The following is a 144,179-nucleotide window of genomic DNA, read 5'->3' as shown; positions in this document are numbered from 1 at the left end:
GGCTAAATGCTTATAAAGTCAGCAAAAACATGTATTACATTTTCTGTTGATTGTGAATAAAAAACGTGATTTGGGTATAATTTAATTATAATGCTATTAATAATAAACAAATCATGCAGCATGGTCCTAATAGCAGTTGTTCTGTAAACATTTAGTCTAATAGTTAAAAAGTGCATATGGAGCTGTCAGGGCTTGTTTTTAAAAGATATCGCCACAGACATGATTGTATACAAACCAAAAACAATGTTTTTGTAATGTTGTCTCTCTCCCCACACTTTCTGTACAGTGTACACTCTCACCTTCACACGTCTGTATGCACATATTATAAGATCTTCTTATAATACTGTAAGTGTTCAGTAGATGACAACATAAGAAAATAAATTCCAACCAATATACATAGATGGCTGACCCGCCCTATCCAACATATAAATAAAAAAAGTTCATTTTTGTTTTCATCTGTGTCGTCCGATTTTTACCCACACGCCAGATAATCGTAAATCAGCATTGTATATGTGAAGTTATCTAAATAAATATACATTCTGCATGACAAAATGCACAATTGTAAATTAAGTTTGCAAATTATACAGAAAATAGATATTCCCATTATTTTGTATTTCCATTTGGCTGCTGCTCGCTGGTGGGAGAGCCGTCTCGCTGTACGGTGGTAGTTTCCATAACAGCGAATTATGCTTCCATTCATTTTTCTTCATCTTGTTAGCATGCATTTTGATTAACAAGTTCCCCTTTTTTAATTGTTGAGACAGGAAGTGATGTACAATTAAGCTTTTAATGAGAAATGTGTTTATTAACAACCTCATTGATTCCATTTCAAAGTATTAACACATTTTGTTTGAAAATCTTGCTACTAAAGCTCTCGTACTATATCACGAGTTTGACTGTTTTTTTAAAATCCTGCCCTAAATCTCTTAAATTGCCACACCTAGCCAGATGTACAGTACTGCAGATGAAGCTTCCAGAAAATACAAAAAATGAGCAAGAGGGTGGAGGAGGTTGAACTGAGTTCAGCAGTCCCCATTGTTTAACAAAGATAACAAACACAAAAAATATATGTTGGCAGTGATCTGATTAGAACTGTGTTATTCTGTCCCTCTCTCTACAAAAACAAGAGTACGAACAGAGCCGACGTATTGAAAGGCCTTCACTCTGCACTCTAATGGGAGGCTGCAGGCTGCACATACTGCACACAGATTTCATTTGTGTTTTCTACCAGTCTCAGTTTGCAGTTGGGTGTCACTAATTCTGTATTTGTTTAGGAACTGCTGGTGTTTTGGGTGAATTTCCTGTTCAGGGAACTGAAACAATCTGATTTGAACTGAGTTTTAATTTGTTCTGCCTCAGTATGAATTGTACTATTTCACCAAGGCAGATCCCAGTGTTTGGAACAGTGTATTTTCACAGGGAGGGCTGTATAAATCACACTCTTGAATTTGAACATTACCTTTTGCATTGCTGCTGGACAGAATGGAGTTAGCTCTCTTTGAGATTGCTCTGTATAATATTGTTTCTGTATCTTGTTTTTCAGATGACACGGTGTTTATGGATGATGAGAAATTCTTAAAGGAATATGTCCTAAACGAAACTGGGAAAATTTACTACGGGACCGAAAAACAGATCGGAGCTCGAACCTGGAACTTTGGACAGGTCTGTGTGTCTGTCTGTCTGTCGTCATGGCTGTGTGTGGGTCTGTCTATCCATCTGTCTACAGATCCTGCTGACGATGCAAATTACACATTTAAATGCTGTGTTTCAATACAGTACAAGTACCCGCCTGTCTGTCTGTCTGTCTGGTCTGTCTATCTGTCTCTATAATGTCCAGGTTATGGATTGAAGGGAAATGGCAGATTTGCACATACTCTTTTTATTTATATATATATACTCTAAACACACTCTTAAACTCACACAGACTCATTCGATTTGAAGTTTTAATGAATCAGAGTAGTATTAGTACCCCTTCGGTTTATTAAATGCTAAAAAATGGATTGAGGAGTTACAGACTATGTCGAATCCCAGCTGACAGGCAATCTGGGCAGTCCAGTGCCTTAACAGGTGTTAGCATTAATAGTTCAATACATTTATGGTTACAACATGTTTTGCCCTAAGGCTACGTATGCATAAAACTAAAAACACCCACCGTTAAGTCCTAAAACATCCAATATATCAACCTCATAGACTAAAACATAAGTCATATACCTTATAGCAATGCATCAATATAAGAGAGATATAGAATCCAAATAGTTCTTACCTCCCAAATTATATATGGAAGTGTAGAATATAAGGTAAGGACAGGAACTGTCTTCAAAGGCAAAGAGTTCTGAACACGACCCCAACAGCAATAAGCTCGATCAGAGATCTTTAGAGCATGGATCACACAGCTTGTAGTTTGCAAGTTGGTGACACTTGACTAAGATTTTACCTCGGTTTTTATAGAGTTTTTGCTTCGCTTCTTACGTCAGAAGTCTCAATTAAGTCTTAAACATTAATCAGCCTTAACAGCTCCTGTCTCTCAAGTCAACAACATTCTCAAAACACCCGGTAACTCCCTCCATAAAATGAATTAGCCATCATCCCCTAGTCCTCCTCTCCAATATGTAAGGTGAACTTTTGAACTGATGTTATTCTTTCTTGGTACCAGAAGGTATTTCTTATATGTAAAAGATCACTCACTATAGCAACCTTTGATTCCAAACCCCCCAAACATAACCCTCCGTCTGGTACTGTGAACAAGCAAGGGTTACCAAGATTAATTACCTTCTCTTTGGCAAGCCTACTGTATGCCTGACACAGACTGGTACCATTCTGCTTTGACTGAAGTTTTTACTGTAAGTTCATTTCTGAACTATATTCTCTTCATTTCAAACTCTTACAGTTCTGTTAAAATAAAACATTTAGACTTATATTCTAGAATACCTGTGTTTAGCTTAAAGACTACTTTCAGATCAAGCTTACTTCTCTAAATAAGAAACTTGATGCTCACATCTGCCTTTCTGCTCAAGGTTATAATAGAATAAACAGGAATGTAGAATGCTCTCGCATAACTATAGGTTAATACAGAGCATATTATAACTTTTTGTATGAACAGTGTGTTTTAACAATTTGTTTAGTATTTCTGCTGGCTTTATATTCTTTAAAACACAGTACAGTTATTACAACATTTTAACACACACATGCAGTTTCACAAATGTTCAATTTGCATCCCAGAGATCAGCCTGCTTCCAGTAGCTGTCACAGTCTTGGATCAGTTTCTGCTCTCAGTGAGTCTGTCAAAGCCACCACAGGTGTGTCTTTAAAAGCCTGATACCTGCAAAAACTTAAATCTTGTTAGCAGAGCTTCCATCTTTACATTCCCATTCCCATCAACAGTGAGCAAAAACATTTTAACTGAATCTGGGTCCATCAAAGAACCGCACACCCTTGCAACCGAGGCCTTCCATGCAAAAGGATCTAATGACTTATAGCACAAAAGGGACGTGCCAGAACCATCTGTGACAGAATGCTTAATTACAATCACCAACTGTCTGGTGTCCTGGAGGCCTGTCTGTCTGTCTGTCCATGTGTGTCTGTCTGTCTGTCCATGTATGTGTCTGGGTGTCTCTCTCTGTTTATCTCTCTCTCTGTGTTGCAGTGTGTATGTGTGTATATATATATATATATATATCTGCTCTCTCTCTGTGTCTCTCAGTTTGATGCTGGTGTTCTAGAGGCCTGCCTGTTTATTCTGGATCGCAGTGGGGTGCCTCACGCTGGAAGGGGGGACCCAGTCAATGTGGTCCGAGTCATCTCTGCCTTGGTAACAATTATTGCATTTTTATATTTTTTATTCTGAGCTGCAGTTCCTCATTGTGCCTGTACAGAGTGAGGGGGCGCTCTCTCTTGCTTACGATATTATTATTAGTACAGTCGTCTCCGACTAAGAGAACACCCCTCGGGAAGCAAGCGAAGTGTTCTTACAGCCGAAGTGTTCTCTAAGACGGAGTGAGCCAACAGACACAATATGAATGAATCAAGATTGAAGACATGCACAAAAATTATTTAACAGAATGGTGAAACAACTCACCAGAACGGGAGACACAAATAGCTTGGCGACTTGTGTCTGATTCAAGTTTTTTTTCAAGAGCACGAACAATTTCCAGCCTTTTATAGCAAGAGAAACAGTGATGCATTTCACCGTTTTGTTTACATGCCATTTTGTAGCGGTGAGGTGCACTCCTGGAAATCAGAATGCAAAACAAGGCAGTGGTATGACGGCAGTTCTGGAAAGATTTAATCAATCAGTGAGCCTCAAGATACTCTCGTGATGACAAGTCACATTTGAAAAGACCAAACCATTTGAATTTAAGTTTAATTATGATGAGTTATCAGGTTACACAACAGCACTGCATCCGTTGTGAACGAATCACTATCGGTGCCAAAAAGGTGTTCTTTTAAGCGAAGTTCCTGTTCCTTTAGGTGGAGCATTTTTAATGGAAAAAATCTGTTTCACCACAAGGGTGTTCTCTTAGCCAAAGTGTTCTCTTAGGAGGTGTTCCTATACGCAGAGACTACTGTAGTAGTGGTACTAGGAGTTTTATTCTTATCAGTTTTATTATTACACATTTCTATTATTCTGAGCTGCAGTTCTCCATTGTGCCTATACGGAGTGAGGGGGCGCTGTGTTTTATTTGTAGTATTTTCAGTAGTAGCAGTAGTGGTAGCAGCAGTGTTATTATTGCTCTTATTATGATTCTGAGCTGCAGTTGCTGTAGGCTGTCTCCTGCTCACTGTGTTATTATTCTGATTCCCCCCCTCTCCCAGGTGAACTCGATGGATGAGGATGGAGTCCTGGTTGGGAACTGGTCAGGTGATTACTCGCTGGGCACGGCTCCCACAGCCTGGTCCGGCAGTGTGGATATCCTCACCCAGTACCATCGGAAGGGGGGCAAGCCGGTCTCATACGGGCAGTGCTGGGTCTTTTCAGGGGTCACCACCACAGGTTTATTTTTTATTTATTTCTTTATTTGCATTTTTATACAGTAGTATCTTAAAGCACGGTACAGTACATAGTAGAAAATCAAACCACAATACATTCGTAAAACATCTACCATAATCATACCTGTTTAATAACATATTCAAACGGTATAATAAAATAATAAATATATATACACACACGCATACACAGATAAATATACTTACATACACACATCATCAACCTCATAATAATAATAATAGAAATGCAGCAATATAAAAGTTACATTAAACCCACTAAGACAATAAAGCTGTTTTATAAAAGTACATTTTCCGTCTTGACTTAAAAACTGTAATGGTCCCAACTTCCCTGATAGACACAGGCAAAACTTCCACAATTTTACAATTTACAAGAAAAAACCCAGATTTTGTTGACCCTAGGTCAGTCTGTCTGCCTGTCTCTGTGTGTGTGTGTCTCTGTGTGTGTGTCTCTGTCTGTGTGTTTGTGTGTCTCTGTCTGTGTGTTTGTGTGTCTCTGTCTGTGTGTGTCTGTCTCTGTGTTTGTGTGTCTCTGTCTGTGTGTGTCTCTGTCTCTGTGTGTGTGTGTGTGTCTCTCTGTGTGTTTGTGTGTCTCTGTGTGTGTGTCTCTGTCTGTGTGTGTGTGCGTGTCTCTCTGTGTGTCTCTGTGTCTCTGTCTGTGTGTGTGTGTGTCTCTGTCTCTGTGTTTGTGTGTCTCTGTCTGTGTGTGTCTCTGTCTCTGTGTGTGTGTGTGTGTGTCTCTGTCTGTGTGTGTGTGTGTCTCTGTCTGTGTGTGTGTGTGTCTCTGTCTGTGTGTGTGTGTGTCTCTGTCTGTGTGTGTGTGTCTCTCTGTGTGTGTGTGTCTCTGTCTGTGTGTGTGTGTGTCTCTGCCTGTGTGTGTGTGTGTGTCTCTGTCTGTGTGTGTGTGTCTCTCTCTGTGTGTGTGTGTGTCTCTCTCTGTGTGTGTGTGTGTGTCTCTCTGTGTGTTTGTGTGTCTCTTTCTGTGTGTGTGTGTGTGTCTCTGTCTGTGTGTGTGTGTGTCTCTCTCTGTGTGTGGAGTGACTGGAGTCAGACGCACAGTTCTCACAGTGCGCTCCTCTCTCCTCCTCTCTCTCCCCGCAGTGCTGCGTTGTTTAGGGATCCCCACGCGCAGCGTCACCAATTTCTGCTCGGCTCACGACACTGACGTGTCTCTCACCACGGACATCTACTTAGATGAGAACATGGAGCCCCTGGCGCACCTCAACATGGACTCCATCTGGTCAGTACCGCAGGCCTTGCTGCTGGTCCAGTCTGTTTACTGCCTTTCTTCTTGCTGCTGTTACTCAAACATTAACAGAACAAGGACAAGATCAGCTACACAAGCTGCCCTATATCACAGGCCCCTAATACCCTACCCCAGTACCATATACCCTATCTCCTATACCCTGCGCCCTACCCCTGTCCCAAATTCCCTACACAATATACCATACTCCCTTTACCATATCCTCTATACCCTGCCCCCAATAGCCTATACCCTACCCCATATATCTTACCCCCTATCCCCAATTCCCTATCCCCTACCCCCTACCCCCATGCCCTATGCTGGTCGTGGTGTCGATGCTAGTGTTCTGTCTGCTTTGATAGTTTCAGGATCTTGTGTACAATGTGTGGAGTGAGTGCTGGGTGAGTGGAGGTCCATGTGTCTGTGTGTGGCAGTGCTGTGTGGTGTTCATGGTTGTTTGTGGAGTGGAGTGAATGTGGAGTGAGTGCTGGATGGTAGTGCTGCTGTGTTGATATGTTATCTGTTGTATTGTATCTTAATTTACCACAGGAACTTCCACGTGTGGAATGACTGTTGGCTGGCTCGACCAGACCTGCCCCCGGGGATGGGGGGCTGGCAGGCGGTGGACGCGACGCCCCAGGAGACGAGCCAGGGGACCTTCTGCTGCGGCCCCTCCTCCGTCATAGCAATCCGCAACGGACTGGTGTACTACAGCCATGACACACCCTTCATATTTGCTGAGGTGTGGACACAATACACAGTACTACTGCATCCTACACCCTGTCTGCTAAGAAATAAATAATAATAATAATACTGCACCCCTGCACTCCTGCACACTGCAACCTGCATCCTGCACCCCTGCATCCTGCACCCTGCACCCCTGCACACTGCAACCTGTACACTGCACTCCTGCACACTGCACCCCTGCACACTGCAACCTGTACACTGCACCCTGCACCCCTGCACCCCTGCACACTGCAACCTGTACACTGCACCCCTGCGCCCTGCACCCTGCACCCCTGCACACTGCAACCTGTACACTGCACCCCTGCACACTGCACCCTGCACCCCTGCACACTGCACCCTGCACCCCTGCACACTGCAACCTGTACACTGCACCCCTGCGCCCTGCACCCTGCACCCCTGCACACTGCAACCTGTACACTGCACCCCTGCACCCTTTCACCCCTGCACCCTGGTGTACTACACTCACGACACATACCCTATAGCCTCTTCCCTACCCTCTCTTCTGTACAGATGTCCTATATTCTGTGACCGATCAGTGGACTAACACTGACTGGTTCACACCAAGTTGCAATCGAGGGTTATAGGATCTGTGTGTACGGGTAATATCACAGACGCTCACCGTCCTAGAACCCTTTTGTATTCAGCTTTATTGCTGACTGGCTGGAAGGTCCTCAGCACTGTAATTAACTCTCTCCTCATTCTCACGGCAGGTGAACAGTGATAAGATCTACTGGCAGCGGCAGGCGGATGGCTCCTTCACCAAGGTGTTCAGTGAGAACAAGGCAGTGGGGCGCTGCATCAGCACCAAGGCAGTGGGGTCTGAGGAGAGGGAGGACATCACTGACTTGTACAAGCACCCCGAGGGTGAGAGAACAGAGAGAAGGTCTACCAGTACAGGGCTGAGTCAGCCCAGGACTATAGAACAGCAAAGTGCATTAGAGTACTGCACGGTATATTGTGATATACTATAGTACAGTATATTGTAATATAGTACAATACAGCATGGTATAGCATAAGATATTATACAGGATGATATTAAATCTCTCTGTCTCTCGGTTGCTAGGCAGCGAGGAGGAGCGCATTGCCGTGGAGACGGCCTGTCGCTATGGCAGCAAGCCCGATGTGTACTCGATCCGCCAGCCGGAGGACGTCAGCGTGGAAGTCAGCACGGATGGGGGGGAGCTACAGATGGGCCACAATGCCTCAATCCGCATCACCACGAGCAACAAGAGCCAATCTGCACGCAGCGCCGTGCTGCACGGCCAGATCTCAGTCATGTACTACACCGGGGTCATCAAGGCAACCGTCAAGAAGGACATCATCAACATTGACTTGCTTCCCGGCGAGGGTAAGAAACTGGGGCCATACTTACTGTGGTTTGTACACGGAACGGACCCTGCAGCAGAGCCAAAATGGCGACAGTTTCACTGTCATTAAAATACTCCTCTAGAACAGAGGTAACATTAAGAACATAAGAACATAAGAAAGTTTACAAACGAGAGGAGGCCATTGAGCCCATCTTGCATCTTGGAAGTTAAGTGGAGATGGACTAGAGGGAAGGAGACACTTCTTCACACAGAGAGTGGTGAGGGGATGGAATGGGCTACCTAGGGTTATCTGGTCGTGTTGTTGATGCTGAATCACTGAGATCAATCAGCTACTAGGAGCCAGACGAGCTCTGATGGGACGAGCTCTAATGGGACGAGCTCTGATGGGACGAGCTCTGATGGAACGAGCTCTGGTGGCTCGAGCTCTGGTGGGACGAGCTCTGATGGCCTCCTCTCATTCAGGAATTTTCTTACATTCTTATACTTAACGAACAGCATAAGGTAGCACTCCAAAAACACCCTATCCCTCCCGCTTTCCTGACTGTGAAATATCTTGCATCAAATATAGAATGGGCTTTTATCCAAAAAAAAAGAAAACAATTAAAAAAACTTCCGTTAAAAAGGTCTCCCATAGTAAAAAAAAGGAAAGTGTAATAAAGCACTGTGAAAGCATGATAAAGCATAGGGAAACATTGTAAAGCACAGAGAGGTCTGGTAAAGCATAGGGAAGCATTGTAAAGCACAGAGAGGTCTGGTAAAGCATAGGGAAGCATTGCAAAGCACAGAGAGGTGTGGTAAAGCATAGGGAAGCACTGTAAAGCACAGAGAGGTGTGGTAAAGCATAGGGAAGCATTGTAAAGCACAGAGGTCTGGTAAAGCATAGGTAAGCATTGTAAAGCACAGAGAGGTCTGGTAAAGCATAGGGAAGCATTGTAAAGCACAGAGAGGTCTGGTAAAGCATAGGGAAGCATTGTAAAACACAGAGAGGTTTGGTAAAGCATAGACAAGCATTGTAAAGCACAGAGAAGTATGGTAAAGCATATTATAAATCAAACCATTATAATCTAACCCTTATAAAAGTTTCCCATAGTAAGCACAGCAAAGTGTAATAAAGCACAGTGAAAGCATGATAAAGCATAGGCAAGCATTGTAAAGCACAGAGAGGTGTGGTGTGTGTTATTGACTGTGTGTGTCCTATGCTTGCTCACACAGAGAAGACAGTGGAGTGGGTTGTGACGTACGCGGACTATCAGGACCAGCTGGTGGACCAGGCTGCTCTCGTGATGACCGTGGCGGGTCGGGTCAGCCAGTCCGGTCAGGTTCTGGCCACTCAGCATGTCTTCAGACTGCGGACTCCGGACCTGCAGATCCAGGTACCAGCCGGGCTCAGGAATACCAGAGCGATACTGCACTGAATTTATATTGATATATTGTGAACGTAGCCTACTGGGTGAGGCTCACTTTTCACTCTTACACACAGAGCCAGACACAGAATGGTATTTTAATAGCACTTTTGTGCACTTTTATTAATTACAATAACAAAATAAACAAACAAAAACTTCGGGGTGCTAACTAATCTTTCTTCCAGTTCTTAACAATGGCTGGATGGCTAAGCCGTTTACCAGCCAAAACGAAACACTTATCACACACACAGCAGGTTCACACAGTAACCCCTTCGACCACACAGGTCTCTCCATCAGCAGCCCAGACTGTAGGGCTTCCCCTGCCCTTATGCAGGGCTTAATCAGCCTCAGGTGTTTCTCATTTTCTTTATTCCCGTGGCATTCTGGGAAATGTAGTCCCTGTAATCCCTCCTGGACTACACTTTTTCTCCTTTCCCCTGTCTGCCACACATCCTTCGTCTTCTCTCTCTCTCTATAAATCTATATATTTATATATCTACAGTACTGTGCAGAAATTTTAGGCAGGTGTGAAAAAATGCTGTAAAGTAAGAATGCTTTCAAAAATAGACATGTTAATAGTTAATATTTATCAATTAACAAAATGCAAAGTGAGTGAACAGATGAAAAATCTACATCAAATCAATATTTGGTGCGACCACCCTTTGCCTTCAAAACACCATCAGTTCTTCTAGGTACACTTGCACACAGTTTTCGAAGGAACTCGGCAGGTAGGTTGGCCCAAACATCTTGGAGAACTAACCACAGTTCTTCTGTGGATTTAGGCAGCCTCAGTTGCTTCTCTGTCTTCATGTAATCCCAGACAGACTCGATGATGTTGAGATCAGGGCTCTGTGGGGGCCATACCATCACTTCCAGGACTCCTTGTTCTTCTTTACGCTGAAGATAGTTCTTAATGACTTTCGCTGTATGTTTGGGGTCGTTTTCATGCTGCAGAATAAATTTGGGGCCAATCAGATGCCTCCCTGATGGTATTGCATGATGGATAAGTATGGTATTGCATGATGGATGCAACATTGAAAATGGATAACTGCAAAGCATACGACATGGTCTATTTAGATTTCCAGAAAACTTTTGACAAAGTCCTGCATAAAAGATTAATTCTCAAACTGAACGCAGTAGGGATTCAAGGAAATGCATGCACATGGATTAGGGAGTGGTTAACAGGTAGAACAGAAAGTACTGATTAGAGGAGAAACCTAAAAATGGAGTGAGGTAACCAGTGGTGTACCACAGGGATCAGTATTAGGTCCTCTGCTATTCCTAATCTACATTAATGATTTAGATTCTGGTATAGTAAGTAAACTCGTTAAATTTGCAGACGACACAAAAATAGGAGGAGTAGCAAACACTGTTGAAGAAGCAAAGGTCATTTAAAATGATCTAGACAGCATTCAGAATTGGGCAGACACATGGCAAATGAAATTTAATAGAGAAAAGTGTAAAGTATTGCATGCGGGCAATAAAAATGTGCATTATAAATATCATATGGGAGATAGTGAAATTGAAGAAGGGAACTATGAAAAAGACCTAGGAGTTTATGTTGACTCAGAAATGTCTTCATCTAGACAATGTGGGGAAGCTATAAAAAAGGCTAACAAGATGCTCGGATATATTGTGAGAAGTGTTGCATTTAAATCAAGGGAAGTAATGTTAAAACTCTACAATGCATTAGTAAGACCTCACCTAGAATATTGTGTTCAGTTCTGGTCACCTCGTTACAAAAAGGATATTGCTGCTGTAGAAAGAGTGCAAAGAAGAGCAACCAGAATTATCCCAGGTTTAAAAGGCATGTTGTATGCAGACAGGCTAAAAGAATTGATTTTATTCAGTCTTGAACAAAGAAGACTACGCGGCGATCTGATTCAAACATTCAAAATCCTAAAAGGTATAGACAATGTCAACCCAGGGGACTTCTTTGACTTGAAAAAAGAAAAAAGGACCAGGGGTCATAAATGGAGATTAGATAAAAGGGGCATTCAGAACAGAAAATAGGAGGCACTTTTTTACACAGAGAATTGTGAGGGTCTGGAACCAACTCCCCAGTAATGTTGTTGAAGCTGACACCCTGGGATCCTTCAAGAAGCTGCTTGATGAGATTCTGGGATCAATAAGCTACTAACAACCAAACGAGCAAGATGGGCTGAATGGCCGCCTCTCGTTTGTAAACTTTCTTATGTTCTTATGTTCTTACTGCTCAGCATTGAGGAGACCATTAATTCTGACCAAATCCCCAACTCCATTTGCAGAAATGCAGCCCCAAACTTGCAAGGAACCTCCACCATGCTTCACTGTTGCCTGCAGACACTCATTCGTGTACCGCTCTCCAGCCCTTCGGCGAACAAACTGCCTTCTGCTACAGCCAAATATTTCAAATTTTGACTCATCAGTCCAGAGCACCTGCTGCCATTTTTCTGCACCCCAGTTCCTGTATTTTCGTGCATAGTTGAGTCGCTTGGCCTTGTTTCCACGTCGGAGGTATGGCTTTTTGGCCGCAAGTCTTCCATGAAGGCCTCTTCTGACCAGACTTCTCTGGACAGTAGATGGGTGTACCAGGGTCCCACTGTTTTCTGCCAATTCTGAGCTGATGGCACTGCTGGACATCTTCCGATTGCGAAGGGAAGTAAGCATGATGTGTCTTTCATCTGCTGCAGTAAGTCCTCAACGTTGCCCGTTTCTTTGTGCTTCATCAAAAGAGCTTGGACAGCACATCTGGAAACCCCTGTCTGCCTTGAAATTTCTGTCTGGGAGAGACCTTGCTGATGCAGTATAACTACCTTGTGTCTTGTTGCTGTGTTCAGTCTTGCCATGGTGTATGACTTTTGACAGTAAACTGTCTTCAGCAACCTCACCTTGTTAGCTGAGTTTGGCTGTACCTCACCCAGTTTTATTCCTCTACACAGCTGTTTCAGTTTCAGTTAATGATTGTGTTTCAACCTACATATTGAATTGATGATCATTAGCACCTGTTTGGTATAATTGTTTAATCATACACCTGACTATATGCCTACAAAATCCCTGACTTTGTGCAAGTGTACCTAGAAGAATTGATGCTGTTTTGAAGGCAAAGGGTGGTCACACCAAATATGGATTTGATTTAGATTTTTCTTCTGTTCACTCACTTTGCATTTAGTTAATTGATAAATATAAACTATTAACATGTCTATTTTTGAAAGCATTCTTACTTTACAGCATTTTTTCACACCTGCCTAAAACTTTTGCACAGTATTGTATATCTATATCTATACACACACACTGTGTTAATGCACTGTGCTATTGCACTGAATTATATATAAATGTACAGTGTTTTAATGCATTGTGATATTGCACTGAATATCCTTCGGATGAGAAGTAAAACCGAGGTCCTATTGTAGTGACTCTGCAGCAACAGTTGTTAATGCATACTTTACCCCATAGTCTCTGCAAGTCACTTTGGATAAAAGCATCTGCTAAATGACTAATTCATAATATATAGTGTGTTACTGCACTGTGATATTGTGCTGTAATATACAAACCATGTCTATTACACATTCAATAGCATTGAGTTAAGAAATACGAAAGGAAACTTAAGAGTTCACTGTCAAATGTTTCCACTAGAAGTCTTCTCAATGTCTGCAATACGCTGCACTTTTCTCCTCCAGCCTGAAGGCAGTGCTGTGGTGGGTCAGAAGATGCAAGCCAAAATCATCTTCACCAACCCACTGCCCAAAACACTGAAGAGCGCTGTGATCAGTGTGGAGGGTCCGGGCCTGCAGACGCCCAAGAGAATCAACATCGGGTAAGAGAAGCTAAGAGCCGTCTGTCAGTCTGTATGTGTATGCGTGTTTATCAGTGTGTATGTGTGTGTGTCTATATATATATATATATATGTGTGTGTCTGTGTGAGTTCAAAACAATGTGCAGACTTCTCACAAAGGCGTAAAAACAGAACCAAAACATGCCTGTGCTGTAATTCAATCCACACTACAAACTGGACACAAGGCCTATTAATCCATCAGTGACTGTTTAATTGAGGCTTGGCAAAATAAAAGCCGACAATCAATAACAGATTAATCAAATAAATGGATTGATCTCTGCTTTCTGTGTGTGTGTGTGTGTGTGTGCCTGTCTGTCTGATGAATCACTATCTAATAAGAGCCGGTACGCATTGTCTGTCTGTCTCTCAACTCCTCTCCTCTCATCTTTTAATATTTTCTTTGTTTTCCCTCCCTCAGCGATGTGGCACGTCACTCTACAATCACCCTGACAGAAACATTTGTTCCTGCCAAATCTGGCCCTCGCAAGCTCATCGCCAACCTGGACTGCAGGCAGCTGACCCAGGTTCACGGGGTTGCAGAGATCATAGTTCAAGACGAGTAAAAAAAAAAACTAAACATTGAAAGGTTTAGAGGTGTGTGTGAAGCTGTATCCCAGGGTCTACCATTTTGGCTCCAGTTTGTCTTTAGTTTACAGATAATGCTGATTCTGAATGAGCCAAGATGGCAGCAGTTTCTCTTTAATCAATCAATCTTTCAAAAAAAATGCCTCAAAGTGCTTAACAAGAGAAAATAAAATAAAATAAAAACATATTTTTTTAAGAAGAAATACAGAAATGAAAATATTTAAAAACAATACAAACAAGTAATAAATACATAGCATCTTTAGGAAACTGCTCACATGTAACCTCCATGTTGGCTCCTCTATAGTTCACTACACAAAGCCGACTTCACGTTGGAGCCACAATGGCTGACCCTTTGATGAAGACTAATTGGAAAATGTGCGTCGGTCTCTGAATTCCGTCCGGCAACAAGCCAGCCAATCACAATTTCCAAACAGCCCTGGATATTTAAATCTACCTGGCAACAAATAATTTAGGAAGACCGATCAAAGTAAACAGCCAATTAGAACGTTACAGGACTCAAAATCTGCCTAGTAACGAGGAAGGAAGCATCAGTAGCAAAGAGAAAAAAAAACACCCTTCCAATTTAAAACTATTGAAACAGCCCTGAGTTAGTTTAATTAGTCTGGATAATAGTAGTTTCACTAAAACACAACTATTAATGTAACTTTTATACCAGTTTTGCTATAAAACTAAATATTTTCAACATTTCAGACAGCTAGTTGTCTAGAAAATAGGAACCATAATATAAAGTATTTTTTTTATTAATCAGTAAAAAGATACTGTACCGTTGTTTCATGAAATAATTGCGTTTGATTTGAAATATCTTTATATATTTCAGAACATTTCAGAAGCAATATATATAATTGTATATATAGAGAACAGTCCTGCAGTCATTCTAATAGAGGTGTACCCCTGAACAGTCCTGCAGTCATTCTAATAGAGGTGTACCCCTGAACAGTCCTGCAGTCATTCTAATAGAGGTGTACCCCTGAACAGTCCTGCAGTCATTCTAATAGAGAGGTACCCCTGAACAGTCCTGCAGTCATTCTAATAGATGTATACCCCTGAACAGTCCTGCAGTTATTCTAATAGAGGTGTACCCCTGAACAGTCATGCAATCATTCTAATAGAGGGGTACCCCTGAACAGTCATGCAATCATTCTAATAGAGGTGTACCCCTGACCAGTCCTGCAGTTATTCCAGGAATGAGGCTGAATAACCTAGACGGGCCTCCAAACAGGTTGTTTCTCCTCCTGAGTAAAATAAACACAGCAGAGCTCCACTGTGTGCACTCAGGGAGTGTTAATGTAACAATGTGTGGAAAAGAAAGTGTGGTTTTAACGAAGAGATTTGGAACAGTGCGATTCACCAGGTGATTCTGTCGTTTCATTTGAATGAATGCAAGGTTTATATAAATAAATGGCAAGAAAGTTAAAATATATCAATTACAGATTATTTTTTTTTTTTTTTTTTTTTATAAATTTAGTCATTGCCAATTATTTTTATTATTTTCTCCCATTAGAATGGCCAATTATTTTTTTTAAGCTCAGCTCACCGCTACCACCTCTGCTCTGTCTCGGGAGGGCGAAGACGAACACACACTGTCTTCCGAAAATATTTGTTTATTTAGCAGACGCCTTTATCCTCCAAAGCGTGTGCCGTCAGCCGACCGCTTTTTTTCACACTGCGGACTCACCATGCAGCCACCCAAGAGCTACAGCGTCGGAGGACAACGCAGCTCTCGGGCAGCTTACAGGCAAGCCCGCATGCGCCCAGCCAGACTACAGGGGTCGTTGGTGCGCGGTGAGCTGAGGACACCCTGGCCGACCTAACCCTCCCTCCCCCTGGGCGATGCGCGGCCAATTGTGCGCCGCCCCCTGGGAGCTCCCGTCCTCGGTCGGCTGTGGAATAGCCTGGACTCGAACTCGCGATGTCCAGACTATAGGGCGCATCCTGCACTCCACGTGGAGCGCCTTTACTGGATGCGCCACTCGGGAGCCCCCAATTACAGATTTTTTAAGCAGTTAAACTACCCACAGTATTAAAAGCAATCATTTACTGTTGATGAAGGACATTATAAATAAGTTTTTGTATGTATTTTCTATGTAATATTATGTAGAACTGTGATCCTCTTCAAAACACTATTTAAGATGTGTAATGTATGGTTTAATATCTGTTTTTCAATACTGCTGTGATAATAAATATTGTATCATTATATTTTTCATAAATCCTTCTTGCCAAATTACCCAAACAAAAGTTGGATAACTACTTATGTGCTGTAGGTCAGACTTAATCCAATATCTCCAGCGCAACAGAAGGGGCCCCTTGGTAATGTCACTGGTGCTAATAAGAGGCAAGAGCCTGGGTTTGAAGAAGTCTTGGTTTGCACTTCTTTAAAAGGTAATGAAAGATGTAAGAGATATAATATTTACAGCAAATATATTATATTGATTTTGCTGAAGAGTATGTATGACAAAGACGTTGCTCAAAATGTATTATTGATTTATGGAAAAAACGTTTTTAAATGATACAAGATTGTCTTTCTTTATAAGACTAATAGAAGTGAATCTGTCCTGTCGACCCCCCTTTCCCATATGGTATAAGACTAACTAAACATGATAAAAAGCAAGCTTGAGGCATGGAAACTGAACTGTCCCTTCCGCACCCCTTAAGAGAAAAGGGGTACATTCTTACATACATTTTATTTTATAAAAACAAACACATTAAAGAAATAGTAATGCAGTACATTTCTGATAACTGACCTGACATTACATTGTCAATAGTTTGTGTGCCTACAGCGGAAAAACGACCTTTACAGAATGTACTGGACAGCATGTGGATGAATGTAGTAAACTAACACAGACACCAAGAAGGAATTATAGTGTAGTGTCAAACTGAACAGGATTGTGGGACTATTTAACTAATTATTAGTAAAAGCAAATGGTCAATTCTTCTCTGCATTTGGTCTAATAAAGTTGATGTTTGTATTTAATTCTGATTTTTCACACAATTAATTGAGTTCATAGTATTCTGTAGTATTTCCAGCCTACATTACACATGTCTATGGTAGGCAACTACAACTGAAGAGCAAGTCCTGAACTCACAGTCAAAGCAACACAGACTGGTAGACATTTAGGCACAGACATAGTAGTGAGACATTGCAGTCACGTGACCCCATACTGGTGGTCAAAACAATCATGGTGGCTAATGCAAAAACGGTATCTTCCACAACAAAATGTAATGCATTTGCAAACCACAGAGCCACCCTCTCACCTTCAGTCACAGGAATTAGAAAGATATAATGAGAAGTGCCAGATACTTGCAATTTGTGACCTCTACTGTGCACCCCCGGCGCTTTTTACTACCACGAAAGACAGTGATAAACTTGAGTTATGTATCGCCCCCTTGTGGTATTGATTGACTATGTCACCCCCTTTCAATACATAAGAACATAAGAACATAAGAACATAAGAACATAAGAAAGTTTACAAACGAGAGGAGGCCATTAAGCCCATCTTGCTCGTTTGGTTGTTAGTAGCTTATTGATCCCAGAATCTCATCAAGCATACCTAGGAGAAGAGGAACCCTCCAAATAAATCAAAGTACAAGGAAGTTACCGTTTAAATAATGTTTATTACCTATTTGGAGCCCAAAATACACAGCCCAAAATAAGATTATTATAATTAGCCACACAAATAGAATAAAACAAAAGCAGGTCTAACAATGTATCATAAGACAGCAACCAATTATACTGAATGGTGATACCCAGGATATTGTTGAAAGCAGCCTGTCGTCAACAGCCGGAAGAATACCTGAAACCACCATGTGCAAATGAAATATTAAAAGCGCAATGATCTCCAAGAGAAAACAAACAATCTAGGAGGCACTTTTTTACACTTTTATAAGAACATAAGAACATAAGAAAGTTTACAAACAAGATGAGGCCATTCAGCCTATTTTGCTCGTTTGGTTGTTAGTAGCTTATTGATCCCAGAATCTCATCAAGCAGCTTCTTGAAGGATCCCAGGGTGTCAGCTTCAACAACATTACTGGGGAGTTGGTTCCAGACCCTCACAATTCTCTGTGTAAAAAAGTGCCTCCTATTTTCTGTTCTGAATGCCCCTTTATCTAATCTCCATTTGTGACCCATGGTCCTTGTTTCTTTTTTCAGGTTGAAAAAGTCCCCTGGGTCGACATTGTCAGTACCTTTTTGAATTTTGAATGCTTGAATCAGATCACTGCGTAGTCTTCTTTGTTCAAGACTGAACAGATTCAGTTCTTTTAGCCTGTCTGCATACAACATGCCTTGTAAACCCGAGCTAATTCTGGGTTCTCTTCTTTACACTCTTCCTAGAGCAGCAATATCCTTTTTGTAACGAGGTGACCAGAACAGAACAGAAAGTACTGATTCGAGGAGAGACCTCAAAATGGAGCGAGGTAACCAGTGGAGTACCACAGGGATCAGTATTAGGCCCTATGCACTTCCTAATCTACATTAATGACTTAGATTCTGGTATAGTAAGCAAACTTTTAAATTTGCAGACGACACAAAAATTGGACGAGTGGCAAACACCGTTGCAGCAGCAGGGTCATTCAAAATGACTAGACAGCATTCAGAACTGGGCAGACACATGGCAAATGACATTTAATAGTGAAAAGTGTAAGGTACTGCACGCAGGCAATAAAAATGTGCATTATAAATATCATATGGGAGTGTGACAGAAAGACAATGATTCTTGATGGTAAATCTCCCTCCCAACCTGTGAGGACGGTAAGTAACGGGAACAGAGTACTCTGGACTACTTGGCCTGACACTTCGTTCCGAGGGTTAAAACGAAGTCGGTTATGTAGAAAAGAGATGAAGCTTTGGTACACTCATTGACCCAGAAGGGAAATTATGTGTCAGCCATGGATTGGAAGAGCGGCTGCAATCGTTTACCAAGGGGTCATGAGTGACGGTATAACTAGGGGTCGAAGCGACCTTATCTGTTGTGGTTATGCAATTGAACTGAAAGGACTAGTATTTCTGTGTTTAAAAAGAACGTGAGTGTTTTGTTTGTTTTTGTCAGTTCGTCTATATCATCTTGTTTGTCTTGTGTATTAGACTAGACCGCTAAACACGATCTGGAACTGTCGCCCACGGCCAGCACAAAACCTGGATAACAACGCTCTGACTGTTCACTAAAATAACATTGTAAATTCACGACCAGCACTACAGCACTCACTGGGAGAGGTGACCGTGTTTGTGTTTGTGTATTTGCATTGGGATTATTGTTCTTGTGGGATAATTGTTTATTGTAAACGGGACTGCAACCCATCATCATTTACTGTGCGATACACATCGTTGTGCATTGCCAGCCATCATTGTTTGGCTCTGTTTGGCTCTGTTTGGCCATCAGACCCCTGGATTAAAATAAACAGAAACCTTTTCACCCATACTTTGCTTGTCTGTCGTTTCTTATTGGATTACTGCACTGCACCTGCACGTACCACTTACCACAGGGAGATAATGAAATTGAAGAATTAATCTATGAAAAAGATCTAGGAGTTTATGTTGACTCTAGACAATGTGGGGAAGCTATAAAAAAAAAAGGTCAACAAAATGCTCGGATATATCATGAAAAGTGTTAAATTTAAATCAAGGGAAGTAATGTTAAAACTATACAATGCATTAGTAAGACCTCATCTAGAATATTGTGTTCAGTTCTGGTCACCTCGTTACAAAAAGGATATTGCTGCTCTAGAAAGAGTGCAAAGAAGAGTGACCAGAATTATTCAAGTTTAAAAGGCATGTCATATGCAGACAGGCTAAAATAATTGAATCTATTTAGTCTTGAACAAAGAAGACTACATGGCGACATGATTTAAGTATTCAAAATTCTAAAAGGTATAGGCAATGTCGACCCAGGGGACTTTTTCAACCTGAAAAAAGAAACAAGGACCAGGGGTCACAAATGAAGATTAGATAAAGGGGCATTCAGAACAGAAGATAGGAGGCATTTTTTTACACAGAGAATTGTGAGGGTCTGGAACCAACTCCCCAGTAGTGTTGTTGAAGCTAACACCCTGGGAACCTTCAAGAAGCTGCTTGATGAGATTCTGGGATCAATAAGCTACTAACAACCAAACGAGCAAGATGGGCTTAATGGCCTCCTCTCGTTTGTAAACTTTCTTAAGTTCTTATGTTCTAATAATATGTGCAGGACGCCACAGAACTGACACACACGCCCCCCCACCCGCCTCCCCCAGTTAGAGAACAATAGATGGCTAAGTAACCCATACTATTCCCTCACCACTCTCTGTGAGAAGTGTCTTCTTCCCTCAGTTCTAAGTTATTTCACAGTTACTGTCGGAATTGCTTTTTTAGTTTTCACCCATGCAGTTTCTGATTGAAGTTCTGGATAAACTACTTATAATATCACTAGATCCACTCAACAAACATACATACTACCAATCTATCTATCTATCTATCTATCTATCTATCTATCTATCTCTCTCTCTCTCTCTCTCTCTCTCTCTCTCTCACACACACACACACACACTGATGAAGGCATTAGCAGAAATGCTAGTCTGCTGTTTCTTTTTTTTTAAACCATGCAGGGTTTTGAAGTTATGTTTCAAAGTGCTAAATAATTACAACATTTCTGTGTCAACATCAATATTATGGAATGGATCTTATGATATTATTGGTAGTTTAATCTGAAATTAAATTCTCTCCACAGGTAAAAACTAGAGGAACCTAAGAAAGTCAAGCAGTAGACTAGTGTTTCTGCAAATGCCTTCATCAGTGTATGTGTGAGAGAGAGAGATTGGGAGTGTCTGTTTCTTCTCCTGTGTGTTTATTGAGTGGATCTTGTAATATGATAGGGAGTTCATCCAGAACTTCAATCAGAAACTATGCACAGGTAAAAACTAGAAGAAACCTATTGCAACAGATAGTTTGATAAGAAGCTGTTCAAGTAGTTATCCAGTTATGAAGATTCAGAGGCTAGGTGTCATAATTTCAGCTCTGGGAATTTGAAAACGGTCCCCTTACATTTGTTAACTAGTATAAAATACTGTGCTTTTCCATTATTTGATAAATCAGGAGCTGCTTGTAAGTTCTAGTGGCTTGCCATAGACATGTGTAGGACTGGGTATATATTAGTAAGCGCCAGCACCATCTAGTGCACAGCTAGTGTATTGCCAGCAAAATAAAAGGAAACTTGATCGAAAATGTCAGATCACTAGGTGGTGCTGGCTCTTTAATAAACACTTTTGTCGATCATATCATAAAAGAGGCATATCGTTTGCATCGCTATACAAGACCACATAGCAGCTCATTGTAGTTCACCACGTGGTTCTTGAATGAAGCAGGTTTTATACTTGGTATGAATACATGATCTCCCTATCCAATTGATATGTCTTTTAACAAAATAGTCCTTCATTAAATGACGATTTTGATCTTATTATGCATCCTACAACTGGCCCGTCACTTGATTCGTGACACATATCGAATTGTGGCGTTAATGTAGCGTTACACCCGACCCGTGAATTAAGAGCGGTGAGATATGGAAGAAGCGCTTCACGACAACGTAATGCTCCTTCCTTTTTCTGCTGCACAGTCTCTCTGAGGCAGGCCCTTCTGCACAGTCTCTCGGAGGCAGGCTCTCCTGCAGTCTCCCACAGCTCTGCCAAGATGTTCTTCCGCGCTCGAGACCCATGTGAGGGTATCGCTGACGTCAGGGGTCGATGCGGGGGGTAGTGTGGAAGCCCCTCTTGGCTCACTGCCCCCCAGAATGAGCCGGGCTGTTTTCCCCTTTATTGAGTGCGACACTGCTGGAAGTGGTGGGATTGTCCTGATTTGATGGCAAGGGCTGAGCTCCTTTCTTCATGGTCCTCCTCATCATGAGCTGTGGTACTGTTGCTGGAGAAGAGCGAGTGTGATGGGGGTTGCTATTCTGACAGGGAAGAAAGGAAGATGTAAGCTATTAAACTTGCCCCATAAAGGAATGTGTGCAGGGTGGGAAAGACATTTTAAAAGCAGTCACGGGGGGCAAAATGAAGACACTCTTAAACGGATACAATTACACACTGCCAAACTACCTTGAATATCACTTCAAAAGGAAATGAGCCATGCTGATGCAACACATTTTCCTTTTTGTTGTGGAATGCAAGTATAGGACTAGATATGGTACAGAATACATACAAGTTGATTCATGAAAATATAGGCTACATTCTAATATTATACACGTACAACATATTGTAATTGATATAAGAAATGTTTGTAAACAATCACATTGCAGTACCACCTATCTTAATTAGTCTGAGCAAGGTAACCAGTGGTGTACCACAGGGATCAGTATTAGGTCCTCAGCTATTCCTAATCTACATTAATGATTTAGATTCTAGTATAGTAAGTTAAATTTGCAGACGACACAAAAATAGGAGGAGTGGCAAACGTTGCAGCAGCAAAGGTCATTCAAAATGATCTAGACAGCATTCAGAACTGGGCAGACACATGGCAAATGACATTTAATAGAGACAAGTGTAAGGTACTGCACTAAGGCCATAAAAAATGTACATTATAAATATCATATGGGCGATACTGAAATTGAAGAAGGAATCTATGAAAAAAACCTAGGAGTTTATGTTAACTCAGAAATGTCTTCATCTAGACAATGTGGGGAAGCTATAAAAAAAGGCCAACAAGATGCTCGGATATATTGTGAGAAGTGTTGACTTTAAATCAGGGAAGTAATGTTAAAACTTTACAATGCATTAGTAAGACCTCACCTAGAATATTGTGTTCAGTTCTGGTCACCTCATTACAAAAAGGATATTGCTGCTCTAGAAAGAGTGCAAAGAAGAGCAACCCAGGTTTAAAAGGCATGTCGTATGCAGACAGGCTAAAAGAATTGAATCTATTCAGACTTGAACAAAGAAGACTACGCAGCGATCTGATTCAAACATTCAAAATCCTAAAAAGTATAGACAATGTCAACTCAGGGGACTTTTTTGACCTGAAAAAAGAAACAAGGACCAGGGGTCACAAATGGAGATTAGATAAAGGGGCATTCAGAACAGAAAATAGGAGGCACTTTTTTTACACAGAGAACTGTGAGGATCTGGAACCAACTCCCCAGTAATGTTGTTGAAGCTGACACCCTGTGATCCTTCAAGAAGCTGCTTGATGAGATTCTGGGATCAATAAGCTACTAACAACCAAACGAGTAAGATGGGCTGAATGGCCTCCTCTCGTTTGTAAACTTTCTTATGTTCTATACTGATACTGATATGACTCTATACTGTCTGTACTGGAGAACAGACCTGACTGCTGATTTCCACCAATACAGTACTGTACAATGCAATGCCATACAACACAATACAACTTCACTGCTGCATGAACTCGGGTGTACCAGCTCAACTCAGACATGTTTGAGAGCACTATTGAGGCCACAGGGTTTGCGTTACACTTTTTAAAAATGTCTCCAGGATGGGAGGACTGAAACAAAATTATATACAGTGTCTATCTGAACTATATATATATATATATTAGCCTCCTTACCTTTTTTGGACATTTGCAATCATTCTGAGTGGTGGTTATTGCTGTGACTCAAATACTGCGGGTTTTTTATTGACTGTGCTGCTTTGACTGAGTTCAGGAGCTGCTCTTCAGTTCTTGTTGCCTGCCATAGGTGCACGTAATGTAGACTAGATTAACCAAAGGCTTATTTTAGTTAGCGCCATCTAGTGCAGAGCTAGTGTATTGCCAGCAAAACAAACTTGATCCACAGTGACAGATCACTAGATTGCACTGTTGGCTCTTACTTCTATAAAGACACTGGCTGATCTAGCCTGTGTTGCACGTGTCTATGGCAGTGCAGCTAGAACTGAAGAGCAGCTCCTGAACTCACAGTCAAAGCAACACAGTATTTGAGTACCTGCAGTATGATTACAAAGGCAAGGGGACAATACACAATGACGACATTTCATTTAAACTACTTTGAGATGAAAGTGATATTATTGAATAAAAAGAACAAACTTTTTTTTTTTGTAAATTTGATTTATTAACAAAAGCTGATTCTCACAAATCAACAGAACCTGGATGAAATATGAACAAACAAAATAAGAAATGAAATCTGTCTCCTCCAAAAGTCACTTTGCAGGACTGCTTTGAGAGGGTTGGCATAGGTGATGTTTTCTGAACCTGAAAGAAAAAGAAAGGTAAAAATCAGGCAGACTAGTTTTTTTTTTTTTTTTTAAATGAAGTCATCACCAATGGTTTTTTACCCTGGTTTCCTCCCCAATTTGGAATGCCCAATTATTATTTTTATCCCGGTTCACCACTGCAACCCTGGCGACTCGGGAAACGGAGGTTAAAACATGCGTCCTCCGAAATGTGTTCCAGGCAGACTAGTTTAATTAATACTTGTATAAACACCATAACTTTTAAACACTCAATAGTACTAAATATAGAACCAGTAAAAGAAACTAAGATTTCAATGACAAATGTTTCAAATAGAAGTCTTTTTCAATGAATTCAGATTTTCCTAACATTCAATGTCCTCCCATCCCTGTAATGTAAATGCGGGCAGCAGTGTGGAGTAGTGGTTAGAGCTCTGGACTCTTGATCGGAGGGTCGTGGGTTCAATCCCAGGTGGGGGGGACACTGCTGCTGTACCCTTGAGCAAGGTACTTTACCTAGATTGCTCCAGTAAAAACCCAACTGTATACTGCCGTTTCTTCTTACATCATTATTTACCAGGCTCCTCCATAGTGGCTAGTCAATTAATTAGCCTGCTGTCTGTCTGTCTGTCTGCACTACCTAACCCCCAGATTGGAACCCAGGCCTCCAGAGAAAGGTGAAAGGCGAGAATGAGGGGCTTTTGAACTCATCAGCCCGCTGGCTGTCTTGTCTATGCCACCTTGCCCCCCAACATTAGAAACTAGGCCTCTACAGAAAGGTGAAAAGCATTACATTAATTAATCACACTGCTAGCCAAAAGTCTAGAGCTGTTAAATCTGGACTCCAGCTAAATTCACTACAGCTGTGTATTGCAACTGCTTGCCAATCGTCACTTCACAGCTTCACTCACTGTACCTGTGAAGTGGCCGTAGTCTCAGCCAATGAAATTGATGACCACCAGGTGCAGGACTGTGTGAGCGAATAGGAAGTCAGCAAATGCACGTTCCGGGGAGATACCCAGGAATTCACCCTTGTTGTTGGGGTTCACCTGGATACGAAGACACACTGTGAGAGCGACAGAGAGGAGAGTCATTATGCATTGCAAAAAACAACGTGTGCCTAGTAACGGTCATTACAGTGATCTAAACCAAAATATTCAATAAACCTTCCATTCTCTATATACACTGCCTGGCCACTTTATTAAGCTACTGGCATGGCCCTGGTGTGGGGCAAGTTCTCCTGGTATAGCCTGGGTTCCTCGACTACTCTGGAAGGCTGAACCCGGACTTTCAATAAGATAATGTACAGGGATGGTAATAAGACTCCCAGTTTGATCCATTCCTGGTTTTACTATGAGTTAATAAGACACACTTGAGCTTGTTACCTACACACTGGCTAATCAAGCTCGTACTAAAACCTGGAATGGGCAAACCGCTGCAATAGGATTCCCATCCCTGTAATGTAAATGCGGGCAGCAGTGTGGAGTAGTGGTTAGAGCTCTGGACTCTTGATCGGAGGGTCGTGGGTTCAATCCCAGGTGGGGGACAGTGTTGCTGTACCCTTGAGCAAGGTACTTTACCTAGATTGCTCCAGTAAAAACCCAACTGTATAAATGTATGTGAAAATAATGTGATATCTTATAACAATTGTAAGTCGCCCTGGGTAAGGGCGTCTACTAAGAAATTAATAATGTACTTCGTGCGGTAATTACAATTCGGCAACGTTGTATAAACGTTGAGTTTTGCAAAGACTTAGATCAACCCTTTCCTGCCAGAATATAATCCCCTAACCACATAATGATATATAACACTACCGGTGTGTAAATAAAGCCAAGGCGCTGGTGTATTTGGTATGAACCCTCGTCTTCTTTGAGATACTAATTTCTTACCTGCAAGGATGAAGCATCCAACACACGATATGAACCCGGACAGGAACGAATTGAACGGGAATGTACCGACCAACAGGCAGTACAAGAACTGCATCGCTCCGGTGAGCACAATGTACAGTAAATAGGCGTCCACTAACTTTAGTTTGTTTGGCGTGGAGGTGACATATTCGTCCAAAAACCGGGAAATCACAGAAAGCACCGAGCTGGACATTTTTTTTTCAAAAAGTGGACCAACGGTGTCTGTGACTTGGAATCGACAGAAGAAACGCGAAACTAGCGCAGAAGATAGACGTGTCTCAGAACACAGGAAGTTGGTGTCGCACTCAAATCATTCCCGCCCATTCCTCGTTCACAATTGTTCCATTATTATGATTTATTTATTAGCAGACGCCCTTACCCAGGGTGGCTTACAGTTGTATACAAAAATACATATCAAGAATTACAGTACAATTAGAGCAATATACAAAATACAGTGACTTCAGTCCTAATAATAGCAAATACAAAACACAGTACGATTTGATATCGGGGCAATTCAAGAGCAGGTAACAGTGTTGATAGTTACATCAGTGTTAGATACGAGTGCAAGTGAAATACAAGATACTACAGATTGGGTTAAGTGCAGGATTAAATACAGTAAAATAGGGAGCAGATAAGTGCAAATTAAAGTGCATTAAAGGCAGAGTGCTATATTATCCAGAAGGGAAGAGTTGAGTTTTACAGGTGTTGTTTGAAGGCTGTCCTTACAAAGGTACCACCAAATGTTCCTGTCAGGACACCGCACTCTGATTGGTTATCATATTATTGTTATTATTATTATTATTATTATTATTATTATTATTATTATTATTATTATTATTATTATTATTATTTATTTCTTAGCAGACGCCCTTATCCAGGGCGACTTACAATTGTTACAATATATCACATTATACATTATTTCACATTATACAGATATCACATTATTTTTACATACAATTACCCATTTATACAGTTGGGTTTTTTACTGGAGCAATCTAGGTAAAGTACCTTGCTCAAGGGTACAGCAGCAGTGTCCCCCCACCTGGGATTGAACCCACGACCCTCCGGTCAAGAGTCCAGAACCCTAACCACACTACTCCACACTGCTCCCCCCTTAATAAAACAATTAATATTCCTCTCCCAACACCGAAACCCTGAACCTAAGGTCAGTACCCTACATTGCAGCCATTACACATCTAAAGTAGTTCATGTTTGGCAGTGAATAAGCGTTTGTGTTACTTTAAAAAAAAAAGTGAGCGGAGGTGCTGACTTCCTGAGTTGTCCTGACAGGAACGTTTCGTTGTACCTTTAGGCACTGCTGTCTGAAGAGGTGTGTCTTGAGGAAGCGCCGGAAGGTGGTCAGGGACTGGGCAGTCCTGACATCAGTGGGAAGGTCATTCCACCACAGCGGGGCGAGGGTGGAGAAGGAGCGGGATCTGGAGGCAGGGGTGTAGGGAGAGATGAGGGTCTGGAGGTAACTCTGGGTGCAGTCTGGTCAAGGCATCGGTAGGCGAGTACAAGAGTTCTGAAAAATAAGTACTAATTATACACATTTCCCCCATATTAATATTAATGTATACATCAAACTTCATATACATAGCATAACTTTTGAGTTTTCATAAGATGTAAATGAGTAGTTTGTTTCTTCAGCCGCGATGTTTAAAAACTCTACACCCATCTCTTTTAATAATAAAACACATTGGCTTAAAACAAAAAGATTCTCATGTACTTCTGTATATAAATGCGTTACCGTGGTTATCTATCCAGACATACATGAGAACATAAGGACGAATTAATATAACACGGCAGAGCTGAATCATCTCAAAACTTGCCAAATCAGACCTTAAAAGGACGTCAATGATTCAGAAATATGTCTTATTTCTAACGTATTCGTATTACCCGATTTAGACGTCTAAAATATTAAAATAAACATGTTATGTGGTCCGTTTCAAAGAAACGTAATGTGAAGTACTCGACATTCACGATTTTGTGTTTTGCCTCTAAAATGTACATTTCATTTGTAATACCGAAAGTTCACAGTAAATCACAGCGACGGATAACTTAATACCCCGTTTTGATTGGTCCATGTCTGTCACATGAATATGGAAAAGCTTGCAGGCATTTTACATTGAGATCAGAAAGAGAGAGATAGGGAGAGAGAGAGAGAGAGCGATAGATCTGCTTTCCACAACCTTTCAATTAAAATATAATGTGGTATTTTGCTGTACTACTGTAACAAACTATGGGTTATTACTTTATATGAACTATCATCTTGCACGAATGTAAGAATTGGCTTTCTGTAGTGGTGTACTTTTTTTCTTTCAAATAGCATATATCTATAATCGTTTGCGCGATATATATCAAATATATATCTTCCATACTATTACAGTTTTTTTTATTTTTTAAATTTAGTCGTTGCAATTTTTTTTTTATTTTTTATTATTTTCTCCCAATTTGGAATGGCCAATTGTTTTTAGGCTCAGCTCACTGCTACCACCCCTGCGCTGATTCGGGAGGGGTGAAGATGAACACACGCTGTCCTCCGAAGCGTGTGCCATCAGCCGGCCGCTTCTTTACACGCTGCAGACTCACCATGCAGCCACCCAAGAGCTACAGCGTCGGAGGACAACGCAGCCCGGCCAGACTGCAGGGGTCGCTGGTGCGCGGTGAGCCGAGGACACCTTTGCCGACCTAAACCCTCCCCCTGGGCGACGATCGGCCAATTGTGTGCCGCCCCCTGGGAACTCCCGTCCACGGACGGCTGTGGAATAGCCTGGACTCGAACCGGCGACGTCCAGGCTATAGAGCGCCTTTACTGGATGCGCCTCTTGGGAGCCCCATACTATTGCAGTTTTGTTACAGGATACATTAGTTCATCTCTAATGTAATCACCGTTTTACATATAGACTACACCTGTTTTCATTTACGTCCTAAATTCTGGGCCGATTTGGTTTTTAGATAACATCCCAAATTCTGCATTTTCGAATTCAGCCCAGTTTTTTGAGATATTCTGCTTAGCTGACAGACGAGTTTCTAAGTCATGCATGCACAGTTTTCCATATAGTGGATCTAGAATTCATTTAAGAGTAACCCTTAGTACACAAAGCAAAGTTAATGTATTTTTTACTCTCCCCAGAAAACATTTTTTTCTTTTTTTTTTATGAAGAAACAGAAATAAAATGTAAATGTTAAAAAAAAGGACATCTCATTTGCTTATGTAATGTCCATCAATATATAGTCATGCGTAGGGCTTTGTCAGACCTTCTGGGGTTAAGAGACCAGTGCCCTTCAACAACTTCAAATAAATCTTATTGTATTGTATTAGTCAACATTTTCCTTGTCTATTCCTGATAGTTTATACTGTAGGCCAGGGGTTTTCAACTTTTTTTTGAAACTGTACCCCTTCTCTCTGGAGGTTTCAACTCAACTGAACGGTACCTCAGTTGCAATAAAATGGAGAATAATCTGATGACCCCCCCCCCCCCCCCGTTTATTTAATAAATAATTTAATGTCACAACAGTTTGGGTGACAAACTGCTGGTTTAGGACAGAATAACAAACAGTAGGCTTAATTCTTAAAACTTTTAATTACAAGTATTTGGATGCACAGAATTAAAAAGACAAGTATTTGGTAATCTCTTTGGAAACAGTCGTATTCGCTTTCTATTCGGCAAAGTTAGTATAAGTTGTGTTTTCTTCCTTTGTATACTAATGTATCCATTTCATCAAACACCTAAAACAAATTCAACCTGTCGCTATTGCTGTTACTGAAATGCGGCCGCACCTATTATTTGTTTATTTAGCAGACGCCTTTATCCAAGGCGACTTACAGAGACTAGGGTGTGTGAATTATGCATCAGCTGCAGAGTCACTTACAATTACGTCTCACCTGAAAGACGGAGCACAAGGAGGTTAAGTGACTTGCTCAGGGTCACACAATGATTCAGTGGCTGAGGTGGGATTTGAACCGGGGACCTCCTGGTTACAAGCCCTTTTCTTTAACCACTAAAAAATAAAAAGTGATATTTATAGGGAATACATAGGTCTTCTGATTTTCGGTTTTAACTGATAAAACCTGATAAAACACCCCTGATACAAAAAAAAATGAAATCGGTGGATAGCCAATAAACACCGGAAAACACCGGAAAAGCTGTGGAAATGGTTATTATTATTATTATTATTATTATTATTATTATTATTATTATTATTATTATTATTTGTTATTTATTTCTTAGCAGACGCCCTTATCCAGGGCGACTTACAATCGTGTTTATCGGTTAATCAGTTAATCTATTCACGTTGACTTTACCCTTTTCATATTTTAAAAAATAAAACCTACTACAAAAATAATAATAAATACATTTCCCTGTGCTGCTGGGCAAAGTCCCGCCTTCTTGACTTGTATCTATCATTGACTAGTTCTGAATACTTTAAACCCAGCGCAACTACTGAGTGACAGCACATTCCTACATTTCTATTGGAGACTCTGCTTGTAAGATTTAAAACGAGATTACAATCAGGATGGAGGCTTGTTAGCGGGATTTGAAGCTGTATTACAGTTAAGATATGGAGGATTTAAAACAGAATTGTGGCGAAATGTGCAAAAATGCCTTCAGACAAAAACCCCAGAAGAATGTGCCCTTGACCGTAGGGATTTCGTTGTGGAAGACAGCGAAGGAAAGAAGGGACAACTTAAGTGTGCAAGTACTGTCCAGTTACTACTATACATATTTTGACACACAAAAAAAAACGCTCAAGCATTTTGGAAAGTAACCGGAAACACCAATTTCATACAATATATAAAAAACGAAAGCCCCGAAAAAAAAAGATTTACATAAAACTCGAAAATAGCTAAAAATAAGCACCGAAAAATACAATTAATAAAACCCAAAAAACAGAAGCCCTAGGTATACGGTTATACAGCGATACAGTGGTTTCGGACATCTAAGGACTAACTGTCTGATACCATATCCATTTGAATGGCGTGCTTAACCCTTTCTGTTGCTGAAAATCATAAAAAAAGGCTATTTACAAGTATCGCAAGAGGTGCATTTTTGTCAGTCTAAGACAAGCTGCTCTGTAGCAATATGCACACTCCTAGCCCGTTCACACACCCAGTTGTACTTGCTCGTAACGGTGTACCGCAATACTGCATTTGGTACTACATGGGGAGCAAAATAGCTAGACACTTGTGCTTCTAGATTCATTATCTGCATGTCCTACAGGTACTCTGTACCAATTTGCAAGTTGTTAAGTGGTTGCGTTCCTTAAATTTGCATTACAAAGTGATATTTTAAAGAATAGGATATATAGTGCTTTTTGTCGCCTCCACTTGCGCAAAACTTTCAATGCAAAACTATGCTCTGATACACTCAAGCTGACACTATGATCACAAAACACTTCGAATGGACTTAATCGGTGCTTCTGTTGCATAAATACACTACAAAATGTGCACATTTCAGGTCTCATATATAATGGACATTTTTTGTATGTATTTTGCCCTAGGAAATCACGGTCGGGGTGTCATAAGTCCACAAATCCTGGGCCAACAAACTCAGAAGTACTCTCTTTAGATGCACAACATTCTTAGCTAAAGTAAATAGATTCCTTCGAGTTCGTACAACCCACTTGCCATTTGCCGAGCCTTACCCCGATTTTGTTTTTATAATGGGATTTGCCATAGGGAGGGGGGTGGTCTCTTATCTTAGCCATATCTCCACGACCCCTGGACCAATGAACTCAGAAGGGCACTCTTTGTCTTAACTAAAGAAACACATTGGCCAAGTGTTCGTACGACACCCCACCGCCAGATGACGAACGTTACCCCGAAACATTTATGTTCATTTTTTAATGGGATATGCCATAAGGAATCGCGGTCGGTGGGGGGTGGAGGGGGCTGCTGTCGTACCCCATATCTCCACAACCCCTGGGGCAAGGAACTCAGGAGCACTCTCTTCATGTGCACACGACTCTCAGCTAAAGAAAATCACCAGCCACAGGTTCGTATGCCACCCCGTCGCCAGATGGCGGCCGTTGCCCCAAAGGTGTTTTATCATGGGATATACGAGGGTCCACCTTGGGGCCCCTGTCGATCCCTCCAAGCGACGTGTCCCCAGCTGGAAAGGACCCCAGTTTAGACCTTTTTTGCCAACCTGGAGCTCAAAAGCTATTGGAAATCCAACCTTGACACGCCATCATGCTGAAAATGTGAAAATGTAGCATTTGAAAATAGATGGCTCCCTGTGAAAGAGGGCCCCCAGACATGACCCTATGAAATTCTACCCGGGTTCTAGGCCTCAGGGTCATGGAGATATGAACCAAAGAAGGGTCATTTTTGGACATTTTTGACGGGGCGTATCTCGGGTTCCCTTTCAAGTCGAAAATAACCATCAAGTATGGGACATTGCCGTCAGGCAGTAGGGATTGGCTGAGTTTTATGTCAAAGCTGCCGATAGGCCTCCGCGCAAGCTGCCGTGTAAGCCCGCCCCCCTGGGAGCTTACTATACGCAACGCGCGGAGAGTCACTTCCTCTTTTGCCTTCAGCCTCAGTAGCGGTAGGACTTAGAGCTGTTAACTGATTGTACTCAATAAGCTTAGGCTTGAGAAGCTGGTTTATCCCCTTCTCCGAGTTTATTTCAGTTATACTCTTCGGAGTAATTATTATTTATTATTATTATTATTATTGTTGTTTTAGGATTATATATTGTTTTTACATTATATATTTCCTTCATGCTTTGCTTCGGCATCGCATTTCTTCATGGTCTCTCCATCTTTCCTCTGTTTATTATTATTATTGTGTTTTGGGGTTTTTGTAATATATTGTGTGTATATATATTGTTTATATATATTGTATTAATTGTTTAGGACGCATGTTGCGTTGGCCTTAGGCCACGCGCATATCTGCAGCCTCGGTCTCGCTTAGGCTAGACCGTGTGTGTGTGTCGGTGCTCGATGCTTCAGCGCTCGACGCACGCACCCTCGATGGTTCGGTGCTCGACGCTTCGGTGCTCGACGCTTCGGTGCTCGACGCTTCGGTGCTCGACGCTTCAGCGCTCGGTGCTCGACGCTTCAGCGCTCGGTGCTCGACGCTCGGTGCTCGACGCTTCGGTGCTCGACGCTTCAGCGCTCGGTGCTCGACGCTTCAGCGCTCGGTGCTCGACGCTCGGTGCTCGACGCTTCGGTGCTCGATGCTCGGTGCTCGACGCTCGGTGCTCGACACTTCGGCGCTCGACGCTCGGTTCTCGACGCACGCACCCTCGGCGCTCGACGCTTCGGTGCTCGACGCTCGACGCTTCGGTGCTCGACGCTTCAGCGCTCGGTGCTCGACGCTTGGTGCTCGACGCTTCGGTGCTCGGTGCTCGGTGCTCGACGCTCGGTGCTCGACACTTCGGCGCTCGACGCTCGGTTCTCGACGCACGCACCCTCGGCGCTCGACGCTTCGGTGCTCGACGCTCGACGCGTCGGTGCTTGACGCATCGACGCTCGACGCATGCACTTCGGTGCTCGCCGCACGCACTTCGGTGCTCGCCGCTCGACGCACACACCTCGGCGCTTGACGCGGCGGCGCTCGACGCACACACTTCAGGTGCTCGACGCTCGGTGCCCGACGCTCGGTGCTCGACGCACGCACTTCAGTGCTCGACGTCGGTGCCTGACGCTTCGGCGTTCGACGCACGCACATCGGTGCTCATCGCTTCGCTTCACTGCTCGTCAGTGCTTGCGAGTGCTAGGCACGATGTCTGGGTTTCACCGATGCGTGACCTGTCAGGCCAAGTTGCCTGCCAGCGATCCACACGAGGACTGCGTCGCATGTTTGGGGCCGGACCATGCCGCATCTGCCCTGGCAGATAGGGCATACTGCCATCTATGTGCGGGGTTCCAGACACGCACCCTTCGCCAGAGAGCAAGGAAGGCGGTTGGGGGTCGTTCCCCATCCTCGGGGTCGCCGTCGTCTGTTTTGACGCCGCCGGTGATGTCACAGCTCCCCAGGAGCCCATCCTCCCAGCTTACAGCTGGTCAGAGGTCCCCAGCTAGGCGTGCTCGGGAACGTTCCCGCAGTCCTTCCTCTCGCGGGGCACGTCCCCGTCGGGAGTCCAGGTCGAGATCTCGATCGCCTCGACGTAGAAAGCACTCTCGCTCCCCTCGACGGGGCAGGCGACAACAGGACACATTTGGAGTGGCTGAGCTCACCTCCAAAATGTCACAATTCATGGAGGTCATGATGGGACAGCAATCCCTCCTCATGACCCTAGCGAATGTGGTGCCTCGGGCTCCAGAGCTAACAACCGGGCCCATCGCTAGTCAGCCGGTGGTTCCTCCACCAGTGCCTCACGGCCAACCCCAGGTAGAGTGGGACGTCGATGCTGTCTCAAGGGACGTGTCCGACGTAGAGCCCCTATTTGAAGAGGGCACGGAGCCTGAGGTGGCATCCCATCACTCTGGGCAGGATGACCCTGAAGTGCTGGATACTAATGACCCTATGTGGTCAGTGGTGGAGAGGGCAGCCCGTCACTTAGGCGTGGACTGGCCTGTGTTAGAGCCAACACGACGCTCTCTATTTGAGTCGCCGTCAGCCCAGCCCCTTCAGTCCAGGATGCTACCGGCATTCCCCGATTTTATTAAGGAGGTGCAGTCCACCTGGGGAGCCCCGGCCCCGGGCGAGCGAAGCTGGGTTAGCGTCCTTCCCACCAGTGGGCGTTGCGTTTGCCGCGTTGGTAAAGGCGCCAACATTATCGGGGCTGACTAAGGACCCCTCCTGCCCTTTTCAGTACCTGAAAAAGGGGTACGCTGCGGCTACAGAGGCAGTTAGGCTGTCTAACTGCTGTGACGCGTGAGGCGTCACAGCAGTTGGCAAAGATGTGGCCAAGCAAACCCTTCCAGCCAAGGTGGCCACAGGAGCGCCAGTGGCGCAGGGCACCGCCGCAGCAGCAGGCGTAACCACGGGGCAGTAAAATCGCCCCTTTGGGTGTATCAGCACGCAGCCAACCCGCGTTTGCAAGACCGCAGCGCGGAGGGTGGCGCCCTAGAGGAGGTGGCAGACCGCGCCCTCGTGGCTCTGGCCAGGCCCCTCGTGAGCAAGCGCAGCCTAAGCAGCCATGAGAAACCCAGGCAGCTGTTAACCCACCCCTACACTGTTCCACAGCTCCTGTTCTGGCAACAATGCACCAACGACATCTGGGTGCGCAAAACTATACTCACCGGATACACCCTTCAGTTCCGGTTAACCCCCCCCCCCCCCCCTTCAGGGGAGTGACTGCAGTGAAGGACTCGGTTCAGTCCTCAGCTCTGAATGTGGAAATACAGGCATTGCTAAGGAAGCGTGCCATTCAACTAGTAGACCCTGCTCTGACCGACCAGGGGTTCTACTCCAAGTACTTCCTAGTGCCCAAAAAGGACGGCGGGCTCCGTCCTATTTTAGATCTGCGAGTACTGAACAAATACCTACGGGTGTTGTCGTTCAAGATGCTTACGCACAGGCACATTGTCCAGTCTGTCCGGCAGGGTGACTGGTTTACCACCGTGGACCTGACAGATGCGTACACTTTCACGTTCCCATCTGTCCAGGACACAGGAAGTATCTACGATTCGCATTTCAGAACAGGGTCTATGAGTTTTGTGTCCTGCCATTCGGCCTGTCTCTAGCTCCTCGAACCTTTTCGAAGTGTATGGATGCCATTTTAGCTGCCTTGCGGGCTCAAGACGTCCGACTGCTGAACTATCTGGATGACTGGCTCGTCTGCGCGCAGTCAAAAGAGCAGTTGGCACAGCACACAGTGATGGTTACAGACCATCTCCAGCGGCTCCAGCGTTGGAACGATGTCTCTCCTTATTCAGGTTGAGAGAAACAGTCAGCATGGAGCTGTGTCAGCGCATGCTGGGGTTGATGGCTGCCGCCTCACAAGCCCTTCCCTTGGGCTTACTACACCAGAGACCACTACAGGCCTGGTTCAATGCCTTCGCGTTGCATCCGCGGAGAGACAAGCACCGCAGGTTGATGGTATCCCGAACCTGCTGGGAAGCACTACGCTGGTGGAAAGTTCCTTCGAACATCCGCCAGGGTGTACACTTGGGTCCCATCTTCCGAAGGGAAGTCATCACAACCGACGCTTCCAACCAGGGTTGGGGAGCAGTCTGGAATGGGACAGGGACACGTGGAGTGTGGTCAGGACCCTGGAGGTCAGCCCACATCAATGCTCTGGAACTCAGAGTGATGGACCTCGCCCTTCGGCACTTCTTGCCAGTGCTTCTAGGCAAGCACGTGTTAGTGCGGTCAGACAACACCACGGTAGTGGCGTATATCAACCGCCAGGGCGGCTTGCGGTCCCCCGGTCTTCACCGGATGGTAACACGGCTGTTGCTTTGGGCACAACCGCGTTTAGCCTCTCTGCGTGCGGTTCACCTACCGGGCAGAGTCAGTTATGCAGCGGATCTCCTGTCCAGAGGAGGTCCTCTTGCAGGCGAATGGTGTCTTCACCCTCGGGTGGTAGAGCACATTTGGGAATGGTTCGGCACAGCGCAAGTCGATCTCTTCGCTTCGCAAGAGACCACGCACTGTCCCCTATGGTTCTCGGTGAAGGACCTCGACAGCCCCCTAGGAGTCGATGCACTGGCTCACGAATGGCCGCCAGGGCTCCTGTATGCATTTCCACCGATTCCGATGCTCCCCGCTTTCTTGGAGAAGGTCAGGGTAGAGCAAGTGACAGTGATTCTGATCGCTCCTCGGTGGCCTCGGAGAATATGGTTCCCGAGTCTAGTGCAGTTGTTGCACGGTCGCCCGAGGGAGCTCCCTCTGCGAGCGGACCTGTTGTCCCAAGCCCAAGGAGGGCTATGGCACCCAAACCCCAAACTCATGCAGTTATGGGCTTGGCCCCTGAGCGGGAGCGCCTGTCAGCCTTAGGGCTTTCGACGGCGGTTATATCGACCATTCAGAGTGCGAGAGCGCCCTCTACTAGGTCGCAGTATGCGTATAAGTGTCAATTGTTTCAAAGTTGGTGTCTGGCTGAGGGCCATGACCCGGTCTCCTGCCCTATGGCAGTGATATTACAGTTTCTGCAGAAGCTGCTAGATGAGGGGAAATCTCCCTCTACACTTAAAGTGTATTTAGCCGCCATATCGGCTTGCCGTGTACGCATTGACGGGTTATCACCAGGTTGCCATTTTCTGGCATCTTAGTTCCTGAAAGGCGCAAGACGCTTGCGGCCTCCAAGGACGACCAGTTTACCATCATGGAGCCTTGATGTGGTTTTAGAAGCCCTTACCAAGGCACCGTTCGAGCCTCTCCACAGTGTGGATATGAAGCTCGTGTCTATGGTATCAGCAAAACGCGTGGGTGAGTTACATGCACTTTCGGTGCATTCGTCATGTACTCGTTTTGCAGGAGACGGTTCTAAGGTCTCCATGCGTCCAAATCCGGTCATATCCCCATTTCATATGAACCAACCAGTCGAGTTGATGGCGTTCCATCCTCCTCCTTTTTCTTCCCCAGAGGAAGAGCGGTTACACATGCTCTGCCCTGTGCAGGCATTGAGGTGTTATATTGACCTGTGAGGCAAACAGAACAGCTGTTCATATGCCATGGTTCTAAGACTTTGGGTCAGTCGTTGTCTAAGCAACGCCTTTCCCATTGGATAGTGGATGCTATTAAGTTAGCATATGATTCTATGGACCTTCCACCACCAGGGCAGTTGAAGGCACATTCCACTAGGGGTATGGCAACATCCTGGGCCCTCTTTAGAGGAGTGCCGGTGTCTGACATTTGCGCTGCAGCCAGTTGGGTTACACCGCATACTTTTACGAGGTTCTACCGGTTGAATGTACTGGAATCCTCTGCTCCGTCATTTGGAGCATCTGTGTTACACTCTATGACGCCTCAGGTTGCGGACATATAGAGTGGTTGACAATATGGTGTGACTATTCCACCTTAGGACAGGTGTCATTGCGAGCATAGACGCTGAGGCGCAGCTCCGCATATGCGTAGATGCATTGCCTGCGCAGTTGCGTTATGACGTAAGTCTGTCCTACTGCCGAGAATCCTCCCTCGCGACAGCTTGGGTTCACTGTTCCCATACTTGATGGTTATTTTCGACTTGAAAGGGAACGATAGGTTGCGGATGCAACCCCGGTTCCCTGAAAGAGAAAATAACCATCAAGCCGTGAGGTCGCTCTGGAAGCCTTCACGGCCTGAAGGGCAAAAGAGGAAGTGACTCTCCGCGCGTTGCGTATAGTAAGCTTCCAGGGGGGCGGGCTTACACGGCAGCTTGCGCGGAGGCCTATCGGCAGCTTTGACATAAAGCTCAGCCAATCCATACTGCCTGACGGCAATGTCCCATACTTGATGGTTATTTTCTCTTTCAGGGAACCGGGGTTGCATCCGCAACCTATCGTTCTGTGGGGGTTAGGTTCTAGGTGCCAGGACGGCTCGGCAAAGTGAATTTATTGCAAAGAATTGCTACCAAACTGGGCATGTTATATTCAGGCTGGTCCCCTAAGTGGTGTGTGTGCAGGGGTTACATGGTAGTGTGTGTGTGCAGGGGTTGCATGGTGGTGTCTGCGTGCAGGGGTTGCATGGTGGTGTGTGTGTGCAGAGGTTGCATGGTGGTGTGTGTGCAGGGGTTGCATGGTGGTGTGTGTGCAGGGGTTGCATGGTGGTGTGTGCGTGCAGAGGTTGCATGGTGGTGTGAGTGTGCAGGGGTTGCATGGTGGTGTGTGTGCAGGGGTTGCATGGTGGTGTGAGTGTGCAGGGGTTGCATGGCGGTGTGTGCGTGCAGGGGTTGCATGCTGGTGTGTGTGTGTGTGCAGAGGTTGCATGGTGGTCTGAGTGTGCAGGGGTTGCATGGCAGTGTGTGCGTGCAGGGGTTGCGTGTGGATGTGTGTGGAGGGGAATTGGAGTGCAGGTTTGGCGCAAAAGGGGGTGCAGAGAAAAGACTGAGAAGGGTACAGTATATTGATGGACATTACATAAGCAAGTGAGATGTCCTTTTTTTGGAATACCATGTTCCTTCTCAAAAATGTGTTTTAATATTAGCCTTTGTAAAGGAAAACGACTGCTTTAATTCATTTCATGTATCTATTTCAGTGCAATGTAGTTTCTTCATTGTTTTATTTTAACATTACATTTTTTCATAAAATATATAGTTTTTTTGGGGAGAGTAAAAAATACATTAACTTTGATTAAAGTACTAAGGGTTACTCTTAAATGAATTCACAATTCAGTTTATGGTAAACTGTGCATGCATGACTTAGAAACTGGGCTGAATTCGAAAATGGAAAGCGGCCCAGAATTTGGGACGTTATCTGAAAAGCAAATCGGCCTAGAATTTGGGACATAAATGAAAACAAGGGCAGTCTATATGTAAAACTGTGATTACATTAGAGATTAACTAATGTATCCTGTAACAAAACTGCAATATTGTATATATTTGATATTAAAATATATTGCGTAAACGATTATAGATATATGCTATTTGAAAGAAAAAAGTAGACCAGAAAGTCAATTCTTACATTCGTGCATAACATGATAATTCATATAAAGTAATAACCCATAGTTTGTTATATTAGTACAGCGTAATACCAGATTATATTTTAATTGAAAGGTTGTGGAAAGCAGATCTATCGCTCTCTCTCTCTCTCTCCCTATCTCTCTCTCTCTGATCGCAATGTAAAATGCCTGCAAGCTTTTCCATATTCATGTGACAGACAAGGACCAATCAAAACGGGGTATTAAGTTATTCGTCGCTGTGATTTACTACCAAACTCTCTCTCTCTCTCTCTCTCTCTCTCTCTCTCTCTCTCATAGCAATCTTAAAAATGCCTGCAAGTTTTTCCACTCGTGTGACGACATATTCATGTGACAGGCATAGATCAATCAAAACGGGATGTGTCATAAGAGTGCTTCCTGATACCTCATGAGTATTAATAAACGCTTTCATTCGGCTTGATCGTGACGTTTTTGGAAAAGTCAGCTGGTTTTCCAAACAGGAAATAAAACCATTCACGTTAGCTGTTGTGTAACTTCAGTCATTCAATGATATAACAATGGATGACGAGATTGAAGCGGAGTAAGTACACCTTGTAATTTAAAGCGACTAAAAATATTTAAAAGTAATATGTCATATCTCAAAACGATATGACCGCGTTCTACCACTATACGCAGTAGTTCATATATGAAACTTCATTACAAATATATATATTTTTAAATACAGACAATATATATTCCTGTTAAATAAATAAATAAATAAATAAATAAGTGACGCAAGTGTTTACCACTCGCTCACTCTCTTGTCTTTTAAATTTCCTGGCAGCGTTTTATTTTTTGGGGGAGGGGGAGGAGGTGTATTTTTACCAATACAAATTAATCTATGATACCCCCAAAAGGCTACTACCAGTCATTTTAACATAAGGGCTGAAGAAAGAGAAATATTATTGGTCCCGAATAAGGGAAGTGGGTCGTTACATTAAAATTTAGGGGTTTTTTTTTTGCCAGCAAATTCAGCACTATCGGCTGTTTAATATAATAACAGATCTACCGAGATAGCACGGCAATTTATTTTTTTAAATATGCTTCACCATACCTCTCAGTGCTTTGCAATGCTTCCTTGTGCTTTACCATACCTCTCAGTGCTTTGCAATGCTTCCTTGTGCTTTACCAGACCTCTCTGTGCTTTACAATGCTTCCCTATGCTTTACCACACCTCTCTGTGCTTTACAATGCTTCACTATGCTTTACCAGACCTCTCTGTGCTTTACAATGCTTCCCTATGCTTTACCAGACCTCTCTGTGCTTTACAATGCTTCCCTATGCTTTACCATGTTTTCACTGTGCTTAATTACACTTTGCTGTGCTTTTACTATGGGGAACTTTTCTAAGGTTTAGTTTTTACCATGGTTTGTTTAATATGCTTTACCAGACCTCTCAGTGCTTTACAATGCTTACCTATGATTTACTTTGCTTTCACTGTGCTTTACAATGCTTGCCTATGCTTTACCCTGCATTCACTGTGCTTTATTACACTTTGCTGTGCTTTGACTGTGGTAGACTTTCAGAAGGTTATATTAAGGGTTACTGCGGATCCTCTCATTGTGACCTCACCCGCGCTCTTCCGCCCCTCAGCGCTCCGAGTCGGTTGTCGAGCTGGGTCCCGTCTTGGTGCCCGACATCCATGTCGCTGCTGAAGAACACAGAGGCCAAGATCCTCGCCTGTGAGTCTATCTGTTTCTGTCTGTCTGAAACTACATACTCTTCTTTCAAGTAATTGTACCTAACAAATTAATCATACCTATATTGCATTTCCATAGCACCGTTACGTCTCAAATGTACAGTTTAGAAAGAAACACATGTTGAAACTTGGTAGTGGCGTTATTTTCTTTAGTTATGAGTGTCCGATTCTGGGTATAGGGAGGTGTCTGTCTGTCTGTCTGTCCATCTATCCATCTGTATGTCGTACTTATGTTTTTGCTGATATGTGGAGAATCGCTGATCAAGTAGTGATTTAAACATTCCATTGCTAACTCTTCTATACTATTCTGTAATTGATATACATCATGGACATCAACTTTTTTTTGTCACACTGATGGCTCTACTTTTGAGTTTCCTGTTGTGGCGATGAGGGATGGATGTTTCTGATGTTTGACAATGATGGAAATAAGACTCCTATTGAATAGCAGTCCCACCCATTCTAGTTTTTTTTATACAAGCTTAGGTATGTATAGGTAACAAGCTGAGGTGTGGCTTAATTAGGGGTGGGAATTTCGAATAATATAATATTCAGGTATACCACGAATAAAAGTTTTGAATATTCAACCTCTAATTACTCATAACAGTGACAGGTCCTGTAGAACGTGTTAGCAGCTACCACACATAGAGACGAATAGATAAATAGAAGAAACAGTTAAGGCATCTAATGTATTCAAAGTAAAAAAAAAAAAAGAATGATTTAAACTATAAGTAAGAAATAAGAATACATAGCAGAGGCGTTTTAACACCCTTTGACAACTCTTATAAAACACACAACATGACTACTACTAACAAAACACAACAAAATGTGTTTGCTCAATAACATCTATGCTATAAAATAAAGCATAAATGAGATGTACTGTACACATGCTTGCTGAATCCATAATATAATAATCATTTAAAAAAAAGTCTGATTCCGGAATCAAGCCAATATCAGTAGGAGACCGCTAACACAGAACTCAAACAACAAAGGCTTAACAGTGCATGCTTTTTTTTTTTTTTTTTTCAGCCGAGACGCATCACATTGCTGACCGCTGCGCACAGTAAAGATGCAATGCTTGTTTGTGTTTTCTTCCAAAGTAGTAGATGGTTGCATGCATTTTAGATGTTTGAGCATTATATCGTTGATTTATGATACAAAATAGTTAGCACATTTTTCCATTTGTTTTAGAAATGAACGAGTATTCGAAACTTGATCAAAGTATTAGAGTAGTAATTTTATTTAGAATACTCGAATATTCAGACTCACCCCTAGTCTTAATATTAAACTCAGTGAAACCAGGAATGGATCAGACTACTCTGCAATGGGAGTCATATTACCACCCCTGACTAAGCATTGCAGCATCACTAATGTATTATTTCCACTCCCCTCTATCCAGGTATTCGCAATGATCTGGTATCTCGTTTCGTGTCTCTACCAAGCCAAGACAAAATCTGGACATTGACCCTCAACCCCAACCAGAACCAAGCAGCTTCCTCCAAGACCAGTATCAGTGCCACTCATACCAGTATTCACAGTATGGGGCGGACTCCTCTGGTGCTGGTTCATGGTTTTGGGGGTGGGGTGGGGCTCTGGGTGCATAATCTGGACACTCTGTCCCAGAGGAGGACGGTCCACGCTTTTGACCTGCTTGGTTTCGGGAGAAGCTCGCGCCCTGCCTTCAGTAATGATCCAGGGCAAGCGGAGGAGCAATCGGTGCACGCCATTGAGGAGTGGAGGCGGGCCATGGGGCTGGACAGTGTGATCCTATTGGGCCACAGCCTGGGCGGGTACCTTGCTGCTTCTTATGCTTTGGCACACCCGCAGCGGTGAGTTGCCATTTTTTTTTCTCAAGCAGATTTTTTCAGATCTGTGCAGTTCTATTCAGCCGAACATTTGTCATAGCTGAATGACGTCACACGCAGCTGGCTGCGCAGATGTTGGACTGTGTCTGCAAATTAGAGTGGGATAAAGGAGTTGAGGTTTACTTTTTGTAACCTGCACCCAAATACTGCCCCCTTGACAGTGGAGGATGGAAATAAGACTCCTATTGCATAGCAGTTTCACCTATTCCAGGTTTTAATATGTGCTTGATTAGCCAGTGTGTATAGATAACAAACTCAGGAGTGTATTATTAAACTCAAAGTGAAACCAGGAGTGGATCAAACTGCTATGCAGTGGGAGTCTCTTTTCCATCTCTGCATTGTAACTGCAATGTAATATCACACTTGACCGTACTGGAATTACAGTGTAACTGCAGTTATATACTAGAATTACATCACAGGGATGGAAATAAGACTTATGTTGCATAGCAGTTTGACCCATTCTAGGTTTTACTAAAAGCTTGATTAGCCCCAGTGTGTACAGGTAACAAGCTTAGGTGTGTCTTTTAAAAAAAAAAAAAAAAAAAAAGAAAATTGTAAATAGAAATGAATGAAAAAATTGTAAAAAATGTAAATTTAAAGAAGAAAATTAAAAAAAAAAGAAATGGAGCATGCTAGTTTCCCCTCTCATCTCCCTCTCACTTTCAGGGTGCGTCACCTGATCCTTGTGGACCCCTGGGGGTTCCCTGAGCACCCCTCCACTCGGCCCCAGACAGGAGAGCCCTCAGGGGGGGAGGTGAAGCCCAGCGGACCCCCTCGCTGGGTCAAAGGCGTGGCCAGCGTCCTGATGCACTTCAACCCACTGGCTGTGATCCGAGCAGCAGGACCCTGGGGTGAGGGAGAGGGGAGAGAGTGTGTCTCTGTGCAATAGCTGTAAATCCAGAGCTATCAGTGTGATGAAAAAGCTGATGTGCATGATATACAGTATATCAGCATGTACAGAATAGTAGAGAGTATGAATTAGCAATGAAATGTTCAATCACAATCCAGATACAGTAGATGCTGCTTATTCACAACCTCTCGGCTCCCAGCAAAAAGGTGTCATTAACCGAAAGTTGCCAATAAGCGAAAAGCCCCTGTTTTTATATTAGTATTTATATGGAATGATATATACTGTAGTTGTACAAATATGGCACTGAAATACATGTGTTTTAAATGTTAGTGTTAAAAAATTAACATGAGAAAATACCCCAACATAGAACTGTTTACTTCACGTGTGTGTAAAACTAAAAAAAATTGTAGTACAATTGTCCTTACAGTGAGCAAAGCAAACATAAAAAATGTGTTGTACTTACAATCAATTCTATAGAAAACAATTTTAAAATAAGAAATTGTCCAACGTTGTCTGCTTTTTACAATGAACCACCTCCCGATGTAAATCCATCTCGTGCAGCTTCGTAGCCAGTTTCAAAGCTACAATTCTGTCTCAGTCCGCCAGAAATACGCAGTTGCGAAGTCAGTGTGTTATAAAAGCTGCATGAAGTATGTGCATACATCATGCAAGTGCGCTCTGTAGCACTGGCAGCTAGTAATAAAGTTGTCAATAAGCGGTGTGCCGTTGCTAATATCAGAATTGCATTAACATTAAAGTCTACGGGACGGGATTGGTTCCGGGTAAAATGTTTTTAATAACCGAAAGTTGTTTTTTATCAGGGTTGCTAATAACTGGCATCTACTGTATATGCAAAAAATGTAAGTGTGACGTACAGATTGACGGATGTACGGACAGGTAGACGGACACCCATCTCCCCAGAGTTTGATGCTCTCAATAGCTTTTTTAAAAAAAATTTTTTTTTTTTATTTTACAAAATTTAGTCGTTGCCAATTATTTTTATTATTTTCTCCCAATTTGGAATGGCCAATTATTTTTAGGCTCAGCTCACTGCTACCACCCCTGCGCTGACTCGGGAGGGTGAAGACGAACACACGCTGTCCTCCGAAGCGTGTGCTGTCAGCCGACCGCTTTTTTTTTCACACTGCGGACTTACCATGCAGCCACTCAAGAGCTGCATGGAGGACAACGCAGCTTACAGGCAAGCCCGCAGTTGGCCAATTGTGCGCCGCCCCCTCGGAGCTCCTGTCCACGGTCGGCTGTGGAATAGCCTGGACTTGAACCGGCAACGTCCAGGCTATAGAGCGCATCCTGCACTGCACACGGAGCGCCTTTACCAGATGCGCCACGCAGGAGCCCCTGCTCTAAATAACTTAAACCGAATAATGTTAATACCAAGCTTCTGCAGGTATGTAATGGAAGTGAGACAGACATACAGACATACAGACAGACAGACTGACGGCAGACATCTCCATAGGTCCCAGAATCTGGAATTTTCAAGAATTCCCTGTTGCTGGAATCGATTGATTGATACCCAGCACACAGGCAGTGTTCAGTGTGTATTTTAACCCCCCCCCCCTCCCCCTCCTCCCTCCTCCCTCCTCCCTCCTCCCTCCTCAGGACCTGGTTTAGTACAAAGGTTTCGTCCTGATTTCAAGAGAAAGTTTGAAGACCTCTTTGAAGACAACACCATGACTGATTACATCTACCACTGCAACGCACAGACACCCAGGCAAGTGCAGCGTCAGACTATACAGATAGTGCTGAATAAGCAGTTTTGTGATTACATGATACAGACAACACAGGACACAGCAATGGTAACAGAATGGGTTTACTGTAAACACTGCATGAGGTCCTGTAGTAGGAGCCGGGTTTAAATGACCATCTAGTGATCCGCCATCTCTGAAAAGCAGTTTTTCACCAGCGATTCACTAGCTGTGCTCTAGATGGTGCTGGCTCATCCAGCCAACATTTACTAGGTCTATGGCAAGCAACTATAACTGAAGAGCAGGTCCTGAACTTGGAGTCAAAGCGACACAGACTTGTATTTGAATGTTTGCAATATAAGAAACACTCAGGATGATTGCAAACATCATAAAAAGGCAAGGGGATAGTAAAAAACTAAACAAAAAGAGAATGACATTTCAAAGCCACTTGCATAGTATAACCATGGGAAAAGCATGGTGGGGAAACTACAATGTACCGTGGTGAAGTTTTATTGTGTTGACTGTGTCATGAAAGGTGCTGTATAAAAGTATTCTGATCACATCTCTCTCTCTCTCTCTCTCTCTCTCTCTCAGTGGTGAGATTGCATTCAGAGCTATGTCTGAGTCTTTCGGCTGGGCAAAGCGCCCCATGCTCCCCCGAATGCCCCTCCTGTCCCAGGACACTCCCATGACTGTCCTGTATGGGGCGCAGTCCTGGGTCGATAGCAGCACAGGGGAGAGGATCAAGACCCTGAGGCCAGGATCCTACGTGAAGAACATTGTGAGTGCTCTCCCTTCTGGAAGTGTCCCATAGTAAAAGCACAGCACAGTGAAAGCATGGTAAAACATAGGGAAGCATTGAAAATCATAGAGAGGTATGGTAAAGCATAGGGAAGCAATGAAAAGCATAGAGAGGTATGGTAAAGCATAGGGAAGCAATGAAAAGCATAGAGAGGTATGGTAAAGCATAGGGAAGCATTGTAAAGCACAGAGAAGCGTGGTAAAGCATAGAGAGGTATTGTAAAGCACAAGGAAGCATTGTGAAGCACAGAGAGGTATGATAAAGCACAGGGAAGCATTGTAAAGCACAGAGAGGTATGGTAAAGCATATGGAAGCATTGTAAATCACAGAGAGGTATGGTAAAGCATAGGGAAGCATTGTAAAGCACAGAGAGGTCTGGTAAAGCATCGGGAAGCATTGTAAAGCACAGAGAAGTGTGGTAAAGCATAGGGAAGCATTGTAAAGCACAGAGAGGTCTGGTAAAGCATAGGGAAGCATTGTAAAGCACAGGGATGCATTGTGATGCACAGAGAGGGATTGAAATAAGGCTCCCATTGCATTCCTGGTTTCATGAGCATGTTACCTGTACACACTGTGGCTAATCCCAAATCTTATTCAAACCTGCAATGGTTGAAACACCTTCCCTTGTAAAGCATATAAAAAAATAAAAGTAAAACTTTATGGTAAATGCATAATATAACCATGGAAAAAGCATGGAGATTTTCAGCAGGGTTAGAAACTTGCACTAACCCTGCTGCGCCCAGTCCTGGGGTATAGAACTCCTCTTAAGAAATATCTTATTAAAATGATTCAGGAGTTGGAGACACCCAGTCCTGGGTTTACCCAAGCCCATGCACCTATTTGTGTGACTACCAAGGTGACAAATGCAATTTTAATTTAGTCTTCAATGTTCTCAAGATTTAGTTTTTTGCTTCCTTGTTGTTTCTTTCTCAGATTATAGAGGGCGCCTCCCATCACGTCTACGCCGACCAGCCGGACGAATTCAACAGAGTCGTCCAAGAAATCTGTGACTCCATCGATTGAGCACAGTGCAGGGGGGCAGCATAGCCACATACCCTTATAAAATATAACATAGCAAAGTGTAATAGGCATACACATAGGTAAGCACAGAGAGGTATGGTAAAGCATATTAAAAAAACAACCATGGTAAACTAACCCTTATAAAAGTGCCCACCACTAAAAGCACAGTACAGTGTAATAACCACAGTGAAAGCATGATAAAGCATAGGTAAGTATTGTAAAGCACAAGAGGTATGGCAAAGCATATTAACAAAACATGACAAACCATGATCTGGTAAATGCCTACTGTAACCATGGAAAAACTGCAGAATTAGCGAGGTAAACTTTTGTAAGAGTACACAGATATATTTACACTGGGAATCTCTGATAGCCATCTAATACCTACAAGTTAAAGTGATGTAGCTGGCAAAAGAATTCCATAGATCTTACCTGTTGTGAATTTCCGTTCGCTACACAGCTTCCACATGTGCAATGTTGAAAGAAAGACAAACTTTTTTTACAAACTTGTATTTTCACGAGATGCCTCTTTTTAGGTCATCTTTTACACTTTCACTTCCTGGGTCACCTCAGCAGTGTCTTCTGGGTCATGTTACTGGCTGAAAACACGTCAGTCAAAAGGGGAAGCAGCTGGTTAGTTAAGGGGTGGGGCCACTTTCACCATCCAGGTGACCAAGGAAGTGAAACATGACCTGAAAAAAACATGACCTGAAATTTCTTTAACCAAGTGTTATACCAGGTATCCCCATTTCAAATAAAAATACATGTTTACTATTGCGTGTTCCTTTCAGAACAGCACACTTGGGACCTATATCATGAATAGGCACAACAGGCATGGATTATTTTATTATTTTATTGGCAACAATTTTTTTAAAATAATATAATTCACCATGTGGGTTTGTATAAGGAGAGCTATACACACCTTCAGAGTGGAGGATGGAGTTTACCTTCCTAACTGGGACAGACAGACAGACAGAGTCTCAATTGAAATGTATTTGGTCTCTGCTACTGATGTAAATGAACGAGTGATTTCAAACCGCTTTCAAGTCAATGACAGGAGGAAACGTGGTTCTGGACTATTGTTTAACTAGATATATACTGGCCACTTTATTAGGACCTGTACCAAATATTGGTTTGGGGCAGCTGTTTACCTTGATCAGAGCCTTGACCTGGACTCTACAAGGTGCTGGAAGGTGTCTCAAGAGATCCATTCAGTCTATTTCAATTGATGTAGGGTAGGCAGTAATGGCTATTGTTCAAGTTGATTCAAAACGTGCTCGATTGGAAGATGCCTGAAGTCTCTGTTGCGCTCCTCGAACCCTGCACAATCCCGGCACGGCAGACGGGCGCTATTGTCTTGAAATTCGGGGTTTGGTGTTGTTGGGGTGTACGCAGTGATGATTAAACTATTTGTTTGGCCTCCCAGAGTAATCAAAGGACCAGAGAACATGAATTACAGCAGAGGGATGCCAAACCCAGTCGGGAAGACAGACAGAAAGACCGCTCCTAATAAAGTGGCACAATTAATATATCCGTGTTTGATACTTATTCCTGACTGGAGATTTCAATGTAAGAATCATATAGCAAAAATTGCTAAGGTGGCTTCTATTCCTTCCATTAATTTAACTGGTCACCCTCACTGTGAGGTCACACTGCAAGTTAGGGACCGTGTCTAAAGTGCCAATCTCATTAAGAAAAAGCATTAACACAAAAGAAAGTGCTAAGTAAGTGCTTTATCATGTCGAAGTAATTATCCGAATTCAGCGGTTTAGTTTAAGTTTAAGCACCGTTGCCATACATTGTACTTATTACATAAAATGATCCATTGTGTGCTGTTGTGTTCATTTCAATCAGGAGGATAAACAACCATGAATGTTACCAGATTTTCCTCTATATGAAGCGCTCTGCATAGAACTGTTTTATATGTCACAAATGTCATATCAATGTCACTTGTATATCATATTTTGAAAATGACAATTGTTGACAAAATATCTTTAAGTTACAGACTTAAACATGCACTAAAAGAAACTACAGATTCAATGATGTTTCAACCAGATGTCTTTCTCAATGTGTGCTGTTCTGTCTCCCCACACCCCTCTGTTTGTTTTGAAATGGACTGGCCTCAATGTTCAGATTGATTGTGGGCCAGACTATATTGAACAGCCTGGAGGGGGTTCATGTGAACGGTTATTGTAATAGAACTTGGTACGGGCATTCCTGTGCACAATGTATTGAGAGTATCAGAATCAGAGGATATATGATTGTGTCTGTATGTATGTTAAGGACTTTCAAATGTCATTTTTATTACTCAGCTGCTGTGAGCTTGAAGTATTGAAGTTACAGTGCCACAGGAAATGATCTGCACACGGCAAGCATTGAATGACTATGTTCTATGAAGGGCATTGTGTATTACATTTTTAACATTCAATTCTTTAGACACTTTGGATGAGCAGTTCTCAAGCTATATATAGCCTTTATTTGCTCAGCCAATCATAGTTAAGAATTAGTTAAAAAGCGGGTATCTACTTTCTGATACTCTGTGGGCACTACTGTATACTAATATAGCCATGGTATGTATTTTATAAACATTTTAATATTAATACAAAATATATGTGTCTTTTGAAAAATCTGTGTTTATATTTACTTATTTTGCTTGCCTTTCAGAATGTCTCTTACACTTGCATTTTCTCAGGTGAAAGCATGTTACTGGCTTCAAACCATGTCAGTCAATAGGGGAAGCAGTTTCTCACTGCAGGTGACCCAGGAAGTGCAACACTATCTGAAAGCATAGCTTGCAAACAGATTTATTTTAACCTAGTGTAGTAGCAGTTACAATTTAAAATACATGCTTACTGTACATTTGAGATATATGGAATTATTTCACTAAAAATCAAAGGCAAATAAACAACAAAAAATTGATTCAGTTATAATACCTTGGTACGATTTTACAACGAGAGGTGGGCCTTGCCAGACATAATTGCCCTTCTGTTACGCCAAGGTAAGAAATATTACATTGAGCTGACCACAGTGTCTAGAGCAAGGCTTATTTTTATGTAATGAAGATAGTTTTATGTGGTTATATATTCTGACCCATATTATTATTTTATATATTCTGTTTTTTTACTTTTTGCCTTGTTTCTTAAGGTGTTTTTGTTTGTGTAAACTGCGATGGCTGCTCTGAAAAATTCTGCAGTTATATATGCCTGTGCAGGTAACTACCAGCACTGCTGAGATGCTTCGGAGAGAACTTCAAAGTCATCCCCATTTTCTTTTTACTGACGATGAAATTCGAAAGGTGTTTGTCCAGGGCTTTTTAGGTATCTGGTGAAACTCTAACTTCTCCCACTAAATATGACGGCTGTTGGCATTACAGGCAGGCACTGCACACAGAAGAAGATGAATGTAACTGATATAAGGATTTCTTTTTTCCAGTTCAGGGGTCTGTTGCTATTGTAATATAGAATACACACACACACACATACAAGGTGATTAAAGGTAAGGTAATGTCGACCCAGGGGACTTTTTTGACCTGAAAAAAGAAACAAAGACCAGGGGTCACAAATGGAGATTAGATAAAGGGGCACTCAGAACAGAAAATAGGAGGCACTTTTTTACACAGAGAATTGTGAGGGTCTGGAACCAACTCCCCAGTAATGTTGTTGAAGTTGACACCCTGGGATCCTTCAAGAAGCTGCTTGATGAGATTCTGGGATCAATAAGCTACTAACAGCCAAACGAGCAAGATGGGCTGAATGGCCTCCTCTCGTTTGTAAACTTTCTTATGTTCTTATCCTTTCTTCAATGGCAATTCCGGTTGATCAAGTTCCTTTTTAAGTCCTTTGAAGAATATTTGAGTTTTACATACAACTTATACAGTTCCAGCCAGGTAATAATTTAATGTTGGTGAGGATACTAAACATGTACAGTACCAATAACAATAACAGGTGCAACACTTCAAGATGCTTTACAATATAACAGAATTAGAAATCATAAAACCTGCACTAAAACTAGAATTCAGAATGCAACTGTATCTCTGTAATGCACATTGCTCAAAACAGAAAATAATTACCAACAAATGTACGAGAATTAAAAACAGAATATGAATCTGTGTTTATCAATTTAGTTAATGCTGATGATTTTCAAAGGTCCTCTATCGTGAGACCCTGAGCTGAAGATGGGACTGACCTCAGTAAAGTTGTCTCTTGGGATTGCCATCACCAGACTTAAATCTGGTGATTTTCAAAGGTCCTCTATCGTGAGACCCTGGGCTGAAGACAGGGTAGACCTCAGTGAATTTGTAGTTAAAAGTGTGGATTTCATATCTCGTGCTACCATCATAAACATTGTAAAATGATAACTCTCCTTTCTGATAGTCCAGAATCATCCCCACTTTATAGAGCTTGTGTTGCAGTGTAAGAGGGACTAGGGACTGGCTCACAGCTTCATACATATTTCCTTTCCACCGCCTCAGAAGCCAGTAGCCCATCTCTGGTTTCTCAGGTATGATCTTCTCATCAAGGTATTTGGAGATGCCCAGTGCCCAGTAGCCCTTCTCCCCCACCTCCACTTCCCAGTAGTGCCTCCCGGAGGTGAATCCCTCCCTGCTCAGCACACTGGGCCACTCTGCTGATCCCTCCCCTTTGAATCTCACTTGTGAGCCGTCCGGAGAGACTGCGAGGCTGGGGTTGGCTGTGTCAGGGTTCAGGGTCACTTTAGCTGATGACAAGGAACAAAAAGAAATCATTGTTTTATCTGGTAACATGTTTAAAGCAGAGGATGTGGTTACAAGAACACAGAAGTTTTTTTTAAGTCATCTCTATGCAGACACCTCACTTTTTCTCATGTATTTAAAATATTAAAGGTACTGGGACAAACTTCATTTACACAATAGAAAAGTAATTACTGTTTATCACGAGGAAAGAGTTGTCTGGCTATTGGAATTGATCTGAAAACTAGAATTTGCATATTTCCATACATACATGAATTGTAGCAACATTAATTTTGTTAGCCTATATAATATAATATTTATAATTGGAAGAATACCAAGAAGTATGTCCAATAGATTTAAGAACTGAAACTTACCTTGATCTTTAACTATGCTACTCCATTCTGAAATGAATGAAAACATGGATGAGAAACTCAATCAGTATATTCTCATTACTGTAAATGAACTAATACAGATTTACAGTGCTTACTTCTTTCTACAACATATCCCACTGCATCTAAATGGAAGAAGATAAAGTGTTACAAGTTGAGTGAAGATTGTAGGGATTTCCCATTCTAATAACCAGCTATCCGTTTAATTATTTTAACCTGTATTAGACCACTTTATGCATGTTTATTTATAATGCACACATAATAGCATTGGAATGAGAAAATAATTCAGTTATTCCCATATTAAAAAATGAACATGTGGCAGAAATGAGGCCCTGTAAAAAAATGTGTTTTTTCTATTTATTTAAGATTGGCAGGAATGGGGTTAAAACCCATCCCTGCCAACTAATGTGAGCGTGTGGTTTGTCCATGTAAAGTTCAGTGAAGGCTCTGCCCAGCCTGAACAGTTTTGTTAGGTTTTGATTAAACTGTTTATTTTGGCCACTGCCTTTTTCTTTGTATTTGTTTATTAAAAATGTGCAATAGCTCTGAAACCTAAGCAATTCTGTGTGAGTCTCTCTCCCTGCCAGTAATACCTGGGCTGTGACGCTGACCTGTTCATGAGACACAAGATACTTTCAGATTCAGAAATGTCCTGGATCTAACTAGAAGTGGATGGGGCTCAGGAAATAGGAGTTGTGTAAAAACACCATTCCAGTGTTGCACTGCCCATTTCCAAATCAGAATCCCTAACAATATGAATTGCTTGTGGTATTTGGGGTGTTTGTACTCAAATCATGTTTGGGAATGTGTCAGGTTTACACAGGCTCTTTGCAAGAATTCTCAAAGCTACAATGTTGCAACTTGAATCATTTGTAGAACTGCATTGATCTAATTTCTTCTTTGTTCACAATCAAGATTTTATCATTTTTTAAATGGTGAAAATTTGCAGGAAGAATAAACTCAGAAGCATATTCATCCAGTTGCAATCTATTGAACACACTGCTGAATTTAGAAATACTCAAAGAAACTAGATAAATTCAATGACAAATGTTTCCACTAGAAGTCTTTTTCAATATCTTTGATGATACTGAGAGAGACTTTTAGTTGAAACCTTTGGCATTGAATGTAATATGCTTATTTTAGTTGTCCTTTTAGTACCTAGTTAATCAACACACAATGAAAGAAAACTAATTGATATTCTTACTGAATTTCTTTCGAATTTCATCACAATCTAGAAAAGAAACACAGAAAAAACATTCATTATTGGAATAGCAAAATTGTGGCTTTTAAGTCATGATAGAAAACTATGTATGTTGTGAGTGTTAACTATAAAGGGATTTAAAAAAGATGTTTGAAACTTGATGAACCTGATTCAATCAGTAATGAACTCACCCTGTTTCAGTTCCACACATTCTAGAAAATAAACAGAGAGAGCTTTGTTAATTAAGCTATTTGGGAAAGTTTGGCTCTGATAAAAAGTGATTGAAATGTGATGCACTCTCTTTGATCACTACAATGAACTCACCCTGTTTCAATTCTTCAATCTCCTTTTCTAAAAACACAAAATGAAAAGTTTAGTTTATACAATGTACACACTTCACTCCCAGCATTACTGCATTGCAGAACCAGCTACAATATTTTGAGTTACAAAAATAGGGGGAGTGGCAAACACTGTAGCAGCAGCAAAGATAATTCAAAATGATCTAGACAGCATTCAGAACTGTGTAAAGTACTGCACGCAGGTAACAAAAATGTGCATTATAAATATCATATGGGAGATACTGAAATTGAAGAAGGAATCTATGAAAAAGACCTAGGACACTTGGCCCCAACGGCCACCTCCCCCCTCAGTCTCAAAGTCCCGGAAGAGGGGGAAGCATGGTGTTTCTGGGGGTGGCCATGGTGGAATGTCCTCCAACCCCCACTTCTTTGTGGCTGGCAGCTTGCTCTTCCGGGGCTCCCGCCACACACTATCCTGCCGCGAAAGTGCGGCTGGGGGAGCTGGTCTCCTGACCTCCCCCCCTTTCTTCATGGCCGGCAGCTCCCCTTCATGGTGCTCCAGTCACAGTATAGCGACCCCAGGCGAAGCAGAGCTCCCGGTGACCCCAGGCGAAGCAGGACCCTCGACGACCCCAGGCGAAGCAGGATCCCCGGCGATCCCAGGCGAAGCAGGATCCTCGACGACCCCAGGCAATGGCAGCGGACCCTCGAGAGGCGACGGCAGCAGCAGCGGACCTTCAGGAGGGGACAGCAGCAGCAACGGACCCTCGGGAGGCGACGGCAGCAGCAGCGGACGCTCGGGAGGTGACGGCAGCAGCAGCGGACCCTCGGGAGGCGACGGCAGCAGCAGCGGACCCTCGGGAGGCGACGGCAGTAGCAGCCAGCCCCAGGCGATGCGGAGCAGCAGGCAGCCCCAGGCGATGCGGAGCAGCAGGCAGCCCCAGGCGATCCAGGCGTGGCATCCCTGAGCGGAGCGGGCGTGGCATCCCTGGACGGTGCGAGGCAGGCATCCTTGGGCGGTGCGAGGCTGGCATCCCCGAGCGATGGCGAACTGGCATCCCTGGGCGATGGCGAACTGGCATCCCCAGGTGATGGCGAACTGGCATCCCCAGGCGATGGCGAACTGGCATCCCCAGGCGATGCATGACAGGGTGGCAGCGGTCCTTCAGGAGGCAACGGCGGCAGCGGACCCTCGGGAGGCGATTGCAGGAGGGGAGCCAGGACCAGCGGTGGTGCTGGTGTTGGCCCTCTTCTCAGCCGCGGTGACCGGGCGATTTTCCCTCTTGCTCTGCTCAGCAGCCTATGCAAGGGCGGCTGCGGACCACCAGCCTCCTGTTCCAGTCCATCCTGTCGTGAAGAAAGAGGCAGCTCCTGCTCCTCCTCGGGTGGTGGTGGAAGCATTGGCAGCCCCTGCTGCTCTGCTCCTGGTGAAGGCGGCAGGGGCTCCTCCCCTTCTGGCTGCGAAGGCGGGAGGTGCTCCTCCCCTTCTGGCTGCGAAGGCGGCAGGCGCTCCTCCCCTTCTGGCTGCAAAGGCGGCAGGGGCTCCTCCCCTTCTGGCTGCATCGGGGAAACCAGTCCCCTCTGCTGGTGGCGGCGATGGAGACAGAGGCAGCTCCTGCTGCTCTGCTCCTATCATTGGAGGTGATGGAGGCGGGACCAGCAGGCACTCTCCCTCTGCTGCTACACAAATATAAACAAACATTCGGCTACGCCGTCCCTAAACAAAACACGTGACGCTTCGCCATCATATAAATACAATAACTAAATACAGAAATAACAGAACACACGACATCTCGCTGTCATAAATATAATAAATCATAATAAACAAACACAAAACAATAATCTGCACAGGGGTGGAGGGGAAAACTCTGTTCTAAAAATAAATAAACAAATAAATGTACAAGGCTCGCTACCGCCCTGCTACAAAGGGTTACCTAGCCTTGTTGTTAAGGAGACAATCACTGGGACTCATTAAGACCCAGCTTGACAAAATTCTGAGATCAATCAGCTACTTGGAACCGGACAAGCTTAGATGGGCCGAAAGGCTTCCTCTCGCTCGTGAATTTTCGGATGTTTTTATGTTCTTAATTAATTAATCATCCATGTGGATTTCATTTTTACTGTGTTTTTTTGCAGTCACTACTGGCCTGTTTCATTACTGAATTTGGTTACAACATTCTGTCATCACTACTACCAATAAGATGGATTTTTAGAGTCCTTGGTTGTAACTGTAACAGATTACTTTTAAAAAGTAACTCCCCCAAAACTTGGTTGAAAGACCTGGAGACACAATTGTTACCAGTTATAGAGGAATTCCCTCTGAAAAGAATGAACTTTATTAAAGAAAATATACCTCTTTCTGTTGTTCCAGCACACACAAAGTTGCTCATGAATGGAACCCTCAAAAGAATCTTGGTTGAAATTTTGAAAAACACTGTGAACAAATAAGCAAAGAAATTAATACAAGCTCAATCAACGAGAGACAACACACCTTTTTTCTAAATCCTAACATTCACAATAGAATATATATTTTTAACAAGACATAAATCACCTTACCTAATTTAAATATTGTGAAATTGTAGCACGTCATATGTCATGATTTCCATTACACGAGAGTAGATGTTAAAACTTCATGCTGATTTGAACTCGGCTCTTGCCAAGATAAGCACCAACTAAGACGTAGCTTTACAGTAAACTAATGTGATCCATATGTGTCTCCATCCATTTGCAGTTCCTTCCATATGATGATGTAGATATCCTTCTGTTTGGTGTTGATGGCTGAAGTGTAATGCTGGCTCCAGGGATCAGCTTATTACCTCCCTAGCGCATCAACACACACAACAGCTGCGATGCTGGCTCCGGGAATCAACCACAGTGTGGTCTCCCCAGCGCATCAGCATGACAACCGTCTGGAATGAGCGAAGCAGAGTACATCTCTGGGGTCTTCAAGTGGGCACCTTCAATCCACAGTGTTTCGTCGACTAGCCCACGACACCTCAAGACAACTCGACAGTGATTCTGGCGTCCCAGCATCACCCCCCTGTAGTCATACTGTAGTCAGTGCTTAATTTGTACAGAAAGAGGTTCTGGGTTTTGAAGGAGTATTGTATGTACTAGTGTTAGATGTTTACAATCACCTATTCTACATCATATACAAAGTAAGAGTATGTGCAGAAAAATAAATGAAAAGAAACTGCAGGACAAAAAAATATGCCTATATACCTATGCCTCCTCTTTTCCCTCTGGACACTTTATCACTCTTCCTTAATGCACTTATCTGCTCCCTCTTTTACTGCATTTAATCCTGTACTTTACAGAGTACTGTACTGTAATCTGCCAATTCAATCTGTAGTATTTTGCATTTAATTGTATCCTGATGTAACTATCACTGACACTGTTATCTGCTCCAATATTGATTTGTATTTTGTAATATACTTGTACTTACTAGAACTGAAGTCATTGTATTTTATCTTGCTCTCAATTGTATTAACACTGTGATTCTTGAAATGTATTTTTTGTTTACGAGTGTAAGTCATCCTGGATAAGGGCTAAAAAATAAATAATAATAATAATAATAATAATAATAATAATAATAATAATAATAATAATAATAATAATATACATAGGTGCTTAACCCAGTAAGGCTCTAAATAAAATGTTGTTACTGTTATTAAGCAGTAATAATAATATGAAGCAGTGGTATTTCAAAATAACATAAGCCCATTTTTACTTCAGTGAAGTAGGCTACAATATTTTTTTTTCATTATAAACCTACAAACTCGTAATTGAAGTTAATGTTCAGCTTTCATATTGAAGATTGTTGTGTACTACTCTTCAATCAAACCAGGTAGCGTAGGTATTTGCTTGTATCGTTTAAGTAGTTTTTCAAATCAAGTAAGTTTATATCGCGTTTCCATGGACAGCCAACTGGAATCAACTTGAGTGTGCTCCAATTGGCCTGAATTCTCCCAGAACTTGCATTGATGGACATTGAGTTGGTGAAAACGTTGTCATTTCCATGCTTTTCCGGTTTACCCGAGTTATCACGTGAGTTGGACAGGAAATACTATCGATTTTCCCCAGAAATACTTGCGAGTTAAAGGTCAAGAAGTGAATTCGCTGCAGACGGTATTACAGTCAAATTATCAACGATTTAAAAGATAAATCCATCTAGATATTCTTTTGCATTGTTCTATATCACTAATCATCTATATCTAAGAAAAGGCTTATACTTTTTTCAAATCTTTTTATTCAGTAAAAATGTTTCTCTCACCTTGCGTTCACAAACCCAGGTGTATAATTACCATGTAACAGGACATTTTGGTGGATAATTTATTTTGGCTTTATTGGCAGTTTTGACTGGATTGCCAATTATACTTACAACAATCAAAGGGTTGCATACAGAGGGGTGCTCGTAACGATCCCGCCCTCTGGCAGACTGGTATACAGAACAGGTTAAAAAAGCGCTGGACGAGGGAAATAATGTGTCAGATGTCAAAGTGGATATGATGTAGGTCATATAGACTTTGTCATTGCAAATGTCATGGATATTTTACATTTTAAACAGAACTAAATTGAATTAACTATTTAACCTGATTTGTCTAGCTTTGCCTAGTGATAGCGATCGATCTAACACCTCAAATACATCAGGCACTCAGAAATAAAAGGCTAATCAAACCCGTTTCTATGATTGAATTACCCAGTCTAGTGAGAGAAAGGGCGTTTAACACAAAGCCTACACTCAGGTTGAAGAAAGAAAGAAAAAATGGCCAGTAGTTTAAAATCAGCTTAAAGAAAACAAGAGATTTCAAACAATTTAACATCATTTAATAATTTAAACTCATTACAAGTACAAGATGCAAACGTTTTTAACGGGAATTCTAAATTATGATAATGAACTAATCAGACAAGAGGTGGTGGTGGGGGGGGGGGGGGGCAGCAAACCCATTCAGGCACAAACTAGCCAATCGGAGCATCTGGCGGGAAATTCAAATAATCTCTTTGTTTGAAAAGTATAAAAGCTGACTGTAAACATTAGCTCCTTGTCCTGACTGCTCCGCTGAGCCCTGACTGGATACCCGCTCCACTGATCCCTGCTCGTTCAGATTCAAAGAAACTACAAAACTGCACCTGGAGCCCTCAGCTCTCAGTATTTATCCATCTAGGTCAGGGGTCCTGAGACTCGGAGTAACACAAGGTAACAGAACACTGAAAGTGACTGCTTTCCAGGCTAGGTAACAATACTCTTAAACATCTATTCAGGTATTCTGTGATCCCGTGTTGTTGTAGTGTCACTATGTACTAATATTTCTTTGGTAAATTGTTGTTTTAAACCTTAGTTCTCATTGTAATGCTTTTAATGTGACATTGGTTGTGTAACTGTTTTGTGTGATTTTCAAACTTGTTTTATTGCATGCTTAATAAGTACAATTTTTCTAAGAAGAGTTTCCCACTATTGAGTCATTCACTTGAACAAACACAATTCATGAACTTTGAATAGTTTGGGATGTGGTCTATTTTTGGCTTTTTGTAACGTGTAAATCTGCAATTGTTTTCAGAGAGCGATATTGAAAATGGGTTTGTACATTATAATAGGACACGGTTATTGTTTTAAGAATATTAACTGTCTACAGTAGTCCCAACAATGAGGATGTCAGTGATGACGCCAGTTTGCTTGAAAACATTAAAAGTAGACCGGACATTTCCATCAAAGGATTTTAAAAATCTGGAATTTTTACAAGGGTTTAATTAAGTAACAGCCAAAATTGTTTATGTCAGACTTGTTAGAAAGTCTGTAACAAAAGGGTTGATTGTTATTGTATTACTGAAGACCCCCACCGTGCAGGTATCGCATAGTCCAGAAACAAAACAAAAGGTTAAAATAAATGAGTTCTGCAAAGTATAAAACTTGGTTGACTTTGCCAGTGCTTGCTAGTATATTAACCAGTTTGAAATGATTTCAAAGCAAATTAAAGCATTTTTGTTTCGGCTTTGTATTGTTAAGGTTTTCACACGTGGCAGTACTGTCCTACAACTCATGCACTTACCTGAGCTCTGTGATTCATGGAATCGTGGTATTACTTGTGTATAAAAAACAGCACTAGAGTCCTTCTTTCGCAGCCAGTGTCATATTTAAATCGTAAAGCAATTAAAAGTAGGAGCGTCTCTCTATTATTCTATACATATTATAAGAAGGATGATTGCTATGTAAAACACGTGTTAAAGAAAGAGACATGACTTACTGCCAACAATGATTTTTGGGACTCCAATTATTTTTTTCAGAAACGCCATCGCTGTAAACAAAAAGTTGTATTATTTGCAGTTCTCAACATTATTAATGTGGCTTAAAGGGTTCGTAAGGACCTTTTATTTTATTGTGTTACATGTTCCCATGTGTTGCTACAACTGTTTACGTGTGTGTATTGTTTTAATCTTTTTTTATATTTTGACCACTTTTTTAAACTTTTAAATTGCATTCCCTGTCTCAAGATGGCTTCCCATGTACCTGCATGGACCTCTCAGAACTACATTTCCCATCCTGCTCACTGACAAATCCATCTCAGTTACATATGTGAGAATTGTAGTTTAAAAGTTTTAAAAAGTGGTAAAAATGGAAAAAAAAGAATTAACACAATACACACATCTTACATAAACAGTTGTAGCAACACATGGGAACATGTAACACAATAAAATAAAAAGGTCCTTTTGTGCCCTTTAACCACCTTATTGGCTCTAAAATACAAATTGAAACAACTGCTGTTAATATACTGGGATTAATACAACGGTCTGTAAAACCTGATCCGTTATGCAGCACCAGAGAGGTTTAGAGCACAATTCATTTCATAAATAACAAGTTCAGAACATTTTAGTGCACAATTATGAGTAGGAGGACTGTGCGTATACTGGGCGGTCAGTAAAACCTGATCTGTTATGTTTCGTTCAGTTCAGAACATTTCAGTTCCGTCAGAATGATGATGATGATGATGATGATGATGTCTACGTAGTCATTTCGTAGACAATTTTATCCAAAGTGACTTACAGAGACTAGGGGCTGAACTATGCATCACAACTGCTGCTGAAGAGTCTCTTACAATAGGACCTTGGTTTTACCTCTCATCCAAAGTGCGAGGGAAAGGAGGTGAAGTGACTTGCATAACTAGAAACTGGGGGTTGATAATGTGCTAATGCGTCTGCCCAGAGGAAAGCACCTTTTGATATGAGACAGTCATGGATAGTTCGGGGTGACATCAGACCTGGAAGAGAATGGACACAGACAGTCAATACTGCAGGGTATGAAAGCACTGCTCGTGCTTTAATAATAAATAAAAGACTTGAACAAACGAAAACACTTTTACAAAACAAAACGGCATGTTGGCCAAAACAGACAGACAAAAACACACACTGAACAAACACTAAATACAACAAGTATCGCGCTGGTATTAAGCCAGCACGAGTAGCAATTATATTATTATTTTTAGTTTCTCTGTTACTCACTTTTCTCCTCTGAACAACCAACCTCTTTTCAGCCAAAGCAGATTGTTTTTATATTGTGGCTGAGTAGTTAACTCACTATCAATTACCTAGTTTATCCCTTGACCACATTCGGCACGGACGTTCTCATACGTGTGGTCAACAGCCAGTTTGTCAATAATCACTCGCTGTTTACCACGCATTCTCACGATTTTATCTGGATGGGGCATTTTAATCCCACCCAGGTTGTAAATAATAATAACAATAAAACTGTTTTTTTTTTTTTTTTTTTTTTTTAATAAACACAAAACAGTACACTTAAATAATAATACAACAAAATAATACATTATATGCACATGGGCGGGGGTGCCACGTCACAGAGACCCAAGCCCTCCATGCCTTGACTGACACTGTGAACCCTCTCAAGGAACTGCCCCCCCTGCAGGTTGGGATGTATCTGGATTATGAAGAGGGCAAGCTCTCTTTTTACAGGGTGGAGGATCGTGGGGTTATTTACACCTTCCTGGGGAAATCCTCTCGGAAACTACTCTTTATTTAATCCAGGAGATGATGGCGCCACTCTTGAGAAATTGACTAAAGAAAATGAATATAATAATTCAATTCTGTAAAAGGGAGGACCTAACACCCCCCTCACTGCGGTACCATCTCCACCATCAACAGTCTTCACTCTTTAGCAGTCCATTGAAATTCACAGGTACCTCAAAAAGAATTAATAAAGGACAGTAAACAAGCCTATCCCTTTTCATTAGTCCAAGCTTTACCAGGTATGACCCTGCCAGCTAAGGGAAAACAAAGTAATTCACTGCAGACCAATTTATTAATCTGTATTATTCTATACATAGTACATGAAGGATGATTTCTATGTAAAACCTGTGTTAAAAGAGACATGACTTACTTCCAACAATGATTTTCAGGACTCTAATTAGCCTTTTCAGAAACTCCATCACTGTAAACAAAGACATTTCAATTTTAAACTTTTATTATTTGTAGTATCAACATTATTATTGTGGCTTGACCAACTTATTGACTCTAAAATACACATTGAAACAACAACTGCTGTTAGCAGGTATACTGGGATTAATACAATGGTCTGTAAAACCTGATCTGTTATGCAGCACCAGAGAGCAGGTTTAGAGCATGTATTTATCTTGCTCTTATTGTATTATTACTTGTACTGTAACACTTGAAATGTATTTGCTTACGATTGTAAGTCACCCTGGATAAGGGCGTCTGCTAAGAAATAATAATAATAATAATAATAATAATAATAATAATAATAATAATAATAATAATAACTAACAAGTTCAGAACATTTTAGTGCATATGCTTTTGTGCGTATGCTTCCATATGAAAACATAATATATTGTAGTATATTCCTACAAGAATACAAGATATGTTTTATAGATGGCAGAATTCTAAAATATATTTTGGATTTCATCAAAATATATTGCAATGCATTCTAAAACCAAGACTACATTTGCATGCTGTGGCATGCCCACACTGTTTCTCTAACATACACATTTTCTTTAGTGGATTTTAACAATTCTTAAAATTCTGGGTCTAAATTTAATTCCTTACCAGACGTTATATTACAATTTATATTATCACACACAAGTCATTATTGTCTTGACACAAAACAACTTTCTGAATGACATTACCTCACAGTACAATGAATCAGGGACCTAATTAGCATATGGCCAGAGCGGGGCATGCTGGGACCGAGCGATTGGACTTTCTGTCGGCTCCGAAGGACAGGTGGACTGTTCTGTTCCCCTTTTCGGGTGTTAATCCTTGTGTTAATGTTTTCCCTTGCATGTACCACCATCCTGTCCTGTCTGGGGTAAGTGTGATGTGTTATGTATAGTGTGTGTGAGTTGTTTGGTGTGTCAAATGCCCTGACCTGTGTTATGTTCTGCAGGTGTAGGGGTTGGATGAATAAAACTTACATAAGAACATAAGAACATAAGAAAGTTTACAAGCGAGAGGAGGCCCCATTCGGCCCATCTTGCTCGTTTGGTTGTTAGTAGCTTATTGATCCCTGAATGTCATCAAGCAGCTTCTTGAAGGATCCCAGGGTGTCACCTTCAACAACATTACTGGGGAGTTGGTTCCAGACCCTCACAATTCTCTGAGTAAAAAAGTGCCTCCTATTTTCTATTCTGAATGCCCCTTTATCTAATCTCCATTTGTGACCCCTGGCCCTTGTTTCTTTTTTCAGGTCAAAGAAGTCCCCTGGCTCGACATTGTCTATACCTTTTAGGATTTTGAATGTTTGAATCAGATCGCCGCGTAGTCTTCTTTGTTCAAGACTGAATAGATTCAATTCTTTTAGCCTGTCTGCATTTGACATGCCTTTTAAACCCTGGATAATTCTGGTTGCTCTTCTTTGCACTCTTTCTAGAGCAGCAATATCCTTTTTTGTAACGAGGTGACCAGAACTGAACACAATATTCTAGGTGAGGTCTTACTAATGCATTGTAAAGTTTTAACATTACTTCCCTTGATTTAAATTCAACACTCCTCACAATATATCCGAGCATTTTGTTGGCCTTTTTTATAGCTTCCCCACATTGTCTAGATAAAGGCATTTCTGAGTCAACATAAACTCCTAGGTCTTTTTCATAGTTTTCACACAATGCAATAATAATAATAATAATAATAATAATAATAATAATAATAATAATAATAATACAAAATATACAAATAATAATACAGGGACGAGGTGTACCCCATCACACTCTGTTATGCTAAAGTTATTTAAAATTGGATAGGAACAGGTCGACATGTGGGGCATGTTGTCTGTGTCCTCCTTTGTAAAAACCTGTGAAAAGTAATCATTTAATATATTTGCTATTTTTTTTTCTTCATCTATGACTTTGCCATTTGTGTCTCTTAGACATTTAACCTCCTCTTTGAATGTTCTCTTGCTGTTATAATATTGGAAAAACATTTTGGAATTGGTTTTAGCCCACTTAGCAATATTGAGTTCTATCTCTCTCTTGGCCTTTCTAACTTCCTTTTTGACTTGTGTTTGTAGTTCCAAGTACTCTTTCTGTGTACTTTGTTTTTGGTCCCTTTTAAACGCTCTGTAAAGTGCCTTTTTTTGCTGAATATATTTTTTAATTGATCTATTAAACCATTTTGGCCATTTTGTTTTAGATTTAGATTTGTCTACTTTTGGGATGTAATTGTTTTGTGCCTCTAGTACTACATTTTTAAAAAACAGCCATCCTTTTTCTGTGGATGTTTTCTCTATTTTACTCCAATCTACTTCTGTTAGTCTCTGTTTCATACCTTCAGAGTTTGCTTTTCTAAACTTGTAAACTTTAGCTTTAGTCATTACTTTTGGGGTTTTAAAAAATACTTCAAATGAGACCATGTTGTGGTCTGAGTTTGCCAATGGCTCTCTGACCTCTGTTTTAGTTATTCTGTCTTCATTATTTGAAAAGACTAAATCAAGGTACGCCTCCCCTCTAGTTGGTGCCTTGACAAATTGCGTTAGGAAGCAGTCATTTGTCATTTCCACCATTTCAATTTCGTCCGTCGTGCTCCCCACCGGGTTTTCCCATTTTATACGGGGGAAGTTGAAATCCCCCATTAGTATGGCTTCTCCTTTTCTACATGCATTTTGAATGTCATTGTATAACAGATTATTTTGCTCAGCGTCTGAATTTGGCGGTCTATAGCATGCTCATATTATGTCCTTTGAATTTGTGTCCATTATTCGGACCCATATTGATTCTGCATTGTTTTCTTTGTCCTGATTTAACACCTGGGCTTCAAGACTATTTCTTATGTATAGCGCTACCCCTCCGCCTCTTCTGTCCTGCCTGTCTTTCCTATACAGTGTGTACCCACTAATATTATATTTGTCTCCATCTCTCTCAGACAACCAAGTTTCTGTAACACCTATCACATCGTAGTTACTTGTTAGTGCAGTTGCTTCAAGTTCTAACAATTTGTTTCTGAGACTTCTAGCATTAAGATAAATACATTTAATAGTGGTCTTACCTGAGTTGTTGCCCTTGTTTTGATGTGGTCTCCCTTCTGTTTTTTTGTTTTCTCCCCCCTTCCTTTCTAGTTTAAATGCTTCTGTACCTCCTCAAGGATCCTTTCTCTGAGTAGATTAGTTCCCTTTCTGTTTAAGTGCCGTCCGTCCCACCTATATAGATAGTCCTTGTTGTAGAAAGTGCTCCAATGTTCAAGAAAGATGAAGCCTTCCTGTGTGCACCACGATTTCAGCCATGCATTTTGATTTTGTCAATGTATGTCTAAAATATATTTTAATATATACAATTATATATTTTTACAATGCATTTCAATATTTTTGTGGTCAATTTTTAAATTTTTAAATATATGTTTTAAAATATATTTATTGTATATTTATTTTCCGTATTGGTTGGGTCATTAAAACCTGATCTGTTAGGTTTCAGAACATTTCAGTTCAGTCAGAGTGATTAGCTCTAAGGTAGGGCTAATAATAATTACCTTTATTTTAACCAAATGTTAATATAATAAAAGTTCAATATGAATTAAAAGCTGTTGTGCTTTAAAATAATAAGCAAGACAAATATGCATTTTGAAACCAGTGCAGTGGCAAAAGCATGTTTTCTGAGAGGAATATTGTAACTAGCGAAAAAAAAAACCTCAGTGACAGGAACACTTTACCATAGTATTTTAGCAGTTTTTCCTATGCATTTCCTCTCTAGGCTTACGCTTTACAATATTTACCTATGCTTTAACATGCTTTCCTATGCCTTTCCTAGGAAAGGAGCAATTTTACTAGGGAAGGAGCAATTCAATCATAAGTAATTTCTAGCTAGCTTTATACCATTAGAACAGTTCTATTGCTCTTAATTAGTCTTACCTTGAGTCATTCTTCAGCACAATCACAAAACCAACTTAACCTTCGTTCTTTTGTTGTGTATTCCACGTAGACTTAACAAAAACAGACTTTGCCCTTGAACTAAATACAGCAGGAAGAGGAGGTACTGTATATGGGCAATAGCACTGGCTTTATTTAGACCTGTGCAATGAGAGCTTCCCCTCACAGCTCAGAAGAGATCACACTAGTATACATTGTCTGTCTGTCTGTCTGTCTGTCTGTCTGTGCCACCTAGCACCCCCAGATTGGAACTTAGGCCTCCAGAGAAAGGTGAAAGGCAGGAATGAGAGGCTAGTGAATAAATTAGCCCACTGTCTGTGTCTGTGCCACCAATATTTGGGTTCACAATAGAAACACTAGACTGCCATTCAAGCCTCACATATTTTTAATAAGTTTGGTACAATGTTCTGCTTAGTGCAAGCTATATTAAACAAGCTATTGTGTTTGTATGTCAGATTTCACTGTACTAATAGCTAACAATGAACAGGTCATTCTTGGTTTTCTTATATTACACCTTATAACTACAGTATATTGTATTTCGTTCTCTGTTAGTATAGATAGTGCAGTTCTCCTGTCACAGTGTATGGAGAAGTTGGAATCTTGTGAAATACTGTAGCCAGTTAGGTTTAATGGAGGTTTAATATAGAGGTGCAACTACAATGGCTCCAGTTTCTTCCTAAAACAGCAAACTCACTGTATAAAACACATATTAGAAACCATAGTTCTTACAGTGTAATTTGTTATATACATATTATATGCCTCCGTAACCTGGTGACAGAAACACAACTCAACACAAAGAGGTTTAATCAAGGAAAATATTTAGATCGGTTCCAGAACCCCAGTCTTTTGGTATTTAACAAGAGGCCAGCATTTTAGACATTAACACATAATAAAAATGATTTCAGTTTATTATAAATCAGCATCCATATAACTACTGGGGAACCATATTAGCATTGCACTGTGCACTGCACCCTGTGCAACAATGATATTCCTCCCCACCTCCACATAATCCGATCAAGCAATCAGCCCAGAGGTTCAGCGTTGCCAAAAACATTGTTACAAAAACAAAACAATATTTCACCCATGCTGAACAATCAGCTCCTCCTTTATACATATGGTCAGGCTAAATTGGCAATTAATTAATTAATTAATTAATTAATTAATTAATTAATTAATTAATTAATTAAGCTTGACCACATTCCCACATGCTTTAAGGTTCCCCTCCCGTCAGTCAGACTAACCAAGCCAGCCAGGTGAGAATGAGGCTTGACTGGTTAGTCTGACCTGATTGAAAGGGATCTCAAATTAGTCTTGCATTTAATTAGCAATTTAATTTTTATACCTGAAAATTAAAAACTATAAGAATCTATGTTTAGCAATTTAGCTAAGTTGGATTTTCAAAGGTCCTCTATCGTGAGACACTGAGCTGAAGATGGGACTGACCTCAGTAAAGTTGTCTTTACAAGTTGGGATTGCCATCACCAGACTTAAATCTGGTGATTTTCAAAGGTCCTCTATCGTGAGACCCTGGGCTGAAGACAGGATAGACCTCAGTGAATTTGTAGTTAAAAGTGTGGATTTCATATCTCGTACTACCATCATAAACATTGTAAAATGATAACTCTCCTTTCTGATAGTCCAGAATCATCCCCACTTTATAGAGCTTGTGTTGCAGTGTAAGAGGGACTAGGGACTGGCTCACAGCTTCATACATATTTCCTTTCCACCGCCTCAGAAGCCAGTAGCCCTCCTCTGGTTTCTCAGGTATGATCTTCTCATCAAGGTATGTGGAGATGCCCAGAGCCCAGTAGCCCTTCTCCCCCACCTCCACCTCCCAGTAGTGCCTCCCGGAGGTGAACCCCTCCCTGCTCAGCACACTGGGCCACTCTGCTGATCCCTCCCCTTTGAATCTCACTTGTGAGCCGTCCGGAGAGACTGTGAGGCTGGGGTTGGCTGTGTCAGGGTTCAGGGTCACTTTAGCTGATGACAAGGAACAAACAGAAAGCATTGTTTTGTATAGTAACATGTTTAAAGCAGAATATTAATAATAATAATAATAATAATAATAATAATAATAATAATAATTATTATTATTATTATTATTATTATTATTATTATTATTTATTTATTTATTTATTTATTAGCAGACGCTATTATCCAGGGTGACTTGCAATTGTCAGAAGATATCACATTATTTTTACATACAATTCCCCATTTATACAGTTGGGTTTTTACTGGAGCAATCTAGGTAAAGTACCTTGCTCAAGGGTACAGCAGCAGTGTTCCCCCACCTGGGATTGAACCCACAACCCTCCGGTCAACTGTCCAGAACCCTAACCACTACTCCACACTGCTGCATCAAGGATATATGATTACATGGCTACAGTAGGTCTTTCAAGTTAGCTCTAAGCAGACACTTCACTTTTTCTCATGTATTCAAAGCAGTAAAGGTACTGGGAGAAAAGCATTTACAAAATAGAAGAAATTACTTGAAAACAGTTGTCTGGGTATTGTAATTGATTTAAAAAATGAATTTGTATATTTTCCATATGTACATATATACATTGGAACAGTCTCAATATTGCTAGCCTATGCTTTTATTATAAAAATAATACAAGAAATATGTGCAATAAGAATTCAGTACAAATGGATTTAAGAATTGAAACTTACCTTGAGCTTTAACTATGCTACTCCATTCTGAAATGAATGAAAACATAGATGAGAAACTCAATCAGTATATTCTCATTACTGTAAATGAACAAATACAGATTTACAGTGTTTACCTCTTTCTGCAACATATCCCACTGCATCTAAATGGAAGAAGATAGTGTTACAAGTTGAGTGAATATTGTAGGGATTTCCCATTCTAATAACCAGATAATACATTTCCCTCTGAATATGTTTAATTAATTTAACCAGCATGTGACACGATGGCTCGTGTGGTGACGTCAGACCAGGAACTGAATGACACAGAGTTGCTGGAGTGAATTCGCTGTTGCGCCGGTTTATTGTAAATCAAAGGTTTTAACACACAAAAAAACACCGGAACAAACAAAATGGCACGTTGGCCAAAATAAATAGACATTAGAAACAGACAGTGGACGAACCCCAAACAAGGGACTTGTCTCACATCTCTCGTTCCTTTGCCCTGAACACACCAACCCCGGTGCGTGAAACACTGGCTCTTTTATGGAGCTGTACCAAGACTCGATTGTTAATCAATCATTCAATTTGAATCTCGGCACAGCTGCACGTGAACTACTTTGTGCACTCCTCGTGCTCACATACTATTACACATTTTATCTGTATGTGAAGTGATTGTGCAATCGCCATACCTAAATACAAATATTCACTTTAACACTAGAAGGACCGCGGAAGGTCCTTTTGGTGGTTTTCGGTTTTAAAATTTAATTTTCTCCACTCTTGTAACACATATGGGGCTGTCCGTTCATGTACCTTTCTGTCCATATGTATTAAATATTCTCACAAAGAATGAAATGTGGGAGTGCAGAAATAAAGGAGATATATTATTATTTATTTCTTAGCTGATGCCCTTATCCAGGGCAACTTACAATGGTTACAAGATATCACATTATTTTTACATATAATTACCCATTTATACAGTTGGGTTTTTACTGGAGCAATCTAGGTAAAGTACCTTGCTCAAGGGTACAGCAGCAGTGTTCTCACCGGGGATTGAACCCACGACCCTCTGGTCAAGAGTCCAGAGCCTTAACCACTACTCCACACTGCTGCCCCTACATTATACCTAAAAGCCCTGGCAGCAGTCACATTGACGGCCAGACAGATAATAATTGCATTTTGATTATACAGAACGATATTCTACTTTATTGTGTTTATTTACTAGTCCGCAATGTATTTAGCTGTAATTAGATTAGTCTCTACTCTCTGCCTGAGTGAATAACTGACTATTGTTTTTCAATCAGCCTTTTCAAACGCTGGTGTCTGCAGGGACAGCTGTGCCCTGTGCAGAAAGGCGGTGTGTGGAAAGTGCACTGCACATGTGGAGAAGAGCATTATCTGTGTTGATTGTAAACAGACTTAGACTCAAGGTATAGGAATACCCTTTTGTCTATAAAAGCAGAAAAAAATAAAAATAAATGTGACTTTTTTATAACTTGTTGTGCTGCTGCGCTTCTGTAAAAAGTTTTGTTCTAAGTTTATCTACATTGCTCTGTTGCTTTTGTGGATCTGATAATAAACCGATTTCTGTTGCGTGGCTTTGATTTGTAAAAAAAATGTTCAGATATATTATGCTTTGGTTGTTCAGATATTTATGTGACGTAGACAATAAAAAAAAGTGAATTACATCTGACTGTTTCTCCTTTCGTTATAATATTTACAGTGTTTTGAATAGAGACGTCAGAAAGACTGCTGCAGGGCTTTTAGGTATGAGTAGATATCTCCTGTCCTTCTAGTGTTAAATCACCTGTGCTAATAACCCACACTCCATGCACAACTACATACACAGATATAAGACAAAATAAGCACAGGGGAGGGGCACCCTGCCACACAGCATTGGATCACTTTATACAGTTTTCTGTATAATGCATACATACTAGCATTCAAATGGTAAAATAATTATATTAGTCCAATAAAAAAATTAAAATAGACACAAGATAGTTCAGGATTCAGAAATGGCTGGGACAAAACTAGTGTGTATAAACACCATTCCAGGTTTGCACTGCCCATTTCCAAATCAGCTAGCTGTCTTTCCATGTAACATATTAGTACCTAGTTAATCAATATATGAGAAAATAAAAAGAGTTGATGTCCTTACTGAATTTCTTTCGAATTTCATCACAATCTTGAAAAGAAGCAAAGAAAAATATTCATTATTGGAGCAATAATACAAGATGATTATAATGTGATGAACTCTCCTCGATCACTCCAATGAACTCACCCCGTTTCAAGTCAATCGCCTTTCCTAAACTTTCTAAAAACACAAAATAAAAAGTTTAGCTTATATAATGTACATACTTCATTCCTAGGGGTAGGATGAATAGCTGAGGTCAAAATAGTGAGTTTAAAAAATATGAATAAACTATGCATTTCATAATGCCTGGTTCACTGCTGATAGATACACAGTTTTGTAACACTTTGCTGTTTGTCACTAGATTTGAACTCTGCTTGGAATTCATTATGTATTAAAGTTCTAAAATGTCATTTCAATGTTAATGGATTGCACTCTCGTCTATCTAAATCATCACGCTTCACAATTACTTTCCATTTCAATTCATACAGCTGAATACAATGAAATATTGACATCGCTAGTTCACTAACAAAAACATGACTATTCACTGCTACCTGTAATACACCTACCTGTATATTCCCTGTATTACTGCAAATTGATACAATATTATATGAGTTACAAGAACTGACAGGTAAATAGAAAAATAAGTACAATTAAATGAATATATCTGGACATTCTCCTCCTGAAGTCCATCACGTTTTAGAAATTAAAGAGACACAAACATTTCTCTTTTGGTACAAAGATTTTACAAGTTTTCTACAGTGACTGTGTCTGATTGTGATGACCTAAGTTGTGAAATCCTGCACACTTTCAAAATCAAAGCAGTGTATTGTGTGTGGATCAAACCCATTTCTGTAATTACTGCCCCATAATCCACTACTAAATGGGATTACAATATCCTATAATCACTACTGCCCCTTAGGCCTTACTTACCATGTTTGCCTTGCTTTTTCTCTTTTCTTAAAGCATCTAAGAAAATAAATTATTAAAAGTTTCAACAAAAATGTCTGTTTTATAGAAGGCACTTTAGCGCTCTAATAAAAGCTGAATTGGTTCTTTTAAAATTAATGCCGATGTCTTTTAAAAAGCTGCTATTTGAATTTTTACAAAATATCATTAAAAAAATCTTAGTATATTAAAAAGCTGTTTTACAAATTTCCATTGTAAGCTTCTGCTTCTTTTATAAAATATCTAAAACAGAAAATAATCAACTTTAAACATTTGAAATTACAAATGAAAAAATGAGTGAATGTTACCATATTTCTTCTGAAGTTCATTTAATTCTAAAAAAATAAACAAAGAAAGTTTTGTTAGTCGAGCTACTTGAGATTCAATAAAATCATTAATCTGATTATTACTGAACTCACCCCTCTGCAATCGCTGGTTATTGCTTCTTTCTGTCTCTAAAACAGAGAATTAAAAGAGAGTTTGTATTTCAGATCAATATAATACAGATTCAACACTAGGATTTTGTGTTTGTATACATTATTGAATATATTATTGAATCAAGGTTACACATTTGAAATTATAAGACAAAGGATGTTAGAGATGCCAAGACAGAGAGAGAAATGAACATTACCAAGGGAGCTAAAACCAATTCCAAAAAGTTTTTTTCCAATATTATAACAGCAAAAGAACATTTAAGGAAGAAGTAAAATGTCTAAGAGATACAAATGGCAACATCAAAGATGAAGAGAAAAAATGCAAATATATCAAATGATTACTTTTCACAAGTTTTTACAAAGGAGGATATGGACAACATGCCCCACATGTCGACCTGTTCCTATCCAGTTTTAAATAACTTTAGCATAACAGAGGCAGAAGTGTTAAAGGGACTAGGAGCTCTTAAAATAAACAAATCCCCTGGGCCGGATGAGATCCTCCCAATAGTCAAAGAAATGAAAAGTTATTTACAAACCGCTAACCAAGATCATGCAACAGTCTCTTGACACAGGGGTTGTACCGACAGACTGGAAAATAGCAAACGTAATACCGATCCACAAAAAGGGAGACAAAACCGAACCAGGTAACTACAGACCAATAAGCCTGACTTCTATTATATGTAAACTTATGGAAACTATAATAAGATCCAAAATGGAAAATTACCTATATGGTAACAATATCCTGGGAGACAGCCAGCATGGTTTTAGGAAAGGGAGATCATGTCTAACTAACCTACTTGACTTTTCTGAGGATGCAACATTGAAAATGGATAACTGCAATGGATAACTGCAAAGCATACGACATGGTCTATTTAGATTTCCAGAAAGCTTTTGACAAAGTCCCGCATAAAAGATTCATTCTCAAACTGAACGCAGTAGGGATTCAAGGAAATGCATGCACATGGATTAGGGAGTGGTTAACATGTAGATAACAGAAAGTACTGATTAGAGGAGAAACCTCAAAATGGAGCGAGGTAACCAGTGGTGTACCACAGGGATCAGTATTAGATCCTCTGCTCTTCCTAATTTACATTAATGTCTTAGATAGTGGTATAGTAAGGAAACTTGTTAAATTTGCAGACAACACAAACATAAGGAGTGGCAAACACTGTTGCAGCAGCAAATGTCATTCAAAATGATCTAGACAGCATTCAGAACTGGGCAGACACATGGCAAATTATATTTAATGGAGAAAAGTGTAAGGTACTGCATGCAGGCAATACAAATGTCCATTATAAATACCATATGGGAGACACTGAAATTGAAGACCGCAGGCACCCTGCCAGACTACAGGGGTCGCTGGTGCGCGGTGAACCGGGGACACCCTGGCCGAATGGGACAGGCTGTCATTGTGAAGAGACCTGTGTGGTTTTCAAAAGGTAGTATGAAAACGTTAATGTTTTGTGACTGGTAAACAGCTTAGCTGTCCAGTGTGTTAGTTTAGGGACAATACAAAGTTTAGTTAGTACTCCAGGTGTGAGTTAGGTTTTTGTTTATTATGTTTTCTGTTACATCATAAAACGGCACAAAAGTGCTATCAAACTTTCAATTTCAGTGTCTGGGTCTGCTTAAGGGGCAAACAAACCTTTAAAAACAGTGAAATCTTTACTGCATTATTTTACATAATTATGTACCTGTCTCCTATATACTTTATTTTATGCAAAATATGCCATATACAAAATTGCTATCCTTGCACGACGAATTAAGAATATTTCATCTTCACCACACCTCTTTTCTTAAGATTTATTTTTAATTCCTTTCTCTGCTTCTCTGTAGTCATTTTCATCAGAACAGATTATTTTTATCCTTATACCCAGTCCTTTAGGAATTGCTCTTTTAGTATAAATAAGATGTGCAGATGACATATGTAGATGCATGTCAGTAGGCTTCAAGTAAAGATCTGTTTTAATAGATCTATGATCAAGTTTTACCAAGGTGTCTAAGAATTCAAATTTCAGATTTTGTCCACCTTAAATCCACCAAAATGTTAGGGTGGATATCATTTGATAATTTATGAAAATGTACAAGAGATTGTTCTCCATGTGTCCATATTCCAAATATGTACTCCACATATTTCATGTATTTGAATGGTTTCTTGTCTAGTTTACTCAATAACATTTCCTCGCATTTGCCCATATACATGCTTGCAAAATGCATGCCTAATTTTCAGCCTATTGCTGTGCCATCATTCTGTTTGTAAATTATATTTCCAAATGCAAAATAACTATATTGCTCATATTTAATATTTCTTCCATAGGTATCATGTTCTTATCTACTCTAGGGGACAGGGATTTTACATCCATGCAACATAAAATGGTGTTCTCTGGAAATTTAACCTTTATATTATTAATCCTTTTCAGAAAATGTGTTGTATCTTTAACATAGCTAGGTAAGCTTTCAACATGTGGCTGCAGCTGCCTTTCAGCTATTTCTGCAATAACATATGTTGGGTTATGAACTGTGCTAACAGTCATTTGCATTGGATGTTTTTCTTTGTGCATTTTTAGGAGCAAAAATAGATTGAACTATTGCCCTGACATCCTTACACCACCGGGCCATAGTCTCCATCTGACATGTGATTGGTTCACATCACTGTCACTCCCGCCCCTTTTCAAAGGAACAGCTTTCACCTCCACTCCTCAAAACAAGAGCAAATGGCTGAATGTAAAAAAAAAACAGCTGAAGAGCGATTCTGTGACCCAACAGAAAATAAATGACAAAACATACTACAAAAGAAAGATGCTCCAAACACTAAAATGGTGATAAAATGTCACTGTCACTGTTTTCTGACTTTTTGAAATTCAACTCGACAATGTAAACAGATATGATGGCCAGGATCTAAACAGTATTATGTGCAGCAGCCAGCAAACCAGACAGAGAGCTGTACGCCAAAAACAACGTTTAACTATGGGGTATGAACTTCAAAAACATTTTGTTATTTATTTATGTTATTTATTTACTTATACTGTATCAGCTATATTTAAACAAAATATATAAAGTCATGTTTACTCTCCAACCTTGCTTCACTTTCTTCCTTGACTGATTCATATATTAAATATGTACTGCAGACTAGACAATTAAATGCTCCTGAGGAAGACTATTGTTACCTCCTGCAGCTTCGGGCATTATAGCCCCCTGTCGGTAACAATAGTCTTCCCTCGGTGCAATAATTTTCCACTATGGCCCTCCTCTCCAGTCAATACTTACTATAGATATATATATATATATATATATATATATATATATATATATATATATATATATATATATACACACAGTACTGTGCAAAAGTTTTAGGCAGGTGTGAAAAAATGCTGTAAAGTAAGAATGCTTTCAAAAATAGACATGTTAATAGTTTATATTTATCAATTAACAAAATGCAAAGTGAGTGAACAGAAGAAAAATCTACATCAAATCAATATTTGGTGTGACCACCCTTTGCCTTCAAAACAGCATCAGTTCTTCTAGGTACACTTGCACACAGTTTTTGAAGGAACTCGGCAGGTAGGTTGGCCCAAACATCTTGGAGAACTAACCACAGTTCTTCTGTGGATTTAGGCAGCCTCAGTTGCTTCTCTCTCTTCATGTAATCCCAGACAGACTCGATGATGTTGAGATCAGGGCTCTGTGGGGGCCATACCATCACTTCCAGGACTCCTTGTTCTTCTTTACGCTGAAGATAATTCTTAATGACTTTCGCTGTATGTTTGGGGTCGTTGTCATGCTGCAGAATAAATTTGGGGCCAATCAGATGCCTCCCTGATGGTATTGCATGATGGATAAGTATCTGACTGTACTTCTCAGCATTGAGGAGACAATTAATTCTGACCAAATCCCCAACTCCATTTGCAGAAATGCAGCCCCAAACTTGCAAGGAACCTCCACCATGCTTCACTGTTGCCTGCAGACACTCATTCGTGTACCGCTCTCCAGCCCTTCGGCGAACAAACTGTCTTCTGCTACAGCCAAATATTTCAAATTTTGACTCATCAGTCCAGAGCACCTGCTGCCATTTTTCTGCACCCCAGTTCCTGTGTTTTCGTGCATAGTTGAGTCGCTTGGCCTTGTTTCCACGTCGGAGGTATGGCTTTTTGGCCGCAAGTCTTCCATGAAGGCCACTTCTGACCAGACTTCTCTGGACAGTAGATGGGTGTACCAGGGTCCCACTGTTTTCTACCAATTCTGAGCTGATGGCACTGCTGCTCAACGTTGCCCGTTTCTTTGTGCTTCTTCAAAAGAGCTTGGACAGCACATCTGGAAACCCCTGTCTGCCTTGGAATTTCTGCCTGGGAAAGACCTTACTGATGCAGTATAACTACCTTGTGCCATGGTGTATGACTTTTGACAGTAAACTGTCTTCAGCAACCTCACCTTGTTAGCTGAGTTTGGCTGTTCCTCACCCAGTTTTATTCCTCCTACACAGCTGTTTGTTTCAGTTAATGATTGTGTTTCAACCTACATATTGAATTGATGATCATTAGCACCTGTTTGGTATAATTGTTTAATCATACACCTGACTATATGCCTACAAAATCCCTGACTTTGTGCAAGTGTACCTAGAAGAATTGATGCTGTTTTGAAGGCAAAGGGTGGTCACACCAAATATGGATTTGATTTAGATTTTTCTTCTGTTCACTCACTTTGCATTTAGTTAATTGATAAATATAATCTATTAACATGTCTATTTTTGAAAGCATTCTTACTTTACAGCATTTTTTCACACCTGCCTAAAAACTTTTGCACAGTACTGTATATATATATATATATATATATATATATTATAGCAAAAAGGCATTTGTGCACTACAATGCTTAATATTGAAGAGGTGCTGACCAGTATAAGGTAATTACATGCAACAAGAAGTGAAGTCTCTACTGAAAAACAAAAGTTCAGAATTCTTTCAGTCAGACTACCAGTTTAAACGGCTTACCAAAAAGTTTTCGTGGAGACGTTCATGGTCGCACTCTCGTCATTTTTCTTCAAAAGGATTAATTATTTAACTCCTGCTCATTTATTTTCTTAATAAAATGTATATTTATTAATTTAAAACCATGATTGTAATTATATACTGCAATATCACTGTATTACCTCTGCAGCACTTATTTAGTTTATTATTAAACTTACCGTTTACAGATTGATACCCGTCCTCATTTGAAGGGTCTAAATTAGAAATTGGAAAAAAAATGATAGATTACAAATGAACCCGTTGATTTATCACATTATTTCCCTTTCTTTACAGCACATGTTGTAGATTAAACATACAGAATATGGAACAATTCCCAGTGCAAGAGCACACGCTTGCAGTGGAGTCTCATGGTGGATATGTTATAGATCTATTCATTGTGATTTGGATAGATCGACTACTTATCTGTCAGAGTTGAATAGTCGCCACTTTAAAAAGAATAATAATACATCATGTACAGTCAATGCTCATTAAAATGAACTCAGATTAGACACATTTACTGATACTACTAATTTTCTACATGGTCCCAACCAAAGTTTGCAATCGCTTATTGAAAACGGCTTCTATAATAACAATTCTAATTTCAAATTAATTTCCTGTTAGTGCAAATTATTTTGGAGTGCTCCACCCCCAGGGAAGACAAATTTGAATAAAAGGAATCGCCCTAGTTTGAACAGCTGAGTGCAAAGGATGATGGGAAGTGTATTTCCGTGCATCCAGATTAGTGCCTCTGTTCTGATTTTGAGTGGTGTTTTGGGACTATAGATCCTACGATGCATTTTGAGTTGCCATCGTGCTCACGCATCAATGCCATTTCCATGTAGCAGCGCAAAAACAAAAAATAACATGCACTATCCTTGCAGACAAAAGGTCTATGAACAGCAAACTGGTTGCAGGGTACGGTACACTTAACTCCCACACTTCAAACACAACATTTTACCAAATCTCTCATCCTTGACCTTTATCATATTAATATGAAGATGAACAAATATTGGAAAATAAAAAACAACCTCTAAACTTATTTACAAAAATATAGTAAAATAAATACAGCTGTATCATCATAATACATGCAGCTGTATCATCATAATACATGCAGCTGTATCATCATAATACATGCAGCTGTATCATCATAATACATGCAGCTGTATCATCATAATACATGCAGCTGTATCATCATAATACATGCAGCTATGACATGCTCGTGCAGTTTCTTTAAGCACCCGTCTCATTTACAATTACTAACAACACCATTTATTTCTCCACGCGCAACTGCAGTCTGTGCCACGTCATATGTGACTTACAGCTAACCCCTAAACCTAACCCCTACCCCTAAACCTAACCCCTAAACCTAACCCTTACCCCTAAACCTAACCCCTACCTCTAAACCCAACCCCTACCTCTAAACCTAACCCCTACCTCAAAACCTAACCCCTACCTCTAAACCTAACCCCTACCTCAAAACCTAACTCCTACCTCTAAACCCAACCCCTACCTCTAAACCCAACCCCTAAACCTAACCCTTACCCCTAAACCTAACCCCTACCCCTAAACCTAACCCCTACCTCTAAACCTAACCCCTACCTCTAAACCTAACCCCTAAACCTAACCCTTACCCCTAAACCTAACCCTTACCCCTAAACCTAACCCCTACCTCTAAACCCAACCCCTACCTCAAAACCTAACCCCTACCTCTAAACCTAACCCCTACCTCAAAACCTAACTCCTACCTCTAAACCCAACCCCTACCTCTAAACCCAACCCCTACCTCTAAACCCAACCCCTAAACCTAACCCTTACCCCTAAACCTAACCCCTACCCCTAAACCTAACCCCTACCTCTAAACCTAACCCCTACCTCTAAACCTAACCCCTAAACCTAACCCTTACCCCTAAACCTAACCCTTACCCCTAAACCTAACCCCTACCTCTAAACCCAACCCCTACCCCTAAACCTAACCCCTAAACCTAACCCTTACCCCTAAACCTAACCCCTACCTCTAAACCCAACCCCTACCTCTAAACCTAACCCCTACCTCAAAACCTAACCCCTACCTCTAAACCTAACCCCTACCTCTAAACCTAACCCCTACCTCAAAACCTAACCCCTACCTCAAAACCCAACCCCTACCTCTAAACCCAACCCCTACCTCTAAACCCAACCCCTACCTCTAAACCTAACCCCTAAACCTAACCCTTACCCCTAAACCTAACCCCTACCCCTAAACCTAACCCCTACCTCTAAACCTAACCCCTACCCCTAAACCTAACCCCTACCTCTAAACCTAACCCCTAAACCTAACCCTTACCCCTAAACCTAACCCCTACCTCTAAACCCAACCCCTACCTCTAAACCTAACCCCTAAACCTAACCCTTACCCCTAAACCTAACCCCTACCCCTAAACCTAACCCCTACCCCTAAACCTAACCCCCACCTCAAAACCTAACCCCTACCCCTAAACCTAACCCCTAAACCTAACCCTTACCCCTAAACCTAACCCCTACCTCTAAACCCAACCCCTACCTCTAAACCCAACCCCTACCTCAAAACCTAACCCCTACCTCAAAACCTAACCCCTACCCCTAAACCTAACCCCTAAACCTAACCCTTACCCCTAAACCTAACCCCTACCCCTAAACCTAACCCCTACCTCAAAACCTAACCCCTACCCCTAAACCTAACCCCTACCTCAAAACCTAAACCCTAAACCTAACCCCTACCCCTAAACCTAACCCCTACCCCTAAACCTAACCCCCACCTCAAAACCTAACCCCTACCCCTAAACCTAACCCCTACCCCTAAACTTAACCCCTACCTCAAAACCTAAACCCTAAACCTAACCCCTACCCCTAAACCTAACCCCTACCCCTAAACTTAATCCCTACCTTGAAACCTAACCCTCTAAACCTAACCCCTACCCTCTAAACCTAACACCTACCCCTAAACCTAACCCATACAACTAACTCTGTCACTAATAAACAAACTGTTACTATTATTTCGACACTGTTTGTTTCACACCCTCTAGCGGCCTCCAGTGGCTACTACATCTGACGTTCACCGCCTGAACTGAAAGGTAATACACAGTAATAAGCAGTCATATTTTGTCCTATTCTGAAGTAACTTGGTACTGGGACTAGTTACGTAAACAGCTCTGTATTCTACACAACTGTGCTGATACATGCTTTAGACAAAAGAGGTGATTCAAATTTGACACTGTGTTTGGGTTGCAGTTTTGCTTCAGTGTACTAATGCAAATCTCTCACTGTTTTTGTACTGTATTGAATAGTGCAATATCATTGTATTACCTCTGCAACACTTATTATTTTGTTTATTATTGAACTTACCGTTTACAAATTGATACCGGTCCTCATTTGAAGGGTCTAAATTAGAAATTGGAAAAAAAAAAATGATAGATTACAAATGAACCTGTTGATTTATCACATTATTTCCCTTTCTTTTACAGCACATGTTGTAGATTAAACATACAGAATATGGAACAATTCCCAGTGCAAGAGCACACGCTTGCAGTGGAGTCTCATGGTGGATATGTTATAGATCTATTCATTGTGATTTAGGTAGATCGACTACTTATCTGTCAGAGTTGTACAGTTGCTACTTTAAAAAGAATAATACATCATGTACAGTCAATGCTCATTAAAATGAACTCGGATTAGACACATTTACTGATACTACCAATTTTCTACATGGTCCCGACCAAATTTTGCAGTCGCTTATTGAAAACAGCTTCTATAATAAGAATTCTAATTTCAAAATAATTTCCTGTTAGTGCAAATTATTTTGGAGCGCCCCACCCCCAGGGAAGACAAATTTGAATAAAAGGAATCGCCCTAGTTTGAACAGCTGAGTGCAAAGGATGATGGGAAATGTATTCCTGTGCATCCAGATTAGTGTCTCTGTTCTGATTTTGAGTGCTGTTTTCGGACTACAGATCCTATGATGCATTTTGAGTTGCCATTGTGCTCACGCATCAATGCCATTTACATGTAGCAGCGCAAAAATGTGCACTATCCTTGCAGACAAAAGTGGAGGTGTGGAAAGGGGTGGATAATGCACCATCGTACAAGAAAAAGAAAGATGTTGCTGCAGATTTCAACATTCCCGCCAAAACTTTGTCAACCCTTCTGAAAAAGTAGCATGCAATAATACAGGTCTATGAGCAGAAAACTGGTTGCAGGGTACAGTACACTTAACTCACACACTTAAACCTAACCCTTACCCCTAAACCTAACCCCTACCCCTAAACCTAACCCCTACCTCTAAACCTAACCCCTACCTCTAAACCTAACCCCTAAACCTAACCCTTACCCCTAAACCTAACCCTTACCCCTAAACCTAACCCCTACCTCTAAACCCAACCCCTACCTCAAAACCTAACCCCTACCTCTAAACCTAACCCCTACCTCAAAACCTAACTCCTACCTCTAAACCCAACCCCTACCTCTAAACCCAACCCCTACCTCTAAACCCAACCCCTAAACCTAACCCTTACCCCTAAACCTAACCCCTACCCCTAAACCTAACCCCTACCTCTAAACCTAACCCCTACCTCTAAACCTAACCCCTAAACCTAACCCTTACCCCTAAACCTAACCCTTACCCCTAAACCTAACCCCTACCTCTAAACCCAACCCCTACCCCTAAACCTAACCCCTAAACCTAACCCTTACCCCTAAACCTAACCCCTACCTCTAAACCCAACCCCTACCTCTAAACCTAACCCCTACCTCAAAACCTAACCCCTACCTCTAAACCTAACCCCTACCTCTAAACCTAACCCCTACCTCAAAACCTAACCCCTACCTCAAAACCCAACCCCTACCTCTAAACCCAACCCCTACCTCTAAACCCAACCCCTACCTCTAAACCTAACCCCTAAACCTAACCCTTACCCCTAAACCTAACCCCTACCCCTAAACCTAACCCCTACCTCTAAACCTAACCCCTACCCCTAAACCTAACCCCTACCTCTAAACCTAACCCCTAAACCTAACCCTTACCCCTAAACCCAACCCCTACCTCTAAACCCAACCCCTACCTCTAAACCTAACCCCTAAACCTAACCCTTACCCCTAAACCTAACCCCTACCCCTAAACCTAACCCCTACCCCTAAACCTAACCCCCACCTCAAAACCTAACCCCTACCCCTAAACCTAACCCCTAAACCTAACCCTTACCCCTAAACCTAACCCCTACCTCTAAACCCAACCCCTACCTCTAAACCCAACCCCTACCTCAAAACCTAACCCCTACCTCAAAACCTAACCCCTACCCCTAAACCTAACCCCTAAACCTAACCCTTACCCCTAAACCTAACCCCTACCCCTAAACCTAACCCCTACCTCAAAACCTAACCCCTACCCCTAAACCTAACCCCTACCTCAAAACCTAAACCCTAAACCTAACCCCTACCCCTAAACCTAACCCCTACCCCTAAACCTAACCCCCACCTCAAAACCTAACCCCTACCCCTAAACCTAACCCCTACCCCTAAACTTAACCCCTACCTCAAAACCTAAACCCTAAACCTAACCCCTACCCCTAAACCTAACCCCTACCCCTAAACTTAATCCCTACCTTGAAACCTAACCCTCTAAACCTAACCCCTACCCTCTAAACCTAACACCTACCCCTAAACCTAACCCATACAACTAACTCTGTCACTAATAAACAAACTGTTACTATTATTTCGACACTGTTTGTTTCACACCCTCTAGCGGCCTCCAGTGGCTACTACATCTGACGTTCACCGCCTGAACTGAAAGGTAATACACAGTAATAAGCAGTCATATTTTGTCCTATTCTGAAGTAACTTGGTACTGGGACTAGTTACGTAAACAGCTCTGTATTCTACACAACTGTGCTGATACATGCTTTAGACAAAAGAGGTGATTCAAATTTGACACTGTGTTTGGGTTGCAGTTTTGCTTCAGTGTACTAATGCAAATCTCTCACTGTTTTTGTACTGTATTGAATAGTGCAATATCATTGTATTACCTCTGCAACACTTATTATTTTGTTTATTATTGAACTTACCGTTTACAAATTGATACCGGTCCTCATTTGAAGGGTCTAAATTAGAAATTGGAAAAAAAAAAATGATAGATTACAAATGAACCTGTTGATTTATCACATTATTTCCCTTTCTTTTACAGCACATGTTGTAGATTAAACATACAGAATATGGAACAATTCCCAGTGCAAGAGCACACGCTTGCAGTGGAGTCTCATGGTGGATATGTTATAGATCTATTCATTGTGATTTAGGTAGATCGACTACTTATCTGTCAGAGTTGTACAGTTGCTACTTTAAAAAGAATAATACATCATGTACAGTCAATGCTCATTAAAATGAACTCGGATTAGACACATTTACTGATACTACCAATTTTCTACATGGTCCCGACCAAATTTTGCAGTCGCTTATTGAAAACAGCTTCTATAATAAGAATTCTAATTTCAAAATAATTTCCTGTTAGTGCAAATTATTTTGGAGCGCCCCACCCCCAGGGAAGACAAATTTGAATAAAAGGAATCGCCCTAGTTTGAACAGCTGAGTGCAAAGGATGATGGGAAATGTATTCCTGTGCATCCAGATTAGTGTCTCTGTTCTGATTTTGAGTGCTGTTTTCGGACTACAGATCCTATGATGCATTTTGAGTTGCCATTGTGCTCACGCATCAATGCCATTTACATGTAGCAGCGCAAAAATGTGCACTATCCTTGCAGACAAAAGTGGAGGTGTGGAAAGGGGTGGATAATGCACCATCGTACAAGAAAAAGAAAGATGTTGCTGCAGATTTCAACATTCCCGCCAAAACTTTGTCAACCCTTCTGAAAAAGTAGCATGCAATAATACAGGTCTATGAGCAGAAAACTGGTTGCAGGGTACAGTACACTTAACTCACACACTTAAACACAACATTTTACCAAATTTCTCATCCTTGACCTTTAGTATATTAATATAAAGAAAAGAAATGCAGAACAGAAAAGAAATCTAAACTTATTTACAAAAATATAGTAAAACAAAATACAGTTGTACTTATAATACATACAGCTATGGCTCTCGTTGTGCTCGCACAGCTAATTATTTTAAGCACCCACCTAATTTGCAATTACTAAAAACACCATGCGCAACTTCAGTCCGTGCCACGTCATATGCGACTCACACCTTACCCCTAAACTTAACCCCTAAACCTCACCCCTACCCCTTAAACCTAACCCTTACCCTACCTCTAACCACTAACCCTACCCCATAAAACTAACCCTGTCACTATTAAACTAACCCTGTCACTATTAAACTAACTCTGTCACTATTAAACTAACTCTGTTACTATTATTTCAGCACCATTTGTTTTTCTCCCTCTAGTGGCTACTACATCTAAAACCGCACGATTCACAATTACTTTCCTTTTCGATTCAAACAGCTGAAAACAATTAAATAATTGACATGCTAGTTTGCTACTAGTATGAACTTTAAACACACAAACACTGACTGCTGATGCTGCTGCTTCGAAATGGAAGGGTGTGATTAGTCAGTCGACTATCAGTTTCTGAGGACTATTCGCTGCTACCTCTGTAATGGTCTTTGATTTGATTAAATTAGCTACAGTATCTTGCCTATTACACCAATCAGACAATACAATCCCTTTTTTAGTGTTTTAAAAAAATCCTCTTTTTTAGAGGGCCAAACCATTTAGCAAAGAACATACAAAATCAGTACAGTGCTCGGCCTAGGTTGTAATGTGTCATTAAAATAGGAAAATCTTACCATAATGCCTCCTTCCATGATCTAAAATAAAAAAAGAAAGCTTTGTTAGTTAAATTAAAAAGGTGGTGAGATTTGATCTTTGCCCAGGTATTACCCTTGAGCAAGGTACTTTACCTAGATTGCACCAGTAAAAACCCAACTGTATAAATGGGTAATTATATGTAAAAAATAATGTGATATCTTGTAACAATTGTAAGTCGCCCTGGATAAGGGCGTCTGCTAAGAAATAAAAAATAATAATAATAATAATTAAGGTTTCTTAGTTTGTACAGTGTCTAAACAAATTAATAGTATTACAGTAGTTACTTTGTTTTAACTCTAGCAGCCCCAATTATATTAAATTATCATAGAGAGTTTCCCAGATCTTATATCCAGTCTACTTTGATCCATAGGACTGGATTTTTAGAGGCTTGTATGTAGTCTTAAATAGTTTATTTGGTTTAGAGTGGTAATCAGGGATTGATTTCAGACTAAAAATGTGCTAATGATGATTTCGAGTAAATAGCTTTGAGAATTCAGCCCATATATTTGATACCATTATACAATACATATATACTGTATAACTACAGACTATAACCTGCTAGTGCTAATTAAAGGTAACCATAGGTCGAGTACTGCATGGTGAAGGTTTCAATGGTTGCAGACTAAGGAAAAAGCCACTCTTAGTAAAACATCACAAGGACAATCGCTTAAAGTTTGCAAAACGGCATTTGAATGATGGATATGAGTTCTAGTCAAAGGTTTTGTGGTGTGATGAAACAAAAATCGAGTTGTTTGGTCACGCTGATATGAGAAAGTCTGGTGAGGAGTACAAAGAAAAGAACACCATACCTACTGTCAAGCATGGAGGTGGTAATATCCTTCTATGGGGCTGTTTTTCCTTTAATGGCACAGGAAATTTATTTCCAATACATGGTAAAATGGATTCCATAGCATACCAAAAGATATTGGCCAATCATCTGAAACCCTCCGCTACAAAACTTGGTTTAAAGCACAAATGGACGTTCAAACACAACAACAATCCAAAGCATACATCAAAATCTACTTCAGAATGGTTAAAGAAGAATAAAATCGAAGTTCTGGAATGGTCTAGTCAAATTTCTGATCTAAATCTGATTGAGAATCTTCGGTATGAGTTGAAGAAGGCTGTGCACAAGAGAAGTCCTCAGAATTTGAATGAACTGGAACAATTTTGCGTTGAAGAATGGTCAGAAATCACTGAAGAATCATTCCAAAAGCTCATTGACAAAAATCCTATTCATTTAAAATAGGTTATTACTAACGGTACATCAACTAGCTATTCATTTCATGTTCCTTGTCAGGGTATGAATACTTTTGAATTTGCATTTTTGGGGTTTTGCAAAAAAATTGCTGAAATAAATAACTGTAGACATCTATTTCTTGTAACTTTTTTTCCTCATTCACAAAAGCAAAACTTTTGCTACAAAAGATTTTTCCTATAATTATTTGTTTTCAAGAAATTTCTAGAAATGATAAATTTCTTTTGGGGTATGTAAACTTTTGACTACAACTGTATATAATTGCTTCAGCAGTGTTGGGGATTAAGGAATTACATGTAATACATTACTGTAATCCGATTACATTTTAACTGCCTTGTAACTGTAATGGTTATTTCTTCAGACAGGTAACTAGTGATTAACTTTATTAAGAAAGTATACCTCTCTTTCTGATCTTGAAGCAGCACACAAAGTTGATGATCAGTGACACAAGTAATGAAAGACCCAAAACAATCGAAACAATCTTCTCAGTTGAACAAACTTCGAAAAAGCGTCCTGTGAATAATTAAACAAACACATTAATACATACAAGCTCAGTCAGTGACAGAAGCATACACTTTTGGTCTGAATTGCAATTTTTTACAATAGAATATATAATATTTTTAAGGATACCTAAATCCCCTTGCCCTATGTAAATATTGTGGGATTGTAACACCCCTCATATGAGCAGTGTAGTTCATGTTCATCAGTCCTGTTAGTATCTAGTTTATCAGAACATGGACAGAAAAAAATATAATTTTTTCCGAATTCCACAACAAAAAATAGAGCACAGTAACAAGCCTTTCCAACACGCTGTTTTCAAATGCCTTTCTTATTAAAAGAAAATTGAATTATTGTAATGTTTTAATATAGCTTGTACAAAACCACAAGGAAATAGACAGCATAATAGTGTGCTGATTCATTAAACTTACCCTGCTCCGCTTGGTTCTCCGGAGTTTGTGAAGTGTCTAAAATAGAAAATGAACAGAATTAAACAAGCACACTAATATCACATGTTTTCTGTTTGTGTGTACAGTGTTTGTATAAGATTGTGACAGAAAGACAATGATTCTTGGTGGTAAATCTCCCTCTTGATCTGTGAGGGCGCTAAGTAACGGGAACAGAATACTCTGGACTACTTGGCCTGACACTTCGTTCCGAGGGTTAAAAGGAAGTTAGTCATTTAGAAAAGGGGCGGAGCTTCGGTACACTAACTAATCGACCGGGAAGGGAAATGATGTGGCAGCTGCGGATTGGAGCGGCTGCAATCGTTTACCAAGGGGTCATGAGGGGTACGTCGAAGTGATGTAATCTGTTCCTTTGTTTTGGAAGGACCTGTGTTTTGTGAATCAGTATCATGAGTGTTTGTTTTGTTCTATATTTGTTGCTTGTAATCAAAAGGAATACCCTTTTGTCTATTAAAGCAGAAAAAATGAAAAATAAAAACATTTTAAATTACAAATGAAAAAAATGAGTGAATGTTACCATATTTCTTCTGAAGTTCATTTAATTCTAAAAAAATAAACAAAGAAAGTTTTGTTAGTTGAGCTACTTGAGATTCAATAAAATCATGAATCTGATTATTACTGAACTCACCCCGCTGCAATCGCTGGTTATTGCTTCTTTCTGTCTCTAAAACAGAGAATTAAAAGAGAGTTTGCATTTCAGATCAGTATAATACAGATTCAACATTAGGATGTTGTGTTTGTATACATTATTGAATATATTATTGAATCAAGGTTACACATTTGAAATTGTAAGTCAAAGGATGTTAGAGAGGCCAAGAGAGAGATAGAAATGAACATTGCCAAGGGGGCTAAAATCAATTCCAAAAAGTTTTTTTCCAATAATACAACAGCAAAAGAATTAATTCTCAAACTGAACACAGTAGGGATTCAAGGAAATGCATGCACATGGATTAGGGAGTGGTTAACATGTAGAAAACAGAAAGTACTGATTAGAGGAGAAACCTCAAAATGGAGCGAGGTAACCAGTGGAGTACCACAGCCTGGGGACTTTTATACAAATGTCTTGTGTTGTGTAAATGTAAATGCTTTTTGCCATGTACTGTACAGTGCTTTGCGATACTTTTGTATGAAAAGTGATATATAAATGCAATAAATTAATAAATGTAGCAGGATGTATAAAAAGTGCCTACATGTATAAATACCCCACAAAAGACTCACCCTTTTTATCCATCTGAAATGATCTGCAATGTCCTTATTATGAGATTAATGTAAATATGTATTTGAGTCATTTTATAGAAAGGGGACAAATTGAGGTTCCAAAAAATTGAGAAATTGATGTGAAACTTTTTTAGTGAAACAACCGGATTAAATAAGATCAAATCTTATCTGCATATAACATAACTCAGCTGAAATTTTTATGTATTTTTGTTCATAATGTTTTTAGCACACAGATCTGTCATTACCGTAACACAACTAAAAACTGTTGTATAAAGAGAAATATGCATCAAATTGATTAGGCATTATAACATTACACATTAGTGAGAATATTTCCTTCATTTTACAAAAGAGAAATTTCGATTGTCATTAGTCATATTTATTGACTAATAAAATAAAAGTTAAACTTAGTTTTGGCACTTACATCAGGTTTTGTGCTCATATTTTAAATACAAAATTATGTTAGCAATGATTAAAAGTTTTTTTTTTTTTTAAATATGAACCCCTCAACCCTTTGCTAATATACCTTCCACTCCTGCCAATGCTGCTGCAGTTTTACTTATTAAAATAACCATTGTTATGGTAATGACATTACAGTTATGGAAATGACAGCTTATTGCGTCAGTGACACTTAAAGATTTAGACAGTGATTTAGAATAACTATGTAAGAAATTAATATGTTTTAATGACACTATACAGATTCTAAAACTTCAAAACACATTGGGTCCGATTTCCCCCACTGCACAAACGTGGGCAAGTGCAGTGCAAACGCTACGACAGGGAAAATACATTAACACATCCTGCCAGCACTTGCCCATGTTCTCCTGATGTGCCTGATTTTCCCCTGAGGGATTTGCACATGGGCAAGAACTGTGCGCCTGGTAGTGTTTGCCCACGGTTTAATGAGACAAAATGGGTGGAGTTGAGGTATCATTTGCCAAAAGCTATTTTCCCATCTCATCTATGTGCTATTAACGAGTGCAATTAAAACATGGTCACCGGTCTGTCTTATTAGCGTACTGCTACACATCTCATATAAAAAGCAGGTAAAAGTTAAAAAAAAAAAAAACTGAAAAAAATTAAGATCGGAGTTTGACGCTTTATATGGTTTGTTGGATCTTGACATAGAACGAAGACAAAGGATAAAAAGCCAGAGATACCCTCCTGAGAGAAGTTATAAGTAGGGCTTCTGTTTTTCGGGTTTTATTAATTGTATTTCTCGGTGCTTATTTTGAGCTATTTTTGAGTTTTATGTAAATCGTTTTTTTTTTTCTGGGCTTTCGTTTTTGATATACTGTATGAAATTAGTGTTTTCGGTTACTTTCCAAAATGCTTGAGCGCTTTTTTTTCTGTCAAAATATGTATAGTAATTCGACAGTACTTGCACACTTAAGTTGTACTTTCTTTCCTTTGCTGTCTTCAGCAACGAAATCCCTCTGGTCACAGGCACATTCTTCTGGGGGTTTTGTGTGTAGGCATTTTTGTACATTTCGCCACAATTCTGTTTTAAATCCTCTGTATCTTAACTGTAATACAACTTGAAATCCTACAATATGAATGTATATTTGATGTATACATTCATATTATATGCATCAATAACAAATTATGCATTTATGCAAATACAACATGTCTGTGACAGGGTAGCCGGGAGCAGAGCAGCAGGAGCTGCCTCTGCCTCCACCTCCACCATTGTCCAAAGATTACACCGTGTAACAATTTTTTTTTTCTTTTTGTTCCTGGGTAGTAAGTGTTATTTCCTAATTGCTTATGCCTCAAAAGTATAGAAAATGGCTATTATTCCCCACAAACTTTGCTTTTGTGACCAGGACAGTGATATTTTGAAATTTACTTATTTCCAATGAGAAAACGGGCAAATTTGTGTCTTTTCGTTCACATAAAGTCAGAAAAAAACAACATATGAATCCAAATTAACATGTATTTATACTAAAGTAATACAAAAATGACTACAAAAGACTTAGAAGTGAGTAGTTTTTCGAGATTTACGATTATACTGTAAATCACTTTCACGAATCAGCCCCCAAATGTAGTCTGAGTATAGTCCAGTATATCCTGGTGGAAGCGCTAGCCTTGCTCCTCCGAGTACGCTCCCATGTTCTCCTTGAATTTATCAAGATGAGCATCAAGGATATGGACTTTGAGGGACATCCTACAGCCCATTGTGCCATAGTTCTTCACCAGAGTCTCAACCAGCTCCACATAGTTTTCGGCCTTGTGATTGTCCAGGAAGACCCGAACCCCTGCGACAAAGCTGTTCCAAGCCGCTTTCTCCTTACTAGTGAGCTTCTTGGGGAATTCATTGCACTCCAGGATCTTCTTTATCTGTGGTCCGACGAAGACACCGGCTTTGACCTTTGCCTCAGACAGCTTAGGGAAGAAGTCTTGAAGGTACTTGAAGGCTGCCGACTCCTTATCTAGAGCTCTGACAAACTGTTTCATAAGGCCCGATTTGATGTGCAGTGGTGGCATCAGCACCTTCCGGGGGTCCCAGCCGTACTCATCATACTTCAAGGCGTCCAGCAAGGTCTTGATGCTGTTGTAATCCTCTTTGAGGTGCACCGAGTGAGCCAGGGGAAGAGACGGGTACTTATTACCATTATGGAGCAGCACGGCTTTGAGGCTCCTGGATGAACTGTCAATGAAGGACAGTATAACGAGAACATGATGGGAGACTACATTTGGGGGCTGATTCGTGAAAGTGATTTACAGTATAATCGTAAATCTCGAAAAACTACTCACTTCTAAATCTTTTGTAGTCATTTTTGTATTACCTTAGTATAAATAAATGTTAATTATGATTCATATGTAGTTTTTTTCTGACTTTATGTGAACGAAGACACAAATTCGCCCGTTTTCTCATTGGAAATAGGTAAATTTCAAAATATCACTGTCCTGGTCACAAAAGCAAAGTTTGTGGGGAATAATAGACATTTTCTATACTTTTGAGGCATAAGCAATTAGGAAATAACACTTACTACCCAGGAACAAAAATTGTGTTACATAGTGTTACCTGCCATTCCCTCCTCCACCACAATGTTGGCGTCACCTTCCGAGGGTCTGCTGCTGCCGTCTTCTCCCGAGGGTCCGTCGCTGCTGCCGTCACCTCCCGAGGGTCCACTGCTGCTGCCGTCGCCTCCTGAAGGTCCGCTGCTGCTGCCGTCACCTCCCGAGGGTCCGCTGCTGCCGTGTCCTATGAAAATACAGAAGGTCAGTGTTATTTCTTTTTTCTATATTCTGTCTTTGGTCAGGATGTGTTTATTGTGAACATTGCCTCTTAGGCACATCGGGAAACATTTTTAAAATGCAAGGTACTGGAGGCTACTGAAATGACAGCATGTAAAAAGTGAAACTTAATTAACTGCAACTGAATCCATTCTGCGCTGCTAAGACTGAGCTCAATTCACTGTTTTAGGCTCATAATAAAATGTGTATTGATCAGTTTCCTCAGTATAGTTCCGGTGGTAACAGGCCATAGATCCATCGGCTAAGGGTATTTTATCTTACTGGGATGGATATGAGAGGATCTACTGCATAGCCTAATCATAGGCGTACTTTACAAGGGGGACATGTCCCCCTCACATAGTAGTAGCTTTTATTTCTCAATAAACAAGGACCCAGCGGAAACTACAATCAATTGAGGCAGCATTGGCACGCAATGCATTATGGGTGATCTCAAGCAGGGAGGAGAAGGCAGAACGATAGGTTACGGATGTAACCCCGGTTCCCTGAAAGAGAAGATGACCGCCAAACCAATACTTTTGGGATATGCCTGCTTGTTAGGTATTTACTGAGCATTTTATATCAAAGCTGCCGATAGGCCCCTCCGTGGAGTGATGTCCTCGGTCCCGCCTCCCAAGGTAATAAATAGTCACTACACGGAGACTTCAGTCTCTTTTGCATTGAAACCGTGAATGCGAGTGATGTGACCTCGCAAAGTTGGCGGTCATCTTCTCTTTCAGGGAACCGGGGTTACATCTGTAACCTATCGCTCCCTTTCAATTAGAAGATGACCGCCAAAACAATACTTTTGGGAAAGTATACCAGAGCCATCGCGAGGGAGAATGAGCGGACAGCAAATGAGGGACATCTCGCTACTGCCATCTAGTGTTGGTGGCGTGAGGGTGCAACCTCAAGGACCCGTGCCTATTGATGGCATAGAGGAATCTATGACATTCAATTGGTAGAACCTGGTAAATGTATGCAGAGTAGCCCAGCTAGTCGCAATACAAATATAGGTCAACGAGGCTCCTCTAAAGAGGGCCCATGACGTAGTCACACCTCTGGTAGAGTGCGCGGCCACCCTCCCAGGTGGGGGAAGGCCGGCATTAGTATACGCAGTCGAAACCGTGTCCACAATCCAATGGGACAGTCGCTGCTTAGAGAGGGCTTGACCTCGGGTCCTTTTACCATGACAGGTTAAGAGCTGGTTAGAATGACGCAGCCTTCTCCTTCTGTCCATATAACCTCTGAATGCCCGAAACAGGCAGAGGAAATTCAATCTCCTATCTGTTTCCTCCACAAAGGGAGGGAGATGGAACGCCTCTAATTCCACTGACTGATTCAAGTGAAAAGCTGTAATCACCTTAGGGAGGAAAGCAGGGTTAGTGTGCAACGATACCCTGTTTCCATTGTCCCAAATACACATACAGGAACTGTGCATGGACAGTGCCTGTAGCTCACTGACCCGCTTAGCAGAAGTGACAAGGGAGCTAGGATGGCATCCATGCACTTTGAAACTGTGTAGGGTGCGGAAAACTCGAAGACGCTCCCCTGAAAGGTGAAGTGGAGATATTTCCTGTGCTCTGGATGGATAAGAACGTGAACATACGCGTCCTTCAGGTCCACTGTTGTAAACCAGTTACCTGGCCAGACAGACTGGAGGATGTGGTGATGTGTTACCATCTGGAACCTCCTCTCCCTCAAGAACCCATTGAGGTGTCTCAGGTCTAGGATGGGGTGAAGGCCACCGTCCTTTTTTGGCACCAAGAAGTACCTATAGTAGAGCCCTTCTCTTTGAGAGGTGTGCTCTACGAGACGGATGGCTTGTTTTTGAAGTAGTGTTTCTACTTGTCTGAGAGCCAAGACCTGGAGAGGGTCATTCACGTATGTGACCGTGATCCCTCGAAAGGGAGGAGGTCCAGAGTGGAATTGTATGGTGGCGAGCACCCAGGAGTCTGAGGTGTATTTACGCCAGTATTGCAGCTGGTGTTGTGCAAACGGGTGGGTCTGAGACCGCAAGCCTTCAGGGTCCCTACTGGGGCTGCTGAGGCTGGGGCTGCTTTGGAGGCTGCCTGGGGCGGTTCCGTTGGAACTGTCTCCCTGGGCGCTGGTGCGCTGGGGCCCCACGTCCGGCGTTTCCCCGTCCTTGCTAACGGACCTTTGAATATGCTGTCCCGGAGGCCTGGAGATGGTGCCTCAGGTTGCCCGTGGCGCCGTAGAGCTTGGAATAGTCTGGGTTACCGTAGTAACTGCCGGATGCCATCGCCTCCCCCTTCCCCATGTCTGCGCACCACCACTAAGCCTGCCAGGCTTCTGCCCAGGGTTTGCCCTTGGAAACCCGAAATCTGTAACAAAGTGCCCGAGACCGTGCGTAGCTCCGAAGCTAGTGGCTCGGGGAGGGGCATTCACACAAAGGAAATAGGAGGCACTTTTTTACACAGAGAATTGTGAGGGTCTGGAACCAACTTCCCAGTAATGTTGTTGAAGCTGACACCCTGGGATCCTTCAAGAAGCTGCTTGATGAGATTCTGGGATCAATAAGCTACTAACAACCAAACGAGCAAGATGGGCTGAATAATCTCCTCTCGTTTGTAAACTTTCTTATGTTCTTATCACCGGCGCTTCAACCGCGTAAGCCTTTTTCAGGTGGGCTGCAGGGCTGCAGGGCTGCATTGCCCGTTAGGGCATACAGGATATTGGACAGACCTCCTTCTGGGGGGGCTCATACAAGGGCTGCTATGGTGTAGTCCAGGAAAAAAATCTCAGTATACACGGGCGCTGTTGTGGATCCTATTCCGAGGACTGAAGATTTTGTTGCAGCTGTTTGTTGATTCCATTGAGAATTGAAAGCTTTGTTGCCGAATTTGATCCAATGTAGGATTAAGACTTTGTTACGGAGAGGAGAGCTTTGTACTGGACAATTCAACAGATTGAGTTTCCAAGCCAGCAGACCAAAAGTCTAAGCTTCAAGGAACCGTTGAGTATAATTCCAGTTGCATTTTCCTTTCATGGAACTAAATTAAGTGTAACACATTCACATAGAATTGTACTGTTTATTATGTAGTTTGCACACTTTGAGTGTGAAATAACTTTTAGTGAAACTTGATGAAGTAACAAAAAGTAATCTACCTCATATTGTTATATGAAGAATTTCTTTAAAAGTAAACTTGCCATATACTTAATCTACATACCATTAATAAGCTTAATGTGATATATTCTAAGATTGTCTGCATCATCTCAGTTGAGGCTGTGTGCTTGAATGTGGGTGTGTGTGTGTGAGCAAGCTACTAGGTCAGAGCCTGCTTGCATGCTAGAGTGCTGCTGGCATGACAGGAGACAGGCGGTGTCATATTTCAATTGCCTGCTAGTCAAGTTAAGGCAGTGAGAGTTTTTGAATTGTGTTTTGTGCTTAGACTAAGATATTTACTTTCTGACTTTTCTGATTTCTGTTTATTAATCATAGTAAATCCTCAATTTTTGTAACACGTCAATTAAATATTATTAATAAGAAAACTAATCAACTCAGATAAACATTAAATGATCAATTATTGAATTGTTCCAACAACACACATGTGAAATAAGGGCTTTATTATTTAAGAAAACAGTTTTATTTTTTAGAAACCTTTCTTATTTTAGATCAGCACTAAACTTTAAGAAGCAAGGTCGTAGTGGCAAAGCAAAGTACAGGAGCTGTTCTAAAAATTGTAAACCGTTAACCTTTACACAATGTTACATTTAATTCAATACCAACTGTGTCAAAATACACACACTAACCAATGTTTATGAACACCTGAAGTATTAAAAAAAAACAAAAAAAAAAAACAAACTTATAATAAACTCAGGAGTCACAGTTAAATCAGTCACTTGATTTATAATAATATATTTCCAGCCTGAAGCTGAGTAAAAGTAAGTTTAGAACAGAAGGTAGGAAGCACTTTTTTACACAGTTACAAAAGCATGGAATAGCCTACCAGGTGATAGGATCTAAAACACTGGAAACATTTAAAAAAAAATAGATTCTGTGCTTTTAAATTAGTTCCCCCCCAGAAGGAGAGAATGGTGCGTTAACAAGGGACGAGCCTTGATGGGCCGAATTACTTTTTCTAGTTCTCAAACTTTTCTTATGTTCTAAAGAGTAAGTAGCGGCGTTTGAAAAATATAGCGTTACTTGTCCCCAGGTGTTGCTACAACTGTTCAAATAACATACCTCCTGACATCCTGTCAACTTTTTACACTTAATGCACTGATAGTGTCAGGATTATTTCCCACATTGTCAAACAGGTAACACAGCAATAATAACGATCCATGATGTGGTACGGAACAGAAAAGCCAGAGCACTTGTTATGTTTATTTATTTATTTATTTATTTATTGATTGATTGATTGATTGATTGTTAAACCTCTCTTCCTGCAGTGATTTAGAGGACAGATCTAAAACCCTGTGCACTAGAGCGGACATTTTGAAAAGAGCTTTGATACATACTTTAAAGTTATAAGTGTAAAAAGTTGTCAGGATGTTAACAATGAAAAGAGAAATTACAGGTATGTTATTTAAACAGTTGTAGCAATATGTGGGGAAATTTCATGCTATATTTTTCGGAACCCCACTACTTACTCTTTAGGTTCTTAACTTTATCCTCCTAAGAAATCCAAAAGCTATACTCCAACGAGTGTCCAAAAGCAAACAGTAGCCCCTTTTTTAAATGCCCTTGTTGGATCCTAACCAGAAATCTAAAAATGTGATTATAGCAGAACTCACCATGTTGTACACGATAATCTTCCTTTTGTTCAGTGTCTAAAATGGAAAAGGACAAGTTCAGTTTGTATTCAGTCTCAAAAAACAATGTGATAATGATTCAAATATAGATTTGTTTCATTCTGTTTTGTATATTTGAAATTACTATGTCAGGAAAATTTTAAAAGAAAAATAGAATTAAAAATAATCTTGCCATATTTCCTCAGATGTGGAGCTGTTTAAAAAAAAAAAAAGACATTTTTTTAGCATTGTTGATACAGCATTATTGATCATTACAATATACTGCTGAGCAAAAACAAGCCTATTATATCAGTAAATATGTCCAGTCGACCCTGTCTCTTATATCAGTTAAAATGTCCAGTCGACCCTGTCACTTGTGATATATATTATTGTGAGGACATTCATTTAAATGTGTTTATCCAGGCTAAGTGTCCTTGAATGTGTCCTTCTCACCTGAAAACACACTACAAACAATCAGCACACCAATCAAGATGAGAATCAGGAATTTCTTTGTCTTCATTTTTTATACAGAAATGTCAGCGTTCCTGTCTGTGTTCAGCTGCAGGGAAACAGAACAGTGTGTTAAAGGCAAAACATCATACGATGTACAAAATGGAATCATTCTTACCCTCTGTGGCAGTGCAGAAGCCCTGTTCCTGTAAATGGTGTGTGTGTGAGAATGCAAGGTTCAATCAATCAATTTGATTTTTATATAGCGTCTTTCCTGTAAAACAGCTCAAAGTGCTGTACATAACTTTACATTTAAAAAAAACCCAATTACGTTAAAAGATACATTAAAAAGGCGAGGACGTATTTTGGCAGTATTATGTAGATGGTAAAACAATGATTTAACCACTGAGCCTCAAAACTAAGTCTCAAGTCTAAAACAACTCCAAAGGTTGACAGGGATGGGGTTAAATCTATTCCTACCAGCAATCACAGATGTGTCCATTCCCCAGTTAGGTCATTGATGCTAATTGGGGAGTGGTCACATGTATAAAAGGAGACAGAAATCCTTTGTTAGTGGCAGGAGTTTGTGGGTGAGTGTTTGTGCAGTGATGTTTGTTCTGCAATGTGGTAGTAAAGGCTAATGCCCAGCCTACAAGTGTGCTGTTCTTTTGTTTAAACCTTTTATTTTGGCCCTTGTGTCGTGTTTTGTTTGTTCCTGTTTTTGTTTGTTCCTGTTTCCTGTTTTAGTTTTGTTTTCTTTAAAACCATTTATTGTGCAATAAATGCTTGCATCAGCGCTTCATCCTGCAGTACTGTGTTTGTCTCTTCCTGGTCTGACATCACCACCAATCTATTCATGACAATAGATAAGTGTTTTCATTTGATTATCAAAGAAAAAAAAAAACTTGCTTTTTTTGCTTGCCTGTTTTTTGCTACAACCGAAGTGTAAAACTTAAATTTCTCAGCCACCATAGACCAGTGGTTTTCAACCTTTTCTTCTCAAGTACCAGTGTTTCCAGCTGGTGTACCAGTAACTATGTGCAATCTTAAACTGCAACATCGACAGTGGATAATTGCAAAGCATACAACATGACTTATTTAGATTTTCAGAAAGCTTTTGACAAAGTCCCGCTTAAAAGATTAAACCTCAAACTGAACGCAGTAGGATTCAAGGAAATGCATGCACATGGATTAGGGAGTGGTTAACATGTAGAAAACAGAAAGTATTGATTAGAGGAGAAACCTCAAAATGGAGCAAGGTAACCAGTGGTGTACCACAGGGATCAGTATTAGGTCCTCTACAATTCCTAATCTACATTAATGATTTAGACTCTGATATAGTAAGCAAACTCGTTAAATTTGCAGACGACACAAAAATAGGAGGAGTGGCAGACACTGTTGAAGCAGCAAAGGTCATTCAAAATGATCTAGACAGCATTCAGAATTGGGCAGACACATGGCAAATGAAATTTAATAGAGAAAAGTGTAAAGTATTGCATGCGGGCAATAAAAATGTTCATTATAAATATCATATGGGAGATAGTGAAATTGAAGAAGGGAACTATGAAAAAGACCTAGGAGTTTATGTTGACTCAGAAATGTCTTCATCTAGACAATGTGGGGAAGCTATAGAAAAGGCTAACAAGATGCTTGGATATATTGTGAGAAGTGTTGAATTTAAATCAAGGGAAGTAATGTTAAAACTCTACAATGCCAAGATACAAATACAAATACAAGACCTCACCTAGAATATTGTGTTCAGTTCTGGTCACCTCTTTACAAAAAGGATATTGCTGCTCTAGAAAGAGTGCAAAGAAGAGCAACCAGAATTATCCCTGGTTTAAAAGGCATGTCGTATGCAGACAGGCTAAAAGAATTGAATCTATTCAGTCTTGAACAAAGAAGACTACGCGGCGATCTGATTCAAACATTCAAAATCCTAAAAGGTATAGACAATGTCAACCCGGGGGACTTCTTTGACTTGAAAAAAGAAAAAAGGACTAGGGGTCATAAATGGAGATTAGATAAAGGGGCATTCAGAACAGAAAATAGGAGGCACTTTTTTACACAGAGAATTGAGAGGGTCTGGAACCAACTCCCCAGTAATGTTGTTGAAGCTGACAACCTGGGATCCTTCAAGAAGCTGCTTGATGAGATTCTGGGATCAATAAGCTACTAACAACCAAATGAGCAAGATGGGCTGAATGGCCTCCTCTCTTTTGTAAACTTTCTTATGTTCTTCTTATGTTCTTATGCTGGTACAATGTAAAAAAAACCCCCAAAAAAACATGACGGGAGTGGGACTAAAATGTGAACGTTTAATTGGCGTAGTTAACATCAGCCTACGCAAGACAGCATGCGCTGGTGTTAGCCCGAGTACTAAATGTGTTAGAACAAAGTGGGCTCAAAGCCAGCCCCAAGAAGGCTCAAATCGGGCAACCACAGGTAACATACTTGGGTCACCTGATATCGCAAGGAAAGAGAGACATGGCAAGTGACCGCAGAGAATGCACACAGAACATGCCACGACCGCATAACGTGCGGAGTGTGAGGCAAGCCTTGGGGCTGTTTAATTATTGTAGACAGTACATCCCAGAATACACCACCATTGTAGAAGCATTGCAGAAACTCGTCACTGGGAGCCCCGGACCCTTTGACCCAATCGACTGGGGCCCCGAACAGGAACACGCTTACACACAGATGAAACAAGCCCTAACCAGTGCGCCCGCACTGGGCATACCCTCTCAGAACAAACCCTTCCACCTGTATCATAGTATCAAGTTTGGGTGCTACAATGCTACATTAATGCAGGAGCACAGGGGCAGGATGAGACCTATAGCTTATTACTCTACTAGACAGAACATGGTGTCAGCTGGTATGCCCGTCTGCATGGCAGCCATCAATTGCGCCGCATGGGCAGTAGCGCAGACTGAACCCCTAACCATGGGAGGCAGTTTAATTGTACATAACCCACACACTATAATCAGTCTACTGAACTCTGGCCAACTCAAACACGTGACCGATGCACGACGGGCCAAGTGGGAAACGTATTTGTTGCCCCCATCAGTACAGGTGGTGCATGACACCGGCGCAAACCCCTCAGAGGGGATTTTATTTATTTATTTTTTTAAATTTAGTCGTTGCCAATTAGTTTTTATTGTTTTCTCCCCAATTTGAAATGCCCAATTATTTTTAGCTCACCGCTACCACCCCTGCGCTGACTCGGGAGGGGCGAGGATGAACACACGCTGTCCTCCGAAGCATGTGCCATCAGCCGCCCGCTTCTTTGCACTCTTTTTGTGCACTCACTAGCTTCACTTTTTTACCTTTTGTATATAATATGCCATATAAAACTCAGTCCTTATCCTCAGATCAACAGAAAAACACAGTCTGACTAGATGGCGCAGACAGAGATAATTAATTCACTAGTTTCTCATTTCTGACTTTCACCTTTCACTGAAGGCCTAGGTTCCAATCTGGCTACTCAAGTTAAATGATTTTGGTTGGTAAGCGGTCTCAACTACCTACCCCCAAGACAAACAAACTGACAGAAAACGGACATTAGTGTGATCCACATCACATCACATCTCAAGACTTGTGTGATTATTTTGGCAAGCCATCTTAACAAGATACTTTGAATAAGATTTTCAAATGATTTCCTCCAGTTTCCAATTTCCCATTTCTGAATTTAGCAATCCCAGTATTATTTGAGGAACTTCATTCAAAACCTAAACTCTGCACGGGTGAAAAACTAGCAGGAACTAAGCAAGTCAATCACATGACAAATGACATCAGTGTAAGGTGTGTGTGCGAGCCATTGGAAGTGTCTGTTTCTTCTCCTGTTTGTTTGTTTGTTCAGTGGATCTTGTGATATTATAGGTAGTTCATCCAGAACTTCAATCAGAAACTCTGCACAACTTAAAACTAGAAGAAACTAAGAATGTCAAGCAGACAAGCTTTTTTTTTTTTTACTAATGCCTTCATCCGTGTAATGTGTTTGACAAATGGGTGTGTGTGTTTGTTGAGTGGAACTTTCAGTTTTGTATTAAAACTTCTCTTAAACTCTGAAACTCTGCACAGGTAAAACATAACTGGTATTTTATACTGTTATCTAAAAGCATATGGACTTGTGAAGTCATCTTTTTGTCTATTTTCTTGCTTCATCAATTTCGGTGAGCTAGGGTAAGCTGTCTATCTCTATATACTTCTACACTTCCTGGTCATTTTTCTTTTATTATTTATTTAAATTATGAAACGTTGTTCTGCTCCATTTTATGTTTGCGTATAGTATTTCTGTATTTGGTGAAGGAAATTTTAACAGTTGAAAACACCAAAAATATCGACTGGTGGAATAACTCCCCCCCCCCCACTGCTCTTCAATGAGTGATGAGTGTTTAGTGATAAGCTGTATTAGACACAATCATGTGCTGTACATTTATATGTATAATCGCTTGAGACCAAAATTGCAATATTTAATTCGCTTTAATTATCAATTAGTTTTTTTAAATTTAATTTTCAATCAGTTTCTGCAGTTAAACTTCCCACACGACACAAACCTTCTCTCCTGTGTATAAGTGGGTCATGTGAGTAGTCCAGATCCAAAGGCACCAATGCTTGTTAATAGGCAAAACATGGATGTATTGTAATTTAAAGAAACATTACCAGTAAATGACAAATGCATCTGGGTTGTTTGTGTGTATTTTATTTGACAAGTGCTTTTCATAAAAATACATTTTCTGTTCTCTGTCTGATTTGTGTGACTTGCATGGGTGGCTGGTTTCTGTTAGGCTAGTTCATCCAGAACTTCAATTAGAAACTCTGCACGGGTAGAAACGATAAGAAACTAAGAATGTCAAGCAGACAGGCTTTTTTTTTGCTAATGCCTTCATCAGTGTAATGTGTGTGACAAATGGGTGTGTGTGTTGAGTGGAACTTTCAGTGTTGTATTATACTATGTACGTAGTTCAGCCACTTGAACACAACTTCTCCTAAACTCTGAAACTCTGCACAGGTAAAACATAGAAGAAACTAAGAAAGTCAAGTAACTATCATTTGCTTTAGTATTATTTTGTTTGTCCTACCTGAGGAAAAAGATGAGAGTCCAGTAGAAAAATGTTTTGAAAGAATGTCCTTTTCACATGTCCCTCTTGAACAATTTTAAAAAGCACCTTCAGTCAGCCACCTTTTAGTGTGTCTGCACTGTTTAGGCAGATAATAATCTTTACTATGGAGCCTTACTGTCCAAAGTGCAACCTGTTCCAGAGAACAGTCAAAGTGAAACTAATTTATTAACGTCAGAAGCTGCCACTGGTCTAAACCTAAAGGTTGGATTTGTTTTTACAGCTCTTCAATTTTGAGTACACAAGAGAAACAGATACTTCCGATAACTCTCACACACACATTACAGTGATGACCACAGTAGTCAAAACATTTACCTGCGTGACTTGGTTTCTCACAGTTTGGGATTGAGTGAGTTCTGGATGAACTACCCTCTAAGGCAGGGGTCTCCAAACCTGGTCCTGGAGGGCTTCAGGGTCTTCTGGTTTTCGTTTCAACTGAGCTCTCAATTACTTAATACAACCAGTTATTGTTTTAATTAGTCAAGATTAACATTCCAGATCTTTAGCCATTGATGATGTAAAGACACCTATAAAACCTGCAGGATAGGGGCTCTCCAGGACCAGGCTTGGATACCCCTGCTCTATGGCATTGTGTAAACTAGAGCTGCAGCAAACACGTTCGTCTGGAATTCAGAGAGCCCTGTGGCGCTCGTAAGTTTTCATAAAAAAGGCTTATGGAGCTTGCATCTTAGGATGTTAACAACATATTAACAAAATTTCAAAAAGTCAATGGTATGCAACCTCTGAATGTAACTGTGTATTATTTGGATATTATCTTAGATGGATTAGTTGGTTACAGAATATGGTTTGAATACAGATTGGACAAAGGTGCAAATCATTTGTTCTAATGGAAATTAGAATTATTCCAAATGCGTCTATTATTCCAAATTCTTTTACTAAAATTACACCGCTTTGAAAGAATGACTGGTAGCAAAATGACCTTACCTATATATGTATTGTACATGGTAAAGAGGGACGGGATCAGTGCTCGAGTCTTGGTGGAATGCAACGGAACGGCGTTCCTGCACTTTTTTTGGTAGCTGGGACGGAGTTCCGACACTTTTTTGGATCCTTCTCTCCTCTCTCCATTACTGATGTCTCCAGCCTATTGTTGAAATCAACTACTGCACGAAACCAACTATGGTGGTCTTCCGTCACGCTCCATAAACCTGATTACAGCTGGTTCAAACTGCCGCTGCTAGGATCCTTACCAGATGTAAAAAAACATGATCACATTACCCCCTGTCTTGCCCAGCTGCACTGGCTACCTGTAAAGTTCAAGATTACTTTCAAAATTCTCCTGCTTGCCTACAAGGCCCTTCATCACACAGGTCCTGAGTATCTCTCCAACCTGCTGACCCGCTATGTCCCTGCATGCAAGCTGAGGTCCTCTGACTCTAGCATGCTTGTTATACCCAAGCAAAAGCGCCCCACTCTCAGAGCGCTCTTTTAGCTTCATGGTCCCGACTTTCTGGAACTCTCTCCCAGCTTTAGTGCGTGCAGCTCTCACAGTCGCTCGCTTCAAATCAACTCTCAAGACCCGCTTGCTCTCTCTTGCTTTCAATGCTCTTTAAGCCTGATATCTGTTATTAGCTGTTGTCTAAATTGCTATTTCAGGTTTTTCACTCCATCTTATTCGTATGATTCTGTATGACACACACATCCACAGGATGTGTTTAGAATTCACATCCTAGTCCTGTATTTAGTGTAACATGCCTGTAGTTAATGTATTTGCATTGTAATCTGCCTGTAGTTAATATATTTGCATTTTTTTTACTGTTTGTATTTAATGTACTATGCCCTGTATTTAATGTATTATGCATTGTTCCTCACTATCTTGTAAAGCGCTTTGTGATGGTGGTCCACTATGAAAGGTGCTTTAATAAATAAAGATTGATACCACTACACCACTGATAGTAATGTCTGTTAAAAACCGTAATGGGATACTGTCCTACTTTTCTGTCGTTAACAAGAAGCCTAAAAACAACTTTGACAGTTGAGTTAAATCTCCATATTTCCATAGAAGTGTACAACACTGTATTTATTAACAATAAATACATAAAAACAGCAGGGGTGTAACTGTTACAATATGTACACTTTAGCGCTGTACCGTATGTGCATGTTTGTTATATACATTCATGAAGACCTTTTGTTTTTAGTTTGATATATGTTTGAAACACTAATCTTACCATATATTAAAGTTAAGATGAGTAACATTTATTTTGGGTTTGTGACCGCTGATTTATATACACAATAGTTAGAAATGACAAAAGCGAATGTAAAAAAACATAAAATATTAAAACCGATGTGAGGCAAGGTTGCCCCAATTGTTTCTGCTAACTTGGCTTGTGTTAATAATAAATCAGCTCCTTCAAAAGCTGTTTGCTGAGCAGAAACAGAAATAATATTCTTGATAAACTGTTTCCGGACACGGATACATGCAGTCATAGATACTGTATATGTCTTCGTGCTTTTAAGGCATTGCGTCAACTCATCGGTCCTCTTCATTGGCACCGTTGTCTCTCCCCCTCCAGCACAACGCAGAAACCAGCCACCGGAGTCCCATCCTCGCAGTACAAGCACGCTCCATCCGGCATTCGTCTGTGCAAGCTGACTATCCTCTTGTAGCTGGACATAAAAAAATGCGCAGGATAAATTTAACGACCAATTCGTTTAAACAACCAATTCTATTCTAACAACACATTCATATTATTATTGGTTAAATCAGTTAGTTGTCAGCCCCTCTAAAGCAAATATTCATCCCCTCTACATTTGCTTTTTTTTTTAAAAAAAAAGAAATTATATATGCGCACAATCTTCACCAATCTTTAGATATATTTTGTGATAAGACTTCCAGAGAATCAGTTCATCTTGATATATTCACTGGAACTGGAATTGTACTTTTACTTATCAGGAACACATTTATTTTCAAATGCAACACACACAACTTACATAGCTGTGGAAATTTGGGTAATTTATCATGACAGCGCAGTTTTTTTTGTTTTGTTTTGGTTTTTTTTTTTAACAAATTAGAGGCTAATTATAAAATTAAAATGCTTCCTTTTTTGTTTTTAATAAAATTACATGTTCCTTAACAAGGCTTTTAATAGTATATACTTTTAATACATCTACAACTTATGTCGCTTTTTTTAAATAATAGGATAGGACCAACGAAAAACGTAATTAAAATAAATTCTGCTTGTTTTGTTTTCACTGTAAAGCAGACATTTGACTGTATTGCCTCTCTTATATGTCAGCACATAGATTGAACATATACACAACTTTTTGATAAAGGTGACCAGTTTGCAGTTGTTTGTGATGCATTTTAAAACAAATGTTAATATGAAGGAATGCTAAATACATCTCTTTGAGCCACTGCAAGTATATTGTATACTCATTAAGTATACTCAAAGTAATTTACATTTGTTCATTGTGTTTTTCTATATGCTATTTGAGTTTCATGTTATTCATTCCTATCCTTATCGTGGCTCTGATAATTATTTGTACACTTGATATAGAAATCCTTATTGGATCCAGTATGTATATATGACAACCATACAAACTTCTTACGATGTCCAAGTAATACACTAACATTAAGAACATAAGAACATAAGAAAGTTTACAAACGAGAGGAGGCCATTCAGCCCATCTTGCTCGTTTGGTTGTTAGTAGCTTATTGATCCCAGAATGTCATCAAGCAGCTTCTTGAAGGATCCCAGGTTGTCAGCTTCAACAACATTACTGGGGAGTTGGTTCCAGACCCTCTCAATTCTCTGTGTAAAAAAGTGCCTCCTATTTTCTGTTCTGAATGCCCCTTTATCTAATCTCCATTTATGACCCCTGGTCCTTGTTTCTTTTTTCAAGTCAAAGAAGTCCCCCGGGTTGACATTGTCTATACCTTTTAGGATTTTGAATGTTTGAATCAGATCGCCGCGTAGTCTTCTTTGTTCAAGACTGAATAGATTCAATTCTTTTAGCCTGTCTGCATACGACATGCCTTTTAAACCCAGGATAATTCTGGTTGCTCTTCTTTGCACTCTTTCTAGAGCAGCAATATCCTTTTTGTAACAAGGTGACCAGAACTGAACACAATATTCTAGGTGAGGTCTTAATAATGCATTGTAAAGTTTTAACATTACTTCCCTTGATTTAAATTCAACACTTCTCACAATATATCTGAGCATCTTGTTGGCCTTTTTTATAGCTTCCCCACATTGTCTAGATGAAGACATTTCTGAGTCAACATAAACTCCTAGGTCTTTTTCATAGTTCCCTTCTTCAATTTCAGTATCTCCCATATGATATTTATAATGCACATTTTTATTTCCTGCATGCAGTACTTTACACTTTTCTCTATTAAATTTAATTTGCCATGTGTCTACTTCATATGCTATATCCACTATGCATTCCATATTGGCAACCTCAGCAGCCAAAGGTAATACTATGCAGCGTTTAATCAAAAAATGGCTGTGTATTTTTTCACACAGCTTCTTCACTACATGTCACGGTCTAAAACAGGTATTTCAAGATTTTCACGATTTAAACATAATATTTATTCCTTCTATATGGATCCAGCAGCCAAAGTTAATGTCAACAGTTCTTCCACTGCAGTGGAATCTTGTGTTTGTTCTTCTCCATGATATAGCTTTGACCAGCAGAGTATTGGTAGTATGCAATACACACAGCTTTTATCCATCTAATTAGTATAATAGACAGCAAGCCGAACCTAGTAGTGCTCTGGAAGACGCCAACTACTAGACAGGTCTGTACCCTCCCCCCACCGCTCCTGCTCCCACTACCACTGCACCTATCTGTCTCACCTGTCCTGCTATGACTGTTTGTCATGAAAAAGGGTTGTGGTCCCGTAAATAATAAGCACAGTACTAAACACAGAGACACATAAATGGACACACACACGATCACAAGTCCAAAGTGAGTGCTCCTAGTGCATGTGGTGAATACAATATGATATGTGCTACAACTGGTGAAAAAGTGGTGAAAAGTTTTAGTGTTGGTCGTGGGCGACAGCTCTGTATCGTCTTAGCCATCTAGTCTACGTGAACAAATAACAATGAACAATGATTTAGACAGACAGACAAAACAAACAAAACACTCAGGGTTCTCTCTATTAATACACAGGTCCTTTCGGTTTCAGCGTAACCATAATAAGGAACTGTGGGAAAGTGGTAATTGGTAGCAGGTGTATAGCAGGTGCAGTGCGGATGCAGTTATCCCAAGAACAAACAGACAAAGTACGGGTGAAATGGTTTGTTTTAATGATTATAAATCCAATGGGCTGATGACCAGCCAGCAAATAATAATGAGCTGGCAATACACAACAATGTGTATTGCTGTGGCAATGTGCCCCGCCCCTGTGTGTTTTCTTGTGTTTTATGTTGTATGTTGCATGTGTTAATGTTGGTGTATAGATATTGCTGCACGGGATATAAATGGGTGTGTGTAGCACGAGTGTTTAAAATGTATAATTGTATTTAGGCACGGGGATTGCACTTCACTTCACGTGCATTTAAAGTAGTTAATAATAGGTAAGCACGGGGTTGTACAGATTTAGTTCACGTGCTGGGATTCAAGTGAATAATTAATTGGTAATTGAATCCCAGCACAATTGTATATATAGATGCACGTTTCACTCACACGGGGTTGTGTGTTCGGTGAGTGGAGAACGGGTGTGGGGAAGGAGGAAAAGTAAAGTATACTAAAAGAATAATTGTTATTTATTTATTCTTACGCACCGTGTTTGTTTGTCTGTTCATCCACTGTTTGTTTAGTGTTAATCCGTTTTGTTAGTCTATTTATTTTGGCCTCAAGTGCCATGTCCTGTTTTCTGTTTAAACCTTTTATTTTACAATAAAACACTGAGCACCAGAGTATGAGGGGCCAAACAGGCCATAATTCATATACTCTGTGTATGTAGTACTTTGTTTTGTCTGTATACTATATTGGTTTGCGTGCGTACTATAAGAATATAAGAAAGTTTACAAACAAGAGGAGGCCATTCAGCCCATCTTGCTCGTTTGGTTGTTAGTAGCTTATTGATCCCAGAATCTCATCAAGCAGCTTCTTGAAGGGTCCCAGGGTGTCAGCTTCAACAACATTACTGGGGAGTTGGTTCCAGACCCTCACAATTCTCTGTGTAAAAAAATGCCTCCTATTTTCTGTTCTGAATGCCCCTTTATCTAATCTCCGTTTGTGACCCCTGGTCCTTGTTTCTTTTTTCAGGTCAAAGAAGTCCCCTGGGTCGACATCGTCTATACCTTTTAGGATTTTGAATGTTTGAATCAGATCGCCACGTAGTCTTCTTTGTTCAAGACTGAATAGATTCAATTCTTTTAGCCTGTCTGCATACGACATGCCTTTTAAACCCGGGATAATTCTGGTTGCTCTTCTTTGCACTCTTTCTACAGCAGCAATATCCTTTTTGTAACGAGGTGACCAGAACTGAACACAATATTCTAGGTGAGGTCTTACTAATGCATTGTAAAGTTTTAACATTACTTCCCTTGATTTAAATTCAACACTTCTCACAATATATCTGAGCATCTTGTTGGCCTTTTTTATAGCTTCCCCACATTGTCTAGATGAAGACATTTCTGAGTCAACATAAACTCCTAGGTCTTTTTCATAGTTCCCTTCTTCAATTTCACTATCTCCCATATGATATTTATAATGCACATTTTTATTTCCTGCATGCAGTACTTTACACTTGTCTCTATTAAATTTCATTTGCCATGTGTCTGCCCAGTTCTGAATGCTGTCTAAATCATTTTGAATGACCTTTGCTTCTTCAACTATATTGGTTTGCGTGTGTACCGTATTGGTTTGTGTGCATATTTATATTGGATTGCCTGAATAATATATTGATTTCAGTGTGTGTGTATGTGACAGGATTGACCGAGGTTTGAGACTCAGAGACAGTTTTAAGTTCAAAAATAAAGATTTTTAATAAACAAAAATACAAAATAAATAGGCACAAGGGCCAAACAAAAAGGTTTCTAAGGCACAAAATAAACACAAAACGAAACTTACAAAATAAGGTTTCTAGGCTGGGCGTTGCCTTCGCTGGATTTCAGCACAAACACAGCACAAACAAAGCACAAACAAAAACACTCTTCTTCTCCTTCCAGAACTCTCCTCCCAAATGGGAGGCTGAGGCCTCCTTTTATGCCAGGTGGCTGGGTCCTTAATTGGATGATTAATTAACTGATTGCTCCCACCTGACACAATCAATCTGGGCAGGGAGGAGAATTTAACTCCTTCCCTGCCAGTATTTCTAAGGGCAGAGCCCTGCTCTGCCACAGTGTACTATATTGGTTAGTGTGTGCAATATTGTCTGAATATATTGATTTGCCTGCATAAAATATTGGTTTATGCATATTCATTACTGGCTTCTGTGACATTTAGTGGGTGGAGATTAGTCAACAGACAATCAACAACAACCAAATACCTCATGGGAAGATTTGGAGAGAAACACATTTTTGAAAGCTGTCATCTGAGCAAGATATAACAGATTATTTTTTAAGTATTGATCACACAGTGTCCAGTATTGAAACTGTGCAGAATGATGCTACTCAACTTGAGCAAATTCATCGTCATCTTGGAGATCATCTTCAGTTGATTTTTGAAATTGTTAGTTTCCTTGCCTCTTACCATTCAAAATCAAGCTTTCATTATTCTTAATCAACTACTTAAAGCATTAATTTGCCTGTATGAACAACTTCAAGAAAGAATATTGTGGCTAGAAAGAAATGAAGAATTTCTCATATTTGCCCCTTCCACAGACCAGAGAGGACTGATTCCTGGTCGTTTTTTCAGTGAAAGCCTGGAAGACAGAGGAAGCAATTATTTATTACATTTATCCGTTTAGTACAAGTTATATTAGTTACATCTTAACTCCAAACACAATATTTTAAAAAGTAAATATTTTAACATCTAAAGTGACATAGTGGTTTTAAAAACACTGCTATCTACTGTATTTCTTGGCTTGGGATTAGATATCCCTGCTGCTTTAAGCACACTGCTTGTTTATTAACTGTATATTGTACATAAAGGTTATTAACGGTCTATCATACATTGAGTGATTCTGTTATTGCATTGCTTACTCATTGCTTACTTGTTTAATATGCTCCAGTGTGTATTACAGTTAGCCTATTAGTTACTTTACTTACACAATGCAAAGGTTAATGTAATAGGTTGGAGTAAGTTTTATTGGAATAAGATTACGTTTTATCAAGCTATGGCTTATTACAGGAACTGTTGTGAGGAAACGTAAAAGAAAATGAGGTTAATAAAGCATTTTAGTGTAATTTATGCATACTAGCATGCAATCTTGCCAATCATTTCTCATATCTTAGGTCAGGGATGGCTAACTCCAGGCCTCGTGGGCTGCAGTGCCTTCTGGTTTTTATTCTAACTTCAGGTCTTGCTTTTATAGATCTAATTATTTGGCTACTGGAAAATATTTAAGGTTTTATGAGATATTTTCCAGGATATTTTACATACTGATGATTCAAAATAGGCACTTGATTGAAGGTTCAGTATCTGTATAACACTTAGGCCAGAGCAAAAGTATTATTCTTTCTATTTTATCAAATAATTCAGCCAATAAACTGACAGCTTGGTTGTTACAAAAACCAGAAGACACTGCGGCCCACAAGGACTGGAGTTGGCCACCCTTGTTTTAGGTTGTAAGCAAAATATTTCACCAAATACAAAGAAATCAGTTTAAAATAAAATGTATTAATACTTTCAGGTATCAGATACCTAGGAACCTTTTGGAAAACTTTAGCGATCTTGGATTTTCCTGGACTTCCATTGCAAGACTTCTGTCTGTTGGAACACGCACCATATACCGACACCGTCAACGTTTGGGGCTCCTTACATACTCCAGCTTCAGCAACATCTCTGATTCTGAGCTTGATAATCTGATCCTTGAAATAAGGCGTTCAACTCCAAATGCAGGAGAGACATATATTTCTGGCAGCATATGTTCACGCAACATCAGAGTGCAACAGTGGCGAATAAGAGAAAGATTTGACCCTGTTGGAGTTATAATTCGTAGAAGGTCTGCAATTCAAAGAAGAATATATAGTGTTCCTGGACCAAACTATCTTTGACAAGTAAACAGTGATACATGTCAACAGTGGTACAAACGTCTGGTCCTGGAGAGCCACAGGGTCTTCTTGTTTTCACTCCACCTGAGGTCTTAATGACTTAAGAGAACCAATTATTGAATTAATTGGTCTAAATTATCACTTATTTCCAGGTCTATAGCCCTGGCAAATTTGAAGTTGCCTATAAATCCTGCAGGATTTATAATGATATATTATAGATGCACTACAGGTCAAAAGTTTGGAAGCAAATACTTCTCTCTTTCAGTCATGCCTTATTACCTTATGGTACAAATAGCAGAACATTTTTCTTATATCAGTCTGCTTTCTTTTTGCCATCCTTACAAAAAGGTTTAACAGCCACCTTCAGAAGTTCTTAATGAAACTGAGCTCCTGACAGTGCACCTGTTTCCATATATAGGGCTCTGAAACACTTGGTAATCTCTGATTGGGTCTTTCTTTAACCAACAGAATTTGTACAGGTAGAGTATGAGGTCATCTAAAAGGTTCTTGGCTTTTTAACATATCACCACGGTCAGGCAAAAGATGACGGATGACTGTTATAATTTTCATTGATCATGAATGTTGGCATGTATTTGTAGTTTTACTGCATTATAACATACAATAAAAACATGTGTAAATATACTTTTAATGTACTTATCTAATTATTTTTTTTTGTGCTTGATTCCAAACTTGACCTGTACCCTACGTGTTTGTATATATACACACCTGTTCTACCACACGTATACCTTTATAGTTACTTTTCTAAAAATTAGGAGCATATGACTCATATTTTTATGCATATTGTAATTTCTTTCTTTTTTAGGCACATAGACAGTAACCATAAACTTTTATCACAGAGGTTTGTTTTTCATGGGTGTGTTAATGGTTACAGCCGGACCATAGTGTACTTAAAACCAGCAAATAACAATACTGCATCAACAGTTCTCCACCTGTTTGAGGAAGGGCTAAGGAATTTTGGCTTACCTCTGCGGGTTCGAGGTGATGCAAGAACTGAAAATGTGCAGGTGGCAAGATACATGATAAACGAAAGAGGGTCAAATTGTGGAAGCTTTATAGTGGGACATAGTGTTCACAATCAGAGAATCGAACGCCTTTGGGCAGAACTGAATATTGAAATAGCTATATTAAGAACAGTTTTGACTATACTTCAAAGACTGAAATAGCCCAAAAAATTCACAATTCCTTATACAGAACTTACTGTAACAAGTTTTCCAACAATGTGAACTCCTTGTCTAACAACACAAACTGACCTGTCATTACCTTTAATATTGAACATTTCAAATCATGCTCTTATTTTCATGTGCTTAAAACATTATATTTTTAATTGAAACATAAACTATATACTACACACCATATGGTATTTTCTATAAGAATGTATCTCTTGGTCAGTGCCATAACTATATTTAACATCAAAGGCCAGATTAGTTAATACAAAGTTTCAGATTATGAACAGTAATTCTTACATCAAATATATTATTTGATAAACAAAATCCTCAACTGACAAATAATAATAAAAAAGTGATTCTATCTGAAAAGAAAAAGATGCAGTATCTGATGTTCATTTCCAATGTATGCCTAAGGACCTACTGAATTCGAGCAAAATTTGACCAATTAACTAGGAGTGGTTTGATTGACCTCTTGAAGGATTTGGAACCAAAAATTAATAAGGCAGTAGTTCGAATGCCACCACAAATGTTAGGTCCTTAGTTACCACAATAAAACAAGTCATCTTGTGATTTTTTATTACATACATAAATTTACTCATGTGTCTTTTATGCCTGCCCAAACCCTGGAGAACTCTGAATGGCAAAGTCCATGTTCTTCTTAAAGTCCTCATATTCCTTGTGAACTGTTGGTAAACGCAAAACATTAGCACATGTGTTTGCAGCTGGGAAAAGGTTGCTGCTGTAAATAAATTCAATGGATGGCTTAGTTTCCCATCCTAGAGCTGGAGGATAATCTGTGCCTGTGGCAAAAGCCAGCATTTCTCCAAGTGAAACTCCAGTTTCCTCTTCTGGGGAAGAAAAAAAAAATTAATTGGTAAGATATTAAGTGACGGTCTGAAAGGTTCCAAAAGTTTAACATTAACAGAATGGAAAACCATTTAACTTGGTTACAACGCATATCGGCGCAATGTTTTCTGTAAAAATAAACACTTTTAGTTACACTTTTGAATAATGGGCAAAAATCCTAATTAATTCCTACATGTGTAAACCCTAACTCAAACCCTAGTCTGTAATCCTATCTCTAACCTTAACCCTTTTATATGTGAACAACATCAGAACTCAGAGGAAGTGCAGATGGTCTTCAGGTGCTCATCCTTGGGTTGTTCTGTAGGAATTTGTGCATATTAATAAGTGTGATCCAATATTTTATGTAAATATTTGCCAAAATATTATAAGGCTACATACAGGATTATTCCGTTATAAAAATACTATGTTACATGTACGATATTATAATACAATATGCTAAGAAATAAACAATATCTGCTCGCTTGGGACAATAAAATGACTATCATCCCAAAAATAGCCTGATACAATGAATAAGCCACCTCTATTTACTGTTTGTATAAAATTAGGACAATACAAACCCTGTGCATCTATCAGATAATCTCACCACCATCCTGTGACTTGAGTGAGTCTGCCTTTTGTTGCTTCCCTGACTCTCCAGAATGATAGAGAACATCTGATCAATGTCTTGAGAGGTAAGTTTGGTCTCTATGTGGCAGAAGGCAGGTTGAAATGCTTGAGGAAACTTCTGGATTGCATCCAACACACCCAGGGTAGAGAGACCCAACTTGAACTTGTAAATAATAATAATAATAATATTATATATATATATATATATATATATATATATATATATATATATATATAGTAATAAGACTCACACCACTCACAGTTCTTTGCCCCTTTAAGAATAGACCCAGACACAGGAACAGATTTTTACTGCGCTGACGCACTGTATTTTAATAAACAGAATAAACAAAACACAAAATAAACACCTAGCTCTATTGAGCACTAACTGAACCCGCAGGAACCTCAACTAAACAGCAGGACGGCTAAGCCGTTTACCTGCTAAACACCAAAAACACTCTGTTCTTCAAACTTACTTCTTTGACCTTTTCATGACTGCTTAGAAGCAGCGTACCCCTCCTGCCTCCTTCTCCTAAGCAGCCCTGAGCAGACTGACTGCCTCTCTTAAATACCCTACACCTGGTTCTGATTTACAATTACCACCAGGTGCAGGGGATAATTAACAATCACATAATTAACTAATAACAGCAGCAGTGTGGAGTAGTGGTTAGGGCTCTGGACTCTTGACCGGAGGGTTGTGGGTTCAATCCCCAGTGGGGGACACTGCTGTTGTACCCTTGAGCAAGGTACTTTACCTAGATTGTTCCAGTAATAACCCAACTGTATAAATGGGTAATTGTATGTAAAAATAATGTGATATCTGTAAAATGTGAAATAATGTATAATGTGATATGTTGTAACAATTGTAAGTCGCCCTGGATAAGGGCGTCTGCTAATAAATAAATAATAATAATAATAATAATAAACAATTAAACAATTAAACTAAACAAATGTGCCTACGCACATGTTTTCTGCAGGGAGGATTTAACCCCCTCCCTGCTGTCTTACAATATATATATATACAGCTCTGGAAAAAATTAAGAGACCACTGCAAAATTATCAGTTTCTCTGGTTTTACTATTTATAGATATGTGTTTGGGTAAAATGAACATTTTTGTTTTATTCTATAAACTACTGACAACATTTCTCCCAAATTCCAAATAAAAATATTGTCATTTAGAGCATTTATTTGCAGAAAATGACAACTGGTCAAAATAACAAAAAAGATGCAGTGTTGTCAGACCTCGAATAATGCAAAGAAAATAAGTTCATATTCATTTTTAAACAACACAATACTAATGTTTTAACTTAGGAAGAGTTCAGAAATCAATATTTGGTGGAATAACCCTGATTTTCAAGCACAGCTTTCATGCGTCTTGGCATGCTCTCCACCAGTCTTTCACATTGATGTTGGGTGACTTTATGCCACTCCTGGCGCAAAAATTCAAGCAGCTCGGCTTTGTTTGATGGCTTGTGACCATCCATCTTCCTCTTGATCACATTCCAGAGGTTTTCAATGGGGTTCAGGTCTGGAGATTGGGCTGGCCATGACAGGGTCTTGATCTGGTGGTCCTCCATCCACACCTTGATTGACCTGGCTGTGTGGCATGGAGCATTGTCCTGCTGGAAAAACCAATCCTCAGAGTTGGGGAACATTGTCAGAGCAGAAGGAAGCAAGTTTTCTTCCAGGACAACCTTGTACTTGGCTTGATTCATGCGTCCTTCACAAAGACAAATCTGCCCGATTCCAGCCTTGCTGAATCACCCCCAGATCATCACCGATCCTCCACCACATTTCACAGTGGGTACGAGACACTGTGGCTTGTAGGCCTCTCCAGGTCTCAAGAGAAACTGATAATTTTGCAGTGGTCTCTTAATTTTTTCCAGAGCTGTACATTACACTTATGGGTCAAAGGTCCAGCATAATCATTTAGAGCGATATGACACTTTGACATCACCACTGTGCTATTGTGACTTCTCTTTTGAATGGCTCAAGGTGCAAATATAGGCCTTAACCATGTATTAGATATACATATAAGATATAGCAAAAATCACTCTAATTCAATTAATGTACCTCTTTATATTTCATATAAATCTCTTTAGAAGTCCAGCTTTAAAACCAACGCAGTTTGGAATGTAGGTTTAATGTTTAACTTTCCTCAAAATTGAAAAATAGCATAGTTTTAAAAACACTTTCAAAGATTGATGTAGAATCAACTAATAACTGCAGTGCAATAAAACCACATTCAAAATAGAACACTTTACATTGTCTGAACACCTACATGCATACCTTGCAAATGCACTGCTTGTTTGCCCAAAGAAATACCAGTTTGTAGCTTCTTTTACAAGCTGTTTATGACCTTCTAGAGAAGTCACATGACGCAAACACCCTGCTAAACTGAGGAAATCCTGCTTCTAAACTTTGCGCATCAGCAATCTGAAATACAAATTTAGCATTTCTCAATTTGTGTTATACTGATACTAGTCTGGATTTGATAATACAGTACACCCTCGCTATAACAAACCTGTTGGGGTCTGTGACAGTCTGGCTCGCAGTGGTGATGTGTGATGACGTCACGGACCAGGAAGTACAGAAACCAAACAACAGTGGATGGGCAGGTGAAGCTGAATGCTATTGCGTTCAGCGTAATTAATTAATCAAATAAACAAAAACAAAAGATTTAAACAATGAACAAAACACAAAACAAAAAGGCGCGATGGCCAAACAAATAGAAACAAGTATATTTGTTTAAATATAGCAATTGTTAATTTTATATGTTCTCGCACTCTCTCCGCTCTCCCGTACTCTCCTCTCTACACTCAACCCCGAGTGCAGAGAGCTGCAGGTTTATATACTCTGGCCGAGTATATATACATTATATACATTATGTATATATTACTTCAAGGGAAGTAATGTTAAAACTCTACAATGCATTAGTAAGACCTCACCTAGAATATTGTGTTCAGTTCTGGTCACCTCGTTACAAAAAGGATATTGCTGCTCTAGAAAGAGTGCAAAGAGCAACCAGAATTATCCCAGGTTTAAAAGGCATGTCGTATGCAGACAGGCTAAAAGAATTGAATCTATTCAGTCTTGAACAAAGAACACTACGCGGCGATCTGATTCAAACATTCAAAATCCTAAAAGGTATAGACAATGTCAACCCGGGGGACTTCTTTGACTTGAAAAAAGAAAAAAGGACCAGGGGTCATAAATGGAGATTAGATAAAGGGGCATTCAGAACAGAAAATAGGAGGCACTTTTTTACACAGAGAATTGTGAGGGTCTGGAACCAACTCCCCAGTAATGTTGTTGAAGCTGACACCCTGGGATCCTTCAAGAAGCTGCTTGATGAGATTCTGAGATCAATAAGCTACTAACAACCAAACGAGCAAGATGGGCTGAATGGCCTCCTCTTGTTTGTAAACTTTCTTATGTTCTTATGTTCTTACTTTTATTATGGCGCATTACTGTCCAAAGTGCAACCTGTTCCAGAGGACAATCAAAGTGAAACCAACTTATTAACATCAGAAATAAATGGTACATGTTCAAAGATTTGTTTTTTGTTCTTTGTAGTACAAATGTATGAAATCAGCTATTGAGAGGGTGAAAAACTATAACAAGCTAAGAGAGAGAAAGAGATAATGGTTCAAACTCAACAAGTACTGTGCTGGTTGTAGAGATAACATCCACAGAAAAAGGAGGCTATTTTTTTTTTTAAATGTGGTAATAGATGAGCAAAAAAAAAATAGCAAATATATTAAATGATTACTTTTCACAAGTTTTTACAAAGGAGGATACGGACAACATGCCCCACATGTCGATCTGTTCCTATCCAGTTTTAAATAACTTTAGCATAACAGAGGCAGATGTGTTAAAGGGACTAGGAGCTCTTAAAATAAACAAATCCCCTGGGCTGGATGAGATCCTCCCAATAGTACTCAAAGAAATGAAAGAAGTTATTTACAAACTGCTAACCAAGATCATGCAACACTCTCTTGACACAAAGGGTTGTACCGACAGACTGGAAAATTGCAAACGTAAAACCGATCCACAAAAAGGGAGACAAAACCGAACCAGGTAACTACAGACCAATAAGCCTGATTTCTATTATATGTAAACTTATGGAAACTATAATAAGATCTAAAATGGAAAATTATCTATATGGTAACAATATCCTGGGAGACAGGCAGCATGGTTTTAGGAAAGGGAGATCGTGTCTAACTAACCTGCTTGACTTTTTTGAGGATGCAACATTGACAATGGATAATTGCAAAGCATACGACATGGTCTATTTAGATTTCCAGAAAGCTTTTGACAAAGTCCTGCATAAAAGATTAATTCTCAAACTGAACGCAGTAGGGATTCAAGGAAATGCATGCACATGGATTAGGGAGTGGTTAACATGTAGAAAACAGAAAGTACTGATTAGAGGAGAAACCTCAAAATGGAACGAGGTAACCAGTGGTGTACCACAGGGATCAGTATTAGGTCCTCTGCTATTCCTAATCTACATTAATGACTTAGATTTTGGTATAGTAAGCAAACTTGTTAAATTTGCAGACGACACAAAAAATGGAGGAGTGGCAAACACTCTTGCAGCAGCAAAGGTCATTCACAATGATCTAGACAGCATTCAGAACTGGGCAGACACATGGCAAATGACATTTAATAGAGAAAAGTGTAAAGTATTGCAGGCAGGCAATAAAAATGTGCATTATAAATATCATATGGGAGATACTGAAATTGAAGAAGGGAACTATGAAAAAGACCTAGGAGTTTATGTTGACTCAGAAATGTCTTCATCTAGACAATGTGGGGAAGCTATAAAAAAGGCCAACAAGATGCTCGGATATATTGTGAAAAGTGTTGAATTTAAATCAACGGAAGTAATGTTAAAACTTTACAATGCATTAGTAAGACCTCACCTAGAATATGTTGTTCAGTTCTGGTCACCTCGTTACAAAAAGGATATTGCTGCTCTAGAAAGAGTGCAAAGAAAAGCAGCCAGAATTATCCCGGGTTTAAAAGGCATGTCGTATGCAGACAGGCTAAAATAATTGAATCTATTCAGTCTTGAAAAAAGAAGACTACGCGGCGATCTGATTCAAACATTCAAAATCCTAAAAGGTATAGACAATGTTGACCCAGGGGACTTTTTTGACCTGAAAAAAGAAACAAGGACCTATGGGTCACAAATGGAGAATAAATAAAGGGGCATTCAGAACAGAAAATAGTAGGCACTTTTTTACACAGAGAATTGTGAGGGTCTGGAACCATCTCCCCAGTAATGTTGTTGAAGCTGACACCCTGGGATCCTTCAAGAAGCTGCTTGATGAGATTCTGGGATCAATAAGCTACTAACAACCAAACGAGCAAGATGGGCTGAATGGCCTCCTCTTGTTTGTAAACTTTCTTATGTTCTTATGTTCTTATGACGAACGCGTCCCCCTGGTATTAGCCACTGATGCAAACATGTCACCCATCCTGATACGAAATACAGGTATGCATCAAGACTTTTGTATGCCTTGAGATCTTGGCCGGTGTATGGGGAGATGTTGTTTATTACATAGTGATATGTATATATATATATATATATATATATATATATATATATATATATATATACCGTGATGCGTAAAGTCAGGTTTGAGGTTTGATTTGCAAATCATCAATAGTATCCAAAGCAGTGGGCTTGTACCTCTAGTGGCTGTTATGCTTCAGTAAAATATGTACTGAATGCCTAGTGTACAAGACCGTGTAAGAGAAGTGCTATGGTAGAATATGTTTGAAACATACAAAATATACGCTAACACTAATCATTTTAATTTTGAAAACTGAGCACCATCTGCCCCTCCCCGCTCCAGCTCGTGTTATCCACAAGCAAACCTTTAATTTCTTTATTCGCCATCTCGACAGCATAGTTTTGTATAGCATAAGGCGTAAGCTGTATTGAAAGAAATGTCTTGAAACCCCTCTGCTGTTTGGGATTTTTTTGTTAAATGCCCAGGAGGACCGAAAAAAAGTTGAATGCAAACTGTGCAAGCAACTCATATCATGGAGGCATAACCAATCTCTGGGGTCACATGACAAGCGTAAGTTCATATTATTATTAATATTTTTAGTAGTAGTAAAATGTGACTGATAACCTGCTTGGAATGGTGACAGTTAAATAAACATAGGAGGCTGTGTGGTCCACCCCATCGACAGTAATTTAAAGACCTTGTGCAGAAGGTGGCCATCTCCCGAATTAATTAGGTGATTTAATTTGTTGCTAATCAGGAGATGGTCACCTGCATAAAAGTCTGCAGCTCATGCACTCAGGGTGGGTGTGTGTCAGGAGCGAGAGGAGCTGAGAGAGCGAGAGAAAACTAAACTTAAAAAAAATAACCTAAAGGATCAGTGAAGGCTATTGCCCAGCCTGATCGTGTTATTTTGTGTTGCAATATTTATTTTCGCCCTGTGAGCACTTTTTTTGTGTTAAAAATATTTATTTTATTTTTGTATTATTTAAATAAACAGCGCCGCCGCGTCTTTTGTTTTGAACTGCAGTATTTGGTGTCAGTTTGTTTTTAGTCCCTGCTTCTGACCTGATGTCACCGCCCAGCCACCCTGTCACACGTGGTGTTAGTAGTGGGATCACCAGCGCCTCCTGGACTCAGGTCAGAGTAGGGTACTGCAGTTTTTTTCATTTTTTTTTTCTATTACGTGTGGAGTGAGGAGGAAGAAGGATGGGAGGAAAACGGAGGATGGGAAGGAAGAAGAGCTGCAGAGAGCTACAACAACAACAGCATCAGCAGCTGAACAAGAGGTGGTGGTCCCGGGTGCCAACTCAATTTGGCCCCACGGACTGGGCAGCCGAACAGGAGCAGTGGAGGATGGCAGGGGCTCCCATGTGCGGCACCTGTGGTGAGTTTGGGCACATCCGGGAGGACTGCCCTTACTGTGACCCCCAGTATAAAGAGGCGTGGAACCAGGGTCTGGTGGGAGATGCTGCAGTGTGGTTCTGGGCAGTGGACCAGACCCGGCCACGTTCTGCGCCTGAGTGGGAGGAACCCAAACTTGCACAGCCCTGCTGCTAGAAGGGGAGGAGCCCCTGCCGCCTTCGCAGCCAGAAGAGGAGGAGCCCCTGCCGCCTTCGCAGCCAGAAGGGGAGGAGCCCCTGCTGTCTTCGCATCCAGAAGGGGAGGAGCCCCTGCCGCCTTCGCCAGGAGCAGAGCAGCAGGAGCTGCCTCTGCCTCCACCACCCGAAGGGGAGGAGCCCCTGCCGCCTTCGCAGCCAGAAGGGGAGGAGCCCTTGCCGCCTTCGCAGCCAGAAGGGGAGGAGCCCCTGCCGCCTTCGCAGCCAGAAGGGGAGGAGCCCCTGCTGTCTTCGCCAGGAGCAGAGCAGCAGGAGCTGCCTCTGCCTCCGCCACCACCTGAGGGAGAGGAGCAGGAGCTGCCTTTCCCTTCATGACAGGACGGACCGGGACAGGAGGCTGGCGGTCCGCAGCCGTCCTTGCATAGGTTGCTGAGCCGAGCAAGCGGGAAAACTGCTGGGCCGCAGCGGCTGAGAAGAGGGCTAACTCCAGCACCACCACTGGTCCTGGCTCCCGTCCTGCAATCGCCTCCTGAGGGTCCGCTGCCGCCGTCGCCTCCTGAGGGATCGCTGCCGCCCTGTCGTGCATCGCCTGGGGATGCCAGTTCGCCATCGCCTAGGGATGCCAGTTCGCCATCGCCTAGGGATGCCAGCCTTGCACCGTTCAGGGATGCCAGCCTCGCACCACCCAGGGATGCCACATCCACATCACCTGGGACTGCCTGCTGCTCCGCATTGCCTGGGACTGCCTGCTGCTCCGCATCGCCGTGAGGCTGCCTGCTGCTCCGCATCGCCTGGAGCTGCCTGCTGCTCCGCACCAGTTACAGGGTACTAGGGAGAAGTGGAGCTCCCGCTGCCGCCTCCATGGCCAGGGGCTCCCCTCCCGAGTTTGCCTCCCGAGGGTCGTTATGATTTAGTGTGTAAATATGATGGCGAGAGCCGTGCGCCGTATGTTTTGTTGTTGTTTATTTGTAATTATGTATATGTTTGACAGCGTAGCCAAAATATTTTGTAATGTTTGATAGCGTGGATGGGAAACCCCATAAACAGTAATTTAAAGACCTTGTGTAGAAGGTGGCCATCTCCCGAATTAATTAGGTGATTTAATTTCTTGCTAATCGGGAGATGGTCACCTGCATAAAAGCCTGCAGCTCGCTGTACTTGGGGTGGGGTAAGAAACTTGATGCTCGCGTCTGCCTTTCTACTCAAGGTTGTAAGCCTTGGCATCAGTAGCTCAGACAAAGACAAGCTTAGCTCAAGCTTATTTCACAGGTGTTTTTTGGTCAGCGTGACCCCAACCTAGCTCCCTTTTTACTCAGACTTACAAAGATATAATAATATTTCTACTGTTATAACAAAATAAACAGGAATATGGAATGCTCTAACAGAACTATAGGTTAATACAGAGCATATTAATACAGAGCATATTATATTAACAGAGGCAGAAGTGTTAAAGGCACTAGGGGCTCTTAAAATAAACAAATCCCCTGGGCCGGATGAGATCCTCCTAATAGTACTCAAAGAAATGAAAGAAGTTATTTACAAACCGCTAACCAAGATCATGCAACAGTCTCTTGACACAGGGGTTGTACCGACAGACTGGAAAATTGCAAACGTAATACCGATCCACAAAAAGGGAGACAAAACCGAACAAGGTAACTACAGACCAATAAGCCTGACTTCTAAGAACATAAGAACATAAGAAAGTTTACAAACGAGAGGAGGCCAGTCAGCCCATCTTGCTCGTTTGGTTGTTAGTAGCTTATTGATCCCAGAATCTCATCAAGCAGCTTCTTGAAGGATCCCAGGGTGTCAGCTTCAACAACATTACTGGGGAGTTGGTTCCAGACCCTCACAATTCTCTGTGTAAAAAAGTGCCTCCTATTTTCTGTTCTGAATGCCCCTTTATCTAATCTCCATTTATGACCCCTGGTCCTTTTTTCTTTTTTCAAGTCAAAGAAGTCCCCCGGGTTGACATTGTCTATACCTTTTAGGATTTTGAATGTTTGAATACTTGAAAGCTCCTCTGGGGGTGGTGACATCAGCGCTTGGAGCTTGTGCTGCTCAGCAAGCAGGGGTTGGGCGGCAAGAGGAGAAAATAGGTGTTGCTGAGAGAGATTTGCACAAAAGTAAATCAATGCGGTACGGTCGCTTCCAGGTGGAATTTGGATTCCCTTATCAAATAATGCTTTTAATAGTCTGGTGAAGGAAACCAGCGCGGCCGGGAACGCTTTGGGACCGGAGCTGAAGCAATGGAGGTAGATGCCACTGGAGGGATCGGGATGTTCAGTGGATTTTCAGGGTCGGAAGAAGAGGTAGGAAAATCCATGTTCGGTTTCGGGTCCGGTCTTGGTTCAATAATCCGTCGGGTAGTTTGCTGCAAGGTCAAAGCCAAATTGGGAAGTCGCATGAAAAAGGAGTCAGACAGGCAAGGTTTAATTCACGATAATCCATTTTAATATTCTGTTTCTCTTTCTCTCTCTATACAGGCAAAAAGCAAAACACAAGAGAAAGAGTTGAGCTATGACTGGGTTTAAATAGGGAGTTGATGATAGACAGATGAAATTAGATAGGAGCGAAGCTGTGGGTCACGCCCCCCGAATTTCACAAAAGTTAACATATACTGTAGTTCCTGTCCTCTATTATAAACTAAACTTTTCATTTTGTTTTTTAGAAAGTTTAGAAAAGAAGATTAATGAACTGAAGCAAGGTGAGTTCATTGGAGTGATCAAGGAGAGTTCATCACATTCTAATCAGATTTGATCAGAAACCCAAACTTTCCCAACTATCTTAACAAAGCACTCTTTGTTTGTTTTCTAGAACGTGACAAACTTCAGAAGAAAAATGGCAAGTTGTATTCATTTTAAACCCCGGAGATGTACCCTACTTAGCTCAATCCAGAAGGTTGTCATGCTGATGCGCTGGGGAGGCCGCACTTTGGTTGATCCCCGGAGCCAGCATCGCAGCCGTTGTGTGTGCTGATGCGCCAGGGAGGCAAAACAAGCTGATCCCTGGAGCCAGCATTACACTTCAGCCATTAACACCAGACAGAAGGATATCTACATCATCATATGGAAGGAAACGTAAATGGAGGGAGACACATATGGATCACATTAGTTTACTGTAAAGCTACGTCTTAGTTAGTGCTTATCTTGGCGAGAGCCGAGTTCAAATCAGCATGAAGTTTTAACATCTACTCTCGTGTAATGGAAATCATTTATATATATATATATATACACACACACACAGTGCACTCCACTTAATTGCATATTGGATAACTGCATACTCCATTTAACTGCATAGCAATTTCTGGGTACTACAAATGTGCTATTTGTTTACATAGTATTGCACTCTGCTCAAATGCATATCTGATAATTGTATAATTTACTTAATTGCATGAAAGATAACCAGAGGATTTCGTACGTGCCTGTAAACTTAGTTCTGAAAATTGCATTGATTGAGGAGTTGACCACAAAGAACTTGACTTGCCACCCCTCCATTATTCTGCAGCATTAGACCTTAGAGGCAAACGGAACTTCATCATATGACAGCTTTTGCAGCTTTCCGGCTCTTATTCATAAGAAACTGTTAAAAAATCAATAAATTCGTACTTCAGCAAGGAAGCCAGCAATTAAGTAGAGATGGGGCATTTGAAACCTGCTATTGATACCATTAGTTATGCTTTATGCAGTCCTGAAATAATAAATATATACTGTGTAAGCAATAAGGCATGATTGGGTGTGTGATATACTCAAATATCACCACTCCCCGTGTGCGTTGCAAATCATTTATCGGTGATTGCCATTGAAAGTGAAGTATTTCTATATTTGATTCGTTATACTTCTTGTCATTCTTGGTTTGTTCATTACATTTTAAAGTAAAATATTACTGCCCATTTTCATCGTGACACAGCACAAATGAGTCTCCCTTTAGATCATGCAGACCCTTCAAGATCTGCGACAGTATCAGGTGGTCATCCTTTGTTATCTGGGGAAGTGACAGGCGGTATCCATACCAGATTAGTGCTACAGCTTTATAGTAGCGAGAAAGATGTTTGCATTATGGAATACCCGGTCACTTATCAAACTGACTTTGTGGTTTACGGCTGGACAACGTGGAGAAGTACTGGGCCCATGTTAAGAAACAATTTAAACAATGCAGGGCACAGCAGAAGAGATACCATCATACCTGGATGAAATTATGTGGGGAGGAAGGTACGGCAGAAATTGTTGAAATGCTTTTCATAAATACTCTGCATCACAGATCACACAGCTGTGCAGGCGGGGCAGGAGATGCAACCGACTGAAGGAGGAGTACAGACATACAGTAGACATGGGGCAGCGGCAACAAAACATCCATTTAACCACAAAAGGCTCTTAAGAGCCAACCAAATCTTTTTTTAAAAAGCTGAACGTTTAAGATATATATTTTTTTTTTAAAAAGCATTTTCAGAAAGGGATAGGGAAATGCTGTAGTTCTGGCAGAGTTCAGGGAGAAGGGGCAGAGCAGTCAGCTTGGTGAGTTTTGAATTGATTTAAGTACAGTAGTTTATCGCATATCCGACCTGAGGTGGGACCAAACTAAGGGTGGATATGTAAAAAGTCGGATAAATGAATCCTGTTTTTAATACTATTATACACAGCTGTAACAATTACCATATACACACAATTATTTTTTTGAAATTCAGCTTTTATTAGGGAGCTCCCCTAAATTCCTTATTTAGATAAGCTATAGGAGGCAGTGTGGTCCAGTGGTTAAAGTCCAGGGCTTGGAACCAGAAGATCACTGGTTCAAATCCAACCCCTGCCACTGACTGACTCACTGTGTGACCCTGAGCAAGTCACTTAACCTCCTTGTGCTCCATCCTGCGGATGAGATGCTAAATCAGTGTCCTGTTGTAAGTGACTCTGCATATAATGCACAGTTCACAGGCTACCTCTGTAAAGCACTTTGTGATGGTGGTCCACTATGAAAGGCACTAAATAAAAACAAAGATATTATTGTTATTATTATTATTATTATTATTATTATTATTATTATTATTAGTGCTTGTGACAGGGTAGCTGTCTGCCATGTGGGTGCATACATTCGCTGCTGAGTGACAGACAAGAGATCGAGACGGAGGTTGAAGTTGATACACGCCCCACAGGCGAGGTCTTACTAATGCATTGTAAAGTTTTAACATTACTTCCCTTGATTTAAATTCAACACTTCTCACAATATATCCGAGCATTTTGTTGGCCTTTTTTATAGCTTCCCCACATTGTCTAGATGAAGACATTTCTGAGTCAACATAAACTCCTGGGTCTTTTCATAGATTCATTCCATTTGACTGAGCCCGGTTGAAAAACCGTTTTCCAGTCCATCGATTTAAGTAACTGGTGTAAATCTGGATGATTCAGAAGTTTTTGTGGGTTTATGGGAGTGGAGACTGAGCATTAAAGAAAGTCACTTGGGAGCTTCTGGGCAGATTGCTTTAGAGCAGCGGTCCTCAAAGTAATTTGGGCACGGGCATAAATTGAGTTTACTTGACTGTTTGCGGGACTCTTGCATAGGTTCTAATCCTTCCCGCGACATATACAGTGTGTGTGTATATATATTTATGTGAGAAAAATAATACATTTTACCCAGAGTTTTAATGGGAGTTATTTGACTCAGACAGTAATTGTGAGTGCTGCGCTTATTCTTTAAATAATTTAGGCTATATAAAATACTATATATGTAAATAGCATGTTTACACAGATAACTATGAGTAAACTAAAATAAGAGGATAGATAGCGTCTCGCTTTGTTTCAGTTTGTCAAAATTCTGTTTAAAGATCGCTCATAAAGATCGTTGGTAACTAAATCTACTAAGGCGTTTCCCTTGTCTGTTGAAATGAAAAAATATATAGAGAGAATTAAATTCTAAATACTGAAATGTATTAATAACAGTCGGCGAAATTCAGTGCTTAGCCGGCATATTAACAACCCGCCTCTGCTCACGAATGATTGGACAGCTATCAGATCTTTCACTTTCCCATTGGCCACTTACTCGCCAATTTTCATTCAGTGCTTGTGCTTGCTTATGATTGGACAGCTGCATAAAACTCAGATATTTGACTCTCCTATTGGTTAAACTTACTGTCAGTACCTGCCACTGAAACAGATGCATTTTATGCCCCACCCAGCTAAAATGTTTGGGCTACCGCAGAGAAACTGCAGATATTCAATTGGTTGATCATATCTCGAGGCCCTTCAGGAAAAAAAATATGTCGAGTACGTACAAGCACAGCATAAGCAAGCACCACTGTGAACAGACTGCTGTGACGCTTTTGTTGGAAAACGTGTTTAAAGCTTTATTTATTTTCCCACGCTACGACACGCCAGAAATGTGTTCACGACCCATAATTTAAGAACAGCTGCCGCGGGCACAAATTTGCCCATGGGCACCACTCTGAGGACCACTGCTTTAGAGTGAGCATCACCGCAAGTACTGCACATGTGAATGTAATTGCATAGCCTGTTTGAACAAAAATCGGTATTGAAATTATTGCAGATTTGTCTTCCTCCTGCAAATCTGATTCTGCAGCCATATTTGTCTTGCCTTGTGGATTGCTCAGGGGGGGCTGAAGAATGTATGGAGTTGGGGATGGAGATTCTGTTTGAATACTGAGGTCTGGAGGAGGTTGGTGCTATGGTCGCCTTTGAGATGTTGAGTGACCAGTTGAACCGCAGACCCCACGTGCATTAGCTCTGAGACCACTGAAAACCCAGTCAATGATGTGATTATCTGATGCCAATATAGCTGCTGCTTTTGCTGAGAGTGCTTTGTGGTAGTCAAAAAACATTTGTCCCTCCATGTCTAACAGACAGCTCCACAATGTAAAATGTGTAGGAGTTTAGTTCAGCTCTGCGGTTTGGGTATACTGAACATAGCACATCTCTGAATATGGTGAAGGCAAGGACGAATTCCTGCAAAGTTAGATTTTTGAGTAATCTGGGGTCTCTGGATTTCAGTGTTACTGATAGATAGCCAGAATCCACCACTCTATGATCTAAGAACTCTGATGTCGCCATAAATAATGAAACTGAATTGACATCCTTACCTTCTATTATGTTGTGTTGAATTTACAGGGATATTGAGTGATGGCAAGCTGTGATTGAGGAGGCAGAACCGTATGCTGTTGCAGTAGCTAGGTTGTACATAGGAGGCTATACTGTAGCCGGAAGGGACTGTAGCTGCCAATGGTTTGTTTACTGCAGGAATGCAAAAAATTCTGAAAATCCTCTGAGTCTGAGGCAGAGAGGTGCTAGGAGTATTTCATATTAAATGCTTCTGTTGCAATCTGCTTAGGTTAACACCAGATCGAAAAAACACAAGACAGCTACATAAGGGTGACTAATGGCTTAAATAGGGTAGATTTGATTGATGAAAGGAGATGATAGAATAGAGGGGTCCTAGCTTCCGCCCCCCGAACCACACTTAATAGGTTATCATAAGTTAACAGCAAACTCTTAAAATCAATTCTGTACTGCACAGGGAGCCAATGTAAAGAGGACAAAATGGGGTAATATGTTCACTTTTCCTGGTTTTTGTCAGAATTCTAGTGGGATACCACACGTTTTGGGAGAACAGAAAAAAGTGCATTACAATAATCAATTCTAATGTCTCAGCATCAGATACGGAAATAAAAGGATAGGACAAGGCCAGACAGTCCTACTGTGCTTTCAAGATGATTCAGTAGGATGGCATGGTCTACAGCAACGTTTCCCAAAGTAGGGGTCGCGGTATGGTTTCTGATGGGACGCCAAACAGTCAAAATAAAAAACGTTTAGTGCACACTGTTAAGATTTAGTTTCACTATACAACTTCTTATGCTTATAATCAAAATAAATATAATGTACATACAAATCATTAGCAGTAATTATGTAAACAATGTATTGTTTAATCATCAGTCTTCAGCTTTAAATATGAACCAAAAAAAATTAAGTACAAGGTAACATTTTATGTGCAGTTACTTGCAAAACGAAAACATGTCTAATCCTACTTGCAGCTCAAAGAAACAAAACAAACAAGCAAAAAAAGACCTCGCAATTACCACCTTTATATTAACTTCAGTTTTTCTTACACTGGTAACAGGGATGATCCGCGTCTTCATGTGTATTTGTTGTGAAGTACTGGCTCACGAAAGCTAAGGTGTCAGCATCTTGAGACATGGCATCCAGGTTACGCTGGGAAATTACACAAGTTTTTCCAGAATAAGACTGATCAATTAGCTAAACAGCAAGACATTCTTAAAATCAGTGACTGTCTCAGAGAAGGAGATTAATGTATCCTACCTGGTTACAATGCATATTGCAAAAAACAAAAAACTGCACAACTGACTGTTGTCGGTATGTTTGCAATGATTGATGTTGAATTGAAAATTAAAACTGGTATTTAGTATGTTGCAACTCAATTTTAAATTTATATTGTAACGTGGAGGTAAAGGAAGCAATCCATGCAAGTATTCTGGTCTCAAATGCATGGCTTATTTTACAAGAATGAGCAGTTCAATAAAATAAATGCAACAGTGGAGGAAGTGGGGCATGGTCTCACCAATAATTCCCCAAAACATTTTGCATTTTCATATAATTTAATTGAGGAATATAAACACATTTAAGCATATTAAATACATTTAAGTCCACAGAAGCACTAGTGACATTATTTGAAAGTCTCAACTCGCTTTCACCAGCAGCGAAAGCGCAACGCCAGAAAGCTGGGACAATGTATCGCTGCCGCATGACGCACAAACCTTGAGTGCCTCACAAAGCTGCTTGTTACCATGGCAACTCGCCACGCTGGAGAGTCCCTTTCTGAAGGCGTTGCTATGGTAACCACAGCTTGATCAGGCACTTACTGGATTTGGAGCAGTAAGAATGTGTGCGATTTTAATTTGTTCAATAATGGTTTTAGTTTAATCTAATATTATATGCAACCTGAATAAAATACGTTTTACAGTAAGATCCCAAGAAAGAGATGTTCAATTGTTAAGGGGCAGAATAACACTAGCACTGGAGATCGTGAAGAAAGATGGTAAAAATGGAATGCAGCGCTGTGAACAAATTAAAGGCCATGTTTCCTACTTTCAACTAAATAAGACAAGGTTACATCTCTTTTAATGGAGTAAAACTGTCAATGTCTTACCACGATAACTAACACAGGATACATAAAAGGGTTTAACCCTTTGCGCTCCATTTATTCAGCGTGTCAGGTCCAGTTTATTTTCACACGCACAGTTTATTTTACACGCGCTGTTTAAAAGTATTTTTTTTCACAGTAAAACAGGTTTAAAAGGCACTGCATATCAACAGGACACTCGGTACTGCATCTCCAGCTCCACCCCACCCCTTGTTTGCTGTATTTTTCACATACCTCTTCATAGTCATGCATACGGATAAATCATCTCCTGATCACTCGTTTTATCACCAAACTCCTCAGTAATGCGATCCAAGTAATTATTTTATTACTATAACATCTCAAAAAGCTCTGCAAATGTCTGTGATATTCTTTGAGCCCTGGATGCGGAAGCAGCTATCTTGTTTGTTTATGTCCGTGTTATCTATGTGGTGCCGGGGCTGTGTGTGTTGCTCAGATCCGCCCCTTTTTTTTCCCGCTTCTCTCGGCTCCCATCGGTCTCACTCTGCCAATGAATGGTTTTCTCTGCTTTTTCCAGAGAAAAAAAAACACTAGAGACCTGTGTTTTACGTCTTTTTGATGATGTTGGACAGGGTCTGACATCGGACCGGAAAGGGAAAATTGTAATATCGGACCTGGTCCGACATAGGACCGCAAAGGGTTAATAGTCAGGTAACACACACAAAGCTAACAGTCTCTGCGCGTCTGACTCGGTAATAAAAAAAAAGAAGAATGTCGCTCTGTCGTGCGCGCTTCCCCAATCGCAAGCACACATTCCCGGTGCTATGGGCAGCACGAAAACCAGACTGAAACTTCTCGAATATACCATTAAGAGTTAGAAATGTTTGTAATTGAATTGCAACAACTCTCTCTAAAACCTTATCTAAGAATGGTAAGTTGGAGATTGGCCTATAGTTATTGAGGACTTTAGGGTCCAAATTGTGTTTCTTAAGCATAGGCTTTACCACAGCTACCTTAAGTGCTGAGGGAACAATACTGGAGGAAAGTGAACCATTTATAATTTTTTAAATGTCGGTTAATAACACCAAGAACATATTTTAATAGTTTTGTAGGAATAGGATCAAGAGAGCATGTAGTAGCTCTCATATGTTGAATTAGCTCGGTCAGTTTCTGTAAGGTAATCAAAGAAAAAGCTCCCATAGTAGCAAAAAGAAATCTAGGTTATTTCTATTGGTTTCAGTTAAATTAGAATAATATGATGATCTAGCCACACAAATGTATTGGGCAATGCAAGGGAACACACTGACCTAACAATAACCTTTGCACTCAGCTGTTCAAACTAGGGTGATTCCTTTTATGCATAACCTTGATTCAGTAATGCATGCAAAACACAAAATCATAATGTATCACCTGGGTATTGATCTGGAATACAAACCTAACTCTTTTAATTCTCTGTATTTAGAGTCACAAGGAACTGATAGCCAGCGATTGCAGCACGGTGAGTTCAGTATTAAGGGTTTTATCAAATTTCAATCGCTGTTGATCATGAATGCCAATTATTTTTTAGAATTTAATGAACTTCAGAAGAAATAGGGTAACTCTCACTCTTTTTTTCCATTTGTAATTTCTATCATTTATCATTTTCTGTTTTAGATATCATAAAAGAAGCACAAGCTTACAATGAAAATTTGTAAAACATTTTATTTTTTTTAAATACAGAGGTGTTTTTTCTAATGATATTTTGTAAAAATTCAAAAGCAGCTTATTAAAAGACACCGGCATTCATTTTAAAAGAAGCAATTCAGCTTTTATTAGAGCGTTAAAGTGCCTTGTATAAACAGAGACATTTTTGCTGAAACATAATTTCTTTTCTTTAGATGCTTTAAAAAAAAGAGAAAAACCCTGGCAAAGTTGGTAAGTAAGGCCTATGGGGCAGTAGTGATTATAGGATAGTGTAATCTAATTTAGTAGTGGAATATGGGGCAGTAATTACAGAAATGTGTTTGATCCACACACAATACACTGCAGGAAAATTCAAATTCTGTTTTATTCTTGAAAGTGTGCAGGATTTCACATTTAGGTCGTCACCATCAGACACAGTCACTGTAGAAAACTTTGTAAAATCTTTGTACCGTTTGGAGAAATCTTTGTGTCTCTAATTTTCAAAAAAAAAAAATCAAGACATTCATTTTTAACTTGTATTTATTCTATTGACCTGTCAGTTCTTATAACTCATATAATATTGTATTAATTGGCAGTAATACTGGGAATATACTGTATATGTGTATATTACAGGTAACAGCGAATAGTTGTTACCAGACTTTTAAATAATCAAGAAAATCACACAGACTCATTTAATTTGAAGTTTTGACGAATCAGAGCAGTATTAGAACTCCTTCGGTTTATTAAATGCTTAATAATGGATCGAGTGGTTGCAGGCCACATTGGATCCCTGCTAATAGGCAGTCTGGGCGTTTCCAGTACCTTTACAGGTTTAACAGCATTAATACTTCAATACAGCAATTCAAGTATGGTTATCATATACTTAGCCCTTAGCCATGCAAAAAGCTAAAAACACACTCCACTAAATCCTAAAACATACAATATATCACTCTCCAAAGCTAAAATATAATTCCTATACCTTATAGCAATGCATCAATACGAATGAGATATAAATTCAAAATTGTTCTTACCTTCCACTATATGGAAGTGTAGTTGTAGAATACAACGTAAACACAAGAGCTGTTTTCAAAGGCAGACCAGCTTTTTCAGAGATCCTCAGAGCATGGACCACACAACTTGTATTTAGCAAGTCGAGTGATGTTTGAGAGAGAGAGGAGAGAGATTTTTTTTTTTTTTTAATATACAATACCTACTCTGTTTAATTATTCCAACCTGGGTTTGAAATATATTTCCCTCAACATGAAAAACATTATTTTCAGTAGGCTGGATTTGTTTCACATATAGATGTGTGTTAACAAAATAATATTGGATAAAGATGATAAAAGGTTCATGACAAATTTCTAAGTTTGTAGTTGCAGATTCAGTTATTTCCATTTAAATCCAGGCTATAAAAAACAGTTAAATGTAGCAGTCTAATATTGGCTTTTTTAATTCTTAAACAAAGTTTGACCTCTCTCTCTGTTTCTAAAAATCCCCTGTGCAAGCAGGTTTCAAACACCTTGTTTACCTGCCAAGGTTAGTTTTTTAATTAAAATGAAACTCTACTGTAAGCGCTTTTCCAAATTCACCGCATGAAGTCATGTTTTGGCCGGATTCAAGAGATGGCTCGGGCTGGTATTCCTACAGATAAGAGGTCCACATCTCAATTTCAAGCAACTACCAAGATCTAATTAATTTTGTAACATAATGAAGTAATGGACAGTAACTTTGTTTTTCTTGAACTTCTCATTAGTTAATTTTAAAAAAAATCACTCATTATAGAGACCTTGAATTGAAACTGCCAAGTCTAATTTTTCCCTGTCTTAGCCAAGCCTGGCACTGCTTTGCTATAAGCAGGAAAAAGCAAGGTTACCAATTAAATGATATTCCTTCAGTAAATCTACTGTATATTAAAGTTATTAAATACAGTCTGCACTCTATTGTCTTATTTTCATAGAGTTTGTTATTCTTACAGAGGCTCTGTGTTTAGTTTAAAATCTGTTTCTAGAGTTATTTTTTCTGTTAGTGTCCAGTTGGCTTGCTCATCCAATACTTTTTGTTAGTATAACAGTTTATACAGGGGGTCTAAATGGGAGAGGCAGCTGACCAGCAACCCAGCTTTAAATGCCCCAATATTGCTTCACTCAGGCTAGCAGAGTTGAGGAATACCCTGCAGTAAATTCAATGACAAAAAGCTTGTAGCTTTATGCATGTGCCCATGTTAATAAACTAGGTTACAACTTTGTATTAAATTGTTTCACTTTTAAACTTAACAGTTTTTTCCAGTAATAAATACCTCTGTTTTCTATCACTGCACCGGTCGCTCTCAGTTAATTTCACAGGTATTTCTGGTCAGCACGACCCCAACCCAGCACCTTCTTTACTCAGACTTACAATGATTTCTATAATAATACTTTCTACTGTTATACTAGAATAAACAGGAATATAATATTCTCATAGACTAATGCAGAGTACATTGTAACATTTTGTGTTTTAACAATTCATTATTTCTGCTGGCTTTATATTCTTTAAAACACAGTACAGTTATTACAACATTTTAAGACTCTTGCAGTTTCACAAATGTTCAATTTGTATTCCAAAGATCAGCCTGCTTCCAGTAGTGGTGACAGTCTTGGGTCAGTTTCTGCTCTCAGTGAGTCTGTCAAAGCCACCACAGGTGTGGGTGACAGTCTTTAACCCTTTGCGGTCCATTGTCGGACCTGGTCCGACATTGCAATTATTCCTATCCGGTCCATTGTCGGACCCTGTCCGACATCATCAAAAAAACGCAAAAAACAGGTTTCTAGTCATGTTTTCTCCGGAAAAAGCAGAGAAAACCGTTCAATGGCCGAGTGGGAGCAACAGGAGCCGAGACAAGCCGATAAAAAAAAAAAAAAAAAAAGGGCGTATCTCATGATTAGTCATACATGCCCCTTGCATCCCATATGGGCGGTCATAAGGAAACAAGCTGGCTGTTACTGTATCAGCGCACAGAGACTATCATTGACATTTGCAGAGCTTTTTTGAGATGTTATAGTAATAAAATAATGACTTGGATTGTATTATTGAGGAGTTTGGTGATAAAACGAGTGATCAGGAGATGATTGATCGGTATGTACGACTATTATTATTATTATTATTATTTATTTCTTAGCATATGTGAAAGCGATAGCGAACGAAAGGGTGGGGCAGGGCTGGAGATGCCTAGTGAGTGCTTTGTTGATATGCAGGGCCTTTTAAACCCGTTTGACTGGAAAAATAATACTTTTAAACAGCATGTCTAAAATTAACTGCGCGTGTGAAAATAAATTGGACCTGACGTGCCTGACGCGCACTTAATAAATGGACTGCAAAGGGTTAAAAGCCTGATACCTGCAAAAAACTTAAATCTTGTTAGCTGGGCTCCCATTTCTGCATTCTCATTCCCACCATAAGTGGGAAAACTTCTAATAAATTAAGCTGTTTTTATCAAAGAGCCATCCATCTCTGCCGCATAGACCTTCACTAAAAAAGGTGCTTGCACCTTGTACAAGGGAAGATGGGTTTTAGGGTCAGTCGTGACAAATCACACACTTCAATTCAAATGGAAAGTAATTGTGAAGCGTGATGATTTAGATGGACGGCAGTGCAATCCATTTACATTGAAATGACATTTTAGAACTTTAATACATAATGAATTCCAAGCAGTGTTCAAATCTAGTGACAAACAGCAAAGTGTTACAAAACTGTGCATCTGTCAATAGTGAACCAGGCATTATGAAATGCATAGTTTATTCATATTTTTTTTATAGTCAGTATTATTACCTCTGCTATTCGTTCTACCCCTAGGAATGAAGTATGTACATTATCTGGACTTTTACATATAAGCTAAACTTTTTGTTTTGTGTATTTAGAAAGTTTAGGAAAGGAGATTCAGGAACTTAAACTGGATTTATTGGAGTGATCAAGTTGAGTTCATCAGCTTTTATCTGAAAAACAAACTTTCCCAACTAGCTTAATTTATTTTCTAGAATATGACAAACTGAAACAGGGTGAATTCATTATAAAATGGATCAGGCTGATCAACTTTCTTTATAACTTCCAACTTTTCCACGTTATTTTAGCTAACAGTCACAACATACATAGTTTTCGATTTGGACTTAACTCCACACTTCCAATGTTTTTCTTTTCTTTTCCAGATTGTGATGACATTCGAGTGAAATTTAGTAAGAACATCAATCTTTATTTTCCAAATATATTGATTAACTATGTACTTTTATATGGAGAGACAGATGGCTGATTTGGAAATGGAATAATTGAATTATTTTTCCATTTGAATGCTAGTACGTATGCATTATACAGCAAACTGTAGAAAGTGATCCAATGTTGGTTAAATTAATTAAGTGTATTCAGAGGGAAATGTATTATCTGGAATTTATTAGAATGGGAAATCCCTACAATATTCACTCAACTTGTAACACTTTATCTTCTTCCATTTAGATGCAGTGGGATATGTTGTAGAAAGAAATAATCACTGTAAATCTGTATTTGTTCATTTACAGTAATGAGAATATACTGATTGAGTTTCTCATCCATGTTTTCATTCATTTCAGAATGGAGTAGCATAGTTAAAGCTCAAGGTAAGCCTGAAACCCATTTTTACTGACTTCCTATTGCACAAATGTCTTGTATTCCTTTTATATACAATCATATAGTATATAGGCAAACAATGGTGAGACTGTTTAAATGTATATATGTGCATTCAAAAAAAACAAATTCAAGTTTTTTTTTTTTAAATCAATTACAATAACCAGAGAAAAACAGTAATTACTTTTCTATTTTGAAAATGCATTTCTCCCGCTACCTTTTCTGCTTTAAATACATGAGAAAAGTGAGAAGTGTCTGCTTAGAGCTAACTTGAAAGACCTATGGTAGCCTTGTAATCATATATTCTTCTTTAAACATGTTACTAGATAAAACAATACTTTCTTTGTTCCTTGTCATCAGCTAAAGTGACCCTGAAACCTGACACAGCCAGCCCCAGCCTCGCAGTCTCTCAGGACGGCTCACAAGTGAGATTCAAAGGGGAGGGATCAGCAGAGTGGCCCAGTGTGCTGGGCAGGGAGGGGTTCACCTCCGGGAGGCACTACTGGGAGGTGGAGGTGGGGGAGAAGGGCTACTGGGCTCTGGGCATCTCCACATACCTTGATGAGAAGATCATACCTGAGAAACCAGAGGAGGGCTACTGGCTTCTGAGGCGGTGGAAAGGAAATATGTATGAAGCTGTGAGCCAGTCCCTAGTCCCTCTTACACTGCAACACAAGCTCTATAAAGTGGGGATGATTCTGGACTGTGAGAAAAATAAGTTATCATTTTACAATGTGTATGATGGCTGCAAGAGATATAAAATCCACACTTTTACCTACAAATTCACTGAGGTCTACCCCATCTTCAGCCCAGGGTCTCACGATAGAGGACCTTTGAAAATCATACAAGATAAGTCAATATCGAATGCTCCATCTTAGTACATTCAGTCCAATACAGTGTTATAATATCCATTCAATGAAAAAACAAGGATAAACTGATACTTCCAGATGAAGTCATTAGCCCAAATGTTCACTACTGCTCGAATTTCTTAGTTTCATCTTTTTACTGGGTGTAGATTGAAGTGCTGGATGAAACACCTCTAATATTGCAACCAACAAACACGAGAAGAACAGATATTTACAATATATCTCTTACTTTTGCATATGGGATATTGAGGGGAAAATGTTTAAAATAATTTTTGCATGAGTTATTTTTTTATACAGCTACAAAAGTATGTATTTTTGTGTATTATTTTAATGTGTGACTGGTCTGACCTGCTGTCTTAAAATGACATTTAGCTTTCCTATACTACAGCATACAGTGGTAGTCATGGCTAGGTGTAAAAATGTCCAAAAATGGCATGCTATGGGCCGCAGTAAAGTTGAGAATGCAATGAATTGAATAGGATTAAACAAATCTGATGTTAATACATATCCTGCTTCTCATCTGATGTTTAATTTGTGTGTATTTATTCAACCTACGGTAGATGTAAATACACGTTCACTGTTAGTTAAGGTACATCTGCGTGCACATTTAAATTAATGGGTTTCTTGTTAGCAACGCTTTTCCCATGGGTGACAGAAGTCAACAACCATTTTTTTTTTTTTTAAATAAAAAACAAAACAAAAAACAATGGCAATAATTGTATTAATTTTCTGTGCTAAAAAGATACTTCCACAGACTTATGACAGTGGAACCCCAGCAGCCAAGGAAGCGTTTGAGGCGATGCCCCTCTGAGTTACTAAGTCAAGAAGTACTATTGTGTATTGAAGACCTTAAGGTTAAAACTATTTCTGCCTAGTTCTCACCGGTTAGATTTGGCTTGTTTTGAAAGCATCTTGTGGGTAAATATTGTCTTTGGTGGTTTGGTTATTGTTTTTTTTCTGTTCCTTTTGATTATGAGGTCATCACCAGCACAGAACTTCAGACCACGATACCCTGTGTAGTATATCGGGTCCTGTCCCCCGCTTTTATTTTTCTGGAGCTCTGCATCCAATAAAATTACGAATCACACAAACGCGGTTATTTGTCACTGTGACAGGTTGGCTCGAATGGTGACATACCGAGACCAGGAAACTGACACAGTGGCAGGTACTTGCGGGGTTGGAAGCGTGTGGATTTATTTAAACAAAAACAAATCCAAGGTTGTGCAACAACACTCATAGAGCAAAATAAAAAGGTGTAACAAAACAAATCTTGCAACACAAAACAAAAATACCTCTATCAAACAAGCACCATGCTGGTCCTTCCAGCACACGTAGCATTTGTTTCCTTTTACTGACTCCCATCTCTCACACACGTTCCTCTTCCGTCCAGCAACATTTTTGTTTTATGTTTTTCCCGCCTTTATTACTTGCGTTGTGTCTGTTATTGTACCTGCTTGTTTTTATTCTTTTGCAGGTTCCTATGTTTGTTTTCAATCCCTGCTCAGTTGAGCTCCTAGTTTTTAAACTACAGGGGATCAGTATTAGGTCCTCTGCTATTCCTAATCTACATTAATGATTTAGATTCTGGTATAGTAAGCAAACTTGTTAAATTTGCAGACGACACAAAAATAGGAGGAGTGGCAAACACTGTTGCAGCAGCAAAGGTAATTCACAGCATTCAGAACTGGGCATATAATAGAGGAAAGTGTAAAGTATTGCATGCAGGCAATAAAAATGTGCATTATAAATATCATATGGGAGATACTGAAATTGAAGAAGGAATCTATAAAAAAAGACCTAGGAGTTTATATTGACCCAGAAATGTCTTTATCTAGACAATGTGGGGAAGCTATAAAAAAAAAAAGGCCAACAAGATGCTCGGCTATATTGTGAGAAGTGTTGAATTTAAATCAAGGGAAGTAATGTTAAAACTTTACAATGCATTAGTAAGACCTCAGCTAGAATATTGTGTTCAGTTCTGGTCACCTCCTTACAAAAAGGATATTGGTGCTCTAGAAAGAGTGCAAAGAAGAGCAAACAGAATTATCCCGGGTTTAAAAAGGCATGTCGTATACTGACAGGCTAAACCAGTTAAATCTATTCAGTCTTGAACAAAGAAGACTACGCAGTGATCTAATTCAAGCATTCAAAATCCTAAAAGATATAGACAATGTTGACCCAGAAGACTTTTTTTTGACCTGAAAAAAGAAACAAGGACCAGGGGTCACAAATGGAGGTTAGATAAAGGGGCATTCAGAACAGAAAATAGGAGGCACTTTTTTTTTTTTTTTTTTTTTACACAGAGAATTTTGAGGGTCTAGATCCAACTCCCCAGTAATGTTGAAGCTGACACCCTGGGCTCCTTCAAGAAGCTGCTTGATGAGATTCTGGGATCAATAAGCTACTAACAACCAAACGAGCAAGATGGGCCGTATGGCCTCCTCTCGTTTGTAAACCTTGTTATATATTAACCCTTTTCCACTTAAATAAAATGACTGTATATGGTCATGAATACAACCACTTTGTGTTTGAACACTTGCAGTTTGGCAACCTTAAAATCAGAAATTAAAACCCAATATCCACAGAAAGGCCTCACGTAGCAGTTTCCAATGATAATGTATTTTGTTATGGAGTGTATACAAGCCCCACCACCCGAAAAAAAAAGTATAGTAGTATTTTTCAAACTGCCAATTTTGACCCCACCAACTTATGGGTCCCCCCATTCAAAAACTTGACTACATGTGAAGAGGAATTTCTCACCAGGAAAACAGCATTTCTGGTGGCAGTGATCGCTGCACCTTGCTTGCAGTCTTTCAAAGACAGGATTGTCTGCAGGCCTAACCCCAGTTCCTACCAAAGGACCATTTGGATCAGGTCATGACCTTCCCAGATTTCCACCCAAAACCTCAAACCTATAGATGAGGCCAGATACCACCCGACATCCAGAGAGCCCCAAGTTTCTAAATACAGGACCCTCAATATCAGATACCATCAGGATACTGGGTGTTGCTTTCAGATCACAGACCCAGGGCAAGCCTGTCTCTAAACAGATCATTTCGAACTGGATCACAAGCTGCATAGAGTTCTGTTACAGCTTCAAAAAAGAAACCAGGTCCAGGATCCATCAAATCCTACTGGGCAAGGGGAGTGGCTCCTACATGGACAAAACTAAAATCTGTTCCAATACAGGACACCTGCAACCTGAGCTGCCTTCAACACAGTTATTCAAGCATTAGAATTTGGATGTGTCTTGTCAGCCTACTTTTTTACTGTGTTATCTGTGGCTTATTTAATTAACATCTAACCTACCAAACTCCTGTCTACACCTTTGGAATGGTTCACTTTGTGTGTGGAGTTGAATCATGCAAGGTAAGAATATGAAGATTACCTGGAACATGGTTTCCTCATAGGATGAGAAACTTCACATCTATAGCCCACACTCCTTCCCCTTTTTCACTAAAATGTCTTTTCTAAATTTGGACACTTAATCTAGAATCACATCTGGTTTTATGGGGGTGGATGTACAATGATCTCAGGTTGTTATCCTGACACAAGCAACATTGAGACCAGGAGGCCAAACACATCTTGTTTACTTAACTCTGTTTTATCTTGCTTTTACCCATGTGCAGTGCTGGATGAATTACCTACAATAATCTATCTTCTCCATAGGAGGTGGGGGGGGTAAAAGCGAAAAAAAAAAAAAAAAAAAAAAAAAAAAAAAAAAAAAAAAAAGGAATAGTTTGTATTATTTAACAGTTTATACAATGTGGGTTTTTAATTGGACACCATTAGCACTTCAGATAATATTTGGGATCACGGAGTATTGTACTCTCCACTTTAGACAAAGAAATGTATTTTAGGCGAGTAAAATGCAACATTATCTTGAAGTCATGAGTAATTTCAATAAACACTGTACATCCTTTAATGCTAACTCCTAGGGTATGCATTAACTGCAGCCTTACATTTCATGCCTACTGTACAAAAATTGTTTTACAACAGTTTTTTTTTTTATTCCAAAACTAGACGGGATATACTTAAGGCACACACACAACATATATATAACATTTTACATACGCAGTACCAATAATGAACCCATGCTATAGTAATAACAAGCATCAACTCTCTCCAAACACAGAATATTGTATTTATTATATCACTTTAACTTCCAAAAACTCAGTTGACAAATTGGTACGCTAGGTTGAGGGGGAACCACTAATAAAGAACCCAGGTCGCTTTTTCACCAGTGACAAACATGCATGAAAATCAGTTAGTTGTCCCGGCATTTCCACGATCCATTCTCCAGCTACCGCACGCAGTATATTTAAGGCTTCTGGTTTTCAGTTTTAACTGAAACCCCCCACCCCCAATACAAAAAATAATAATTTGAATCGAGGGATAGCCAATAAACACTGGAAAGACTGTGGAAGTGGTTAATCTATTCACGTTGACTTTAACCTCGCATTTAAAAAAATACCTACTACAAAAATACATTTCCCTGTGCTGCTGGGCAATGTCCCGCCTTCCTGACTTGTATCTATCATTGATTAGTTCTGAATACTTTAGACCCGCCCCCAACAGTGACAGCACGTTCCTATTGGAGACTGCTTGCAAGATTACAAATCAGGAAGGGATGGAGGCTTGTTAACGGAATTTAAAACTATTACAGTTAAGACATGGGAGGATTTAAAAACAGAAATGTGGCGAAATGTACAAAAATGCCTACACACAAAAACCCCAGAAGACAAAGGAAAGAAGGTACAACTTAAGTGTGCAAGTACAGTGAAGTTACTATACATTGACAAAAAAAAAAAAAAAAAAACACACCACACACCCACACCCCCATTTTGGAAAGTAACCGAAAACACTAAATTTAATACAGTATAATCAAAAACTAAAGCCCCGAAAAAAAACCTAATTTGCATAACTCTAAAATAAGCACCGAAATATAATTAATGAAACCCAAACACAGAAGCCCCAAGCAAATTTCACAATTGATCACCAAGAAGCCGATAACCAAAGTACAAGCTTGATAACGCTGGCGCTCAAGCTGTGCAAAGCAGCTCAGTGTATTCTTTATACACTACATTCAATTCATATTGTTTCAATGTGTAAAACACATGTTCAAGCCAACAGGAATATGTAGCTCTTCATACTAGGGAGAGAAATATCAATTGATAAATATTAAAAAGCCAACCATTAAATCATTTTAGAATGGCTTAAAAGCCATTAAATAAAAAGACAGGAGTTCTTTTTTTTATTATTATTTTTTTATTAGGAACATGGTTGGTAGATATGAGATGTTACACTGTGCCTCTTTCGCCGATATCTCAGTGTGAATTGCATTCCAAAGATGGCCAGGCTGACCCCCAGCAATGACACCGACACTATGGAAAGTGCACTGACCCGTCGAACGGACCAAGCTTAGAAAAAAAAATAAAAATAAAACTGTTAAACATAAAAATGTATTAACAAAAGCAAGCTGAAATTATATATAACTAGTAAGGTTTAAACTATGACGGGACGTGCGGTTCCCGGGCCTTTAACCATCCCAGAAGAGGTATATAAAATCAAAATCATCGGAACCGCACGGCCCGAAGTGGTTTATACCGCTTATGGGGGAAAACAAAACAAAAAAAAAGCAGCTACCTGTCATTTGGGGGATGAAAAATTAGAATGAACACATTTTAAAATTACTACAAAACCAGAAACTTGTGTATACATCCGCAGTGCAATAGTTCCAAATTTACTTTGTTTGCTTATTAAATAAAATTGCACATGTTTATTTATTGTGAATTTCTGCATCAAAAGTGCGATCTCACTAGAAACTAGAGGACCACAAGCTGTGACAACGGGCAGAGTTTCAAATGTAAAAGCAGCCGAGACTGATGCTGGATCTTGAAGTGAGTTTGTGAAATCATTCCATGCAAGGCACACATATTCTAGTACGTTTTCATCCTTTTGGATCTCAAAATGTTTGTTAGTTGCCGGACACCCTCACGTCCAAGTCGTGGCAGATTAAGTTGACGATCGAACCAGGATTTTCACTCACTAGTCCAACTACGGTGTCAGGGGACAGTACCTCGGTTTCCCGCAGACACTTCAAATCCAGGCCGGTAATTCAGGGGGTGGTGTCTGGCCTTGTTTTTACCTGCTTTTCTAACTGACTGACAGTTTGACATTATTACCGGTTTTAAACTCTGTACATATTTAAATTTACTCTTTCAGATGGACTGCTGTCTTCACTCAAAGTTGGTGTTGTACCAGTTTGTGGAGTTTCATCCCCAAATATATTAAAGGAAATAGGTGAAATGCCACTCATTTTTGGCTGTGGTTTTGTAACTAACAAATAAAATGGCAGTTTGTCATGGAATTTAGAAGGTAGTGGTGCATAGTGATTTATTCAATGTGAAGCAGCTCATTAGTATGCAA

At 40.3% G+C, this 144,179-nt stretch overlaps 6 protein-coding genes across 16 annotated transcripts in view; 2 read left to right on the top strand and 4 right to left on the bottom strand.

Annotated features, from left to right (window-relative positions):
• Nucleotides 1-17,113, top strand: part of LOC117398257 (protein-glutamine gamma-glutamyltransferase K) — a 35,967-nt gene extending 18,854 nt beyond the window's left edge. For both annotated transcript variants that reach the window (XM_033997212.3, XM_033997213.3), the window contains exons 6-15: nucleotides 1,544-1,662; nucleotides 3,701-3,808; nucleotides 4,813-4,990; nucleotides 6,103-6,241; nucleotides 6,794-6,986; nucleotides 7,702-7,855; nucleotides 8,055-8,339; nucleotides 9,532-9,692; nucleotides 13,382-13,518; nucleotides 13,955-17,113. In XM_033997212.3, the coding sequence (XP_033853103.2) occupies nucleotides 1,544-1,662; nucleotides 3,701-3,808; nucleotides 4,813-4,990; nucleotides 6,103-6,241; nucleotides 6,794-6,986; nucleotides 7,702-7,855; nucleotides 8,055-8,339; nucleotides 9,532-9,692; nucleotides 13,382-13,518; nucleotides 13,955-14,099 (1,619 nt within the window). In that variant the 3' untranslated portion in view covers nucleotides 14,100-17,113. The remainder of the gene's footprint in view (nucleotides 1-1,543; nucleotides 1,663-3,700; nucleotides 3,809-4,812; nucleotides 4,991-6,102; nucleotides 6,242-6,793; nucleotides 6,987-7,701; nucleotides 7,856-8,054; nucleotides 8,340-9,531; nucleotides 9,693-13,381; nucleotides 13,519-13,954) is intronic.
• Nucleotides 17,114-24,150: 7,037 nt separating this feature from the next.
• LOC117398335 (dolichyl-diphosphooligosaccharide--protein glycosyltransferase subunit dad1) lies at nucleotides 24,151-26,518 on the bottom strand. 2 transcript variants are annotated; one of them, XM_033997329.3, is made up of 3 exons: nucleotides 26,178-26,515; nucleotides 25,205-25,354; nucleotides 24,151-24,310 (listed from the first exon to the last, which is right to left on the bottom strand). In XM_033997329.3, the coding sequence occupies exons 1-2, from the start codon at nucleotides 26,386-26,388 to the stop codon at nucleotides 25,224-25,226; spliced, it is 342 nt and encodes a 113-aa protein (XP_033853220.1). In that variant the 5' UTR covers nucleotides 26,389-26,515; the 3' UTR covers nucleotides 24,151-24,310; nucleotides 25,205-25,223. The 2 variants fall into 2 exon arrangements, with proteins under 2 accessions (XP_033853220.1, XP_033853221.1); XM_033997330.3 differs by lacking the exon at nucleotides 24,151-24,310 and having other exon boundaries at nucleotides 25,199-25,354; nucleotides 26,178-26,518.
• Nucleotides 26,519-27,550: 1,032 nt separating this feature from the next.
• On the top strand, nucleotides 27,551-50,274 carry abhd4 (abhydrolase domain containing 4, N-acyl phospholipase B). Of its 4 annotated transcripts, none has more exons than XM_033997326.3 (7): nucleotides 27,551-27,701; nucleotides 41,305-41,393; nucleotides 42,807-43,236; nucleotides 43,939-44,123; nucleotides 45,743-45,854; nucleotides 46,423-46,609; nucleotides 47,564-50,274. In XM_033997326.3, the coding sequence occupies exons 2-7, from the start codon at nucleotides 41,354-41,356 to the stop codon at nucleotides 47,651-47,653; spliced, it is 1,044 nt and encodes a 347-aa protein (XP_033853217.3). In that variant the 5' UTR covers nucleotides 27,551-27,701; nucleotides 41,305-41,353; the 3' UTR covers nucleotides 47,654-50,274. The 4 variants fall into 4 exon arrangements, with proteins under 4 accessions (XP_033853217.3, XP_033853216.3, XP_058872798.1 ...); XM_033997325.3 differs by having other exon boundaries at nucleotides 27,585-27,705; XM_059016815.1 differs by lacking the exon at nucleotides 27,551-27,701 and adding an exon at nucleotides 40,038-40,252 and having other exon boundaries at nucleotides 41,230-41,393.
• Nucleotides 50,275-51,515: 1,241 nt separating this feature from the next.
• LOC117398338 (E3 ubiquitin-protein ligase TRIM39-like) lies at nucleotides 51,516-66,857 on the bottom strand. 5 transcript variants are annotated; one of them, XM_059016816.1, is made up of 12 exons: nucleotides 66,603-66,850; nucleotides 65,747-66,006; nucleotides 62,631-62,681; nucleotides 61,453-61,497; nucleotides 60,487-60,537; nucleotides 56,598-56,678; nucleotides 54,270-54,296; nucleotides 54,137-54,157; nucleotides 53,949-53,975; nucleotides 52,843-52,869; nucleotides 52,730-52,756; nucleotides 51,516-52,363 (listed from the first exon to the last, which is right to left on the bottom strand). In XM_059016816.1, exons 3-12 carry the CDS (start codon nucleotides 62,677-62,679, stop codon nucleotides 51,834-51,836), a joined length of 885 nt encoding a protein of 294 aa, XP_058872799.1. In that variant the 5' UTR covers nucleotides 62,680-62,681; nucleotides 65,747-66,006; nucleotides 66,603-66,850; the 3' UTR covers nucleotides 51,516-51,833. The 5 variants fall into 5 exon arrangements, with proteins under 5 accessions (XP_058872799.1, XP_058872800.1, XP_033853224.1 ...); XM_059016817.1 differs by having other exon boundaries at nucleotides 65,747-65,897; XM_033997333.3 differs by lacking the exon at nucleotides 65,747-66,006 and having other exon boundaries at nucleotides 66,603-66,852.
• Nucleotides 66,858-67,407: 550 nt separating this feature from the next.
• LOC117398055 (zinc finger protein RFP-like) lies at nucleotides 67,408-102,683 on the bottom strand. 2 transcript variants are annotated; one of them, XM_059016813.1, is made up of 20 exons: nucleotides 102,571-102,683; nucleotides 97,493-97,598; nucleotides 97,233-97,253; nucleotides 97,043-97,078; nucleotides 92,112-92,255; nucleotides 88,461-88,496; nucleotides 88,350-88,376; nucleotides 87,797-87,832; nucleotides 87,267-87,380; nucleotides 85,588-85,608; nucleotides 83,853-83,888; nucleotides 77,961-77,996; nucleotides 72,762-72,797; nucleotides 72,651-72,677; nucleotides 72,328-72,363; nucleotides 71,545-71,577; nucleotides 71,422-71,448; nucleotides 69,404-69,430; nucleotides 69,291-69,317; nucleotides 67,408-68,600 (listed from the first exon to the last, which is right to left on the bottom strand). In XM_059016813.1, the coding sequence occupies exons 2-20, from the start codon at nucleotides 97,557-97,559 to the stop codon at nucleotides 68,080-68,082; spliced, it is 1,308 nt and encodes a 435-aa protein (XP_058872796.1). In that variant the 5' UTR covers nucleotides 97,560-97,598; nucleotides 102,571-102,683; the 3' UTR covers nucleotides 67,408-68,079. The 2 variants fall into 2 exon arrangements, with proteins under 2 accessions (XP_058872796.1, XP_058872797.1); XM_059016814.1 differs by lacking the exon at nucleotides 83,853-83,888 and adding an exon at nucleotides 81,142-81,177.
• Nucleotides 102,684-142,587: 39,904 nt separating this feature from the next.
• LOC117398054 (zona pellucida sperm-binding protein 4-like) overlaps nucleotides 142,588-144,179 on the bottom strand; it is a 12,779-nt gene continuing 11,187 nt past the window's right edge. The window contains exon 12 of the mRNA XM_059017056.1: nucleotides 142,588-143,170. Coding sequence (XP_058873039.1) covers nucleotides 143,022-143,170 — 149 coding nt within the window. The 3' untranslated portion in view covers nucleotides 142,588-143,021. The remainder of the gene's footprint in view (nucleotides 143,171-144,179) is intronic.

This window comes from Acipenser ruthenus, chromosome 54, assembly GCF_902713425.1.
Source record: "Acipenser ruthenus chromosome 54, fAciRut3.2 maternal haplotype, whole genome shotgun sequence".
Lineage (NCBI taxonomy): Eukaryota > Metazoa > Chordata > Actinopteri > Acipenseriformes > Acipenseridae > Acipenser > Acipenser ruthenus.
Note: the sequence above shows the minus strand (reverse complement) of the source record. Positions and strands in the feature narration are given on the sequence as shown.

Coding starts and splice junctions, on each gene's coding strand:
- LOC117398338 (XM_033997333.3), bottom strand. Junction 52,870..53,948: donor TGAAATTCGAAAGAAATTCA/GTAAGAATATCA, acceptor TCTTCCATTTAG/ATGCAGTGGGATATGTTGTA. Junction 52,757..52,842: donor GGGATATGTTGTAGAAAGAA/GTAAGCACTGTA, acceptor CATTCATTTCAG/AATGGAGTAGCATAGTTAAA.
- LOC117398335 (XM_033997330.3), bottom strand. CDS start 26,388: ATGTCCAGCTCGGTGCTTTCTGTGATTTCCCGGTTTTTGGACGAATAT. Junction 25,355..26,177: donor TGGATGCTTCATCCTTGCAG/GTAAGAAATTAG, acceptor TCGCTCTCACAG/TGTGTCTTCGTATCCAGGTG.
- abhd4 (XM_059016815.1), top strand. CDS start 40,230: ATGGATGACGAGATTGAAGCGGA. Junction 40,253..41,229: donor GATGACGAGATTGAAGCGGA/GTAAGTACACCT, acceptor TGACTGTGGTAG/ACTTTCAGAAGGTTATATTA. Junction 41,394..42,806: donor AGAGGCCAAGATCCTCGCCT/GTGAGTCTATCT, acceptor CCCTCTATCCAG/GTATTCGCAATGATCTGGTA.
- LOC117398055 (XM_059016813.1), bottom strand. CDS start 97,559: ATGAAGACAAAGAAATTCCTGATTCTCATCTTGATTGGTGTGCTGATT. Junction 88,497..92,111: donor CAGCAGCAGACCCTCGGAAG/GTGACGCCAACA, acceptor TCTCTGTTTTAG/AGACAGAAAGAAGCAATAAC. Junction 87,833..88,349: donor TGAACTTCAGAAGAAATATG/GTAACATTCACT, acceptor TTTCTATTTTAG/ACACTTCACAAACTCCGGAG.